Source organism: Corythoichthys intestinalis, chromosome 18 (genome assembly GCF_030265065.1).
Source record: "Corythoichthys intestinalis isolate RoL2023-P3 chromosome 18, ASM3026506v1, whole genome shotgun sequence".
Lineage (NCBI taxonomy): Eukaryota > Metazoa > Chordata > Actinopteri > Syngnathiformes > Syngnathidae > Corythoichthys > Corythoichthys intestinalis.
Genome location: NC_080412.1, coordinates 38,729,056 through 38,854,602, shown reverse-complemented (window position 1 = coordinate 38,854,602; position 125,547 = coordinate 38,729,056). Strand labels below are relative to the sequence as shown.

At 39.1% G+C, this 125,547-nt stretch overlaps 2 protein-coding genes across 3 annotated transcripts in view; one reads left to right on the top strand and one right to left on the bottom strand.

Moving 5' to 3' along the window:
• The first annotated feature begins 7,650 nt into the window (after nt 1-7,650).
• On the top strand, nt 7,651-113,534 carry mtus2a (microtubule associated tumor suppressor candidate 2a). 2 transcript variants are annotated; one of them, XM_057820790.1, is made up of 16 exons: nt 7,651-7,721; nt 36,793-39,051; nt 41,078-41,330; nt 54,238-54,471; nt 88,285-88,449; nt 92,577-92,675; nt 97,625-97,788; nt 97,873-97,998; nt 101,454-101,520; nt 101,716-101,930; nt 106,302-106,407; nt 106,497-106,570; nt 106,642-106,740; nt 110,553-110,672; nt 110,774-110,871; nt 110,976-113,534. In XM_057820790.1, exons 2-16 carry the CDS (start codon nt 37,078-37,080, stop codon nt 111,448-111,450), a joined length of 4,269 nt encoding a protein of 1,422 aa, XP_057676773.1. In that variant the 5' UTR covers nt 7,651-7,721; nt 36,793-37,077; the 3' UTR covers nt 111,451-113,534. The 2 variants fall into 2 exon arrangements, with proteins under 2 accessions (XP_057676773.1, XP_057676772.1); XM_057820789.1 differs by having other exon boundaries at nt 110,771-110,871.
• Nucleotides 113,535-124,983: 11,449 nt separating this feature from the next.
• stoml3b (stomatin (EPB72)-like 3b) overlaps nt 124,984-125,547 on the bottom strand; it is a 13,284-nt gene continuing 12,720 nt past the window's right edge. The window contains exon 8 of the mRNA XM_057820933.1: nt 124,984-125,547. This exon is cut by the window's right edge and continues 1,514 nt beyond it. The gene's annotated coding sequence lies outside the window, so the exon portion shown is untranslated.

Here is a 125,547-nt window from a genome sequence, read left to right as displayed (position 1 = left end):
TTGGAAACACATGGTATGATTACTTTTCGTATCTTGGCAAGAGAATATGCAATGTTGCTTTAGCCTTTAAAGGGAACCACTGAGAGAAAGACTTGTCGTTCTTAAAAGATAAATGTTAGTCTTGAGTTATAATAATTTGATTTTCAAACCCCTCTTAATGTTTTTGTTCTTAAAAAATTTGAAAAATTTGTTTAACTAGTAGGTCGCCATTGTTGTTGACGACGCAATGCAAATTGGGCGGGGACATAACTGAGTAACGCTGCCGTACTTCTACAGTGTCACTCGTTAGCTACATAAACATGTCGTTGGTTTTGCCCTTTCAATTTGAAGCTGAGCGGAAAAGTAATGAGCAGGACAGCACTGTCGATATTTCACAAAACGAGCAGCAAAAGCAATTAAATGAATGTCTCCAGTGGGATTTGAGCCCGTGTTTCCCAATCAATAGATGCACGTGTAGACCTAAGGACTATACTTCCGCATGATGTGTTGAGTCCTGATTTTCCTTATAAAGCAATAGTACCTAACATGCGAGGGAAAACCGTGGTGAGAGGCAGACAAACGAAAAAAACAAGGCAATGATGCAACTAACAACAAAGGGATATACAAACCTTAGCAGGTCGCCTAGGATCGGTATAAAGACTCTGCAGATGAGTTGGAATTGGATGCAGGTACGACGTTGGGAACTCATCCCATATCTCTGTAACAAAACAATCTGACCAGCAGCTGAATGTGACAAAATTATGCCAGTCGTCATCCTAGCTTCGCTTGCTAGCTAGCACAGCCATTATCCCAGTCCAGCCCAACCGCGTCATCACCCCCAGTGCATTGTGCGCATAAAACATGACCTACCTCCGTAGGTCAAAACATGTACTAAATATTATAGCTTTTTAAATCAATGGCAACAATATATGTGTTTCTAATAACACAATTTAATAGAAGAGAACAATTGCGGCTTATTAGAGCCTACAGTCTTTAAGTCCGAGGATCCCGTTAAAGGTCCGCGCTGAGTGATCATCACACACTAAACGTAACTTATTGCATTAGCATTAGCATCAACTTTAGCATGGCGAACAATTTTTTATTTTATTTTTTTTCAAACAGTTTGTGTTTTTTTTAGGTGGGTTTAATTGAAAATAACGTACTGTAGACGCTATAATACGTGCTCATCGGTCCATGGTCATTCGAAATTATTGGAAACCTTTTTTTATTTTTGGCCAAAAATTTTACCAAAACGTTTTGAGTAACTGTCGACCGAAACTGGCCAAAAATTTTGACAAAAACGTTTTGGGTAACTGTCGACCGAAACTAAATGTATATTACTAGACAAAGATGAACACATTTTGATTCATGACTCAGACTAATAAGTATTTTCGTCCAAAAGACTAAGAGAAAAATAAAAAGTGCTACCAAAAAAAACTTGTTACAACTTTCCACACTATTGAGGATTAGCAAAAACAAAATATGTAATATCAACTTCACTACAAAAACAAAACAAACAAAAATGATGAATAAAAAAAACAAAATGACCAATGGCAGGGCTAGATTTAAACAGCTCTGCACCCCGACTGATTTAACGGAACAACATGCCTTACTGTGATATTTAACAGCTTCAGTAGATTAATACTGAATTCTCTTAGTAATACCTCCTACATTACTGCATTCTAATTACTTTTGTAACACTTTATGAGTCCCAAGACTGTGAAAATATTTCGTTAACATAGACCAGTGCATTCTATAATTGCCAACGCTTATGTAAGTGATGTTGAAATGTTCCAACCGCTTCTGGCAGGACACTCCAACACAAATAGATCATCCCCTGATGGTATTGCCGTCCTTCACTGGCCGCACAAATGACTGCACCTGTTAGGTCATACATAGATCAGGTGTCCAAAAAAAGGTTACAAGCGCTAGTTTTAGTTTTAGTCGTTTGGAAATGATTGGAAAATCTATGATGAGTGTTGAGCATTGCATGAATTTTCACAGTGCTGGCAGCTGTGCCCTTTAGCATCCTTAGTTATAATGTGAAATAATGCATTGTGTAGATTTGTTTTCTATATATTTTTCTTTTCCCTTATTCTAGACTTTATCCACTTTTTGTTTCATTCTATCCATTTCCCAGTTATTAAGGCTGCTTGCTTTTCATATTACAATGAGTACTTTTATTCGCAAAACTTACAATAGTACAATTAAAGCCAAAACACTTTTTTTTGTTTTGTTTTAAAGTTTGTACAGATTGACTATCATAGCAGGTTGTAATACCGGTATAATGTAAAATATATGTAGGTTATTGCTGCGGTCTTATTTTTGAGATCAGCAGTCAAGTTGTGTGACTATACACTATAAGAAATGAATATGTATATATTTTTTTGTTTATATTACGTCAAGTAAATTATTTGTAAATGTGGGAAGGATGCATTATATTGTATGTTTGGTGTAAAATTGTCTTCGGATGATTTGAATACTGAGTCCTGTGTTGCATAGTTACTGTACACGTGTTCAATAGAATGTAAATCACCGTGTTCACACATATAAATTAGCAAAAGAGACAAAGAGGTATGTATAATTGGTTCTGCTTGCTAGCTAATCTTTCAAAAGGGATGCAAAATTAATATACTTTAATGTGCTGTACAGTACTGTCATAAATACGTGCTTTTGTCACTGTTTTGTTCTTGGAGACTGAACTTTGCTAGTTCTCCATCTGGAAGAATAAATCATTATTCCCATTCGTTTTTATGAGTTACTACTTATTGTCAGAGGTGTGTAGGGACGCGTTACATTTACTCCATTACATTTACTTGAGTAACTTTATGAGAAAAATATACTTCTTAGAGTCGTTTTACAACACAATACCTTTTCCTGTAATCTTCGGACTATAAGGCGCACTTGACCATAAGCCGCCACCCACCATATTTGACACGGAAACGGCATTTGTTCATAGATAAGACATACTTGACTGTAAGCCGCAGCTGTCCTCGCTATATTGGGATACTTTCCCCAAAAGATATTAACCGGTAACACATGATTTGACAGCAGCATTGTAAGACTGTCATAAAACCAAATAACCACCATGAAGCTTTGAACCAATTGGCTGCAAGGCTTCATTGCTCTAAGAAACTTCATTTGGCCATCACTGCTCCACCTGCTGTCAACACAGTTGTACTCCAACATGCCTCCTAGCATGCATTGCAGCTCTACAGATGTAAATAACAATCAAAATTCATGTTCTGTGCTAATAGTTTCTTCAGTTACTGTTCCAGTTGTTTCGTTAATTGCTAATTATGGTATTTGGTAACACTTTATTTGACAGTGGCGCCATAAGACTATCATAGTTATGACATGACACTGCCATGAGCATTAATGAATGCATATGACACAATGGCGTAGGTTTCTATAGGGACTGTAGGGACATCCAACTACCAACTATTCAGGATACTTAAATTGTCCCCACCAACTTTTAAGCAACATTATTTGCATTATATTATGCTGGTCCATTTTTTCCCCTCTCAAACGCTTGCTTGATTGGCTGATGACTTGACACAACACCCCCCACCCCCCCACCCCCGCCCGCCCGCCCGCTGACACACGGCAGATTCATGTTGACAACATGTAGCCTCCGCCACCCCGTTTGAAGAAGAAGGATGTTAGAAGGTTTTTTTTGGCCAGCAGCAGCCACTGTAAGTAATGTTAAAAGACGTCAATGTTGTGGAGGGTGGGGGAAACACCACTAATTTTGCTAAGGAAAGTCCAACCTGCATCACAGTTAGCATAACATTAAACTGTGTAAACTTGCTAACCTGCAAAACTACTGCGGTCAGGCCAGCCTCCACAAGGAACAACCAAGTGGAACTAGCCGACCCTCGTTTGGGTCATTGTTTGCATTATGTGCATTAAGGTAAAAGCAACGCGGTGGCTTTCTTTAAAAAAAAAAAGAAAAGAAAAACTGGGAGCTATCCGAGAATTGTCCACTTCAGGGGGACACTGACATGAAAATGAACTGACATGAAATTTTTTTTTGAAATGAAATCACTCATCAGAATTTCATGAGAGTACTTTGGTTCGAGTCTTGGGGTAGTCTAATGTGCCTCAAATGTATATCAGTCTTTGGATATCATAGATTTATATTAATTAATTTTTTCCCAAATCACTTTTGTATTACAGTACTTCAGTTTGAGTCTAGGGGTGCTCCAGTGTCCCCCAGAAGTGGACTCATCCTTGGATAGCGCCCCGCTTTTTTAATAAAGGGACTTGCACAAAGGTTTGAATCGAACGTTGTATTACCTGAACTAATACACGTGAACGTTAGTATAAGTCAATAAAAATGTATTTTGCATTGATCATTTAGCCTATCAATTAATTACGTTTATATTCGTGAGAAATGCCGCCCTCACCCCCAGTCAATAATCTGTTTGGTCTTATTAATGCTCCGTCCCCAGTAAAAAGTGCACATGCAGGTTATGCTGTTATATCATCCCTACCAATGTTGAGGCCAAACCTACGCCCTGGATATGACGGATGCCATTTTGTGTCATCTAGCAAATTATCTCACTTTTAAATAGACCCTAGATGGACATAAATGGAGTTATTGAAACAAAATTTCCAGTTTACACTTAAAGACATCTGTCATAAGCATTCATTAATGCCCATGACAGTGTCATGTCATAATTATGGCGGTCTTATGACGCCACTGTCAAATAAAGTGTTACTTATTAACCCAAATAAATCAATACATAAGCCACACTGGACTATGAACCGCAGGATTTAAATGAGGGAAAAAAGTAGCGGTTTATAGTCCGAAAATTACAATACTTTTACTTGAGTAGATATGTAAAGAAGAAACACCACTCTTACTCCGCTACTTTGGGTTGCAAGTTGTTACTTTTCCTTCTACATATTGACTTTATTTTTGCCAGAGATGCCAACAGTAGCGCTACCAGTTTCACCAATGAGATGTCGCTCTAATAACCCATTACACCATTCAGAGGTAACATCTTTTTTTCTCCACGAGAGGGCACTCATGCTTTTTAGACCGGTACTGGGTCAGTGTTCTGGACTAAATTTTATCATTTATGTGTCATCTTTGTGGCATAATACGATCATGTAATAGGCTTAGCGACTCAGCAGGGATCCCCAACCATCGGGTGGGGGACCAGTGCCAGTACGTGGCGCATTTGCCGCTGGACCGCAGAGAAATAATAAATTAACGACTACAATCTGGCCTGTGCCTCTTGACTAATCAGAGTAGAGATTTGCGTACGTTGCCCTATAGTCGTTCACCGCCATTACTGTGGTGTTCGCACACCTATATAGCGTCAGTGAATGTAAACAGTAACGTTAGCTGCTGTTTGCTGCGGCGGCGAAGTCTTTGGAAAGCTTTTTAAAGATCTGATGAATTTTCCGTTACATTGCCGTTGTTTATTGGATTAATTCAACAAGCTTGTTCTTTTGTTGTAGTTGTTGTCCCAGAAAACATGCATTTGAACCAATGTGAGCTAACTATCCATGCTGATCACATGTCAGTATGTCACCCAATGAACGGACAACTGAAGTCCATGCCAGGGAGGGTGGTCAGCTGAGCACATGCACGCATCAAGTCATCGACGCGACTCGCCAGACACACGCTGGGAGAACTCCGTGCTCTACCTGGAAGAAATAAATATCGGTGGGAAAGTACGACGCTACACAAGCACTTCATTAGGCTTGCTGTTAACACATGTGTATGTAAATCTGACGATAGTAAATTTTGTTCTTGGAGAAGCGTTTGTGGCAGCCTGGAAGTTTTTTTTTTTTAACATGGAGGTTTGACAGTTGCCATCATATTTTCCGGATAAAAGCACCATTCCGCCCCCGAATTTTATGCCGGAACTACGTTCCTGACCATTCCGGCCCACTTTCACCCCTGTTTAATAGTAGCACTATTCTTACTTCAGTCAAATTTTGAGCCACATGCCATCAAAAAATGCCACATTTAAAAAAAATGTCACATGGCAAAATAGATTTTGCCACATACCAAAAAAAAATGCCACATGCCAAAAACCATTTTGCCACACATACATAAAAAATGCCACAATGCAAAAAAAAAAAAAAAAAATGCCACATGCCAAAATGCATTATGCCACGTGGCAAAAAAACGGCACATGGCTAAATCAATTTTGCCACATACAAATAAAAAATGCCAAATACCACATCCCAAAATCCATTTTGCCACATATACTGTACATAAAAAATGGCACATGCCAAAATCAATTTTGCAACATGGCAAAAAAAATGCCACATGGCGAAATTAATTTTGCCACATACCCCAAAAAATGCCACATGCCAAAATCCATTTTGCCACATATACAAAAAAATGCCACATGGCTAATTCTATTTTGCCACATACCCCAAAAAATGCCAAATGCCAAAATCCATTTTGCCACATATACAAAAAAATGCGACATGCCAAAATCCATTTTACAACATGGCAAAAAAATGCCACATGGCGAAATCAATTTTGCCACACACCCCAAAAAATGCCAAATGCCAAAATCCATTAAGCCACATAGCAAAAAAATGCCACATGGCTAAATCAATTTCGCCACATACCAAAAAAAAAAAAAAGCCAAATGCCACATGTCAACATCCATTTTGCAACATGGCAAAAAAAATGCCAAATGGCTAAATCAATTTTGCCACATACCCCAAAAAAATCCAAATGCTAAAATCAATTTTGCCACATATACAAAAAAAACAAAAACAAACAAACAAAAATGCCACATGGCAAAAAAATGCCCCATGCCAAAATCAATTTTGCAACATGGCAAAAAAATGCCACATGGCAAAAAAAATGCCACATACCAAAAGCCATTTTGCAACGTGGCAAAAAAATGCCACATGGCTATATCAATATTGCCACATACCCAAAAAAATGCCACATGCCACAATACATTTTGCCACATATACAGAAAAAACAATGCCACATGGCAAAAAAATGCCACATGCCAAAATCCATTTTGCAATATGGCAAAAAAATGTCACATACCAAAATCCATTTTGCAACGTGGCAAAAAAGTGCCACATGGCTAAATCAATTTTGCCACATACCCCAAAAAATGTCACATGCCAAAATCCATTTTGCAACGTGGCAAAAATAATGTCACATGGCTAAATCAATTTTGCCACATACCCAAAAAAATGCCACATGGCAAAAAAAGGCCACATACCAAAATCCATTTTGTAACATGGCAAAAAATGCCACACGGCGAAATGAATTTTGCCACATACCCCAAAAAATGCCACATGACAAAATCCATTTTGCCACCTATACAAAAAAAATGCCACATGGCAAAAAAAAATGCCATATACAAAAATCCATTTTGCCACATGGCAAAAAATGCCACATGGGTAAATCCATTTTGCCACATACCAATAAAAAAATGCCACATGACAAATACTTTTCGTTCTCGGCTATGCTGCAAATTTTTGGCTACTCTACCCAACCCTGCTTATTGTAATACTGTAATGTGGAAGGATATTTTTCATACATTATGGACGACCCACCAGGGAGCGCTGTAGTGCAAAAACAGAAAATCTAGCCCTGACACAGCGCCAGGAGTGGCCGCAGCATCAGCACCATCAGCTCCTCCTCCTCCTGTCCGCAGCATCTCTCTGCCTCTCTATTCGCACCATTTCATCCAGAAAGAGGGAGACTGCGAGGTGTCTGCATGTTTGCAGTGCATATGACGGTAAGCTTGTGATTATTTTAATTTCAATACAGCAGTGGAAGGTTTGCACTTGTATTGTTAATTGTATCAGTGTATTTGTGTTGATAAAATGGATTTGTTTAATTTTATTCCTGATATGAGGGGATGAGGATTGAATCTGTTCATATGTGGAACTTGAGCGGCAGACCGGACTGTCAAGTGGAGTGACGTGAGGTCAAATGTCAGCGATTGGGTCGCTAATGATTACACGTAGATTATCTGAGCTTTCGGGCGAACTCCCGTGATGATCGCCTGCATGCAGAGATGGTACGGGAGCGGACTAGTTGGGGACAAGACTAAAGCAGTAAATCTGGCATAGTGGACATATAAACAAAAAAGCCATTTATTGATTATTTATAGATTGTGATGCTGACTTAACTCTTTTTAGATGAAATGTTTTTCGAGTCTGGTACGTCAATCTTGAATAATTTACAGCAGCTCTCTTTTGGGAACACCTTTCTATTTTAGGATATGTTTGCTACTCTCTCTAAAAAGTCATTCATGGGGCTTTCCCGTGAAGCGTGTTTTGGGCAGACACTGCGGGTGATGCGGGCATGTTGAGAGAAAAGGGTCAGCTAAAGGTGAGCACATTGAGGGCACGTCCAAAGCCAGTGTGTTGTCTGTCTGAGGGTTGGTTTGTCCTTGAAGTCCACGTGCGCACAAAGGAGAGCCCTCATGTGCTCCTTATGATTTTGCACAATTTGAGGCACTGCAGAAGTAGACGATCCAAATCCAAAAAGTGGCTCTCAAAGCCGTTAAATTTGAGAGCCTTGCAATTTGTTTAATCTTGCCAATATCTGCACAGCACGCTGATGCGCGATTTCACGCCGCATCAAAGTCTGGTCGCCTGTGGCCTTGGCTCGTGCTGCTGTGGATGCTGATGCATGTGGGATTGATTTATTATGTCTGACCTCTGCAATGTCTGAACAACGATCAATTCAGCAGATATCTGCCAGGGAAGTCACCAGGGGGTTCGTAGTGGGCCTTAGAGGTCTGTGGCTCAGCAGCTTGCCTGTATACAACATTGTATGATTTTGTTTGTGAACACGTGACTATGCAGGTGAGACATGTTAGGCTAGACATGTATGTATTGCACAGTGGTGTGACCTTCAAAGGTCATTTTGTAGGACAGCAGCGGAAAATGGAGACTGTAAATTAAGACAGTGTATAAGGCCTTTGTTTTTGCATAGCACCCAATTTCTTTTAATAAAGGGACTTGCGCTCTAAAGCCATTGCATTGCATTACCGTAATGCACAAAATGCAAACAATGATCCAAATGAGGGACGCTAGCTTGATTTTGTTGTTCATTGTGGAGGTTGGCCTGACCACAGTGGTTTTGCTGGTTAGCATGTTCACACAGTTTAATGTTATGCTGTCTGACGCAGGTCGGACTTTGCGTAACAAAATTAGTGGTGCTTCCCCCATCTCTACAACATTGATGTCTTTACTTAAGGTGGCTGCAGCTGGCCCAAAAAAAAACTTCTAAAATACCTCCTCTTCGAAAGAGGCGGCATGTTGTTGACATGAATCTGTCGGGGTTGTGTGTTTGTGCATGTGTGTTTGCGTGTGTGTGTGTGTGGGGGGGGGGGGGGGGGGGTCAAGTCATCAGCCAATCAAAAGTGCTTTTGAGGGGAGAAAAAATGGACACTCAGCAAGTGAAAAGGGATAAACGTAACTTTTAAAATAATGAAAATCATTTACTTAAAAATGGTAGGGTGTATTCTATCCTTACAACATATGGGAAGACAATCTAAATTACCTATATAATGCAAATAAGGTTGCATAAAAGTTGAGCATCCTAAAATGGCGGTAGTGTTATGTCCCTAACATCCCTTTGCAAACCTACGCCATTGGTTTTAAACAAGTAAACTTAGGATTCATACAAAAACAGATGCTGGAAACCAAGAACGGCTGTCTACAGATTAAATTATGTCTTTAATTTTTTTGGTCCCATAAAATTAGCACTTCTTCCACATAACATTTTCTTGTAGTCTTGTAGTCTAAACTATATCCTCATAATTATGTCTGTGTATTTAAATGGTGTTTTTTAAAGAATTTTTTTAAACAATCGATTCTGAGGTATATTGCGATATTACATTACGCAATTCTCGTATCCATTCAAAATCTGTATCGGTCTTTTCACGTGTGTTCCTGGTGGAAATAAACAATTCAGTGGCTGCAATTCTACTCCCATCCACTACTTGGCAGCACGCAGCAGCCTTGCCTTGCAGTCTGCCTAAGAAATTCAAGATCTCACAGGAGCTAGCCCCCCAAAAAACTGAGGCATGGAGTCACTTCCACTAAGGGCTGCAACTAACGATTTTTTTTTGTAATCGATTAATCCGACAAGTAATTTAAAAAATTAATTGGTTGAATGTCACTTTTTTCACTTACCTTCACAATTTAACTTGAAGTTGTTTTGGACATGTTGAAAGTACAATAAAGACAAAATGGATGACTATTTCCTTCAAAAATAATATTTTATCACAGCTTCCAGACTTAACTGTACTGTAGTCTACAACTGTACTGTTTTAAGTACTGGTACATACCACTTGTTCAAATTTCTAATAAAGGTTATGAGTATAAAACAAAAATAGAATTTCTCAGTATACAAACTAATGTTTTTTCAAACAAACCAAACAACAAAATCGAACAAGAAAGAGGCATACTGTAACGTATCCATTTTCTTTCTAAAACAGTGGTTCACAAATACAATCCAAATCCAGTTGCAAAGCACACTCTCTTGTATGACAATTTACAGTTTTTGTGTTGAAAGGAAACTCTAAGCTGTCTTATGAATGGGTTTCTGAGTGTGGTTTCTTTATAAAAAGAAATTAGACAACTTTAATATTGAATAATAACTCAAGTGATAATTTGCTTCTCCAAAACACAATACAAAGAGACACTTAAGACTCTAATTAGCATAATCGCTAGCTAGCTTAGCGCTCCGTGCTAAGAAGTAACGTCTCATCAACAAAGAATGCAAACAATACAATTGGCTTCATTTACTCACCTCTGACGGAGGCACACTGAATTTAACAACACAAAAGACAGTCTAACTCTCGACGCTTTGTAGTATTGATTCAGCAACCCAACCTGAGTTTAGCAGTGAACTCTCTCTCTCTCTTGCGCTAAACACTGGCGCGCACAGCCTCCCATGGCGGACATACAGGGACCCAAACGGGACTGCTCATAGCAATCAGCAAAAATCGTTTATCAAATTAGTTGGCAACTAATTTATTCATTGATTTTAATTGATTTAATAAATTAGTTGTTGCAGCCTTACTTGTACTTAAGTTATGTCACACACACTTGATCAAGTTGTTTATGGTCTTTTAGCCCTGTGGTGGTTGGTCTACCTGAATGCTCAAGCTAATGTTTTGACCTGCCTTTTTTATTTATTTATTTTTTGTTAAATAGCATTTCACATACATCATTAACACATACATCCTTTAAGAAGTTTTTTTTCCCATGTTTAAAGTCATGCATTTAACTCATTCACTCCCTGCCATTTTCACCGGAGCAAGGCCCTTTGCTCCCGGCCGTTTTACTGGATTTTGACTGATTTTGCAAGGCCCAACGAAAATTCTGTTCTATTACTATTTAAACATGGAACCCACCAAAAGAAAGATTAGACTCTTTTCTTTCAGCAGAAAAAAATCTTAAATCATATCGTGTTCCATTCTTCAGAAATCAGCATTAGAAAATAGCTTAGTTTGAGCAATTTTCCAATTTCTGATGAAAAAACAGAGAAATTGTGCTTTTTGTAAAAGCATACATTTCAAACATAACTTTGACTTTAACACAGCTATTTTTCGCTTTTGTGAAATCCTCTGAATAATGTTTCGTTCTACAAAATAACATAAACAACAAGACAAATTGAGCTTTTGATCGCAAAGTAATAATTTATTTACACATAACTAAACTATTGAACTGTTGAACTATTTGCCCACATAACAACGGGGAAGGCTCTCGGCTGCTCCCGATTGAATGAGGTGGCTCCCAGTAATCTGATGAATCCGGATCAAGATCGGTCTCACTTTTTTCATCATCTTCATCGTTGGTTTCAACCTCGGGCTCAGGAATAATGCAACGTAAGCTCCGCAGAACGCGCATGGAACCTGACGCTACTGTGGCCGTCACCGTCTGTCTCATCAAGATAGATTTTTTTGAATCCTTCTTTGACGATGGTTTCGTTTTCTTTTCAAAATACTCCTCCAGTGTCGTCTGCCTTTTTTTTCCCCCAATCGTTCTCCGCATTTTTCTCAAATTCACAAGATCCCTCCAACTTCCGTTTCCTGACTATTTTTCTTCACTTCCTTTCTTGGCCTGAGATGAGTTCTTACAAAATGCGCTAGTGCCCTCCAGTGGCCAGGTTTATTGCTTTAAAATGAGTTTTGAGCATTGTGCATTGCAGTTCAAGTGCAACAGAACGTAGAGATGCCTCTTGTCAAAAAAGAAAAAAAAAAAAGGAAAAGACGTATAAATACGTCTATAAATAGAATGTATTTATACGTTTTGGGAGCAAATGAGTTGAATGAGGGCTATAGCTGGTTTGCACTAAAAAAGAGGACATGTTATAATGAAAAGTAATATGTTGTTCAAACATATGTGCTGGATGAGGTTTCAGGAATAAATAGATATAAATGTACTTATTTCCATTTTATATCTGTTTTGATATATAAATATCGCAATAATCGGGATCGAATCAAATCGTGACCTGCGAATCGTTTCGCCAGGTATATTTCGCCTATTGTCTATGGTTTCCTTTCAACAATGTGAAAAAAAACCCCACTCCTTTGTGTAAAAAGAGGATTTTCATTTAGTCTCTTTCCATTGTGCTGTTTATCACTTTAATGGTGGCACTTTTGTTGTTTTCCTCTTACCAAAAAAATAACTGCAAAAATATTCAATAAAGCTATTATCCTGTGGAGTCAAAAGCATGACATAATTATTTATAAATGCATTTGAAACAACAAAAGAGGGCTGAATGTACTTCAAGCCATCCTATAACAAAAGACACTGTGTGTCCGAAACACACGAGCATACACACACTCCGCACTGCCTTTGTCTGAATCTAAGGTGGCGAGCGCGTCTAACCTTCAATAGTGAGAAAATGGAACTGCTTGGATTGGCAACACTTGAATGAATTAGAATTTCTGCTTTAGTATAGTACTATAATTGGGCAATATATTTTGTTAAAATTCATATCAACAGTATGGTATGCCAGTCGTGATATGCAATAAGTCAATTGATTGCACAGTAAATAAGAATGAGGTCGGTAATTTTAAGTAGAAGTTACGATCAGATATACAAACTAGTCACATCTTGTACAGCGTTTGCATTGCTACATTGTGGCTAATGGCGAAAGACAGTGTACTGACCAGTTTAGCCTGCTATTAAAGGCTATCAGGGCTTGCACACATGGTAAGATTTGAATATGCAATGTTTCTGTCCTGTTCAGCTGTTTGACATGGAGAATGGAAGTCTAAGTGCACGGATAGTCTGAACATTTTTAATGTTCCACATTGAGAGTCTGACATAATCCCATTGTGATCACTCAACATACCTCGTTTATTATGACAAAGCAGCGAACAGGAAGGGGTAATGGGGGAACAGAAGAAAAGAAACATAAGAGAAGAAAGACAAACACAAACTACAACAAGAAATACGTTGAAAATGTAGACCAATTACTAATATGTTGGTGCTATCGTCAGTTAAATGTACTGTATTTCCGGTTGACACCATGTGGGGGGCCTGTTGACCAGGGAAAGAGTGGGACGGGGGTGGGGGAGTCTATAAGCTAAATGATTGAAAGGGGTAGAGTGTACACAAATCAGCTCTGTGAACTAGAACCCAGTAATCGTGTGAATCCCTTGTGAGTGTAAGCCCGTTGGCGACCAACCCTACGCTGCCCCATCACCAATCCCGGCACCGGGACCCCCCACCCGAGCGCGCCCTATCACATCCAGCTGCACGCGAGCCCCACCAGGTGCGCGACAGCCACGCAGACGAGCGGAGACGCCACGCGGGCGCCAACCCAGGGCCACGTCCCCCACCCAGTCAGCCCGGGGAGGGAGGGTGGGTGGGCAGGGTCCAGGGGTTAAAGGGCAGCCCATCCCTCCTCCCGCAGCCCAACAAAGGAGCCATCGTCCCCCCCCCGGGGTCCAAGGTTGTCCTCCGGGCCACCCCGCGCACCCATCAACCGGCCTTCAGGGACGGCAAGAGGGGATGCACCACCAACCCCACGCCTACCCCCACCCCGGCCCGCCCACCTGGTCCACGAGCCACAGCTGCAGCCCCCCAACCGGCACATCACGGCACGCCACGGGACCCCCAGCGGCCCACCAAGCCCAGGGTAGGGTAGGGTCCCCCGCCGGTGCAGGCAACACCCAGCCGATACACGGTCGCCCAGCCAGCGTTCCGCGACAGAGCACAGGGCAAATATGCAGTCAGAGAAGAGAGGGGAAGGCGGAGGCAGGGGAATATGCAATGTTGCTTTAGCCAGTGGCGTCGTTAGGCCTCCTAAATATTCTTAAGCCCTCCTAAATAATTTGGTGTTGTTTTATTTTAAAAAAACAATGCTGAGACATATTCACTATGAACTTACCAGAATATTAGTTTAAATCAATAAAAATATAACTTGTCGTTATTAACTTTAAATATCATCATCAATCTGTCAGTTTCCACTGACTTCATAGAGTAACGTAGAGAGCCCCTTCAGTGTGTCGCTATCCAATTCATTCCACTTGTTCATATACAGTCCCTGACAAAAGTCTTGTCGCTTATCCATTTTGTAGAAACAATTGCTAATAACCTGACTTTGAATTATTCAGTTGGTTTCAGAAATGGCTCATATGAAAGCTAAGACCCTCCTAAATGATGTTGAATGTACAAAAATAATGAAAACATAAAGGTCAAATTTTGGCAAGACAAACATTTTGTTGCCTACAGAAAGTAGTGTGAAAATTGAACAAAAATGTAATGTACTTCCATTACAAAAATATGTTACGTTACAAGCGAATTAAGTAGTGGTGCTGTGAGATCCAAATTTAATATTTTGTATGACTTCCATATGCTTCAGCAAGGATTCATACAATTTATTGATGAAGTCATCAGGAACATCAAAGAAAGCAGTCTTGCATGCCTCCCAGAGTTCATCAACATTCTTGGGTTTCATCTTCCATGCTTCCTCATTCATCCTACCCCAGACATGCTCAATGATGTTCATTTCTGGTGACTGGGCTGGCCTGTCCTGGAGGATCTTGATCTTCTTTGCCTTGAGGAACTTTGAGGTAGGGATTGAAGTATGCGATGGAGCACCATCCTACTGCAGAATTTGTCCCTTTTTATGGTTAGGAATGTAAGAGGCAGCTAAAATTTGTTGATATTTCAGACTATTTATGTTGCCTTCCACCCTGCAGATCTCTCGCACACCCCATACTGGATGTAACCCCAGACCATGATTTTGCCACCACCAAACTTCACTGTTTTCTGAGTGAATCTCGGATCCATGCGGGCTCCAGTAGGTCTCTTGCAATATTTGCGGCGACTGTGGTGTAATTCAGTGGAAGATTCATCTGAAAAATCCACCTTTTGCCACTTTTCCAGCGTCCATCCTTTGACAGGCTGTGGGCCTTGGCAAATGTCACACTGTTTTTTAATTGTTTGCACCCTGAGAGAAAAATAGTCTGAAATATCAACAAATCTTAGCTGCCTCTTACATTACTAACCATAAAAAGGGACAAATCCTGCAGCAGGATGGTGCTCCAACGCATACTTCAATCTCTACCTCAAAGTTCCTCAAGGCAAAGAAGATCAAGATCCTCCAGGACTGGCCAGCCAAGTCACCAGACATGAACATCATTAAGCATGTCTGGGGTAAGATGAAAGAGGAAGCATGGAAGACAAAACCCAAGAATGTTGATGAACTCTGGGAGGCATGCAAGACTGCTTTTTTTTTTTTTTTTTTTTTTTTTTTTTTTATGTTCCTGATGACTTCATCAATAAATTGGATGAATCCTTGCCGAAGCCCATGGAAGTCATACAAAATATTAAATTTCGATCACATAGCACCATGACTTAATTCGCTTATGTTATGTAACATATTTTTATATTTGAAGTACATTTATGTTCAATTTCCACACTACTATCTGTAGGCGACAAAACTTTTGTCCTGCCAAATTCTGACCTTTATGTCTTCATTGAATGATAAATCTTTTTTCAGTGAAACAAATATATTTTTGTACATTCAACATCATTTGGGAGGGTCTTAGCTTTCATATGAGCCATTTCTGAAACCAATTGAATAATTCAAAGTCAGGTTATTAGCAATTGTTTCTACAAAATGGATAAGCTACAAGACTTTAGTCAGGGACTGTATACATTATACATACATATATATATAATATATATATATATATATAGTTCTTAGCTGTATGTGAAGTTTTGTGCTTGTACACTACGTTCACTTACATCCTGTGCAACTCCTGGGGGCTAAGCCCCCCTTGTTCTGGTGACGCCCCTGGCTTTAGCCTTTAAAGGTCTGGGCTGAGTGATCATCCCACGCTAAATGGAACTCGAAGCGTTAGCATAACACTTGCGTTCGCATTAGGCTAATGCTAACTGCGCGCGTCCTCTTAAACTCTCGGACAACTTTTTTACATACAGTTCGTGGTGTCCAGCACAGTATAATTCAGTGAAAATAATGCACTGTTTTCCTGCTGAGTGCGTATTTTTTACCAAGTGGGCATTGTCCTCGCAGACACTACAATATGTGCTCATCTGTCAATGTCCATTCGAAATAGTTGGAAACCCTTGTTTAATTTTGGAGTGTTTTTGTATTTTATTTTATAGATGAAAACATTTTTACTTTTTAGTAAACGTCGACTCAAACTAGACGGAATTAGTCTTGAATTTTCGTCAACAAAAACTAGACAAAGACACATTTTGAGATGACTAAAATGAGTGGCTCTCAAATACTTTGCTCTTTGCTTTTTGAATGTATGCCATCTTTTCTTTCATGACCATATTTTATCTACCACCATCACGCCAAAACCTTCAGCTCACTCTATAGTTTGCCTTCACCTCTCGCTGATCCTTTGCCAGCTCTCCCTCCCCCACATCCCTGGGGCTTCATTGCCACTTGCTCATTGTATACACACACACTTGCACATTACAAGGTGAGAGAGAAAATTCTACCACACGCTCTTTCTTTCTCTGCACAGTACCTGTCGTTCAGGCAATTCTAAGAATAAAAGACGTGACTCATGCTATAGAATTGATCCATTCTATGTCTGCACATTTCATGCTTTCTGTCTGACTGTTAGGTACATTTGTCTGGGTAAATGTAACTCCCTCACAGTCCTAAATCGAATCCCACACAATTCTGCAATCCTTCTGAATCAGGTGCGCATTTGAACTCCTTTGTCTCTTCTTACTGCCATGTGAGAGTTAATGGTTTTCCTCCAGGGGTGGAGGGGCTTTGCTAATAACAATCCCGAGCCACCGTGCATGAACAACTTCTCCACATGACACCCCCAGTCTGCATCCTGGTCTGCAATGCTCGATAAATCCATAAAATTCACATGGACGCACATGCCCAATTCTATTGTGGCTTTAATTTATTTGTCGTTTCTTTTAGTTTGCTTCTATTTATTTCACGCGGTGCATAGCAGAATAATTGCTATGCTTTTAAAAAAGCTGCACGCAACAAACAATCGAGGATAGGGACCTGTTCACAGGGGCGGACTGGGGGAGGGGAGTAGCCCGGGAGTCATTGAGAGACTAGCCCACTTCATGGACGGTGTTGGAAGCCATCCAGCCAGCAACACAAGTACCTGTACCTTGATGGGAAAAAAAACAGCTTTTGTTTTGGACAATAATCATATAGTAAACAATAAGCCAAGCCCTTAATTAGCTTAGATTAGCTTTGATTGATTGATACACATGTAGAACTTTTAATTAAAATTTTCTAAATATTGGCAGTGTTGGGAATAACGGCGTTATTTTTTCAAAAACCGGGTAATCTAACTAATTATTTTTTCCGCCGTTACGGTTACTGACGGTCAAAAGCGGTGCGATACTTACTTTGAATAAATTGAAGAAACTACCAGCCGTAGCGAGTCTACTCTGCTCTGTTTATTTGTCATACAAGACTTGGGGTGTGTTCAAGTTCATGGCAATGAAAATGGCAAACACACATAGCCTACCTTTGCCGTTTGATACGGTCATAATGTGCAGGTCCTGCACCCATCCGCAGCAAAACTGTTCGTAGCTTTGTAGCGATTTGTAATTTCGGAATCGCTGATGAGTTTAGAAGCATATACCAAACAATAAATACAGCAGAATGTCCAATTCGCGTAATTGTGGAAGCCCGTCAACATCTTTACTCCATTTGTCTTCGGCTTGCTCGTAAGGGTCAACATCAGAGATGCCGATCGACCGGGTCCGATCACGTCATTTTCAAAGTATCGGAATCAGCAAAAAAATATCGGCCATGCCTTTTTTTAAATATATACTGTATATACATATTTTAATTAAAACGTTTTCTAATTGTATTTAACGTTACAGACATAATATGTTACACTCATCCAGAGTCTTTAGGCTTAAGTAGGGTTATCAAATTTATCCCGATAACAGCGGCAATTAATTTTTTAAAAAATGTGTCACGTTAAAATATTTAACGCAATTAATTCATGCGCTGCACGACCCACTCATTGTCGCGCTCAATCTGTAATGACGCCGTTTTACCTATATAGAGAGATAAAAGGCAGCGCAAACTGAGTAGAGTGAATATTGGCAGCTTGTGGAGCCTTTTAATAATTGGCTCAAGCCTTGCAATCCCTCTCCCTATGATTAAAAATATCATGGGAAGCAATGTGGGGAAGCAAGGTGGCAATTGATCTTTGTCTTAACACCTTATGTTACTTCCCAATGCAGAGAAGTTATATCAATTGGTAGCACTACGCACAGTCATGGTTCCACTTCCCATCATGCATTTGGGATGGCCACAGTATCATTGACTGAAAGCTCAACAAATACACTAGATGGCAATATTTCGTCACAATATACAAAGTCACAAGTCTTTCTATCCGTGGATCCCTCTCACAGAAAGAGTGTTAATAATGTAAATGCCATCTTGAGGATTTATTGTCATAATAAACAAATACAGCACTTATGTACTGTATGTTGAATGTATATATTCGTCCGAGTTTTATTCATTTTTTTCTTAATGCATTGCCAAAATGTATATGATCGGGAAAAATTATCGGGAATGATTGGAATTGAATCGGGAGCAAAAAAAAAGCAATCGGATCGGGAAATATCGGGATTGGCAGATACTCAAACTAAAACGATCGGGATCGGATCGGGAGCAAAAAAACATGATCGGAGCAACCCTAGTCAACATTGTTCACATCCTTAAGTTTGATCACATATCTGTTCTTCGCCTTAGTAACGAGTTTGTCTCTTTATCGAACTGGCAAGTTAAAGTTTAATGTCCCGCGAGCCAGACCTGCTTCCAATATGGCTGCCTTGTTGTCAAATCTCACGTGATCCCCCATTCTGTGACGTAAACTTTAGAGCCTAATAGCACACGTAGTTCAGAGCCGGTGTTTTCACACACAAACTCGAACAACGCGTGCGGCAAACACACGCAAAACAGATGCAGTGGGATATGATGGCAGAGCATTCAGAGGAAAATTTGTCCTTTACGAGGTGGAGATATAAACAGTATTTCAAGTTGGTCAAAATTAAAGGAAGGAACGTGCATGTAAAGTGTAATTTATGTCCCGACACAAAGCTTTTGTTGACATCTGTGGTAAGCAATTCAAATCTGTTTATTTTTGTTTCACTTCAAGTGTAGGATAAATCTGTTGCTGGTGAGGTGCAATAAATATTACAAGGTTCGATAACACAACTACCTGTCTGTTCTTCTCTATTGAACTGAATCGAATACTGCTCAGAGAATTTCAAATTCTTTGGCATACAACAACTTCTTTTTAAAGTAACGGAAATAGTTACTTTCCCTGGTAATTAGTTACTTTTACTATAGAGTAATTCAGTTACTAACGCAGTTACTTTTTGGAAGAAGTAGTGAGTAACCATAACTAATTACTTTTTTAAAGTGACGTGCCCAACACTGAATATTGATAAACTAAAAATGCAGTTTTGACTGCTTGCAGTAAAATAATTACATTTTCAGGGAAACAGGTGAATGATACAATAAACTATAACATAAGTAAAACATTAATTAGAGAACTGTAACCTGATTAAAGTACACATGTACCTGCACACCAATTTAACTCTGATGCGTCCTTAGTTTCACCAATTAATGAGCTAGACATTTTAAGCAGACGTGTAAATGGCAAAGAGGCAACCCTTCATTCACGTGATCGTAAGTGGCGATTTTTCATCTACTCCAGCAAATCAATCCTATTGCTGTTTTCAGAGTATTTTCTGATGCATTCTTCTGAGGACGTTACCCGCTCGCGTGTGCTTTGGAAATAAATCAGCTTTCATTGCAGATGATCCAATTTCCACTTCCTTCTCATTCATCAAGGTATGAACACCTACTCTAACCCCAAATCCTGTTAGTGCCTGCCACGTGATGATGAATGAATTCCCCTGAGGTACAAAAACGCATCGGAATGAGGAAAAAGAGTGGGGGACAGGGTCGATTCTTGGGTTTCTTTGGGGATGGAAATAGGATTGATTATGTCAGCCTCCCTCATTAACTCTGTCTTATCATATATAAAGAAAGTGCAACAGAGGAGGGATTTTATTCTAGAAATGAAGCCCGATTCATACGGCCAGAATAACCCGATTCCTGATTTGGATAACAAACAATACGAGTGTCATGTCAAAGACATCTTAAAAAAAACATTTAAAAAAAAAATCTTTTTAATACCATTAAGGTACACAATAGGGGTGTATTAATATACCTGAAAGGTGAGGCATCGCAATACTTTGTAGCAACAAAGGTTATCGAGATGCTCCCACCAAGAATTGATGAATCGTTTTTAAAAAGGAAAAAAACAAAAAAGGACCCAACAGGTTGCATTCACTTTTGTAGGGATTTACGGTTCACTTCTTGTTCATGTTAGGGCATTTACAAATTCCTGTTGATTTTGAGTCACTTCCTATTCAGTTGGTGGTGGTATTTTATGTAAAAAAAAAAATATATATATAATATATATATATATATATATACATACCGTAATTTTTGGACTATAAGCCGCTACTTTTTTCCCTTATTTGGAATCCTGTGGCTTATAGTCCAGTGCGGCTTATTTGTTGATTTATTTGGGTGAATAGGTAACGCTATATTTGACAGTGGCGTCATAAGACCGCAATAATTATGACATAACACTATGTTTATCTATCTCTATCTATCATTACTAAATGCTTATAACAGATGTCGTGAAGTGTTATGTCCAGCTCAGATCTTTTACATCCATTCAAAAGTGAGATCATTTGCCGGATGACACTAAATTACATCTGTTATAAGCATTCATTAATGCTCATGACAGTGTCATGTCATAATTATGACAGTCTTATGGCGCCACTGTCAAAAAAGTGTTCCCCAATACTATAACTAGCAATTAATGAAACAACTGGAACAGTAACTGAAGAAATAATTACCACATAACATGGATTTTGATTGTTGTTTACATATGTAGCACTGCAATGCATTTATGGAGGCATGTTGGACAGCAACAGTGTTGACAGCAGGTGGCAGCAGAGGTTGACTGTCTCCCACAAGGGAGCAGTGATGGCCAAATGAAGCTTCTTGATGCAATGAAGCCAATTGGTTCAAAGCTTCATGGTGTTTCATTTGGTCTTATAAGTCATATGATGACGCTGTCAAATAAAGTTTTACCATTAAATATCTTTTTTTGTGTAAATATCCCATTATACATACATAATAATAATACATAATGCAGGACTGCTGCGGCTTATAGTCCAGTGCGGCTTATCTATGAACAAATGTCGTTTTCATGCCAAATTTGGTGGGTGGCGGCTTATAGTCAGGTGCGCCTTATAGTGCGAAAATTAGGGTGTATATATATATATACAGTAATTATATATTTATATATAATTACTTTTATTATTTATTTATTTATTACTTATATATTTATTTATTACTTTTATTTATTTAAAAAATATATATATACAGTAATATACAGTAATTCGTTGAAAATAATGCAGTGTTTTCCTGCTGAGTGTGTTTTATCACCAAGTGGGCATTGTCCTTGTAGACCAGGGGTTCCCAAACTATTTCACATCGGGTCCGCTGTGGGCGCTGGATTTCTTTCCAACAAAACAGGACGGCACATGTGTACCAATCTGGTGTTTTATTATTGTAATCAGTTGATTGTAGTCAGGTGCTACTTGTTTTAGCAGAAATCTCATTGGTTAAACGGTCTGTGCTCGATCGGTAGGAACAAAAACCAGGACCCACAGAGGTCTTGAGGAACGGTTTGGGAACCACTGTTGTAGACGCTACAATATGTGCTCGTCTGTCAATGTTAATTCAAAATAGTCGGAAACCCTTATTTATTTTGGAAGTACTTTTTAATTAAATCTTACAGACAAAAACATTTTTAGTAAACGTCGACTAAAACTAGACGGAATAAGTCTTGAATTTTCGTCAACAAAAACTATACGAAGGCACACATTTTGAGATGACTAAAATGAGTGGCTCTCAAATACTTTGCTTTTTGAATTACCGTTCCCACTCCAATGAATGTATGCCATCTTTTCTTTCATGACCATATTTTATCTACCACCATCACGTCAAAACCTTCAGCTCTGCATCATTTAGATGCTCCCTGCCTAACTTCAGACGGGCCTTCATATGTACTGACTTCAACAGGGGAACCTTCTGAGGAATGTATAATTTTAAACCATTGCACCGTAGTGTTCCAACGACAGTCGCCTTTGAAACTGTCGTCCGGTTCTCTTCAGGTCATTGACCAGCTCCTGCCGTGTAGTTCTAGGCTAAGCCCTTATTTTTCTCATCTTGAGTGATGCCCCACAAGGAGAGATTTTACATGGAGCCCCAGTCCGAGGTACATTATCATTATTATTATTCAGTTTTGTTAACAATTGCTGCAACTGTTGATATATTCTCACCAAGCTGCTCCAATTGTGCCATAGCCTTTTCCAGCTTTGTGAAGTTCAACATTTTTTTTCTCTGCTGTCTTTTGAAAGCTCTCTGTACTCACCCATGGTAGCAGTTGGATTATGACTGACTGAGGGGTGCAGAGGTGACAATAATGAGCTCAAATGGGTGGTAGGTGGGTGGTTACTAATGGGTTAAAGATGGACTTTTTTGAAAGTAGACCGACCACTCTTTAAGTGTCATAATTATTACTAATTCTAAGGGGTACTAATACTGATAGACCCCATTAAATTACAAATCAATTATTGAAAAATCATACAATGTGACTCCCGGATTTTTTTTTTTTTTTAGATTGTTTCTATAAGTGGAAATGCATCTATGATTGAAATTTCAGACCTCTACCTATTTTCTAAGTGGGTGAACTTGCAAAATCATAAGGGGTGCAAATGCTTCTCCTCCTCACTGTAATTACTTTTAAAGGGTATTCGAAACTTCATTTTTTAAAAGGACTTTCACTTTGGATTTTTCCCGATAATCCAATACATTTCCTGCCAGATCTTATTTCACAAACACAAAAGCCATAGCTACCCTTTACTGTATCTATTGTGTCTTCTTCAAGCGTATCTTTCAGCTTTTGAGGCAGCCTGAAAGGGACAACTGGTGATGCTGTATGAATAAGCCTAGCTTATTCCTCACTAAGCTTTAGCTTACCGGTGGACTGTAAGAACATCAAAATCGATGCGTGTAATGATGGAATTTCTATATTTGATGACAAGGCGAGCACATTTTGTTCGGTAGAATTCCGTTCGAGACCATCGATTGCCATGCTGCCATTGAAACACAAATTTCACACCCAATTGAGCCATAGGAAATGGTCTAAAAATACACATCGATGAAAGGAGAGTCATTAGAGGTTAATTACAAGCGGATATACAGTACTACACTCTACTGTAAAGTATGTGCAGTAGCTAGAGGGAGAGAGAGGAACACGTCGAGGGATAAGTGCTACACAGCATTTTTATGTAAGCGCATGCGCTAAATCTAATTATGTCATGTGCGACCACTCCACAGCCATAAATTATGGTTATGCTCATTTTTTTTTCTTCCATTTGCATCTCCTCTGTTGCTCTAAGCGGAATTCACACCTTGAGAGTGTGGATGAAACAGAGGAGATGCGACAGAAGTGCAAGTGTACGTTTGCAGAGGAGGGGTGGAGGGGTTCCCCCTTGGGACCACACTGTGGAGAACCTGTCTGCTCTCCAGTGGGGTGGGGAGGACAGCAATAAAGCAAAGTGCCAAAGACAAATGGCTTCTGTAATATCCACATGTGCTACCGGAGCCACAACAAAGGCGATGAAAGAAGAATGTGTTTGGAGCAAGTGGTAGTGCGCAGCTTTGTGTGGAACAATGGGTTTCTCTGAGCTGCATTCTGTGTGAATCACAATTATGGTTGAAGGCAGTGATTCCTAAACAGTGTCCTAAAAATAAAGGGGCTTTCTAGTGTATCAATGTAACTCAAGTGATTAGCAAATTCTCTTCTACGACAACTATACAGAATATAAAACTGGTGATACCGTAATTTCCCGAATATAAGGCGCACCCGTGTATAATGCGTACCCCAAATTTACTTGCAAAATCTAGGGGAAATTATTGTACCCGTTTATAACGCGCACCCTAATTTTAGCACCAATAAATAGAAGAATACAAGAGAACAGAGCTCGTGTACAGATACAGAAATGTCATTTGACTGAATGGTGAAACACAGCACAAGCATAGCATATTGGTAGTTCAAAACATTACCATAAACTGACAATATTTACGGTAATAATATGATTTGACAACTTCTCCAACTTACCAGAATCTAGGAAAAAACAAAACAGATTTGACTTTTCTTTTAAAGGCTGCTGTATAACTTGCTCGTTTCATCTTGATGAATAAATGTTTCTTCCATGGATTGATACGGTAAAATGAAAGTGAGAACCTAAGTCGGAAATCCGAGAGAGTTCATCGCTGTCGACACGACAGTAACAATAGGAACTATTGTTATTTGGGTTTGAGTTTTCTGAGGGACAGATATAGTTGACGGACACACACAGGAAGTCTGTGTTGTTACGTTTGTTATGGTCCGAGTTGCGGAGCTGCAATAAACGTTGACTCAAATGAGTTCAAGAAACTAAATTCTGTGCTTTATGAAGAGTGAAAAAAGCAGAATTTAACACAGACAAAATCATTCGGCCGATCAGAGTGAAGTATTACCGAAACAAAATGGAGACGTCACGTACCGTAATGGTCGGCAACGGATCGCCGCATACGTTTCTTCAACACAACGTGGCCGTGTCAATAAAAAAAAAATCGGTTTATATATAGACTGACATGTAAAACATGTTTGCGGAGGGTGGCTGCCGAGGAGGCAATACCTATAATATGATTTCGCATTGATACAAAATTAAAGGTTAGTAAACACTGTCATGAACATTTCCCACCAGCTACAAGAGTAACTCCAGCGTGTTTAGTGTGTCTAGCGGTGGTAAAACCTGGTGTGTTTTTTTTCTCTCTCTGGCAACTGTCTGTGTTAAGAAAGAGAGTGTGTGTATAACGTAAACATGATACAAGTCATACACATGTGCTTTTTATGGAAAATAATTATTTTTTTGTTTTTGTTTGTTTTGTTCTGATGGTAATAATTTTAAGCGGTGGCTGTGGGTTTAGGATAGGGGTCGGCAACCCAAAATGTTGAAAGAGCCATATTGGACCAAAAAATATTAGACATCAATTAATGATTCTAAGCTAAAAATAACAGACATTTTGAATAATAAATATAGTTACTTACCTTCTTTTTATGGCTGGGTTAAAACAAAACTGGTTGCGCAACGTCTGTAAACTGGGTGTTTCCAGGGTAAAACAGAGACAAATTTAAAATAGTTTGGAGGCTTAATGCGCCATGAATCTGCTATGGCAGCATATAGACACATTATTCTATCAAACACAACAGTTCTTTTGGCTTAAAATACAGCAGTTTATTTTAGGACTGTCAAAATTATCGCGTTAACGGGTGGTAATTATTTTTTTTAATTAATCACGTTAAAATATTTGACACAATTAACGCACATGCCCCGCTCAAACAGATTAAAATGACAGCAGAGTGCAATGTCCACTTGTTACTTGTGTTTTTTTGGGAGTTTTGTCGCCCTCTGCTGGCGCTTGGGTGCGACTGATTTTATGGGCTTAAGCACCCATGAGCATTGTGTAATTACTGACATCAACAATGGCAGGCTACTAGTTTATTTTTTGATTGAAAATGTTACAAATTTTATTCAAATGAAAACATTACGAGGGTTTTAATATAACATTTCTATAACTTGTACTAACATTTATCTTTTAAGAGGAACAAGTCTTTCTATCCATGGATCGCTTTAACAGAATGTTAATAATGTTAATGCCATCTTGTTGATTTATTGTTATAATAAATAAATACAGTACTTATGTACCGTATGTTGAATGTATATATCCATCTTGTGTCTTATCTTTCCATTCCAACAATAATTTACAGAAAAATATGGCATATTTTATAGATGGTTTGAATTGCGATTAATTATGATTAATTAATTTTTAAGCTGTAATCAACTCGATTAAAATTTTTAATCATTTGACAGCCCTAGTTTATTTTAAAAAAGGGTGCAAGAGCAGAAACTGCTTTTTCAGTCTTGTCTGTGTTTTCCGCCATATTTCTTTCATATATCTTTCCAAGGGATCACTGTATAATATGATTCATCTTGAAGTGTCACTACAAACATTCTGAATGGTTAGCCACAGTACAAAAACATCTTGGCTCGAATATCACTTGAAAACGTGTTTTCCAGTTAATGAGGGAGATTATGTATGTGTGATTAGCAGTCTATATGGGAAGTTGCATTCATTAATTTCTTCAGTCTGCTCATGTGGTCTGAATTCAAAAACAGTCTTGTGTAGCGCATCCTATAGATGTTTTATTAATATACATTAGTTGCTGTAGTCTTCCTATTGAGTATCTTTAATTGTTGACATATCTCAACCATCAGTTTCTGCTTTAATGTAAATATAACATGTAAAAGAAAAGAAGCAGTATCTTTATATGCTGTTCTATTTACTTGCTGGTTCCATTTGATTTCCTTTGAGATGTGTCGAAATTTAGCTCTGACAGCCCAGATGCTCACCATGCTTTTGGACACTTGTGAGAAGACTTGGCTCTGGTTTTCATCGCCTCAGGGATGCGGTTATAGACTACCAACATGAACAGGGCCACTCTTTGACGGGTTGACTGTAACTCTTGTTAGAAATACAGGCTTTTCACTATTTTTGGACCTGTGAGATGTATGTGTGACATTGCGAGTCGCCTTTGATGCACAACAGTATGTACAATATGCATGAGCTTAAAAGCATGTCACTCACCTTCAAAAGGGACCGTCTCTTTCAGGAACTGACCTTTCTCACTTAGGGAAGACTTCTGTCATTGTCATGGTTGGTATTGCCATGACAACGAAGCAGGACTGCTCTTTTTTTTTTTTTTGCATTTTATATTTCTCCCAGGAGAGCATAGGTGTCGTGCAAGGGGGGAAAATATTTCTTTTACTGTATATGTGCTTACCTTATTCATCTAATGCTTAAGACCAATAATACATGATTAAACCTACATATTGTATCATCATTACCACGATTTTATACATAAAGAATCATTTTTATTACACTTTTTTACAGTTCCTAGACCCTGAACTCTGAAAGCATATGGCGGAAAACACGGACCATACTGAAAAAGCAGTTTCTGCTCTTGCACTCCTCTTTAAAAGAAACTGCTGTATTTTAAGCCAAAACAACTGTTGTGTTTGTTAGAACTATATGTCTATATGCTGCCATCGCAGATTCATGGCGCATTAAGCTCCAAACTATTTTTAATTTGTCCGTTTTACCCTGAAAATGAAAACCCATGGTTACAGACGTCGCGCAACCGCTTTTGTTTCAACCCAGCCATAAAACGAAGGTAATTCATTATATTTATTATTCGAAATGTCTGTCATTTTTAGCTTTGAATCATTAATTGATGTTTAATATTTCATTAAAAAAAAAAAAAAAAAAAAACGACTTTAAAAAATAATTCACTCGCGTATTTTAAACTTTCAAACAAATTACGTCACAATGAAAAAAATGGCGTCTGTAAAAAAGTAATGGATATCTACGTCATAACTATCGCTAAATTGTATTTTTTTTGTAACTGCTGCATTTTTCTCAATATGTTAGATGATAAATAATCGATCCAAACAAAGAAAGATTGAAAAAAAGCGTTTAACAGGGTAAATATATGAAAAACAAAATCTCGAGCACTCCTTGATGTCTGCAATTTCTGCATCGCGACCCTTGTTATATTACCATTTTTCACCCATAAAATCCCCCAAAAATCCAGCTTTGGCCATTCATAGCTGTGTCTTGACACTCGGTGATACATGCGACATGGAGTTTTTGGATCGAAACAAGTACGCGATAATATTTCTTTAAAGTCGTGGCGTCTGTAATTCTGCTCTCGCGTGCTCTCACCTCCAGATAGGGTTTCGCTGTTTAAAAAACATTTTTTTTTTTTTAAATGCCCTCCTTTCCAAAATTTTTCTTCCCCCAGAAAATTGAGATTTTAAGTAGGGCTGTCAAAATTATCGCGTTAACGCGCGGTAATTAATTTTTTAAATTAATCACGTTAAAATATTTAATGCAATTAACGTACATGTCCCGCTCAGACAGTATTCTGCCTTTTGGTAAGTTTTACAGCAGGCTTTTTGTGCTGTCTAACAGTGAACTCTTGTGGTCGCTTTGCGACATGGTTTATTTTTTTTCTTGCCAGTTCAATATGGCTGCACGACGTCTCGGGCTGACGCCTATGTTGTAATGTTGTGCTTATATGATCCTTGGACAAGATTTGTCCGTAAGTATGGTTGTTGTATAGAATGTACATATTATGTTAATAAGCGAAATGTTCTATTTTTTGTATGAGACGCTTTTTGTTTATGTTTAGTGAACCTGTATAGCGTGCTAAGCTAACGTTGTTGCTAATGCAATGCTTGTGTAATTTTTTTGGTTGTAGTTTTACGACGGTCTAAAGAGGACAATGGTTTGAGGCTATTTTATTAATAAATCAGATGAAAAAGGAAGAAGTCTGATTATTAAGGCGTCGTTCACTAGCTGTCTAGCTTTGGAAAAAGTAGACGCTTCGGAGTGAGGACAGCATAGACAGATTTAAATGACAGTAGAGTGAAATGCCCACTACAGTCCTTATGTACCATATGTTGAATGTACAGTGGGGAGAACAAGTATTTGCCAAATGTGTCAAATACTTGTTCTCCCCACTGTATATACTGTATATCCATCGTGTGTCTTATCTTTCCATTCCAACAATTTATTTTACAGAATATATATATATAATTTACAGAAAAATATGGCATATTTTATAGATGGTTTGAATTGCGATTAATTGCGATTAATTACGATTAATTAATTTTTAAGCTGTAATTAACTCGATTAAAAATGTTAATCGTTTGACAGCCCTAATTTTAAGCTTTCCAATGATGTATCACTCATGCATATCGGACAATTTTGAAATTTGGCCAAATTGGGGGTCTCAGAGCAGAACTTCAAGTCACCTGAGTGTTTTCCGCCATATATATTGTATATTGTTATTGTTTAATTCAGCTAGAAGTGCAACAATTAATCGATTAATCGAATAGCAAATTAATCGACAACAATTTTGATAACCATTTAATCGTTTAGGGCCTTCTTTTTACCTTAAACTTGTCTAAATTCTTGAAATTATAACATACATTATCACTTCTCAGTTTTTAAATATTATCAGATTTCTTCATTATATTTTTGTAAGTCAATGCAGGACATGAACAAAAGTCTGTTTTTACTTTTGGAACGATAATCGATTAATAAATTAGCTGCCAAACAATTTGATAATAGATACAGTTATAGACTACAGTTAAGTCAGGAAGCTGTACTAAAATATTATTTTTGAATACCATAATTGTCGGGCTATAAACCGCTACTTTTCCCCTCATTTTGACACCTGCAGCTTATAGTACAGTGCGGCTTATTTGCTGATTCATTTGGGTTAATAGGTAACACTTTATTTGACAGCGGCGTCATAAGACTGCCAGAAGACCGTCATATTTGTGACATGACACTATCATGGGCATTAATGAATGCTTATGACAGATTTCATTAAGTATCATCCGGCAAATTATGTCACTAACTCCATTTTTGTCCAGCTCGGATCTTTTACATCGCTTCAAAAGTGAGATAATTTGCCAGATGACACAAAATGACATCGGTCATAAGTATTCATTAATGCTCATAGCAGTGTCATGTCATAATTGTGATGGTCTTATGACAGTTTTATGACGCCACTGTCAAATAAAGTGTTACAGAATACCAGAGCTAGCGATTTGTGAAACAACTAGATGAGTAACTGAAGAAAAAAATAGCACAGAACATGAATTTTGATTGTTATTTACATCTGTAGCACTGCAATGCATGCCAGAAGGCATGTTGGACGACAACAGTGTTGACAGCAGGTGGCAGCAGATTGATTGTATCCCCCAAGGAAGCAGTGATGGCTAAATGAAGCCTCTTGAAGCAATGAAGCGTGCAGCCATTTGGTCTTATGACAGGCTTATGATGCTACTGTCAAATAAAGTGGTATTGGTTAATATCTTTTGGCGTAAATATCCCATAATACAATGAGGATAGCTGCGGCTTATCGTCCGGTGCGCTTATTTATGAACAAATATTGTTTTCGTGTCAAATTTGGTAGGTGGTGGCTTATAGTCAGGTGTGCTTTATAGTCCGAAAATTACGATAGTCATCTATTTTGTTTTCGTTGTTACTTACAACATAACTAAAACAACTTCAAGGTAAATTGTGAAGGTAATCGAAAAAAGTTACATTCATCCGTTTACTCGATTATGAAAATAATCGTTAGTTGCAGCCCTAAATTCAGCTTTGATGCATTTTTGCCATCTCAACAAGAAAATGTATATCATAGGTCAGGTTGCATTTTGTATTCGTGCAAAGGATCAGCAGGGCCGAGAACGAAAGTGGTATTTTGTACAGTGGGGAGAACATGTGGCAAAATCGATTTTGCTATGTGGCATTTTTTTGGGCATGTGGAGAAATTGATTTTGCCATAAGGCTTTTTTTTTTTTTTTTTTTTTTTTTTTGCTATGTGGAAATTTGATTTTGCCGTGTGGCATTGTTTTGGTATGTGGCAAAATGGATTTTGGCATGTAGCATTTTTTGGGCATGTGGCATTTCCTTTGGTATGTGGCAAAATGGATTTTGGCATGTGGCAAAATGACATTTTTTTGGGTATGGGGAAAATTGATTTTGCCATGTGCCATTTTTTAATTTGTGGCAAAATGGATTTTGGCATGTGGATTTTTTTGGAGGGGCATGTTGCAAAATGGATTTTGCCATGTAGCGTTTTTTATTTTTGCAAGTGGCATTTTTTTTTTTGTATGTGGCAAAATGGATTTTGGTATGTGGCATTGTTTGGCATGTGGCAAATTTTGCCAGGTAGCATTTTTTTATTTTTGCAAGTGGCATTTTTTTGTATGTGGCAAAATGGATTTTGCCATGTGGATTTTTTTGGGGGCATGTGGCAAAATTGATATTGCCATGTAGCATTTTTTTGGCAAGTGGCATTTCATTTGGTATGTGGCAAAATGGATTTTGGCATGTGGCATTTTTTTGGCATGTGGCATTTTTTGGGAGGGCATGTGGCATTTTTTTGGTATGTGGAAAATTGATTTTGCCATGTGCTATTTTTTGGGGTATGTGGCAAAATGGATTTTGGCATGAGGATTTTTTTGGTACAGGGGGGCCTGTGGCATTTTTTGCCATGTGGCAAAATGGATTTTGACATGTGGCAAAATGGATTTTGGCATGTGGATATTTTTGGGGCATGTGCCATTTTTTTGGGGGGGGGGGGACATGTGGATTTTTTTTTTTTTTTTTTTTTTTTTTGTGGCAAAATGGCTTTTTGGTATATGGCATTTATGCAGGACATGCACGTCCATGCCATTGACGGCCATGCATGTCCAAATCTTCCATTCATTTTAAATGGCAGAAACACATGTGTGGCTGTGATTTGTGACCATACACTTACCATTACTGCGCATTGACAAAAATGTTACATGGCAAAATCAATTTTACAACATGCCCCCCAAAAATGCCAACTGCCAAAATCTATTTCGCCACATACCCCCACAAAATGCCACATGGCAAAATCAATTTTGCAACATACCAAATAGCATGTTTCGTTCTCACTGTCTCTCGGATTTTCACCAGATTGACGCAATCTTTGGGCAAGCCCTCGAAGGATGCTGTCATCAGCACAGCCGCCAGCGCTGCATCAACGCAAAAATTGATCAGCCACGATGTCATCTCAGTAAATTTTCCCCTTAACTCACTTGTGGTATCTTCCATGCATCCTAATAGTGCCCTGCTTATTTCTCAGTATGCTCTTTTAATTAGTTAATCATTTGTTTGTGTGCAGCAACTGAAGTTAAATATTAGCAGTCAGCTAGACTGGCTGATGAGCTTCCCAATTTGTGTACACGCTTGTCGACTGACAGGATTTGTTCCTCATTTCGTAGCAGTTTGTGATCCAAATACAACACATTTTAAAATATCAGAAATGCAACAATATCTAGAGCTTTGTCCTGAAATGACCTAGTTTGAAACACTTGCTCAAAAGACTCACAGTGGCCACAGGCATCAGTGGCTGCTTTTACGTAATTTTTGTAAACTGAATGCTGTCACTCAATGAAAGCATAGCATGCAGAAAAATGTGCATTGTATTTTGTTGCAGAACAAGTAGCGTATTCTATTATTGAACACAAGCGATTCATGGGAGAATCAACCATATGTTCCTCTTGAGGAAAGTGTTAACCCCCCTGTAGAGATCATGGATTTATCCACACTGAGCTGGTGTTACTGCTCCTCAACATTCGCATGTTTTCGCCTGCTCGCAACATGCAAATATTTATTCACCGCCACACACCGCATAAGTGTATACAAATAAATCTGTAGTCCTTATTTCAGTGTGTCTTGAAGGGGAAAACCTCATTACAAATCATTTTTACATTCTTCTCTTGCTTCCTCTTCACCCCTTTGAGTCCCTCTGGAGTGGCTTCAGTCTAAGTAGATAATTGTACTGTTCCTGAGTTAACCTTCACCTCTCTCCACACTCGGCTCCTTCCTTTATACCACTCAGTGTCAATACTTTGTCACATAAATGCCTTCATTTAGAATGTATGGACCTGTAACATTCTTGCTTTTACATTCTGAACTCATGATTTTCACTGTAGTTCTAGTAGATTCTTAACGAATGCTTGTAAACACCAGAGGATGACGCAAAACATAAAAGAGTTTTAACAAAACCTGCCGAATTTGAATGGCTAAAAAAAAAAAAACAAGTATATCTAATGAGCAGTGTTGTTTTTTTTTTGTTAATGATGACGATAACATTTCGTCGGCGAACAATTTTTTCATGACAATGACAAGACGATAACGAGCTAAAAACGCGTCTTGGGACACTAAAACATAACGAGACTAGAGCTGCAGCTATCGATTATTGTAGTAGCCGATTAATCGATGAAATAGTTCGAATAATCGAGTAATCGGATAAGGAACATGAAAAATTAAAATACCTGAGCTGAGCCTCAAACGGTATAACAACAAAAAACAAAAAAATGAGGATCTATGTACAACAAAAGAACAGTTGGCTAACATACGTAGCAAAAGTCCGCTAGCTTAAATGCTAAAAAATGCTAACTTTTTTTTACAATGCTCTTAGCAAATGGTTCAGATATATATTCCCACAAAAAGCGGCTAAATATGCCTATTAACTAAATTATGAATGCATAAAAAACATTAGCTCAAACCAAAACTTAATTTACATTGGTCTTAACAGGGAGCAGTTGGATTCAGCCATGTGAAATGAGGCAGACCAGAGGGCAGTGTATCCACCCTGGAACGAGACGAAAATGTGCCATAGTCCGCCATTGTACAGTCCCTGACAAAAGTCTTGTCGCGTATCCATTTTGTAGAAACAATTGCTAATAACTTGACTTTTAATTATTCAATTGGTTTCAGAAATGACTCATGTGAAAGCTAAGACCCTCCCAAATGATGCTGAATGTAAAAAAGTATATTTGTTTCACTGAAAAAAGATTTATCATTTAATGAAGACATAAATGTCAAATTTTGGCAAGACAAAAGTTATGTCGTCTACAGAAAGTAGTGTGAAAATTCAACAAAAATCTACTTCAAATACAAAAATACGTTACATAACATAAGCGAATTAGGTAGTGGTACTGTGAGATCCAAATTTAATATTTTGTATGACTTCCATGGGCTTGAAGAACTGCACCACCATTTTTATGCTTTATGAAGGAGAAACATTGAACGCCTACACTAACTATTAATATGTTGGTGCTATCGTCAGCTAGATGTATTTCCGGGGCCTGTTGACCAGGGAAAGAAGGGCATGAGGGGTGGAGGAGACTATAAGATAAGTGATTGGGAGGGGTACAGTGTACACAAATCAGCACTGTGCTCTAGAACCCAGTAATGGTGTAAATCCCTTGTGAGTGTAAGCCCGTTGGCAACCGACCCTATGCCGCCCCACCGCCAATCCCGGGACCGGGACCCCCCACCTGAGCGGGCCCAATCACAAACAGCCGCACGCGAGCCCAACCAAACACGAACCCAACCAAACACGCGACAGCCAATATACCGTATTGGCCCGAATATAAGACGGTGTTTTTTTAATTGAAATAAGATTGAAAAAGAGGGGGTCGTCTTATTTTCGCGGTCTAGACATTATACCCATTCACGACGCTATATGACGCCAGATATCATTAAAGCGATGTTCTGTTATGACAGATCTCAGCTACTCTCCCCATTCACGACACTAGATGGCGCCAGATATCATTGAAGCGATGTTCTGTCATGACAGATCTCAGCTACTCTCAAGTTTAACCAGTTTGCATTATTTTATTGCAATGTTTTTCCTTATTCAGATTTGTTTCAAGACTACAGTTACAGTTAGACTTCACTTTGATGGTTAATGCAGTTCTTGCAATTTTGTTGTTTTATCACAATAGATTGGTTTATTTACATTTCAAAAACCAGAAGCCATTCATTTACGAATGTGATTGCACTTTAGTTTACATATTTAAATGTTCAGATATTAAGATTTGAATGAGGCAAAATAACATGCTTTTTCTCTCAAATTTATTGTTATAATTATGTGTTTCAGATGCGCTGTAATTATTTTCTGTATAAAAATTAATTTGGTGTTCAAAAAGTCTTTTTTCAAACTTGAGTCTTGAAAAAGAGGAGGTTGTCTTATAATCAGGGCCGTCTTATACTCGGGCCAAATACAGTATATTGGTATCGGTTTGGTACCGACATCGGATTTTTGGAGTTGGACAATATCGGGATATTGGTTATCGGTTAAAAAGTCATTATCAGACAACTCTACCTAACATCCATCCACCATTACCTATAGCACATGCCTACGGCGGAAAACACTCAGGTGACTTGAAGTTCCACTCTGAGACCCCCAATTTAGCCAACTTTCAAAATTGTCCGCTATGCATGTGTGATACATCATTGGAAAGCTTAAAATCTCAATTTTCTGGGGGAAGAAACATTTTGAGCTGGAGGGCTTTTTTTTTTTTTTTTTTTAATGTTTTTTAAACAGCAAAACCCTATCTGGAGGTGAGCGCACGCGAGAACAGAATTACAGATGCCATGACTTTAACGAGATATTGTCACGTACTTACTTTGTATCGATCCAAAAACTCCATGTAGCATGTATCACTGAGTGTAAAGACACAGCTGTGAATGGCCTGGATTTTGGGGGGATTTTGTGTGTGAAACATGGTAATACAACAAGGGTCGTGATGCAGAAATCGCAGACATCAAGGAGTGGTCGAGATTTTCTTTTTCATATATTTACCATTTTCAACTTTTTTTTTTTTTTTTACTTTTTTTTGTTTGGATCAATTATTTATCATCTAATATATCGGAGAAAATGCGACAGTAACAAAAAAAATACAATTAAGCGATAGTTATGAGGTAGATATCCATGACTTTTTTTACAGAAGCCATTTTTTTCATTGTGACATAATTTGTTTAAAAGTCTAAAATATGTGAGTGAATAATTTTTTTAAGTGTTTTCTTTTGTTCAAACCGAAATATGAGACCTCAATGAATGATTCTAAGCTAAAAATGACAGACATTTTGAATAATGAATATCATTAATTACCTTCGTTTTATGGCTGGGTTGAAAAAAAAGCGGTTGCACGACGTCTGTAAACGGGGGTGTCCAGGGTAAAACGGACAAAATAAAAATAGTTAAGGGGCTTAAATCGCCATTAATCCGCTATTACAGCATGTAGACATATTGTTCTATCAAACACAACAGTTCTTTTGGCTTAAAATACAGCAGTTTATTTTAGAGAGGGGTGCAAGAGCAGAAACTGCTTTTTCAGTCTTGTCTGTGTTTTCCATCCTACGTGTTTGAGCTGCAAAAGAAATACATTTAAACTAACTAACTGAACACTATATTGTTAAAAATTAAATAGATAGGGACGTGTCCTCGTTCCACTCAGTTTTAATATTCCAGAGGTCTTTGTCTTTTTAGCAATTACCTTCAAACATGTCGAATTTATTCAATAGACAATTTCCCAATTACAAGGGCTTCAAAAATGGAGCCCCCCCCTCCACTAAAACTTCACACAGAGAAAATTAAAATTTCCATAATTGCTTTTGAAACATTTATTCAAATAAATGGAGCTTGTTGTCTAAGTCTGCTTTGATTTCTTTTCTTTCAGACTGAATAGACCTCAATCCAGAGTCATCACAGTCCTTTGCTTACTCAAAGGGAATGCAAAATGAGTGGTGAGATGATGTAATTTTTTTAAGAAAGAAGAAGACAACAAAAGAAAAGAAATCAATATTTTGGAGGATCACATCAAAGCGTCACAAAGAACCTGAACCAACTTGGAGGGAATCAATTGGGTGGTTTGTAAATCAATCAATGGCCTTAAGCATCAGAATTTCCTTTGGAAATAGAGTTTCTGTCTGGTATCTTTGAGTACTCAAAAGAAATATCGAAAATGAGCATTCCAACTAGCTTCAAGGGAAATGGGGTTGTTGTTGAGAGACCGGAAAGGATAAGCAAAACTCCGATCCAGTTCTCTCACACTGGCGATGACAATGCCAATCAATTATCTTCTTTAAGTGAACAAGTAGGATTATTGGAGGAAACAGGTTGTCATACGACTTCACTGCCACCTTTAGTATCTCAAAGTGAATCGAATGACAAGATGATAATCTGGGGATCTGAACAGCAATGTTCAGAACCTGGCCTCAGAGAGATTGAGCTTGTGGACTGTCCAGACATACATACATTCTTGAGAAGTCCCGATGAGGATGATGACGAGGAAAGCACAAGAGAAGGTAAAGACGAGGGACCAATGTCAATATCCTCTAGTTCAACTGCCAGCTCTTCTTCAACTGGGGTGAGAAGGAATGACAACGACAGCAACAAAGTGAAAAACAGCACTGAGATTGTCAAACAGGAATGGAGAAAAAACAACAGTCATAGTACAGAGCAAGACACGTATTCAGCGTGTTTTGCCAAAGACGAGAACACCAACGTAGGTAGAGGAGCGCTCAAGCAGTCCAAGTCAGAAACAAATGTGTTTGTCACCAATCTGTCCACAACAAATCTCAGTGGAAGTCTGTCAAGCGCCCTGGATTCTGGTCGAGAGACTTTTGTCTGTCTGCCCAGCACGAAGACCAACATTTGTTATGCCAACAACACTACCTCAGCCCAAGCTCTACGAAGAGCGCCTCCTGTAGATACCAACCCTCCACCATTTCAGGGTTATCAGGAGAAACACGATCAACGCCAGAATCAGGAAGAGAGAGGCCAGTGCAGAAACGGATCTGATGGAGGTCTCGGCCAACGGAGGAGGACTGGATTTGAGCAAAGGGTGCTCCCACCCAAGCGGCAACAGCTCGTAAGACCCCTCTGCCAGACAGAGATGGGATTAGCTCAAAATTCAGATGAACTCAGTGTCCAGAGTGCTGAAGTTGGGCGATCACCCTCCAATATTACCACAACAGTTTCACTGGGTCATACTCATAATGGGTCAAACAAAAAGTTTATAAAATCCTCCTTACGTGAACCATCAGATTTTTCACATCTGTACAGCACGTGCGGAGTCGTCCAGTCCAGAACGCCTGACCAGGCAGCCAAAAACGAGGTTTTAGTCATAGAAAGGCAGCCTGGTTCAAATATGACTCCTCCTTTGAATACCTCCAAACCTTCCACCATGGAGAGGCGACCCCAGACTCAGTTCACCTACAGACGGAATTGCTCCAGTCCGAAAAAGTCATTTACGCCTCCGCACTCCCCTCTCAGGACACCCCAGGGCTCGCCGAGTAGGCAAACCTCCATGTACCTCATTTCAAAGGACACACGTAGAGGAGTTCAACACACCTTGTCAGATGCTAGCCCCAATCTAAAGACATTAGCTCAGGGCCATGACAGCGCGAGCATTCGAGCACCAGTTAAAACCAACATAAATCTGACCGGAATCCCCAAAGCGCCTCTTAACAACCAACAAAACACCGCCAACTCAAGCCATAACTCGAGCCCTAGAGAGAGCTCTCCTTCACCGAAACTTAAACCTAAAGGAGCCCGCCCCAAAATCATTACTTACGTTCGGAAAAATCCTCAGTTTAAGCCTCAGGCTGCTGACGGACCTTATCAGGTATCTTCTTTACCAGCAAGGTTGTCCACATACACACACGGTGCAGGTGCAACAACTAATTCCTTCAAAGACACTCCTAAAGACCCCTTCAAGCCTGAAAAAGAAACCAGAGGGGCACCAGTACTCAGTGCCTCCAACTTGCTTTATGACAAGTACCACAAAGACATGCAAACAAACATCTTCCCGTCGGGATTGTTGGCCAGAAGTTCCCGGGCTCCGGGACATTCAAACACTGTCCCTCCTCACAGCTATACAGCACCCCCAAAGCTGGGCAGTAAAACAAATGAATTCTATGGAGAACAGTCTGAGGTACGTATTGGTACTCAACATCTCACTCAACTCACGTGAAGCATAGACTCCACCATTAGTTGACATGACAGCTCCCAGACATTGCGCCAAGCCTCCCCATAGAGGGCCGACCCAGGCAGAATGTCGAGTTGGCTTTCATTGTGATACACTCGAACACACGCTGCGTTTTAACACCGGATTTAGGTGGAAATAGGACTAAGGTTTTATTGCATACAAGCAGGAAAGAGTTTCTCAAAAGTGATTTGGTCAAAGATTCAAGGTAATTATTATATTAAATAGCACCATGCGTGCACTTTGAAACGTTATGAAAAAAATTCAATGGATAAAATTAGTGTAACTTGAAATATTTACGTAAAATGAACGATAACTGCCCGTTTTTTGCTTTTAACCAAGAATCTAGACTATTTTATGTTCATATCTATAGAAATCCAGCGATTTAAGGATTTATTTGTAAGAATTTTCAACTTAAAAAGCTCTTTGTTTTGTGATGGCAGCCATGTTGGATTACACAATACTGTAACTTTTGCTTGAAATATTTACGTAAAATGAACGATAACTGCCCGTTTTTTGCTATTGAGCAGGAATCTAAACTGTTTTACGTTCATATCCATAGAAATTCCGTGATTTAAGCATTCATTTACAAAAAAATTCAAAATAAAAAGCTCTATGCTATGTGTCGGCCGCCATGTTGGATTACACAGTACCGTAACTTTTGCTTGAAATATTTACGTAAAATGAAGGATAACTGCCCGAATCTAGTTTTATGTTCATATCTATAGAAATTCCGCGATTTAAGCATTTATTTACAAGAATTTTCCACTTGAAAAGCTTTGTTTTGTGTCAACCGCCATGTTGGATTACACAATACTGTAACTTTTGCTTGAAATATTTACGTAAAATGAACGATAACTGACCATTTGTTGCTTCTAACCAAGAATCTAGACTGGTTTACGTTCATATCTATAGAAATTCCGCGATTTAAGCATTTATTTACAAGAAGAACTTGAAAAGCTATGTTTCATGACGGCCGCCATGTTGGATTACACAATACCGTAACTTTTGCCTGTAATATTTACGTAAAATGAACAATAACTGACAGTATTTTGCTTTTAACCAGGAATCTAGACTGTTTTACATTCATATCTAAAGAAATTCTGCGATTTAAGCATGAATTTACAAGAATATTCAACATAAAAAGCTCTTTGTTTTGTGACAGCCGTCATGTTGGATTACACAATACCATAACTTTGGCTTGAAATATTTACGTGAAATGAATTTATGATAACTGCTGGTTTTTTGCTTTTAACCAAGAGTCTCAACTGTTTTTTGTACATGTTTACAGAAGTTCAGTGATTCAATCGTTTATTTACAAGAATTTTCAACATAAAAAGCTCTTCGTTTTGTGACGGCCACCATGTTGGATTTTGTATCCCTACACAATAGCGGAATTCAACCTAAATAAGTTGTGATTGTGTGTATAAAAATGCCAAATTTTGCTTTTGTTGAGTAAAATTAAATGATTCTACATGCTTTCCTCAAGTATTAAGTTTCTGATATGAAAATGGAGTTATTTATTAGCTGTTGAAAACGTAAACGATATGTTAGATATTGCGATTGATCCTGAAAATTTAGGTGATTATTTCTGCATTTGATGTTTTTCGTGCATCTAGCGTAAAATCTGAGATTTTTTTTAGCCCTTTTAAGTGTTGTTATACTTGTATAAAAATAATCAGGATTTCATTAGAGAACAACATTGATTTTCTTTATGTAGCTCCTCATGGAGACTCATGCTGTATATGCCTAAGGGAGGTGCTGTTTTGATTTTAGGTCGGTAGCAAATTTGGTTTTGAAAATATTTGAACTTGAAGTTTTTGAAAATAGACCCTCTACGGATTGGCCCCGAGCCCTGTGTCCCGTCAACTGATCGTGAAGTCTATGCGTGAAGAATATTACTAATTATTCTTTTGTTTTATAGAACACTATTTGTGAGTAGAATAAAAGTAGCTATTTCATCTACCATTTTCAGGTTGGCAGATCAGCCGGTTCTAAAGATAATTCTGCAGACGACCCACTGCAGCTTCGCATAGCTGCTCAAGCCGGAGGGAGTGGCAGTCTCTTGCGCTCTGGTCGAGGTCTACGCCTCGGTCTAGGAGCGGTGACCAGAACGGCTTCAAATTCAGTCAAGGGCAAAGGACCTCCTCAAAGTCAGAGATCAACAATCAGCCAAGTCAGCCAACAAGCCTGCCCGGCAACCAGACAGAAAAGCCACGATACCGCAGGTGAAAAAAACTAATCCAATTTCATTTCATCTAGCAGATATTTGACACACCAGAAAGCGGTTATCTGTCTTCGCAGCAGCAAGCAGATGTGGAACTGCTATGACAAATTTAGCCTGAGATGAAAGCATCTCATTAGGATGCGTTCTCTCAAATTCTGGTTGATCGGTTAGAGGATTTTAAAATGCACTCTGCTCTGAAGGGATCTCTCCATTGCCTATTCGCTGCATCAGTAAAGAAAAAATTAACAAATAGAGTGGTGCCTCTACTTAGAGCGTCTCTACAAACAGAATTTTAAGGTTACAACACCCCTCAATGGGGAAAACATTGCCTCTTGTTACAAAAGAAATTTCAGGATACCGCAAAAATACAGTATGGGCTGCTACTCAAAGCTCCCAGTTTACTGAAAGTAACATACTTATACAGTCATGTGAAAAAATTAGGACACCCAATTAAATATTCAGTTCTTTATTTACAAAAATTAACATTGTTTTACTCAATAAACCAAATATAGCAACTAAAATGCATATTTTAACTGAGGAAAAAGTTAGGACACCCAACCACCTAATAGCTAGTGTTACCCCCTTTGGCTGAAATAACTGCAATGACATGCTTTTTGTAGTCTTCTACCAGTCTTTGACATTGATTTGAAGTTTGCCCCACTCCTCAACGCAAAATACCTTCAGCTGTGACATGTTTGAGGGGTTTCTTGCATGTATAACCCTTCTCAAGTCACCCCACAGCATCTAAATGGGATTAGGATCTGGGCTTTGACTTGGCCATTCCAGGACTCTCCATTTCCTCCTTTTCAGCCAGTCCTTCGTGGATTTACTGCTGTTTTGAGTCATTGTCATGCTGCAGGGTCCAGTTTCGTTTCAGCTTTAATTTTTTCACAGATGATCTCACATATTCCTCAAGTACCCACTGATACAAAATAGAATTCATGGTGGATTCTATGATGGTGAGCTGACCAGGTCCTGCTGTAGCAAAGCATCCCCAAACCATGACGCTTCCACCTCCATGCTTCACAGTTGGTATGAGGTTGTTTTCCTGGAATGCTGTATTGGGTTTACGCCAAACATGTTCTCTGTTCTGGTGTCCAAATAATTCAATTTTAGATTCATCTATGGAAAGAACATTATTCCAAAAGTCCTGGCCTTTGTCTACATTCACTCTGGCAAACATCAGTCTGGCCTTCATGTTCTTCTTGGAGAGCAAAGGTTTCCTCCTTGCAAACACCCCATGAAGGTTAAACTGTGTGATCCTTCTGATTGTAGGGGCATGCACTTTCATATCAACAGTCGCAGGAGCCTGCTGTAGGTCCCGTGATGACATATTAGGGGTTTTGGAGACTTCTTTTAGCATCTTGTGGTCTGCTATCGGGGTGAACTTGCTTGGATGGCCAGACCTGGGCATGTTGGCAGTTGTTTTGAATGTCCTCCACTTGAAGACTATTTTCCGGACAGTGGAATGGCTGTTTTTATATTCTTTTGAGATCTTTTGAAATCCCTTACCAGATTCATAAGCGTCTACAATCTTTTTTCTGAAGGCTGAAGTCAGTATACGTCTCGCCGAATGCAATCTTCTGATATGCTTGCAAGCATGACCAGTTGTTTTTCACTGAAACTGCTGATAGGTAGTTTTGCCTCAGACAATCATGGACTTTTAACTGCCAACCAGCAAGACTCATGACCTAATCACCAAACGTTCCAGACACACTTCCTTATTTGTACAGCATATAAGCAATGCCAAGCCATCTGTCTAGCATGCATTTCTCTACACAGCTTTTGTTCTGTCATTGAATGCATCCAGAAATTTCTTAAATTAGAACTGCGCAGTAATGATCTCTTGCCTCCAGTCTTTTATTTACCAATCCAGTCTAGCCGTCTCACCTGAATAGAAAAACGAACATGCGGAGGACCTGAAAGACTACCTCAAACAAGGCCTCAGACAGCTCCTTTGATCTCACCATGGTGTTTTCTCTCACTTCAACAGTCAGGGGCACACCAAACTAAATGTGAGGTTTAAATAAGGCAAGCCTCCTTCAAAACACTGGGTAATGATGTTCTAATCATGTGCACCTGATGTGATACACCTGTTTGTGATTTTAGCCATTTTAAGTGGAATTGAATGTGAGGGTGTCCTGATTTATTCCTCAACAGAAATTGCAATTATTTAAAATTAACAGAAATTTATGACCAAATATGCCACGACCCTCGTGAGGAAAAGCGGCATGGAAAATGAATGAATGAATGAATGTTAGAAAACACACAGGCTTCCATAGAGTGTCCTAATTTTTTCACATGGCTGTAGCTGCTCTGCCATTAGCTATTGCCTAGCATCTTCCTGGCATTCGATTGGCTGAGAGGGACCTCCACTGTACCCTTGAGCCATGAGGTGTTCCGACAACTTTGTGTGACATAGAAGGAACCACGGATAGAAAGATGTGTAGTTCTTAAACATTATTATGAGTTAAAATAATTTGATATCATAACCCCTCTTGATGTTTCCGCTTTTATACAATTTGTTAAATTAGTTTAACTTGTGGGTTGCCACTGTTGTTGACGTCGCAGGGCGGTGACGTCACTGGGTTACGCTGCCGGGCTCCCAGAGTATGACTCTAGCGACTGTTTAGCACTTTTAATTTGAACCCGAAAAGAACATTAATGAGCATGACAGAGTTGGCGATATTTCACAAAACAAGCAGCAAAAGCAAAATGAATTGGAAAGACGGGATGAGACGAGACGAGAGTAGGACAAAACTGGTGTTCTGCCATAATGTGCTACACTGGCAAAACGTCTTACAAGAGGCAAATTTGACACCCAAAGTACTACCGTGCGCTTTCAGCTTGTTTTGTTTAGAAGCATCCAAACAGAACACACTAAAGATACCTTAAGAAAATATTTAAACGTAGTAATATCAAATAAGGTGGGTTTAAATATGCTACGTGACTAATTCAATTCAATTCAATTTTATTTGTATAGCCCTAAATCACAACTAGGTTGTCTCAAAGGGTTTTGCAGAGGCAATATGATACACAGTCAGAAACAGCAGATGAAATAAATAGAGATTAAATAAATAAAGGGCATCCCCCATCCTTCGACCCTCCATGTCGGCAAGGAAAAATTCCAAAACTCTCTGGGAGAAATGAGAAACCTTGGGGAGTACCACAGTCAGAAGAGATCCACTCCCAGGACGGATAGACAAGATGCACCCGGACTGCCAATGGGAATTAGCAGACAGAGTTACAGTTTGTAAAGATACAATAGAGTAAAGGAACAAGAAGAGGTCCATTTAGCCACATCAGACGGAGGTGGCGACGAGGACGTCCATCCAGCCAGGAGCCCGGATAGTCAGAAGGCTGCAGCTGAAAAATAGCCCCTCCCAAGAGGGGGGGGGGGGACACCGGGTGACTAGTGATGAAGAGATTAGTCAACTAGATATTAACATTGAAAAATAGAAATAAAGTAAGACAAGTGGTAGGTAGAGTGAGAAAAAGGAAATAGAACTCAGTGGCTGTACTTCCCCCAGCATTATAGCTTCTAGTACAGCTTAGACTGAACTGTGAGTCTAGTCCGACTTCAACTAGCCTGACCATAAGCTTTGTCGAATAGGGACGTTTTTAGTCTAATCTTAAATGTACAGACTGTCTCGGCTTCTTTAATACTTGCTGGAAGCTGATTCCATAAAACAGGGGCTTGGTGGCTAAAGGCTCTAGCTCCGACAGTACTTTTAGAAACCCTGGGAACTACCAATAGACCTGCATTCTGAGAGCGGAGTGTTCTGTTGGGGCAGTATGGAACCAGAGCGTCGGTGAGATACGATGGCCCCAACCCATTAATGGTCTTAAAAGTAAGAAGGAGGATTTTAAATTTAATTCTAAACTCGACTGGAAGCCAGTGAAGGGCCTGGAGTACATGTGGTCAACAGATCAACGATCTGCTTTAAAGCTACCGCAAGAAAACACAATGCTTAAAAGTATGAGAGGGAAACACATGCAAAAAGTATTTTGAGGCAATGAAAAGGTAATAAAAGACGCAATAAAAACACATACCGCTTTTCACCGATGTGCGCACGTGTTGGACGTCTCGTCGCGTAGGAGGGGATTGCAGAACACCGGTAGTGTTCGTCTAGTGACAGTGACAAACTGTCATCACCCCGAGCGTCCATTGCGCGCATAAAACAGGGCACCCTCCGTAGGTCAAACCTTGTACTAAATATTACGGATTTTGAAATTAATGTCAATATTATATATGTTTCTAATAACATATTTTAGTAAAAGAGAACAATTGCAGCTTATGAGAGCCTACAAGTATTTCAGTCCGAGATTCCCTTTAACTTTTCTTTTCTTTTTTTTTTTTTTTTTTTTTTACATTATTCACAGATCTCATTTTATGTCTTTTGTGCAAGAATCTAATTGTAACATGTATTTGTTCCATACTTTGATGAATTTTTATACTTGATGAAGGATTTATGTCTGAATTTAGGGGGGCTCGGAACGGATTAGGGCGTCTCTACTTGGGGAATTTTCAGTTTACGAGACTACTTTCAGAACCAATTTCGTAAATATCCTTTCAGCTCTTCCATACCACACTCTGCTTAGGTCTAATTACTTGACCATCAAGCTGAAAATGTGGGCTTGTAGTGTAACACAATGTTAGATAGCAGAGAGCTATAAATGTTGATGCATGCTGCTTGGCCTTCTGGGACCCCGCACGCTTTGAAGTGAACTCCAATTAACTCCTAATTAATGTCACTTTCTTCTCTGCCGCATCCATCTCATACCCCCTGCTGTTGCTAGTCCTACAAACACTGCATGCAGTCTAATAATTTTGTACAGCATTAGTTCCCATAGAGAGATAAGCATATCCGCACCCACCTCTTTAGAGTCATCTGGAAAATTTTGTTTTCAATCATCAGGAGGCGAGATCTGTGGTGGTAAAGGGAATGTTCAGAATGTTTAACAAGAGGCTTAATTTCTGAGATAGCGGGAGTTTAATTAGTCGGTGGAGTTGGTTTATAAAAATTCTGTGCAGTTTGTTAGTTATAGGGCTCTGGAGTGGCTAAGCTAGCTGTTGTCAATGTTGCTTGCTAGCATGCTAATAGTGTTGGCTATATTTTCAGGATAAAGTTATTAAAACTTACCATTGCATGTCAATAATTGTAGTATGAACAACAACATTTGTAATCCAGCAGCTCTGCAGGGAACAGGCCGTCTAGACCAGTGTTTTTCAACCGGTGTGCCGCGGCACACTAGTGTGTGCCAGAAATTGTCCAATATAGCTTTTTTTTTTTTTTTTAATGTCGTCGGGCAGAGTCACAGTAGAAAGGAAGGAGTAGGTAGAAAGTTCTCAGTCGTGTGCAGATGAGCGAGGTATTGCTCGTGTCGTGTTCATGAACTGCTCGGATTTCTAGCCATCAGCCACCTTGCTGTCCGCGAAAATGTGAACCTCAGCACGTCTAATGTACATCATTTAATTAGACTTGTCAAGTGTCAATATTAGGGCTGTCAAAATTATCGCGTTAACGGGCGTCAATTAATTTTTTAAATTAATCACGTTAAAATATTTGACGCAATTAACGCAGATGTCCCGCTCAGACAGATTTAAATGACGGTGCAGTGAAACGCTCACTTGTTAATTGTGTTTTATGGAGTTTTGCCACCCTCTGCTGGCGCTTGGGTGTGACTGATTTTATAGGCTTCAGCACCCATGAGCATTGTGTAAGTAATTATTGACATCAACAATGGCTGGCTACTAGTTTATTTTTTGATTGAAAATTTTACAAATTTTATTAAAACGAAAACATTAAGACGGGTTTTAATATAAAATTTCTATAACTTGTACTAACATTTTTCTTTTAAGAACTACAAGTCTTTCTATCCATGGATCGCTTTAACAGAATGTTAATAATGTTAATGCCATCTTGTTGATTTATTGTTATGATAACAAATAGAGTCCTTATGTACCGTATGTTGAATGTATATATCCATCTTGTGTCTTATCTTTCCATTCCAACAATAATTTACAGAAAAATATGGCATATTTTATAGATGGTTTGAATTGCGATTAATTGCGATTAATTACGATTAATTAATTTTTAAGCTGTAATTAACTCAATTAAAAATTTTAATCGTTTGACAGCCCTAGTCAATATATATGAAAGTCTCCTTTCCATTTTATCCATATGTGATGACCGTCAATCCTCCCCCTGAGTTTTATTTCAACACATTGTCGAGGACAGCAAGGCGGCTGATGGCTAGAAATTCGAGCAGTTCTTGAACTCTATCCAACAGCACCTGTGATAGAAATTTTATTCATGCTTATAAAACACATAACTGCTGTGATACTATAGTCATTTGTTAGACTGTATTCATCAATGTTCGTGTGCTGTATTTCTTTGAACATAATACAAAGGGTTTCAGTGGACTTTCTTATCCGATTCTCACTCCCTTTGGTGCCAGCCACGGCCAGGTTCTCAAGGTTGTAAGTCACGATGTTTTTCTGTGGAAAACCATCAGAGTTGATACTTAAGTTTCACTTTCGTTTTCGTAGGTATTGTTTGACAGTAAGCATCCTTAGGTAACAACCTTTCAACATATAAATGTCCAGCCTCTATTGTACTTCTTTGTACTCTTGCGTGTTCACGGCTTCTTGCTGGATCACGCCATTGTATCCTTAATATATCAAGTTTCCAAAGCAGGCAATCTTTGGCTGGTCTGATTCATTTTCTAATCGAGCTATCGAGGTGACACTTGTTTTGGAGTTCAAACTTGAACTTCCCTGACAGTACCTTGTTGCCAAGATTGCGTCATCTCCAAACGAAACACCCGTCGCTTCACACGATGGACTGTTTTGTTTGCCTTCGTGAAAACACAGAGAAACAAGCAACTTCTTTAACAAAAACTACAAAGGTCAATGAGAAAACCCTCAAAGCCAGTTACCTTGTTGTTTAACTTGTTGCTAAATCCAGAAAGTCCCACACTGTGGCAGGGACATTAATGCGAGCTGTCTGCAAAGCCATTGTCAGCGAGATGCTGGGCCTTGATGCAGTTAAAGACATCATTAAAGTACTCCTTGTCTGATAACTTTGAGCTTTTCAAGCCTAACTGCTATTTAAAAAATAAAAATAAAAACAGAGAAACTGAGAGCTGTGTAAGATTCCTGCCAGGATATTTGCTTTGTGTTCATCTAAACAGACTCAACTTTTACACTGATTAAGTATAAATACTGAGAAATGGATTTATAATTAAAAATATACCATACAGAAAATAATTATGGAACATTTTTGGTCTGTGGTGTGCTGCAAGATTCTTTCCAATGTAAAAACTTTCCGTGACTCAGAAAAGGTTGAAAAACACTGGTCTAGACAACAAGGGCTGAGTGATATCACATCGGTTTAGAATGAAATAAATTACAGCAGTTTGGTGTGACATTGTTTTGGCCGCATGGGTATTTCGAACAATGATCTGAATTTATTGAATTTATTTGACTATGTCGGATCTGCTAATATAGTTTTTGATTGTTTTCCGAAATTTCAAGGTTCGCAGTGAGTCAGTAACAGGCACACTTTTGCGAAATATATGTTTATTGATTATAAATTGCAAATAAATGAAGTTTATTGATTACAATCCCACAAAGGTAAGCAAAAAACAAGCATAACACAGAATAATCATAGCGCTAGATCTAGATTGTCACTTGTCACGTCTAAAATCCCCGCGTTACAGTTACAACACACAAGAACACATGAAACAATAGCGCTAGATATAGTTTGTCAATCCTAAAATCCCTGCGCTAATGTTAAAGCACAACAAGATGTTCCTTAGCAATGAGAGAAGCTCCTACCTGTTGGCCAGACGTTAATGATTATTATGACTGAGGCTGGGGGCCGGATGAAATTTGACTACGGGCTGCATTTGGCCCCCGGGCCGGACTTTGGACATGACTGTCTTAACATGTCTTTGCTCAACCTCTTAAGGAGATGAGCCTTGTGTCCAAAAATGATTGGTTGACTTGTTGTGCAGTCCCGGCAGCAGATGTTTTGTATCAGCAAAAAATGTTATGATAGTTACAATAGCTAAGAGGCAACACGGCGCCAAAGTGGCGGTTATAACATGATAAGAGGTTGTTTGTGTAGTTTCAAAAGAATTTCATAAATATCATCACAGTAGCATAATATCCAACTCCAGGTCACATTAAAAAGAATTACAGTCACATTAATGATTAAAAAGTAGGGTTGTTCCGATCATGTATTTTTTGCTCCCGATCCGATCTCGATCGTTTTAGTTTGAGTATCTGCCGATCCCGATATTTCCCGATCCGATTGCTTTTTTTTTTGCTCCCGATTCAATTCCAATCATTCCCGATAATTTTTCCCGATCATATAAATTTTGGCAATGCATTAAGAAAAAAATGAATAAAACTCGGACGAATATATACATTCAACATACAGTACATAAGTACTGTATTTCTTTATTATGACAATAAATTCTCAAGATGGCATTTACATGATTAACATTCTTTCTGAGAGAGGGATCCATGGATAGAAAGACTTGTGACTTTGTATATTGTGACTAAATATTGCCATCTAGTGTATTTGTTGAGCTTTCAGTAAATGATACTGTAGCCATGCCCAAATGCATGATGGGAAGTGGAACCATGACTGTGCGTAGTGCTACCAATTGATATATCTTCTCTGCGTTGGGAAATAACATAAGGTGTTAAGAAAAAGATCAACTGCTACCTTGCTTCCCCACATTGCTTCCCATGATATTTCTATTCGTAGAGAGAGGGATTGTAAAAAAAAAAGGCTTTTTTTAAAAAAAGGCTCCAAAGGCTGCCACAATTCACTCTACTCATTTTATGCTGCCTTTTATCTCTCTATATAGGTAAAACGGCACCATTACAGATTGAGCGCGACAATGCGTGAGTGGGTCGTGCAGTGCATGCATTAATTGCGGTAAATATTTTAATGTGATACGTTTTTTAAAAAATTAACTACCGCCGTTATCGGAATAAATTTGATAACCCTACCTTAATCCTAAACTAAAGACTCTGGATGAGTGTAACATATTATGTCTGTAATGTTAAATACAATTAGAAAACGATTTCATTAAAATATACATATATATTAAAAACAGGCATGGCCGATATTTTTTTGCTGATTCCGATACTTTGAAAATGACGTGATCGGACATCTCTATTAAAAAGTAATGTTTTCTCCCATCAATTGTCATGCTAGCAAGCACCATTGACTTGCGCTAGCTTAGATACTCCAAAGCCCTGCAACTAACAAATAAATAACAAATTGCACGGAATTGGTTGAAACCAACTCCACCGACTAATTAAACCTCCGCTAACTTGAAAATTAAGTATTACGTCAAAAATTCTGAACTTCCTCTTTAAGGTTTAAATGGATATTTGTCAGAATTTTTCTAAAGACTTGAAGAGAAGCCCCCCAAACTGGTAAAAGAGGGAGATTGGGACATTCATCTTTAATGATCCTGAGTTACGCACTCGAGAGCAGTGAGCTCCAATCTAATTCTCGGAGCAAACGGCTAACAAGGAGGGAAGAGGTGGAGCGGAGCAATGATGGCACCTTTACTTCCCACTTTTTCTGACTGCTAGCTGCAAACAGAGCTCATATTTTCTCTCATAAAATGTTTATATTCATGGATTGATGTGATGGTCGCTACGCAGCAGCGAGAGGAGAGCAATTGGAAGGGAAAGAGCGCTTCCTACCTTATCTCTGCAGCCAGCAGGGCATTATGTTTTGCCCTGATTCTAGACCTTGCAAGACCCAAAGGAGTGTGTGAGTGTGAGTAAATCCCTTCCAACAACTATTTTCCTGATTGATTGGCTGACTGAAGGATTCATTGTCAAAACAAGCTAAGCCACAAATCGTTCAATGCATTTTAAACATTGTATGCATTAGACAAAGTACTGGGCATTAGCCAGGAGGACCACACAAAGCCAAAAGGGGCTGTTAGCATCGTTTTTAATTCTTAAAAGTGTGGACTGAGCAAAGTCAGAAAAAGAAGCCTGCGGATGGCAAAATCTGCAAAGGATGATGAACGATTCTAAGAGAAGCAAACAGCATAGCTGTGCAGAATTATCCTTCTGGAATCATGTTCATACTGCTGAATAATGCCCTAATTCTATTCGACAGCAGGTACGGTCTGCTAGCGTATGTTTTAATTGTCGGGAGAATAGGAGTGGGAACCTCTGGGTACCTCATGATGCAATACAATTTGCTATACAAGGCTCACGGTGATGATTATCTCACAATATACAGCACAGTGATATGAAAAAGTATCCGAAACTCTTGGATTTTCTCACATTTCTGCATTAAATCACCATCAAATGCGATCTGATCTTTGTCAAAATCATACAGATTAAAATACAGCGTCTGCTTTAACTAAAACCACCCATTTATAGGTTTTCATATTTTAATGAGTATAGCATACAAAAAATGACAGAAGGGGGAAAATAAGTAAGTGAACCCCCTGCCTAAGGAGACTTAACTTAAATTTTTACCAAACAATTTAAGTCAGGTGTGTGCCTAATCACTGATGAGTGGTTTAAAGCTGCCCTGCCCACTATAAAACACACACCCAGTAAGAAGTGTCTTGATGTGAAGCATTGTCTGATCATGCATCATGGCTCCATTAAAGGGGTGTCTGAAGACCTCTGATCAAAGATTGTTGATTTGTATAAAGCTGGGAAAGGATTCAAAACCATCTCTAAAAGTCTGGATGTTCATCAATCGACAGTCAGAAAGGTTGTCTACAAATGGAGAGAGTTTGGTACTGTTGTTTCTCTCCCAAGGAGTTGCCGTTCACCAAAGATGATGTCAAGAGTTCAGCGCAGAATACTCAGAGAGGTGCAAAAGAACCCTAGAGTGTCTGCTAAAGACGTACAGAAATCACTGGAACAGTGCAATATCTGTGCACACATCAACTATATGTAAAACTATGGCCAAGAATTGTGTTCATGGGAGGACTCCACGGAGGAAGCAACTGCTGTCTAAAAAAAATATTGTTGCTCGTTTAATGTTCGCAAAAAGGCACATGGGCACTCCACAGAAGTTTAGGCAAAATATTTTGTGAACTGATGAAACCTAAGTTGAATAGTTTGAGAGTAATACACAACGTCATGTGTGAAGGAAAAATGGAACAGTTCACCAACATCAACACCTCATCCCTATTGCGAAGCATAGAGGAGGGAGCATCATGATTTGGGGCTGTTTTGCTACTTCAGGGCCTGGACAACTTGCAATCATTAATGGAAGAATGAATCCAAAAGTTTATCAGGATGTTTTGCAGGAAAACCTGAGGCCGTCTGTCTGACAATTGAAGCTAAAAAGAGGATGGATGCTGCAACAAGAAATTGATCCAAAACAGAAGTAAATCAACTTCAGAATGGTTTCAGAAGAACAAAATACACGTTCTGGAGTGGCCAAGTCAAAGTCCAGACTTGAACCCCATTGAGATACTGTGGCATGACCCAAAGACAGTGATTCATGCCAGACATCCCAAGAATCTGACGGAACTACAGCAGTTTTGTAGAGAAGAATGGGCCAAGATTAGTCCTGATCGATGTGTCGGACTGATCTGCAGCTACAGGAAGCGTCTGGTTGAAGTTATCGCTGCCAAAGGGGGCCCAAAATATTAAATGTGATGATTCACTAACTTATTTTTCCCCCTTCTGTCAATGTTTGCACATTATCCTCATTAAAATATGAAATATATACTGTATGTTTCAGCATAAGGTCACTGGCTGCCTTTAAAAGGAAATACAAGGACAGTATTCTGAGTCACTACCATGATAGACCTTAATACTATAAAACTACTGCCACACACACAGACACAACATAGTGTTCCCACAAATAAATGATAGGAATGTCAGGGGCAAAGGTAAAGAAGTAACAACATAGCATGCCCTAAAAATAAGCCCCGTAGTAAATGCAGAGCATTAACTGTTGACTTGCATGCTGTCCACTTGATTTGAACTGTAACAATTGTGTACAGTGGAGTTGCTGAACTGGTCACTGAGTTCTGGACGGATTTTTTTTTTTTTTTTTCAACAATGCGACCTACATCGAGCCAATGCCCATGTCCGGCCAACACCTTCACGTCTGGCTTCACAAATCTGACAATCACACTAATCGATGAACTCACAATTGATCGACAACTTTACCTAAGTGTTACGTCCATTCAATGACTTTTGGGAAGAAAATTGATGTGAAGACAAAAAAAAACAAAAAAAAACAAACAAACAAAAAAAAAGCTTTTCATGTATTGCAATGTATAATGCTTCCATGTATTGACTGTGCGTCCTTGGTTGGTTGAAGGCGACGGGACTTGATAAGCATATGCTTCTCCCATCAGCCCTTGTCTTTTTTCTTCAGTTTTGTTTCGTCGGGTTAATCATATCACAAAGCTTGTAACTGCAGTGATACGGATGATGATGACAATTTAAAAAAAAAAAAAAAAAAAAAAAAACTGTAAATGTTTGGGTGGTTTTAGTCAAAGCAAACACTGTTTTTTTCATCTGTGTGATTTTGACATAGATCAGATCACATTTGATGGTGATTTTATGCAGAAATGTGAGAAATTCCAAAAGGTTCAGATACTTTTTCATACCACTTTATATCGCCTTTTCAATATTTAGCCACGCCCCTACAGAAGAAGGTAGAAGGTATAATACAATTTTGTTCATTTTATTCATTTAAGGGCTTACATTGTCTGACAAAGCTTCGCGTCACACTACAGTTCACCTCTGCCTGTAAGCTGTTTGGTATTTCCAATTTCACCCAGTTTTTCATTGAAGGTTAACAAGGTCATTTAACTGATTTTGTGTGTGTGTGTGTGTGTGTGTGGGTGTGTGTGTGTGTGGGTGGTTATTTTAGCTGACGATGAGGTTTTCACTCCACACGCTCCAGCGTCAGCACAGGACGTGAGCAGCAGGTCCCTGCTTCCCAAAGCGGGCCAGTCAGGCCTCCGCGCCCCTGGCTTCAGCTCCACCCGCGTCCCCGTGGGCCGCCTGGCGGCGTTCGGCTTCATCAGGAGTTCCAGCGTGTCCTCTGTCTCCTCTGCGCACTCTGCCGACAGCACGCAGAGTGACCCGAGCAGGACCACGCACCGTAAGTCTCAACATTTCAGATCTTTTGTGCATAAACAGCACGTACCCTGAATGCTAGCACAAAGTCATGAATATTCCGCCTTAACAGGAGGCAATGTGGCATTTGTGTATAAAAGATTGCTGTAATGTACTTTCACACTTCTTCCACACCAATGCAGTGGCAGCAGCAAAAGAGCGCTTAATGGGGTTCACTCAGTGGTAAAAAGGCAGAGGCGGATCTTTTTTTTTTTTTTTAAACTGCTATGCCAGCTTTATCACTACACGAGAGTGTCATTATCATCACCACCATCTTGTTTTCATTACCCCTTTTATGCATCATTTGCATAAACAGTCCCCATCCACATTCATTATGTTGTATTTACAGCTAAAGCGGCTTTCTTCTAACACCGCTTCATGAAATCTTATCCTATTGGGTATTTCTTTTGACCTGCCAACAGAAACTTATGAGCCATTGGTTTTCTCTAGCTGCGCTTAATGAATGTATTAAAACAACAAGAAAATAGATTGCTTTAAACTAGGGCTGTCAAACGATTAAAATTTTTAATCGAGTTAATTACAGCTTAAAAATTAATTAATCGCAATTAATCGCAATTCAAACTATCTATAAAATATGCCATATTTTTCTGTAAATTATATATATATATATTCTGTAAAATAAATTGTTGGAATGGAAAGATAAGACACAAGATGGATATATACATTCAACATGCGGTACATAAGGACTGTAGTGGGCACTTCACTCTACTGCCATTTAAATCTGTCTATGCTGTCCTCACTCCGAAGCGTCTACTTTTTCCAAAGCTAGACAGCTAGTGAACGACGCCTTAATAATCAGACTTCTTCCTTTTTCATCTGATTTATTAATAAAATGGCCTCAAACCATTGTCCTCTTTAGACCGTCGTAAAACTACCAAAAAAAAGTACACAAGCATTGCATTAGCAAGAACGTTAGCTTAGCACACTATACAGGTTCACTAAACATAAACAAAAAGCGTCTCATACAAAAAATATAACATTTCGCTTACTAACATAATATGTACATTCTTTACAACGACCATACTTACGGACAAATCTTGTCCAAGGATCATATAAGCACAACATTACAACGTAGGTGTCAGCCCGAGATGTCGTGCAGCCATATTGAACTGGCAAGAAGAAATAAACCATGTCGCAAAGCGACCACAAGAGTTTGCTGTTAGACAGCACAAAAAGCCTTGCTGTAAAACTTACCAAAAGGCAGAATACTGTCTGAGCGGGACATGTGCGTTAATTGCGTCAAATATTTTAACGTGATTAATTTAAAAAATTAATTACCGCGCGTTAACGCGATAATTTTGACAGCCCTACTTTAAACGTTTGTCTTAAACGACTGTTAAGAAGTTTGTTTTAGAAGACCTGCAATATAATTCAGACTCAATCAGAAATCGTAGGGCCTACCAGGAGTGTGACAAAATATCGAAATGATGATATATTGTGATACTTTGCATTCAAAAAGGTTATTGATACGCTAAATTTAAAAAGGTGTCAATGTTGCTACTGAAAGAATCTGACCTTTTAGCTAGATTGCCGGAATCACGCCACCCGAACCGCCGGAACCGCGACAGCGCAATTCCAACGACCCGGGAATACGTACAACCTGGCCAAAAGGCCAAACTCCGCGCGTTCACCTTAGTCTTAAGACCGTGTACTGGCTCAATTATAAAAGCTAGAAAAAGGCTTCGAACCACAAGTTCAAAATGTATTCCAAGTCAGCATCAATCATACAGCACAGAGAGACCCAGGCAAGGAGGCAAACTGGATCCAGGGTCAGTGTATAACAACATATAACAAGTCAACAAAAGATTCCGGAGAAAAATGACCACGATTAGTTGAACATTCAGTCTTTTAACTCATTCACTCCCAGCCATTTTCACCACAGCAAGGCCCTTCGCTCCCGGCCTTTTTTACTGGATTTTGACTGATTTTGCAAGGCCCACAGAAAATTCTGTTATATTGCTATATAAACATGAAACCCACCAAAAGAAAGATTAGACTCTCTTCTTTCAGCAGATAAAAAAGTTTGTGCATATCTTTTTCCATTCTTTGGAAATCAGCATTAGAAAATAGCTTAGTTTGAGCAATTTTCCAATTTCTGATGGAAAAAACGGAGAAATTGAGCTTTTTGTGAAAGCATACATATCAAACATAACTTTTAACACAGTGTTATTATTATTTATTATTATTATAATATTATTTTTATTTTATTTTGTTCCTTGAAGAATCCAAAAAGGGTAATTTGATTGTGGCTTTCTGAAAAACAATACATTTTTACATTTAGGCACTCCTGCAATCTGTTTTTCTGTTACAAACTGACCCCGGCCCTTCATCAGAGAAGGGAAAAGTTATGTGGCCCTAATAGGAAAAAGTTTGGGGACCCCTGTTTCAAAGAATATAAACTAAAGAAAAATATAAGAATACAGTGATAAATGATGAAAAAAAATGAGGAGGAAACTCAGGAAAAACATTCTAATCAAATACAGAATGCAATTCAAAACATGGTGAGTCAACCAAAGTCTTCCCAAACAGAGCTTTTCAAGTCATTTGTTGAAAATTCTTCTCGTTTTAATATAGCAAAAGTCGCAATGTCAGTTTTTACCACTGTAAGATAAGCTTGTTTTTGGGTGCCAAATATACAGTATTATGCCAGTTTGCTCTTCCACAGCTATTATACGCGCACTCCCAAGCTATTATGAAGAATACAGTTTTAGCCATCATCATGTGCTTAGAGGTGATTGTTCACATCCTGCTGATGAGTAGATACACACACATATATTGATTCATCACACAACGTCTCAGTACTTTTCCACCAAGCTACAGTACTATGAGTACAAATGTGTGTTTAAAATAATGTTATCTTGCCTGCTCAGGTAATTCAATCAGGAAGTTTTAATCGGGAAGTGTGACTGTTCAATCACTGACTAGAATAAGGAATTTGCCCGACCGAACCTGCCACGTTGGACAACAGTGTTGTAACTGTATTTCGCCCTCAATAAAAGTTAGCAGCGCGGGAGAGTTCGGAGAGAGACTTGGATGAGACATTGGTCGCGGAACTATGTCTCCTGGCTCTCCCAACCTGCAGGTTGAAAAAATGTCCAATGTCTGACTTTATCTCACCGTGCCCTGCCTTTTTACAGCTTGTCTTGGGTAAATAACTTAGTTAAAGAACGAGTTTTAGAACCAACAACCACTATAGGTCAGTCCTAGTGCCTACTCATTCAATCACTGGGATGAACAGAAGCATTTTACAGAATTCGAAGTGTATGCTGGACTGGTTAGTTGGCTGAATTTGGAATAACTACATGCCTTTTTAATGTGACCTACATAGCTTTCTCATTTTCTCCCAGTTACAGCTGACGTAAGCTCCTCAGCGCTCACGTACGTACGTCACGCTCCCAGTTACGTAATCCCTCTTCTCCCTTGTCTCCCCTGAGCACTTGTTTCATCTCTCTTGTCACCCACCCATTGGTTGATCATGAGTGCAAGCTGTGTGCCAAAGTGGGGGAGGCCCTTTTTTGACAACCATTGGGAAAAGAGGGGGATGAATCCGCATCGTACCAGAGAAGAAAAAAGACATTTTCAGATTCTTATCAATATTCAATGACTTCAGCTGACAGACGAGAGCAGTTACACAAACAATACAGTTTACTTACCATCCTTAGAGTTACTACATGCATCAAAAAATGTTGAAACTTTTCATCAAACACTGCCTGAAGAAGCCAAAGATGGTAATAGTGATCCTTACCTTGCTTTATTGAGTTATAGATCAGCACCACTGGAGTGTGGAGCGTCCCCTGCTGAGTTGCTCATGGGTCGTAAATTACGCACCACACTTCCACCAATACCAAATGTGCGTGAAAACAAAAATTGGATTGACAAGAAGAAAAGGCTCAAACACAGACAGAAAATGGAATATGATAAAACAACTAGACGCTTGGAACCTCTCTTCGTGAATGACAATGTTAGGATCGAAGGACAGGAATGTTGGGACAGAAAAGCTACTGTGCTTAGTGAAATCAGTCCAAGATCTTTCATTGTTGAGACAGAGGATGGAAACAGATTGAGAAGAAATAGGAGGAGTCTGTTAAAGCCTGTAAATAATACATAGTAATATGTAAGTAATACAAACGGTCTGCTCACATAACAAATCCCAAACATATTAGTTAGGAGACATCTAATGGTCAATAAGCATAACTACTGTGCTAAACTATGACCAGCCCTTATACAAAGGCAGATAGCTTCTACATTCACTTTGAATGCAACATGCATATTGGCCCAAAATAGATAATGAAAAACGGTTGTTGATATTATGATATCATTTTAAAATGGGTTTATCAGCTGCAATTATCAGCTACCCAATAATATCGTACAACTCAAATAATTAAAAAAATTTTTTTCTTTTTTAATGTTTTAACCGTCAGGTTACATAATTTTTCATGCCTCAAACGATTAGGTTAATGCTTTTTAGGCCTGAATTTTGACAATATCCATTTACCGTATTGGCCCGAGTATAAGACTGTGTTTTTTGCATTAAAATAAGACTGAAAAAGTGGGGGTCCTCTTATATTCGCGGTTTAGACATTATACCCATTCACGACGCTAGATTGCGCCAGATATCATTGAAGCGGTGTTCTGTCATGACAGATCTCAGCTACTCTCAAGTTTAACCAGTTTGCATTATTTTATTGCAGTGCTTTTCCTTATTCAGATTTGTTTCAAGACTACAGTTACAGTTGGACTTCACTTTGATGGTTAATGCAGTTATTGCAAATTTCGTTGTTTTATCACAATAGATTGGTTTATTTACATTTCAAAAACCAGAAGCCATTCATTTACGAATGTGACTGCACTTTAGTTTACATATTTAAATGTTCAGATATTAAGATTTGAATGAGGCAAAATAACATGCTTTTTCTCTCAAATAAATTGTTATTATCATTTGTTTCAGATGTACTGTAATTATTTTCCGTATAAAAATTAATTTGGTGTTCAAAAAGTCTTTTTTCAAACTTGAGTCTTGAAAAAGAGGGGGTCGTCTTATAATCAGGGCCGTCTTATATTCGGGCCAATACGGTAATTACTTTTAATGCGTTTTAATAACCTGCATAAACACTGATTTAGGAAACATTGGATTAAAATCAGGAAATTGAGGCATCGTACAAAAGTATAATGCTGGATTACTGTAATGTTCGAATATTTTAATTGCAGTGTAGAATCCGAACGTAGCCCAAGGTGTTACGGGGAAATAATGAGCTACTGAGTGACTGAGCAAGATGGTAACATGACGATTGGAGAGAGAACATTGCACAAGTGATCACCGTTTCTACCCACCTGGGGCATATTTTGACACAGTTCACATGTGTGTGTATGTGTGCACATTAGGATGAGTGTTTATCTTATTTTCCGTCATCACGCTGCGATCTTTTCCTCTTCTCGGCACACTCCGAAATCTGATCAAAGAGCAGTCGGATTGACAGATGAGTGTGAGTCAGGGGAGCTGCACCGACCCAGAAGCTCGTTCTGAAACAAAGAGGATAGAAACTGGGTTCAGTTGCTCATTCGCACCATTGATCCAAAGGAAGAAGGGCTCCGATCAGGCTCCGGATGATCCAGAAAGGAGCAATCATTAAGGAATAGCGTGGTATGTAGCCAAGGGTTGCCAAGCTTCAGTAAAGTGGGTTAGAGGAAGATCCCCTGAGTTTCGTGAGCAGTGACTTTTGGATATTTTAGTTGAAGATAGATTTAATGTTTCCAATGCGCAAAATAGGGGTGGGAAATCATTCTACAATACAAGTAATAAACAGAAAAACAAGTTATTTTCATCCTTCTGCTATGAATGAGTTTATCATTAGTAGATGTCCAATCCGTTTGAAGTGGGAGTAATGGCAGCAAGGGCGTAGGTTTGCATAGGGACGGTAGGGACATAACACTGCCAACTTTTCAGGATGCTTAAATTATCCCCACCAACTTTTAAGCAACCTTATTTGCATTATATAATAACTTCAGTTACGTATATAGCTCATTTAGATTGTCTTCCTATATGTTGTAAGGATAGAATTGATCCTACCATTAATAAATCAATTACATTACTTTCATTATGTTCAGACTTACACCCTTTTCACTTGCTGAATGTGCCAGACCATTTTTCACCTAAAACGCACGTTTGATTAGCTGATGACTTGAACCCCACCCCACACACACACACCTATTCACAGCCGGACAGAAATACAACATCTCGCCTCTCCCCGCCCCCTTCAAAGACGAGGGATATTAGAAGTTTTTTTTCCCGCCAGCAGCAGCCACTGTAAATGATGTAAAAGGATGTCAACGTTGTGGAGGTGGGGAACACTCCACTAATTTTGCTACTGCTAAAGTGCTTCAAGTCGATTTTACTCACTGAGATTTCTTGAAATAAGAATAACAGCTAGCTGAAAATAAGACATAATAACAGACTTATTTTAAGCAAAAAGTTTGTATATTTAATAGGGCTGTCAAAATTATCGCGTTAACGGGCGTTGATTACATTTTTAAATGAATCACGTTAAAATATTTGACACAATTAACACATGCACTGAATGACCCGCTCGCACATTGCCTCAAACAGATTATTACAATGAGGCCGTTTATGGACATTAAGAGTGAAGAGAATGCCCCCGGCCGCTTGGGGGCAGCGCAGCGCCATTCCATACTAATGTTATTCCTTCTAATAGTGGGAGAATTAGTAGTTGTGAGACGTTTATGCTGTTGCTTTGTGCTCCACACATATTTCGGTAAATTTTCTTTCTTTTAGTGTCTCTTGTTGTATTTTGGGTAAGATATGTATAGAGATATATATTTTATAAAGGCGAGTGGACACAGGCGTTCTTTGGACCGCGCAGTTTATTGGCATAAGCTTCGGCAACTCCTTCACAACAAACATAAGTATCGTTTAGTAAAGCACAACAAAAATAATATTCCTATCTCTCTCAAAAAAAATAATGTTCACAAAAAGAAAAGCACTTCAGTCTATAGTAATGAGGCCCTATTCTCACAGTTAAACAACAATGCAAAATGAACTGGCATTCCATATCAAAATAGCTATGCAAAATACACATAAAACTTACTCAGACTTTGGTCACTCTATTCTTATTATTGTTATTTTTATTCTTATCATTATTATATTAACTCTACTTTTGATTGAAAATTTTACAAATTTTATTAAAACGAAAACATGAAGAGGGGTTTTAATATAAAATTACTATAACTTGTAACTATAACATTTATCTTTTAAGAACTTCAAGTCTTTCTATCCGTGGATCACTTTAACAGAAAGAATGTTAATAATGCCGTTTGTGGATTTATTGTGACAATAAACAAATGCAGTACTTATGTACAGTATGTTGTATGTATATATCCGCCTTGTGTCTTATCTTTCCATTCCAACAATAATTTACAGAAAAATATGGCATATTTTAGAGATGGTTTGAATTGCGATTAATTACGATTAATTAATTTTTAAGCTGTGATTAACTCGATTAAAAATTTTAATCGTTTGACAGCCCTAATATTTAATCTTAAAGGAAAAACTTGTTTGTCAGAAATGTTCTTAATTCAAGAATATGGTTAAAAACGTTATCTGAAAATTTTTTTCTTGATTCAGGTGAAAGATGACCAACTTTTAGATGTATGGGCTCAATACGAACAAATAGTAATATTTACTTAAAGTAAGTGGAAGAATCTGACACATTAATCTGTTAACTAGCCTTTAATACTCAAAAAAAGATGGAGAAAATTTTCTGACTAGATTTAAAACAAAACAAAAAAAATCAGATTAAGTCGTTATAAATGTGCAGTGTAAAAGTTAGTATAGGTCAGTACAGATTTATTTTGCATTAATCATTTAGCCTATCAATTAATTAGGTTCATATTGGTGAAAAATGTAGCCATGTCCCCCAATCACCAAATATGTTTGGTCTTATTCATGTCCCGTCCCCAGCAAAAAGTGTACATGAAGGTTATGCTGTTATATCGTCCTTACCAATATTAAGACCAAACCTACGCCCTTGGATGGCAGTGAATGAACAAATGTTGTCTATGGCCGTGGCAGCCAATGCTGGGCAACAAGTTAATTTTGGGGCATTTCACATCATTTCCTGTTGATTTTCAGTCACTTCTTGTTGATTTTGTGGCATTTAGGGGTCACTTCTTCTTGACTCAAGAATGTGCCCAAATGAATAGGGAGTGACGTAAACAGTGACACGTTTTTAAAATTACACATCGATTCTTGGCGGGAGCATATTGCTAAACTTTAGGGTTACAAAGTATCACAATTGTCAAGTTCAAAAATAGACCCTTAGGTAGACATTTGTAAAATTACCCAAAAATAAGGAGAGAAGACACTCAGTTTTCTTGGCCAAGGAGAGCAAAGAGGGACTAGACAGATGAATGCTAGATTACGCTGTATAGTCACCAAAATTGATCTAAGGAAAAAACCCTCTTTACTCTTTTTATTAGGGGTTTGTCCTAACACAGAAGGGTGCCGCCCTTAAGGTAGGGGGAAAGCAAGCTGGAGACACCCATGTGACATCACTAGAGTTGGCCAATAATGACTTTTTAACAGACAACTGATATCCCGATATTGTCCAACTCCAAAAATCCGATACTGATATACAGTGGGGAGAACAAGTATTTGATACACTGCCCATGGGTTTTCCCATTGTGAGTGTATCAAATACTTGTTCTCCCCACTGTATGCAGTCGTAGACTTAACTTATTATGGCTAATTGTATTGTGATGTCCCACTGGTTGTTTAAGTTTATAATTTTGTCATTATATTGTATTATTAATCATAATATTTTAGTCCCCAGGTTACAAATGAATCCCGTTCCTACCTGGCGACGTAACCAGAATTACCGCGTAAATTGGAATGAACCCTTTGAGTACCCCTAAATACTCCCTAAATCTCAAAATAATTATCCAAAAACATGTATGTCATAGTAATACATTTAAGTAAAAAAAATAGTATACTGTTAGTCGCATAAACAGTACCTTAGTGTACCTTGCAAAAAATGATAATAATAGTAAACATTGACTTGAGAAAAATGGCGGACAAGATTCCGGCGCCGTAAAGTCAAAATCCCATAAGTCGGGTACGTCATAACCCGTGGACTACTTGTATAATAATTTATAATGATAATATAGTATTATCTTTAATTACATTGTAATAATATCGGCCCAAAACCATTAGTGAAAAACCGATGTCAATATTATCCGATATCATTTTAACCCTCTGGTACATAGTGGTCACTACAGTGGACAGCTACTAAAACGTACCTTTCTCTTTGATGCATTGGTTTCTGTGTTTGAATGTGTTCATTCAGATTTGAAAGAGTTACAGAAAGGTCCATAAATGACACTGTTTTTTTCTCCCCTCCCAACAAAAAACGATTTTGACCCGTTACGAAAACTTTACGTTGTAGGATTTTTGTTCATTTCATTAATTTTTGTTGTTTGTTTTATTGCTTTACAACTTTTAGAGACAACATTTTAACTGCTAGGTCTTTATTTCAAAGGGGAAGTTCAGAATTTTTTACATTAGGCTTTATCTTGGAGTCAGCAGGGGTTTAATTAGTCGTTGGAGTTGATTTAAACAAATTTTGTGCAGTTTGTCAGTTATTTGTTAGTTTTAGGGCTCTGGAATGGCTAAGCTAGGGCGAGTCAATGGTGGTCGACTAATTAAACCCCCGCTAACTCAAAGATTGAGCCTTATGTGAAAAACTCAATTACACGCGATGATATTTTTCTGATATTTTTATGTTGAGGCAGCAAAAGGAAAAAAATTGGTAAAAAGTAACTGATAGGTTACTTTTAGAGTTGTTCCGATCATGTTTTTTTGCTCCCGATCCGATCCGGATCGTTTTAGTTTGAGTACCTGCCGATTCCGATATTTCCCGATCCGATTGCTTTTTTTTTTTTTTTTGTTGCTCCTGATTCAATTCCAATCATTCCCGATAATTTTTCCCGATCATATACATTTTGGCAATGCATTAAGAAAAAAATGAATAAAACTCGGACGAATATAACAACATAATACAGTACATAAGTACTGTATTTGTTTATTATGACAATAAATCCTCAAGATGGCATTTACATTATTAACATTCTTCCTGTGAGAGGGATCCACAGATAGAAAGACTTGTAATTCTTAAAGGATAAATGTGACTTTGTATATTGTGACTAAATATTGCCATCTAGTGTATTTGTTGAGCTTTCAGTAAATGATACTGTAGCCATGCTCAAATGCATGATGGGAAGTGGAACCATGACTGTGCGTAGTGCTACCAATTGATATATCTTCTCTGCGTTGGGAAATGACATATGGTGTTAAGAAAAAGATCAATTACTACCTTGCTTCCCCACATTGCTTCCCATGATATTTCTAATCGTAGGGAGAGGGATTGTAAGGCTTTAGCGAATTAAAAAAAGGCTCAAAAGGCTGCCAAAATTCACTCTACTCATTTTACGCTGTCTTTTATCTCTCTATATAGGTAAAACAGCGCCATTACAGATTGAGCGCAACAAAGCGTGAGTGGGTCGTGCAGTGCATGCATTAATTGCGTTAAATATTTTAACGTGATATATTTTTTTTAAAAATTAATTACTGCCGATTTCGGGATAAATTTGATAACCCTACCTTAAGCCTAAACTAAAGACTCTGGATGAGTGTAACATATTATGTCTGTAACGTTAAATACAATTAGAAAACGATTTAATTAAAAAATATATATATATTAAAAAAAGGCATGGTCGATATTTTTTTTGCCGATTCCGATACTGTGAAAATGACTTGATCGGACCCGATCATGTGTTCTTTCTAGGGCTGTCAAATTTATTGCGTTAACGGGCGGTAATTTTTTTTTTTAAATAATCACGGTAAATATTTGACGGAATTAACTAGGGTTGTTCCGATCATGTTTTTTGCTCCCGTTCCGATTCCGATCGTTTTAGTTTGAGTACCTGCCGATTCCGATATTTCCCGATCCGATTGCTTTTTTTTTTTTTGTTGCTCCTGATTCAATTCCAATCATTCCCGATAATTTTTCCCGATCATATACATTTTGGCAATGCATTAAGAAAAAAATGAATAAAACTCGGACGAATATAACAACATAATACAGTACATAAGTACTGTATTTGTTTATTATGACAATAAATCCTCAAGATGGCATTTACATTATTAACATTCTTCCTGTGAGAGGGATCCACAGATAGAAAGACTTGTAATTCTTAAAGGATAAATGTGACTTTGTATATTGTGACTAAATATTGCCATCTAGTGTATTTGTTGAGCTTTCAGTAAATGATACTGTAGCCATGCTCAAATGCATGATGGGAAGTGGAACCATGACTGTGCGTAGTGCTACCAATTGATATATCTTCTCTGCGTTGGGAAATGACATATGGTGTTAAGAAAAAGATCAATTACTACCTTGCTTCCCCACATTGCTTCCCATGATATTTCTAATCGTAGGGAGAGGGATTGTAAGGCTTTAGCGAATTAAAAAAAGGCTCAAAAGGCTGCCAAAATTCACTCTACTCATTTTACGCTGTCTTTTATCTCTCTATATAGGTAAAACAGCGCCATTACAGATTGAGCGCAACAAAGCGTGAGTGGGTCGTGCAGTGCATGCATTAATTGCGTTAAATATTTTAACGTGATATATTTTTTTAAAAAATTAATTACTGCCGATTTCGGGATAAATTTGATAACCCTACCTTAAGCCTAAACTAAAGACTCTGGATGAGTGTAACATATTATGTCTGTAACGTTAAATACAATTAGAAAACGATTTAATTAAAAAATATATATATATTAAAAAAAGGCATGGTCGATATTTTTTTTGCCGATTCCGATACTGTGAAAATGACTTGATCGGACCCGATCATGTGTTCTTTCTAGGGCTGTCAAATTTATTGCGTTAACGGGCGGTAATTATTTTTTTTAAATAATCACGGTAAATATTTGACGGAATTAACTAGGGTTGTTCCGATCATGTTTTTTGCTCCCGTTCCGATTCCGATCGTTTTAGTTTGAGTACCTGCCGATCCCGATATTTCCCGATCCGATTGCTTTTTTTTTGCTCCCGATTCAATTCCAATCATTCCCTATAATTTTTCCCGATCATATACATTTTGGCAATGCATTAAGAAAAAAATGAATAAAACTCGGATGAATATATACATTCAACATACAGTACATAAGTACTGTATTTGTTTATTATGACAATAAATCCTCAAGATGGCATTTACATTATTAACATTCTTTCTGTGAGAGGGATCCACGGATAGAAAGACTTGTGACTTTGTATATTGTACTAAATATTGCAATCTAGTGTATTTGTTGAGCTTTCAGTAAATGATACTGAAGGCCATGGCCAAATGCATGATGGGAAGTGGAACCATGACAAGTGGAACCATGACTGTGCGTCGTGCTACCAATTCATATATCTTTTCTGCGATGGGATATAATATAAGGTGTTGAGAAAAAGATCATTTGCTACCTTGCTTCCCCACATTACTTCCCATGATATTTCTAATCGTAAGGAGAGGGATTGTAAGGCTTTAGCCAATTAAAATAAGGCTCCAAAGGCTGCCAAAATTCACTGTACTCATTTTACGCAGCCTTTTAGCTCTCTATATAGGCAAAACGGCGCCATTACAGATTGAGTGCGACAATGCGTGAGTGGGATAAATATTTTAATGTGATACGTTTTTTTAAAAAATTAATTACCGCCGTTATTGGGATAAATTTGATAACTCTATCTTAAGCCTAAACTAAAGACTCTGGATAAGTGTAACATATTATGTCTGTAACGTTAAATACAATTAGAAAACTATTTAATTAAAAAATATATATATTAAAAAAAGGCATGGTCGATATGTTTTTTGCCGATTCCGATACTGTGAAAATGACGTGATCGGACCCGATCTTTTTTACGTAATCCGTGACAACACTGATTGTCACTCCCCTAGTGCAAACCGGCAAACAGTCGTTGTAACGCAGATCAATGACTCGGATTATGTTTTGTCAATTGACAACAATCACATTCATCACATCTTTGCATAAGTACACTTCATTGTTTTGGCAAGCAGGACGAAATCATTAAAGTTGCCACAAAATCGTTTTGCTGGACATGCTGAATGCTCCGATTTGGTCCCCTCAGTCACCACATGCATAATAGATTACTGGAAAGCAATCAAATACAGTACACGGACCGCATGTTTGCATTTAAAACTATATGCAAATATGACTATCAACTGTAGAAGTGTATGTTACTTAAAAACATTGATTAGCCATTAAAACAATCCAAGCACCGACATCCCCAAGGTTCTTTCGGTGAGAGAGCGATGCATTCATGCAGATCAAGTACATTGGGAATACGCTGTTAATTCCTCTGTGATTGACAGGACTTTTCATAGCTTGGGGGGAGTGCACTCTAAAGGAAACTCAATAACCAAAACAAACAGCATTATTGCTGCTCTCAGTCATTTCTTTTGGCGAAACTTAAGAGAAGGAAGGCTACGTAGGGAGGAAGTAAGTGAGTAAAGAACGGTGTGGAGAGTCTGGCACCAGGAGGAGAGTGGATGTTGCACCCCAGATGCCACGGCTCCGAGCTCAGATCTGGCGTGTGACTCATGCGAGCTCACTGTGACCAGATGGTTTCCGCAGCGCAAGCGTTATGTTGAAGTAGAAACACACATACTCAAATACACACGAGGCGAAAAGCAAACGAGATGGCTGATTAGATTCGGACGCCACTTGGCAGCAGAAAGGAGAAAAACTATCATGGCAGCCATGACGGAGTTGATACCGAAGCTCAAATTCAACCATCTTCATGTTTACAACGCTTCTTTTGTCATCGTATTCCAGTCAGAAAATGCTACTGATTTAAATGATTTATTCCAATTTTGCTAACAGCGCTTCTGTGGCAATGTTGAGGAGGTGTGATCTCGCGCCAAGCAGCTTCACACTTGTCTTTTTGATATGCGCATACTTTAAACAGTCATTTTCTAATATTTTTAACTGTTTCATGCATAAGACAGAAATAAATGCTAGAAGTGTCCTATCTGCATAGCTGTTTGCAATCATGTTTGCAGGTGAAGTCATTCTGCAATAGGGGTGAGAACCACTGGGTATCTCACGATCAGTGTTGTTTTCATCAACGACGACTATAACGAAAATATTTCGTCGACGAACAATTTTTTTCATGATGATGACGAGACGATAACGAGCTAAAAACTTTTATTCAGACACTAAAACATAACGACACAAATGCCAGTTTTCGTCTGACAAGATGAGAACGAGACGAAAACGCGCCATAGTTTTGTCACGTGTTCACAATGGGTGTCAGGTTGTGTCACTCATATGACGTGCTGCCCCCCCCCCCATTTTGAGATACATATGCTAAGATTAGTCTTCTTTCCATGGCAAGAAGAGAGAATATGCAGTTTTGCTTTAGCCTTTAAAGGTCTGTGCTAAGTGATAATCACACACTGGATGTAACTCGTAGCATTAGCATAGCATTCACATTCGCGTTAGCATCAGCTATTGCTAACGGCGAGCGTCCTCTTAAACTCTCTGTGCTGAGTGATCATCACACACAAAATGTAACTCGTAGCGCTAGCATAGCCTTCACGTTCACGTTAGCATCAGGCTATTGCTAATGGCGAGCATCCTTTTAAACTCTCGACAACTTTTTTTACATACAATTCGTGGCGTCCCGGTGGGTATAATTAATATTTTTTCATTTTTCAGACGAAAACATTTTTATTAAACGTCGACTAAAACTAGACAAAATTAGACTTGATGAACGAAATATGACTAATTCTAGTAAGTATTGCTCAGTGTTGGGGCCGCCGTTATAAATAACGCTGTTACATAACGGCGTTATTTTTTCAGTAACGGGGTAATCTAACTAATTATTTTTTCCGCCGTTACAACGCCGTTACCGTTACTGACGGTCAAAAGCAGTGCGTTACTTACTTTGAATAAATTGAAGAAACTACCAGCCGTAGCGAGTCTACTCTGCTCTGTTTATTTGTCATCCAAGACTTGGGGTGCGTTCAGGTTCATGGTAATGAAAATAGTAATCACACATAGCCTACCTTTGCAAGAACGATGGAGTTGCCGTTTGATACGGTCATAATGTGCAGGTCCTGCACCCATCCACAGCAAAACTGTTCGTAGCTTTGTAGCGATTTGTAATTTCGGAATCGATGATGAGTTTAGTAACGTACTCCAAACAATAAAACAGCAGAATGTCCATTTCGTGAAATGGAAGCCCGTCGACATCTTTACTCCATTTGTCTTTGGTGATCGTAAGAGTCAACATTGTTCACATCCTTAAGTTTGATCAGATATCTGTTCTTCGCCTCAGTAACGAGTTTGCCTCTTTATCGAACTGGCAAGTTAAAGTTTAATGTCCCGCAAGCCAGACCTGCTTCCAATATGGCTGCGTTGTTGTCAAATCTCACGTGATCCCCCATTCTGTGACGAAAACGCTCGAGCCTAATAGCGCACTTACTTCAGAGTCGGTGTTTTCACACACAAACCGGAACAGCGCGTGCGGCAAACACACACACGCAAAACAGATGCAGAGGGATATGATGGCAGAGCATTCAGAGGAAAATTTGTCCTTTAGGAGGTGGAGAAATAAACACTATTTCAAGTTGGTCGAAATTAAAGGAAAGAACGTGCATGTAAAGTGTAATTTATGTCCAGGGGCAAAGCTTTTGTCGACATCTGTGGTAAGCAAATCAAATCTGTTTATTTTTGTTGCACTTCAACTGTAGGATAAATCTCTTGTTAGTGAGGTGCAATAAATATTACAAGGTTCTATAACACAACTACCTGTCTGTTCTTCTCTATTCAACTGACTCGAATACAGCTCAGAAAATTTCAAATTCTTTGACATACAACAACTTCTTTTTAAAATAGCGGAAATAATTACGTTCCCTGGTAACTAATTACTTTTACTATAGAGTAATTCAGTTACTAACTCAGTTACGATTTGGAAGAAGTAGTGAGTAACGATAACTAATTACTTTTTTAAAGTAATGTGCCCAACACTGTTTAGGGCTGCATACGGCGCAAGCCCGCAAACAGTTTGCTGAAGACATGTCAACAAAGCACATGGATTACTGGAACCATGTCCTATGGTCTGATGAAACGGGCCGGCTTTCTTGTGTATCGTCTACAGAAGAGGCTTCCTCCTGGGGTGACAGCCATGCACACCAATTTGATGTAGAGTGTGGTGTATGGTCTGAGCGCTACCAGGCTGACCCTTCCCCACCTCTTCAATCTCTGCAGCAATGCTGACAGCACTCCTGTAGCATTACTCAATTTGGACAGAGGTTTAGATATTAATGGCTATATTTTGAGTTATTTTGAGGGGAAAATAAATTAACCCTATTATATAAGCTGCACACAGACTACTTTTCATTGTGTCAAAGTGCCATTTTGTCAGTGTTGTCCCATGAAAAGATATACTTAAATATCTGCAGAAATGCGAGGGGTGTACTCACTTTTGTGATACACTGTATACTTGGGTGCAACTTAGGCTACGTTCATACTACAGGTCTTAATGCACGAATCCGATTTTTTCTTGTTTTTCCGACTCGAGTGAGGCATTAACTTGACGGTCTGAACGTGACAAGTCGTATAGAACTGGACCATTTCAAATCCGATCTGGGTCACTTTCGTATGTGGTTCAAATCCGATCTGGGCCACATTTTTCCAGAGTGTCGCAGCGGTCTGTACTGTCCAGTCTCCGGAATCGGAATTCATGCACGTCAGCAAACAGCAAGAGGCACGAAGGACGGCAGCGATGCAGGCATTAGCGCCTAGCTTGAACTCTGCTTTTAAGCACGAAGCGGGATTGACCACAGTCATAAAAAAATAAAATGAAGAAAAGGATAACCCTGTCAATTTTCGATTTTAATTCTGTGCGCCGAATGAGCAATATTTCATTATTGCACACATGGCCGAGTCGGGCCAAACTGACGCACCCACGTCATTTCACGCACACGCGTCAAGTCTTATGCGTGTGCGTGTATGCGTTCTATCAGTCCATATAAACTTTGAAAATAAAACTAAACGTGGATTATTAATGTCTGTTATTTGTGTCCTCTTTTTAACGAGCTAAATATGATAATCCCTGGAATGACGGATGACAGCCAACATGCGTGGTAATTTGTTTTGATGCTTCTGCGCATGCGGGTCGTCTTGCTCAGCGCGTGTCGGACTGCGAATTAGTGCGCATGCGTAATACTTGAATGGTCTCAATGGACAAAGGCAGTCTGAACGGGCATGCCAAAAAAACAGATATGACAAAAAATCGGATTTGTGCATTAAGACCTGTAGTATGAACGTAGCCTAATAGTCCGAAAAAATACGATATTTTCGTCTCAAAATGAACGTTACTCTCCTGAAATCATGCCGCTAATCTTTTCCTGTGACTTCAACTCAGGTCCATCTCTGCTAGGCCATTACTTTTTGCTTTATGTATGCAGCTTTAACCTTGGCCTCTCCCCCAACGCATATACACACACTGCTGATGACATGCAGTACTTTGCGTTCATAAGCATTTCTCTAGATATGTGGTGCAGATATGCCACCTAGTTATTAAGTGTTCAGAACTGTAAAATTGCCTCTTTGCTACATTAACTGCTACTACAGTAGCATTTTAAATCTGCTCAGCACTGATCGCATTCTAGTTTTAATAGCAAGCCGACAGTATTTGGTAAATACAAGAAAGGTTATTTAGGAGGATTATCTCATTAAGACTGATGGCCATTTGAGGAACTCAAAACTTATGACAGGAAGCAGCGAGTAATAGGTGGAACGAATTACAGGCTCTGATGAATTCTATTTCGCGCTTTAATTACACAAAGTGTCACGTGTGAAGCGCAGCTCGCAATGGAGCTGACATCTGTCTGATATATCCCACTGTGTTTCACAGACATCGGTGAAGTTAAGCCACAAATTAAGATGGATGGAGGAATTACTCGCTTTAAACTTGCAGTTATATTCCGGATCAAGCGAATGCAGACGCCTCAGTATGATCCGCTTTTTCCCAGACTCACAACCGCAAGGACTCGGGATAATGCGGCAGACCTTGCCAATAAATCCGGCTCCGCCTGAGCTTTACTTTTTAATATCTTTGGAGTTTTTCATTTCGGTCATAATACCAGAAGCATGCCATCGGCTGAATCCAAACGGCATCAGCTCATCAGTCTTCATATATCTTTTTACATCATTTTGTTTTTTCCCTCCAGAGCCCAGCTGCTCTGTTCCTTCCAACTTAATATCTTCCTTGTTTGCTCGAATCCATCATCGGCTGCCATTTTGCTAAGCATCCGTGTTCTCGATCAACTTGTCTTTACTGTTCACAAAACCGAATGCCTCGGATTGAAGGAATATATTCTCATCCAATCCATTCATTGCTGTTCTGTTACTGTTTTCAGGTTTTTCCATGCATGTACTCCTTTCTGTGAACATTTGAAAACTACTCGTCTTAAATACGTAAAGGGGGACCTAGGTATTAGTTTACACTCTTTACTAGTAGTGTAACGGTACACACAAGTCACAGTTCGGTACGTACCTCAGTACGGGGGTCGCAGTTTGGTACAACACGTAAAACAAAAAGGCTTTTTTATCACAGAATCTAAATTCAAGGTTAATGTGCAAAAATAGACAACACACCCATTTTGTAGGGATCGACTGAGGTAACCGTTGAAGTCAGGTAGCACTTGCCAGCTTAGTAACGTTTTTATACAAAAAAAAAAAAAAAAAGATACCACCATTTTCAATGTTGGATTACACACAGTTAACTGTAAACCATTGCTAGTGAACATATACTCACACATAAGATACATTTCTATGCTGGCTAAAGATATAATATAAGATATAAATAGATATGGTGGAAAACACTGAGGTGACTGGAAGTTCCTCTCTGAGACCCCCATTTGGCCAACTTTCAAAATTGTCCGATATATGTCTGTGATACATTATTGGAAAGCTTAAAATCTCAATTTTCTGGGGGAAGAAAAATTTTGAACAGGAGGGCATTTCTAAAAAAAAAAAAAAAAAAATTTAAACAGCAAAACCCTATTAGGAGATGAGGGCACGCGAGAACAGAATTAAAGACGCCATGACTTTAACGAGATATTATCGCGTACTTACCTTGTTTCTATCAAAAAATTACATGTCGCATGTATCACTGAGTGTCAAGACACAGCTGTGAATGGCCACAGCTGGATTTTTGGGGGGATTTTATGGGTGAAACATGGTCACATAACAAGGGTCGCGATGCAGAAATCGCAGACATCAAGGAGTGGTCGAGATGTTCTTTTTCATGTATTTACCATGTATTTATGTTGTTTTTCAATTTTTCTTTGTTCGGATCGATTATTTATCATCTAACATACCGGAGAAAATGCGATTATAACAAAAAAAATACAATTAAGCGATAGTGATGAGGTAGATATCCGTGACTTTTTTACAGACACCATTTTTTTCATTGTGACGTCATTTGTTTAAAAGTTTAAAATATGCGAGCGAATCATTTTTTTAAGTCTTTTTTTTTTTTTAACAAAACATTAGACATTAATTAATGATTCTAAGCTAAAAATGACATTTTGAATAAAAATATAATTAACTAGAAACTGCAATTTCGGGAGAAATTACACCTTGGTCTTTCCTCTGTGGAGATACAAATCTTAGCCCCACTCAGGTCTATCAATAGAATGGACCATAATGCCAGTCAATGGCACTAAACAAAGTAAAAGCCATTAGAAAAGATTGGGAGAATTGGACGTCCATGTCCGTTAATGGCAGCACCCTCCATAAGCGTCAATGTAATTGGGGAAGTTTGGGGGACACGTCCTATTGATATGTAGTCATTTTCTTTTGATTTTGGGAAAAAAAAAAAAATCCCATTGAAAATGAATGGGAAAAAATTTGGACGTCCATAGACGTCAATGGCAGCACCCCCCATAAGCGTCAATGGAAGCAGGGAAGTTTGGGGGACATGTCCTATTGATATCTGGTCATTTTCTGTTGATTTGGTGAAATTTTGTTTTTTCCCCATTGAAAATGAATGGGAAAATTTTTGGACGTCCATGGCCGTCAATGGCATCGACATCCATATAGTCAATAGGATCCAAGTACATTGGCATCAGTAGATTCGACATGCATGGCCGTCAATGGCATCAATGCAATGTAAATTCCATTGAAAGTGAATGGGAACTTTTCCCATTAGAAATGAATGGGAGAGTTTTTGGCAAATTTCTGGGGAACCGTAAGTTTTTTCCAAATTCTGTATACAACTTTTATGCCCCTCACCGTCCCGGAATTTTTGATACCCAAATTATGTGATTTGGTCAAAAATTGTAGGACTAGATACATTTTTAAACTTTTTTTTTTTTTCGGAAAATTGCCGTTTACGGGCGAACGGAAAATTTTTCGTGGCGTTTTGAAAAATTCCCATCGTCACGCGAAAATTCCGGTCATGCCGATACTTGAACGGTGCCGATCGGGGCTACGGTTTAGGCTGTGCGTTGGCTCAAAAAAACGCGGAGAATAAGATGAATAAATAATAATAATAATAATAACTAGAAACTGCAATTTCGGGAGAAATTACACACCTTGGTCTTTCCTCTGTGGAGATACAGATCTTAGCCCCACTCAGGTCTATCAATAGAATGGATCATAATGCCAGTCATTGGCAAAAAACAAAGTAAAAGCCGTTAGAAATGAATGGGAGAATTGGACGTCCATGGACGTCAATGGCGGCACCTTTCATAATTGTTAATGGAATCGGGGAAGTTTGGGGGACACGTCCTAATGATATCTAGTCATTTTCTGTTGATTTGGGAAAAAAAAAAAAAATTCCCATTGAAAATGAATGGGAAAAATTTTGGACGTCCATGGACGTCAATGGTATCAACTTACATAAGCGTCAATGGAATCCAAGTACTTTGGCATCAATAGAATGAAAAAACATGAAGAAATGCCATTGGAAATTAATGGGAAGTTTGGACGTCCGTGGACGTCAATGGCATCACCCTCCATAAGCAGCAATGCAATCGGGGACATTTGGGGGACACGTCCTAATGATATCTAGTCATTTTCTGTTGATTTGGGGAAAAAAAAAAAATCCCATTGAAAATGAATGGGAAAAATTTTGGACGTCCATGGACGTCAATGGTATCAACTTACATAAGCGTCAATGGAATCCAAGTACATTGGCATCAATAGAATGAACAAACATGAAGAAATGCCTTTGGAAATGAATGGGAAGTTTGGACGTCCATGGACGTCTATGGCATCACCCCCCATAAGCGGCAATGCAATCGGGGACATTTGGGGGACACGTCCTAATGATATCTAGTCATTTTCTGTTGATTTGAGGAAAAAAAAAAATTTCCCATTGAAAATGAATGGGAAAAATTTTGGACGTCCATGGACGTCAATGGTATCAACTTACATAAGCGTCAATGGAATCCAAGTACATTGGCATCAATAGAATGAACAAACATGAAGAAATGCCATTGGAAATTAATGGGAAGTTTGGACGTCCGTGGACGTCAATGGCATCACCCTCCATAAGCTGCAATGCAATCGGGCACATTTGGGGGAAACGTCCTATTGATATCTAGTCATTTTCTGTTGATTTGGGGGAGAAAAAAAAAATTCCCATTGAAAATGAATGGGAAAAATTTTGGACGTCCATGGACGTCAATGGTATCAACTTACATAAGCGTCAATGGAATCCAAGTACATTGGCATCAATAGAATGAACAAACATGAAGAAATGCCTTTGGAAATGAATGGGAAGTTTGGACGTCCATGGACGTCTATGGCATCACCCCCCATAAGCGGCAATGCAATCGGGGACATTTGGGGGACACGTCCTAATGATATCTAGTCATTTTCTGTTGATTTGAGGAAAAAAAAAAATTTCCCATTGAAAATGAATGGGAAAAATTTTGGACGTCCATGGACGTCAATGGTATCAACTTACATAAGCGTCAATGGAATCCAAGTACATTGGCATCAATAGAATGAACAAACATGAAGAAATGCCATTGGAAATTAATGGGAAGTTTGGACGTCCGTGGACGTCAATGGCATCACCCTCCATAAGCTGCAATGCAATCGGGCACATTTGGGGGAAACGTCCTATTGATATCTAGTCATTTTCTGTTGATTTGGGGAAAAAAAAAAAAATTCCCATTGAAAATGAATGGGAAAAATTTTGGACGTCCATGGACGTCAATGGTATCAACTTACATAAGCGTCAATGGAATCCAAGTACATTGGCATCAATAGAATGAACAAACATGAAGAAATGCCATTGGAAATTAATGGGAAGTTTGGACGTCCATGAACGTCAATGGCATCACCCTCCGTAAGCGGCAATGCAATCGGGGACATTTGGGGGACACGTCCTAATGATATCCAGTCATTTTCTGTTGATTTGGGGAAAAAAAAAAAAATTCCCATTGAAAATGAATGGGAAAAATTTTGGACGTCCATGGACGTCAATGGTATCAACTTACATAAGCGTCAATGGAATCCAAGTACTTTGGCATCAATAGAATGAACAAACATGAAGAAATGCCATTGGAAATGAATGGAAATTTTGGACGTCCATGGACGTCAATGGCATCACCCTCCATAAGCGGCAATGCAATCGGGGACATTTGGGGGACACGTCCTAATGATATCTAGTCATTTTTTGTTGATTTTGGGGGAAAAAAAAAAATTCCCATTGAAAATGAATGGGTAAAATTTTGGACGTCCATGGACGTCAATGGCAGCACCCCCCATAAGCGTCAATGGAGTTGGGGACGTTTGGGGTATACGTCCTATTGATATCTGGTCATTTTCTGTTGATTTGGAGAAATGTAGTTTTTTCCCCATTGAAAATGAATGGGAAAAATTTTGGACGTCCATGTAAGTCAATGGCGGCACCCTTCATAAGCGTCAATGGAATTGGGGAAGTTTGGGGGACACGTCCTATTGATATCTGGTCATTTTCTGTTGATTTGGGGTAATTTTGTTTTTTCCCCATTGAAAATGAATTGGAAAAATTTTGGACGTCCATGGCAGTCAATGGCATCGACATCCATATAATCAATTGAATCCAAGTACATTGGCATCAGTAGATTCGACATGCATGGCCGTCAATGGCATCAATGCAATGTAAATTCCATTGGAAATCCCATTGGAAGTGAATGGGACTTTTCCCATTCGAAATGAATGGGATAGTTTTTGGCAAATTTCCGAGGAAGCGTAATTTTTTTCCAAATTCTGTATACAACTTTTATGCCCCTCACCGTCCCGGAATTTTTGATGCCCAAATTATGTGATTTGGTCAAAAATTGTAGGACTAGATACATTTTGAAACTTTTTTTTTTTTCACGGAAAATTGCAGTTTACGGACGAACGGAAAAATTTTCGGGGCCATTTGTAAAGTTTCCTGTGTCACGCGAAAATTCCGGTCGTGCCGATACTTGAACGGTGCCGATCGGTCTAACGGTTCGGGCTGTGAAGCGCGCGTTTTTTTTCCATTCAAAATGAATAGGAAAGTTTTTGGCAAATTTCCGGGGAACCGTAAATTTTTGCCAAATTCTGTATACAACTTTTATGCCCCTCACCGTCCCGGAATTTTTGATGCCCAAATTATGTGATTTGGTCAAAAATTGTAGGACTAGATACATTTTGAAACTTTTTTTATTTTTCGGAAAATTGCCGTTTACGGGCGAACGGAAAATTTTTCGTGGCGGTTTGAAAAATTCCCATCGTCACGCGAAAATTCCGGTCGTGCCGATACTTGAACTGTGCCGATCGGTGCTACGGTTTGGGCTGTGCGTTGGCTCAAAAAAACGCGGAGAATAAGATGAATAAATAATAAGTACAACTAGAAACTGCAATTTCGGGAGAAATTACACACCTTGGTCTTTCCTCTGTGGAGATACAGATCTTAGCCCCACTCAGGTGTATCAATAGAATGGATGATAATGCCAGTCATTGGCAAAAAACAAAGTAAAAGCCGTTAGAAATGAATGGGAGAATTGGACGTCCATGGACGTCAATGGCGGCACCTTTCATAATTGTTAATGGAATCGGGGAAGTTTGGGGGACACGTCCTAATGATATCTAGTCATTTTCTGTTGATTTGGGGAAAAAAAAAAAAATTCCCATAGAAAATGAATGGGAAAATTTTTGGACGTCCATGGACGTCAATGGTATCAACTTACATAAGCGTCAATGGAATCCAAGTACATTGGCATCAATAAAATGAAAAAACATGAAGAAATGCCATTGGAAATGAATGGGAAGTTTGGACGTCCATGAACGTCAATGGCATCACCCTCCATAAGCGGCAATGCAATCGGGGACATTTGGGGGACACGTCCTAATGATATCTAGTCATTTTCTGTTGATTTGGGGAAAAAAAAAAAAATTCCCATAGAAAATGAATGGGAAAAATTTTGGACGTCCATGGACGTCAATGGTATCAACTTACATAAGCGTCAATGGAATCCAAGTACATTGGCATCAATAGAATGAACAAATATGAAGAAATGCCTTTGGAAATGATTGGGAAGTTTGGACGTCCATGGACGTCAATGGCATCACCCCCCATAAGCGGCAATGCAATCGGGGACATTTGGGGGACACGTCCTAATGATATCTAGTCATTTTCTGTTGATTTGGGGAAAAAAAAAAATTTCCCATTAAAAATGAATGGGTAAAATTTTGGACGTCCATGGACGTCAATGGCAGCACCCCCCATAAGCGTCAATGGAGTTGGGGACGTTTGGGGTATACGTCCTATTGATATCTGGTCATTTTCTGTTGATTTGGAGAAATGTAGTTTTTTCCCCATTGAAAATGAATGGGAAAAATTTTGGACGTCCATGGACGTCAATGGTATCAACTTACATAAGCGTCAATGGAATCCAAGTACATTGGCATCAATAGAATGAACAAACATGAAGAAATGCCATTGGAAATGAATGGGAAGTTTGGACGTCCATGAACGTCAATGGCATCACCCTCCATTAGCGGCAATCCAAGTACATTGGCATCAATAGAATGAACAAACATGAAGAAATGCCATTGGAAATGAATGGGAAGTTTGGACGTCCATGAACGTCAATGGCATCACCCTCCATTAGCGGCAATGCAATTGGGGACATTTGGGGGACATGTCCTATTGACATCTGGTCATTTTGTTTTGATTTTGGGAAAAAAAAAAAAAATCCTATTGAAAATGAATGGGAAAAATTTTGGACGTCCATGGACGTCAATGGCAGCAACCCACATAAGCGTCAATGGAGTTGGGGACGTTTGGGGTTTACGTCCTATTAATATCTGGTCATTTTCTGTTGATTTGGGGAAATTTAGTTTTTTCCCCATTGAAAATGAATGGGAAAATTTTTGGACGTTCATCGAAGTCAATGGCGGCACCCTTCATAAGCGTCAATGGAGTTGGGGACGTTTGGGGTTTACGTCCTATTGATATCTGGTCATTTTCTGTTGATTAGGGGAAATTGTATTTTGTCCCCATTGAAAATGAATGGGAAAAATTTTGGACGTCCATGGCCGTCAATGGCATCGACATCCATATAGTCAATAGAATCCAAGTACATTGGCATCAATAGATTTGACATGCATGGCCGTCAATGGCATCAATGCAATGTAAATTCCATTGAAATCCCATTGTAAGTGAATGGGAACTTTTCCCATTAGAAATGAATGGGAGAGTTTTTGGCAAATTTCCGGGGAACCGTAAAGTTTTGCCAAATTCTGTATACAACTTTTATGCCCCTCACCGTCCCGGAATTTTTGATACCCAAATTATGTGATTTGGTCAAAAATTGTAGGACTAGATACATTTTTAAACTTTTTTTTTTTTCCGGAAAATTGCCGTTTACGGGCGAACGGAAAATTTTTCGGGGGATTTTGAAAAAGTCCCCGCGTCGCGCGAAAAATCCGGTCGTGTCAATACTTGAATGGTGCCGATCGGTGGTACGGTTCGGGCTGCGCGGCGCGCCGAAAAAACGCGGAGAATAAGATGATGATATAATAAATAATAATAATAACTAGAAACTGCAATTTCGGGAGAAACTAGAAACTGCAATTTCGGGAGAAATTACACACCTTGGTCTTTCCTCTGTGGAGACACAGATCTTAGCCCCACTCAGGTCTATCAATAGAATGGATCATAATGCCAGTCATTGGCAAAAAACAAAGTAAAAGCCGTTAGAAATGAATGGGAGAATTGAACGTCCATGGACGTCAATGGCGGCACCTTTCATAATTGTTAATGGAATCGGGGAAGTTTGGGGGACACGTCCTAATGATATCTAGTCATTTTCTGTTGATTTGGGGGAAAAAAAAAAATTCCCATTGAAAATGAATGGGAAAAATTTTGGACGTCCATGGAAGTCAATGGTATCAACTTACATAAGCGTCAATGGAATCCAAGTACATTGGCATCAATAAAATGAACAAACATGAAGAAATGCCATTGGAAATGAATGGGAAGTTTAGACGTCCATGAACGTCAATGGCATCACCCTCCATAAGCGGCAATGCAATCGGGGACATTTGGGGGAAACGTCCTAATGATATCTAGTCATTTTCTGTTGATTTGGGAAAAAAAAAAAAAAATCCCATTGAAAATGAATGGGAATAATTTTGGACGTCCATGGACGTCAATGGTATCAACTTACATAAGCGTCAATGGAATCCAAGTACATTGGCATCAATAAAATGAACAAACATGAAGAAATGGCTTTGGAAATGATTGGGAAGTTTGGACGTCCATGGACGTCAATGGCATCACCCCCCATAAGCGGTAATGCAATCGGGGACATTTGGGGGACACGTCCTAATGATATCTAGTCATTTTCTGTTGATTTGGGAAAAAAAAAAAAAAATCCCATTGAAAATGAATGGGAAAAATTTTGGACGTCCATGGACGTCAATGGTATCAACTTACATAAGCGTCAATGGAATCCAAGTACATTGGCATCAATAAAATGAACAAACATGAAGAAATGGCTTTGGAAATGATTGGGAAGTTTGGACGTCCATGGACGTCAATGGCATCACCCCCCATAAGCGGTAATGCAATCGGGGACATTTGGGGGACACGTCCTAATGATATCTAGTCATTTTCTGTTGATTTGGGGAAAAAAAAAAAATTCCCATTGAAAATGAATGGGAAAAATTTTGGACGTCCATGGACGTCAATGGTATCAACTTACATAACCGTCAATGGAATCCAAGTACATTGGCATCAAAAGAATGAACAAACATGAAGAAATGCCATTGGAAATGAATGGGAAGTTTGGACGTCCCTGGACGTCAATGGCATCACCCTCCATAAGTAGCAATGCAATCGGGGACATTTGGGGGACAGGTCCTATTGATATCTAGTCATTTTCTGTTGATTTGGGGAAAAAAAAAAATTTCCCATTGAAAATGAATGGGAAAAATTTTGGACGTCCATGGACGTCAATGGTATCAACTTACATAAGCGTCAATGGAATCCAAGTACATTGGCATCAATAAAATGAACAAACATGAAGAAATGCCATTGGAAATGAATGGGAAGTTTAGACGTCCATGAACGTCAATGGCATCACCCTCCATAAGCGGCAATGCAATCGGGGACATTTGGGGGAAACGTCCTAATGATATCTAGTCATTTTCTGTTGATTTGGGAAAAAAAAAAAAAAAATCCCATTGAAAATGAATGGGAAAAATTTTGGACGTCCATGGACGTCAATGGTATCAACTTACATAAGCGTCAATGGAATCCAAGTACATTGGCATCAATAAAATGTACAAACATGAAGAAATGGCTTTGGAAATGATTGGGAAGTTTGGACGTCCATGGACGTCAATGGCATCACCCCCCATAAGCGGTAATGCAATCGGGGACATTTGGGGGACACGTCCTAATGATATCTAGTCATTTTCTGTTGATTTGGGGAAAAAAAAAAAATTCCCATTGAAAATGAATGGGAAAAATTTTGGACGTCCATGGACGTCAATGGTATCAACTTACATAACCGTCAATGGAATCCAAGTACATTGGCATCAAAAGAATGAACAAACATGAAGAAATGCCATTGGAAATGAATGGGAAGTTTGGACGTCCCTGGACGTCAATTGCATCACCCTCCATAAGTAGCAATGCAATCGGGGACATTTGGGGGACAGGTCCTATTGATATCTAGTCATTTTCTGTTGATTTGGGGAAAAAAAAAAATTTCCCATTGAAAATGAATGGGAAAAATTTTGGACGTCCATGGACGTCAATGGTATCAACTTACATAAGCGTCAATGGAATCCAAGTACATTGGCATCAATAAAATGAACAAACATGAAGAAATGCCATTGGAAATGAATGGGAAGTTTAGACGTCCATGAACGTCAATGGCATCACCCTCCATAAGCGGCAATGCAATCGGGGACATTTGGGGGAAACGTCCTAATGATATCTAGTCATTTTCTGTTGATTTGGGAAAAAAAAAAAAAAATCCCATTGAAAATGAATGGGAAAAATTTTGGACGTCCATGGACGTCAATGGTATCAACTTACATAAGCGTCAATGGAATCCAAGTACATTGGCATCAATAAAATGAACAAACATGAAGAAATGGCTTTGGAAATGATTGGGAAGTTTGGACGTCCATGGACGTCAATGGCATCACCCCCCATAAGCGGTAATGCAATCGGGGACATTTGGGGGACACGTCCTAATGATATCTAGTCATTTTCTGTTGATTTGGGGAAAAAAAAAAAATTCCCATTGAAAATGAATGGGAAAAATTTTGGACGTCCATGGACGTCAATGGTATCAACTTACATAACCGTCAATGGAATCCAAGTACATTGGCATCAAAAGAATGAACAAACATGAAGAAATGCCATTGGAAATGAATGGGAAGTTTGGACGTCCCTGGACGTCAATGGCATCACCCTCCATAAGTAGCAATGCAATCGGGGACATTTGGGGGACAGGTCCTATTGATATCTAGTCATTTTCTGTTGATTTGGGGAAAAAAAAAAATTTCCCATTGAAAATGAATGGGTAAAATTTTGGACGTCCATGGACGTCAATGGCAGCACCCCCCATAAGCGTCAATGGAATTGGGGACGTTTGGGATATACGTCCTATTGATATCTGGTCATTTTCTGTTGATTTGGAGAAATTTAGTTTTTTCCCCATTGAAAATGAATGGGAAAAATTTTGGACGTCCATGTAAGTCAATGGCGGCACCCTTCATAAGCGTCAATGGAATTGGGGAAGTTTGGGGGACACGTCCTATTGATATCTGGTCATTTTCTGTTGATTTGGGGTAATTTTGTTTTTTCCCCATTGAAAATGAATGGGAAAAATTTTGGACGTCCATGGCCGTCAATGGCATCGACATCCATATAATCAATTGAATCCAAGTACATTGGCATCAGTAGATTTGACATGCATGGCCGTCAATGGCATCAATGCAATGTAAATTCCATTGGAAATCCCATTGGAAGTGAATGGGACTTTTCCCATTCGAAATGAATGGGATAGTTTTTGGCAAATTTCCGAGGAAGCGTAATTTTTTTCCAAATTCTGTATACAACTTTTATGCCCCTCACCGTCCCGGAATTTTTGATGCCCAAATTATGTGATTTGGTCAAAAATTGTAGGACTAGATACATTTTGAAACTTTTTTTTTTTTCACGGAAAATTGCCGTTTACGGACGAATTGAAAAATTTTCGGGGCCATTTGTAAAGTTTCCTGTGTCACGCAAAAATTCCGGTCGTGCCGATACTTGAACGGTGCCGATCGGTCTAACGGTTCGGGCTGTGAAGCGCGCGTTTTTTTTCCATTCAAAATGAATAGGAAAGTTTTTGGCAAATTTCCGGGGAACCGTAAATTTTTGCCAAATTCTGTATACAACTTTTATGCCCCTCACCGTCCCGGAATTTTTGATGCCCAAATTATGTGATTTGGTCAAAAATTGTAGGACTAGATACATTTTGAAACTTTTTTTATTTTTCGGAAAATTGCCGTTTACGGGCGAACGGAAAATTTTTCGTGGCGGTTTGAAAAATTCCCATCGTCACGCGAAAAATCCGGTCGTGCCGATACTTCAACGGTGCCGATCGGTGCTACGGTTTGGGCTGTGCGTTGGCTCAAAAAAACGCGGAGAATTATTGAATAATAATAATAATAATAATAAAGTTGCACAATAACAATACCTTGTTCTTTCTTTCAGAAAGACCAAGGTAATAAAGTTGCACAATAACAATACCTTGTTCTTTCTTTCAGAAAGACCAAGGTAATAAGTACAATAAAGTTGTAGAATATCATTACCTTGTTCTTTCCTTTGGAAAGACCAAGGTAATTACCTACGTTTTATGGATGGGTTGAAACAAAAACGGTTGCGCGACGTCTGTAAACAGGGGTTTTGAGCGTAAAACAGACAAATTTAAAATAGTTTGGGGGCTTAATGCGCCATGAATCTGCTACGGCTGCATATAGACATATTGTTCTATCAAACACAACAGTTATTCTGGCTTAGAATACAGCAGTTTATTTGAAAGACGGTTGCAAGAGCAGAAAGTGCTTTTTCAGTCTTGTCTGTGTTTTCCGCCATATACCGGTTCTTAAAAAAATATTAGTAATACTGCATTTGATACATTTGCCATAACTTTCGTAGAAGTGATCAACGATAACTTCTTCCACGTGTTTTGGTTTGTCTTTTTCCTGTAATGTTGGTTGTTGGATTATGCTCTACTGCTCCCTGGAGTAAAGGAGGACTAAGTCCAACATGGATATGGCGGAAAACACAGACAAGACTGAAAAAGCAGTTTCTGCTCTTGCACTCCTCTTTAAAAGAAACTGCTGTATTTTAAGCCAAAACAACTGTTGTGTTTGATAAAACAATATGTCTGTATGCTGCCATAGCAGATTCATGGCGCATTAAGCCCCCGAACTATTTTTAATTGTCCGTTTTACCCTGAAAACCCCGTTTACAGACGTCGCGCAACTGCTTTTGTTTCAACCCAGCCATAAAACGAAGGTAATTAATTATAATTATTATTCAAAATGTCTGTCATTTTTAGCTTAGAATCATTAATTGGTATTGTCATATTTCGTTTAAAAAAAAAAAAAAAAAAAACGGCTTTAACTTTTAAACAATGAAAAAAATGGCGTCTGTAAAAAAAGTCACGGATATCTACCTCATAACTATCGCTTAATTGTATTTTTTTTTGTTTTTGTTACTGTCGCATTTTCTCCGATATGTTAGATGATAAATAATCGGTCCAAACAAAAAAAATTGAAAAAAAGTTTAAAATGGTAAATATATGAAAAAGAAAATCTCGACCACTCCATGATGTCTGCGATTTCTGCATCACGACCCTTGTTATATTACCATGTTTCACCCATAAAATCTCCCAAAAATCCAGCTGTGGCCATTCACAGTTGTGTCTTGGCACTCGGTGATACAGTACATGCTACATGAAGTTTTTGGATCGAAAACAAGGTAAGTGCGCGATAATATCTCGTTTAAGTCATGGCGTTTGTAATTCTGCTCTCGTGTGCTTTCACCTCCAGATAGGGTTTTGCTGTTTAAAAAAACATTTTTTTTAAAAATGCCGTCCTGTTCAAAATGTTTCTTCTCCTAGAAAATTGAGATTTTAAGCTTTCGAATGATGTATCACACGTGCATATCGGACAATTTTGAAATTTGGCCAAATTGGGGGTCTCAAAGCGGAACTTCAAGTCACCTGAGTGTTTTCCGCCATATGTATACTGTATATCAGGCCCCTCTGCCTGGGCTGCCGGCCGCGAGAGTGGGGGGAGGTCGGGGCTCCAGTCTCGCGTCGCCCCACGGCGGCTCCTTGGCGTTCCCCTGCTTCCGCCTTCCCCTCTCTTCTCTGCCTGGTTATCCGCCCTGCGCTCCATCGCAGGTCGCTCGGTGGACACCGGTGTGTCGGCTAGGTGTCGCCTTTTCCGGCTGGGGACCGTGCCCTGCCCTGGGCTTGGTGAGCTGTTGGGGGTCCCGTTGCATGCCGTGCCGGTTGGAGGGCTGCGGCTGTGGCTCGTGAGCCGGGTGGGCGGACGGGGGTGTGGGTGGCGTGGGGTTGGGGGTGAGTCCCCTCTTCCCATCCCTGAAGGCCGGTTGATGGGGGCACGGGTGGCCCAGGGGAACACCCTGGTTCCCTGGGGGGGGTGACGATGGCCCCTTTGCTGGGCCACGGAAGGAGGGATGGGCTCCGCCGGCTCTGATATGCTGACCTTGGAACGAGTTTGCCTCCTCGTCTGTGTCTGTTTCGCCTTTCTGTTTGATCGCTGTTGACCTGAATAAAGTGTCAACTTGTTCTCAGTGAGCCTTCTTTAAGTCTTTCAGAATGGAGTCAGTACAAAGGGTTAACACTAAGGTGAACGCACGGAGTTTGGCCTTCTGGCCGGTTTGACGGGGTCTCGCTGGCCAGCGCGGGTCCGGCGGTTTGGCTGGCGTGATTCCGGCGGTCTGGCTAGACAGTCAGATTCCTTCAGTGGTCCCAATCGTGGCATCAATCGCTAACAGAGAAAAAACACGTGCAGTTGTGCACCCAAACCGGATCTGGAACTGTAGCTGGAGTGGGGGGCGAAAACCGGAAGCTAAGGGGAAATGCGGCGCCAATCCAGGCTAAAGCTTAGCTCGCTGTCTAGCTAGGATTTAGCTTGGCAAGGACAGCACAATGACATATAATATGTTATACATACAGTATAAATGTTTTTGGAGAGTTATTTTGAGATCTGGGGGGTATTTAGGGGTACTTAAAGGGTTAATTCCGACTTATATGGAAATTTGGGTCATGTCGCCAGCGTAGAAATGGAACTCGTCTGTAACCTTTGACTACTTGTATTCATTCATTGCTGTTCTGATAGTTTTCAAGTTTGTTCGCAAAGTGCCTCTACGCCTTTCTGTAAACATTTGAACTCTCTTCCTCTTAATCACTATAAGGGGGACCTTGTTATTTATTGTTTACACTACGTACTTTTCCATCGAGTGCGATTCCATGCACCAGGCTGGGATGAATTGCTCATTTGCATGGGAACGATATAAAATTCTGCCCTGCTCGGCGCCCGAGGCTGTAGCCTGTAGAAGCAGCCTCTTTCTTATATTCCACCTCTGAAGTGATGGATAATCATGAATAATTATACGTATTCATGATTATATGAAAATATATTCCTTAAGGGTTTATCGTTATAAAGCCCGAATTCCATATCCAAATATATAATGAATCAATTCTGAACAATTGTGATACTACTACGTGTTAACAAGTTTATTTTTAGAGTACAATGTGCCTGCATTCAGTGGGCATGAGTGCCTGCTAATTGTACTAACGTCTTATAATGTAGGCCAAAAGGAGAGGCGTTATAGCCCAATCAACACCTCACGGTTGCTTGTTTATCCCTACGTGTCACACACATGGCATTGTGTCCTTATCGATTGGGAATGGAGAGATAAACAGGATACACGCGGTGTGAGAGTGTTAATCTATTTGACGGATTACACAAATTGAGGTTGAGTGCATGTGTAAATAGAAAATTATCATAAATATTAAATAAGTATCTCTCTCATGACATTTTGACAGGAAGAAAAATGGTAAAATTGTGAATACGGTGCAAGGTCATTTATTGAAAATGTGTCTATTTTAGGATTGAGTGTAAGCGAGGAGCCGCCTATACACAGAGTGAGCAGCGTACTCCCATCATCTGATCAACAGAGAGGTGCTCCATGTCGCAGCAACAGCCTTCAGCCTCCGTCCACACCGGCTCTGCCGCGACGATACCTGCCCGCTCAACCGAGAAGCTCCCCTGGGGGTCAGTACAGTAATACATTTTAAATTGAGGTTTTTTTTGTTTACTTTCTACCCCACTTTTATGTTCCAGTTGAGCGAGCTACAAAACGTTGAACGAGCAGACGGATAGTGTTGTGTCTAGCTCTAGGGGTGGGAACCTCTGGGTATCTCACGATACGATATGCGATACCAGGCTCACGATAACGAGGATCTCACAATTTGGTGGTACAGGTAGTCCCCGGATTACGATGTACTCGACTTACGTGATTCAAGTTTACGATGCCCGAGTCTGGTCGTTTTTTAAAATGTTTTGTGATGCATGCTTTTATTTTGGCGCATGATGGGTAGAACAGGTAGTAAATAAGCACACGAGCGCATGTACACACAAAGAAGACGTCTTTGCGCACATGAAGAAGAGCGCACACGCACATCAATTTAACTAACGTTCATTCGCCCCTTCTAATCAAAAAGGATTGGGCGTCTAGCGCCGTCAGTGGCAGCCAATGACTTAACACAGACACTAATCTAGTGGAAGATTTTGGTAGCAACTTGTAGGGATGCAAAGTATCACGGTACCTATTGATATATTGTTCCACCTCAATCGAGTGCCATCTTACAACGTAGATCATAACTCACTGCTGCAGTTGGTTGCCATGACATTTTATTATACAGTATACATACTCTAAATAGACGGTAATCCCTGCTGTGTTGATGTAATGCAGTTTCAAAATGTGCTGTATATTCTAGTTGCATTCCGATGAACATTAAGATCGATGACCGTTTTTACAGATCAGCTTTCAAGCAGGGATGTAATCGATCCAAAAGAAGACTTTAAAATTGCAGTAGCTACTCAAAAAGAATCAACATCAACAAAAAATTGTCAAGATACATAGCATTTTATAAAATATGTCTAAAAACCAGATCTTCACCAATCAATAAATGTGTTGTTGGAGTCTTGCAGTTGAAACATGCTATCACCGCTTGCAGAATACAAGCTTGGTATAAACATGAATAATTTTGTCCTTTAGAACAGAGATTTTCATGTTTACAGCACAACCTACTGTAGAATAACACGACAAAGTACATGCTGATTTGCATACCTGAAACAATGCTGTCAACCTGTTCTCTAACAATATAACTCTCATTAGTTTCTTTACACAATAGACTCCCTGCTATCCTCCTGATAACATACTTCAATGTTAACTTCAAAATTCTTTACACCCTCCATACCAACTCCCACCTTCTTCTAACCGTTACAAAGCTCCTAGATAACACATTTCATAGCCTGTTCTAAATCCAGCTACAATTGTTTTATCATAACACCCACACCAGATCTAATGCGAAACACAACAGAAGACTTGAGATGGGAGAAGTCATCCTGAGTATCATCCGGAGTTTAGGATTATTATTATTATTATTTTTTTTTTTTTTTTTTTTTAAATCTTGTCTGCAAAGTTTGCAAGAGTCGCCGAGAGCAGACGAGGGCTGGCTCATCCTTCTCCGGGCTTTGCTTTCGCCAAGTATCCTATGAAATATTGAACACTTGTAGTAATACAGAACATAAAAAATGCTCAGGGAATGTTGACACTAATGTGCTACCATAAAATCGCTCTATTCACATCCAACTAGTCTTTGTTATAGAATGGTAGATTCATGCAAAGCCAGATTTACGAAGCTATTTACAGTGGGGCAAATAAGTATTTAGTCAACCACCAATTGTGCAAGTTCTCCTACTTGAAAAGATTAGGGAGGCCTGTAATTGTCAACATGGGTAAACCTCCACCATGAGAGACAGAATGTGAAAAAAAAGGAAAATCACATTGTGTGATTTAAAAAAAAAAAAAAAAAAATGCAAATTAGAGTGGAAAATAAGTATTTGGTCACCTACAAACAAGCAAGATTTTTGGCTGTCAAAGAGGTCTAACTTCTTCTAACGAGGCTCCACTCGTTACCTGTATTAATGGCACCTGTTTTAACTCATTATCGGTATAAAAGACACCTGTCCACAAACTCAGTCAGTCACACTCCAAACTCCACTATGGCCAAGACCAAAGAGCTGTCGAAGGACACCAGAGACAAAATTGTAGACCTGCACCAGGCTGGGAAGACTGAATCTGCAATAGGTAAAACGCTTGCTGTAAAGAAATCAACTGTGGGAGCAATTATTAGAAAATGGAAGACATACAAGACCACTGATAATCTCCCTCGATCTGGGGCTCCATGCATGATCTCACCCCGTGGCGTCAAAATGATAACAAGGACGGTGAGCAAAAATCCCAGAACCACACGGGGGGACATAGTGAATGACCTACAGAGAGCTGGGACTACAGTAACAAAGGCTACTATCAGTAACACAATGCGCCGCCAGGGATTCAAATCCTGCACTGCCAGACGTGTCTCCCTGCTGAAGCCGGTACACGTCCAGGCCTATCTGCGGTTCGCTAGAGAGCATTTGGATGATCTAGAGGAGGACTGCGAGAATGTGTTATGGTCAGATGAAACCAAAATAGAACTTTTTGGTAGAAACACAGGTTCTCGTGTTTGGAGGAGTAAGAATACTGAATTGCGTCCGAAGAACACCATACCCACTGTGAAGCATGGGGGTGGAAACATCATGCTTTGGGCTGTTTTTCTGCAAAGGGACCAGGACGACTGATCTGTGTAAAGGAAAGAATGAATGGGGCCATGTATCGAGAGATTTTGAGTGAAAATCTCCTTCCATCAGCAAGGACATTGAAGATGAGACGTGACTGGGTCTTTCAGCATGACAATGATCCCAAACACACAGCCAAGGCAACAAAGGAGTGGCTTCGTAAAAAGCATATCAAGGTCCTGGAGTGGTTTAGCCAGTCACCAGATCTCAACCCCATAGAAAATCTGTGGAGGGAGTTGAAAGTCCGCGTTGCCCAACGACAGCCCCAAAACATCACTGCTCTAGAGGACATCTACATGGAGGAATGGGCCAAAATACCAGACACCGTGTGTGAAAAGCTTGTGAAGAGTTACAGAAATGTTTGGCCTCCGTTATTGCCAAAGAAGGGTACATAACAAAGTATTGAGATGAACTTTTGGCATTGACCAAAACCAAATACTTCATTTTCCACCATGATTTGCAAATAAATTCTTTAAAAATCAAACTGTGATTTTCTGTTTTTTTTTTCCACATTCTGTTTCTCATGGTTGAAGTTTACCCATGTTGACGATTACAGGCCTCTTTAATATTTTCAAAGGAAGACCTCGCACAATTAGTGGTTGACTAAATACTTATTTGCCCCACTGTATTTCATTTACAATGGTCAGGAACAAGGGGGTTCAAGGGGTGCGGCCGCCAAGGGCGTACAGTGCCTGACAAAAGTCTTGTCGCTTATCCCTTTTGTAGAAACAATTGCTAAAAACCTGACTTTTAATCATTCAATTGGTTTCAGAAATGGCTCATATGAAAGCTAAGACCCTCCCAAATGATGTTGAATGTACAAAAATATATTTGTTTCACTAAAACAAGATTTATCATTTAATGAGGACGTAAAGGTCAAATTTTGGCAAGACAAAAGTTTTGTCGCCTACAGAAAGTAGTGTGAAAATTGAACAAAAAATGTACTTCAACTACAAAAATATGTTACATAACATAAGCAAATTAAGTAGTGGTGCTGTGAGATCCAAATTTAATATTTTGTATGACTTCCATGGGCTTCGGCAAGGATTCATACATTTTTTTGATGAAGTCATCAGGAACATCAAAGAAAGCAGTTTTGCATGCCTCCCAGAGTTCATCAACATTCTTGAGTTTCGTCTTCCATGCTTCCTCTTTCATCCTGTTCATGTCTGGTGACTGGGCTGGCCAGTCCTGGAGGATCTTGATCTTCTTTGCCTTGAGGAACTTTGAGGTAGAGATTGAAGTATGCGATGAAGCACCATTCTGCTGCAGAATTTGTCCCTTTTTATGGTTAGGAATGGGCAGCTAAGATTTGTTGATATTCATCACATTCACATTCATTCACATGTGTTCCGCCACTGGTCAGAAAACAACCATTTCTCTCTTTCATTTTATGAATTGATTTTTCCAACATAGGTTTTTGTCATATTACAGACCTCAGAAGTATTTTGTATGACTGCTAAATATTGTTGCATGAAATGCTTTCTCTTCAATAGTCATCAGAAAGGACTTCCAGCGAGGTTCAGAGTTAACACGCTCCCTGCCTTCCTCCCCGAAGAGGTTGGCCGTTGTGCCACCCAAACCTCAGTCTCCAGGTCAGTGTCCATTTCATAGCGTTTTTGCTCCACTATAACCAGAAAACACATTACTGTTGATAAACAGCTCTCTGAGCTAGATGATGGTGAAATTGTGCGCAATTGAAAAGGTCACCAGGGGAAGCTATTGCCTGTTGACTTATTCATCACCGCCTATTGCTTGGGATTCACAATGTTTATACTTCCCTGGCACACCCTATTGTTTCAACTCTGTGAACCTAATTTTGCTGAAATGCTGCATTTTACTCTGGCATACATGCTGACATATCTTTTCTATTAATGAGTGAGCATTTCCTTTTGTCTTACTGGGATTTAAAGATATTGACAGAAACAAGAGAATGTGCCTGTATGCAGAGTTTGAAGGGTAAACTGTAAAATCCTGGTAAAATATGACTAAAATTGGAAGAATGAGAAAGCTGAACTTGCCACGTTAGCAGGAATCACCCCATTGTTCTTCGCCTCATTGTCCTTCTACACAAACTAATTAAGTAGGCATTCATGGCTATTGTCTATGGAATTTACTAAATATTAGCTATTACTAATAGACGTCCAATTTAAAATTAACAATCTTAACCTTAACAAGCTGTAGATACCTTCCTATTCCTCGCTTCTTTAGCATTTCATCCCAACACCCCACCTCTCGCAAACTGATTTTTCACTCATTATCTGGGCCCATGCCACCCAACCCCAACCTCAGGTTGTCATGGAGACCGCTCCCCATGCATTAATTGACTGAGTGATAAGGTCGACGCAGTGTGGAGCCGTGTCTCAGACTGTTAATTTTGTGAGGAAATTTTGATTTGGTCATATTTGGACTGTGGCAATTAGCATAAACTTTTTTTTTTTGGGGGGGGGGGGGGGGGGGGGGGCGAAAAAGCTAAGCAATTTTGCTCATCCGAAGGTGAGTTCTCTACGGACTAATGCAGTCACGACATGTGAAGGTGACTCAAACGTATTTGTCACACTGAAGAAAAAAGGGGGTTCAAATATGTGGATTTTCATTATCACCATGTGTTCTTTCTAGGGCTGTCAAATTTATCGTGTTAACGGGCGGTCATTTTTTTAATTAATCACGTTAAAATTAGGGCTGTCAAACGATTAAAATTTTTAATCGAGTTAATTACAGCTTAAAAATTAATTAATCGTAATTAATCTCAATTATCGCAATTCAAACCATCTATAAAATATGTCATATTTTTCTGTAAATTATTGATGGAATGGAAAGATAAGACACAAGATGAATAGATTATAGCAATTATAAGATTATAACAATAAATCCACAAGATGGCATTAACATTAGTAACTTTCTGTTAAATGGATCCACGGATAGAAACACTTGTAGCTCTTAAAAGATAAATATTATTGTTACAAGTTATAGTAATTTTATATTAAAACCCCTCTTAACATTTTCGTTTTAATAAAATTTGTAAAATTTTCAATCAAAAGTAGAGTATATATATAATAATAGTAATAATAATAAAAATAACAATAATAAAAATAGAGTGATGAAGATGAAGATGGATATATACATTCAACATACGGTACATAAGTACTGTATTTGTTTATTATAACAATAAATCAACAAGATGGCATTAACATTATTAACTTTCTGTTAAAGCGATCCATGGATAGAAAGACTTGTAGTTCTTAAAAGATAATTTTAGTACAAGTCATAGAAATTTTATATTAAAACCCCTCTTAATGTTTTCGTTTTAATAAAATTTGTAACATTTTTACTCAAAAAATAAACTACTAGCTCGCCATTGTTGATGTCAATAATTACACAATGCTCATGGTGCTGAAACCCATAAAATCAGTTGCACCCAAGCGCCAGCAGAGGGCGACAAAACACCAAAAAACACAAGTAACAAGTGGACATGACACTGTGCTGTCATTTTAATCTGTTTGAGCGGGGCATGTGCGTTAAATGCGTCAAATATTTTAACGTGATTAATTGAAAAAATTAATTATTGCCCGTTAACACGATAATTTTGACAGCCTTCGTTTACATATGTAAACGTTCAGATATTAAGATTTGAATGAGGCAAAATAACATGCTTTTTCTCTCAAATGTATTGTTATAATCATTTGTTTTGGATGTACTGTAATTATTTTCTGTCTAAAAATTAATTTGGTGTTCAAAAAGTCTTTTCTTAAATTTGAGTCTTGAAAAAGAGGGGGTCATCTTATAATCAGGGCCGTCTTATATTCGGGCCAATACGGTGGTAATAATTATAAACTAGAAACTGCAATTTCAGGATAAATTACAATGGGGCTTTGCTGTGGTCGGTGCAGATCTATCAGGTCACTTCCTGTTGATTTGGGGACATTTTGGGGAAACGGCCTGTTGCATGGCTGTCAATGGCATCGATTGTTTGGGCGCCAGTTGAATGTCAATAGGCTGTAATGCTAAGTTTTTGGTCAAAAATCAAATCCATTTTTCTGTCATTGAAAATGAATGGGAAATTTGGATGTACATGACTATCAATGGCATGGACGTGCATGGCTGTCAATGGCATCGACTTACTTACCTGCGCCAGTTGAATCTCAATGGGCTGTCATGGTAAAAGGTCAAAATCACAGGGGCCTATATTTTCCTACCATTGAAAATGAATAGGAAATTTGGACATACATGGCTGTCAATGGCATCCCATTGGAAATGGATGGGCAAGTTTTGGGGAAATTTGGGGGTACCATACGTTTTTGGCAAATTCTGTATACAACTTTTATGCCCCTTACCGTCCTGGAATTTTTCATCTGTAATTAATGCGATTTGGTCAAAAATTGTAGGACTAGATACATTTTGAAAAAAATTTCGTTTTCAAAAAACCCGCATTTACGGGCCAACGGGACATTTGGGGGGGGGGGGTCATTCGAAAAATTCCCTGCGTCGTACGAAAATTCTGGTCATTATGATATTTGAACGGTGATGGTCAGTCAAACGGTTTGGGCTGAGCACAGCCAGAGGGCGATGCGTGTTGTTGTCGCTTGACACTGCAGTCGCATCGCACCCCGTGTGTTGGCTTTCAACTCAACGGCAATTACTTTTGCATTTCGCCATCGCTCATCGCCTCCCCGTGTGATTTGCCCCTAAGGGTGTTTGATGGAACGATACACCGTATCAACTGATTTACATATAGTCACGTTTCCAATCCAATTACATGGAACCCTCGGGTTTTCTATGCTAAAGATTCAATTTACTCAATGTCATTTATCAAATGAACACAGCCATTAGCTGTAGGTCAGGTCAAATTTCCATAGTTGATACTGATTAGTTTGATTGGTTCTATTGAGAACTAGAATAAACCCAAAGTAGAAAATGGATGGATGACTGATACAGTGGGGCAAATAAGTATTTAGTCAACCACTAATTGTGCAAGTTCTCCCACTTGAAAATATTAGAGAGGCCTGTAATTCTCAACATAGGTAAACCTCAACCATGAGAGAAAAAAAATGAAAAAAAAAAAAATCCAAAAGTTCATCTCAATACTTTGTTATGAACCCTTTGCTGGCAATAACGGAGGCCAAACGTTTTCTGTAACTCTTCACAAGCTTTTCACACACTGTTGCTGGTATTTTGGCCCATTCCTCCATGCAGATCTCCTCTAGAGCAGTGATGTTTTGGGACTGTCATTGGGCAACACGGACTTTCAACTCCCTGTACAGATTTTCTATGGGGTTGAAATCTGGAGACCTGACCACACATGGACCTTGAAATACTTCTTACGAAGCCACTCCTTTGTTCCCTGGCTGTGTGTTTGGGAACATTGTCATGCTGAAAGACCCAGCCACGTCTCATCTTCAATGCCCTTGCTGATGGAAGGAGATTTTCACTCAAAATCTCTCGATACAAGGCCCCATTCATTCTTTCCTTTACACAGATCAGTCGTCCTTGTCCCTTTGCAGAAAAACAGCCCCAAAGCATGATGTTTCCACCCCCATGCTTCACAGTGGGTATGGTGTTCTTCGGATGCAATTCAGTATTCTTTCTCCTCCAAACACGAGAACCTTTGTTTCTACCAAAAAGTTCTATTTTGGTTTCATCTGACCATAACACATTCTCCCAGTCCTCTTCTGGATCATCCAAATGCTCTCTATCGAACCGCAGACGGGTCTGGACGTGTACTTTCTTCAGCAGGGGGACACGTCTGGCAGTGCAGGATTTGAGTCCCTGGCGGTGCATTGTGTAACTGATAGTAGCCTTTGTTACTGTGGTCCCAGCTCTCTGTAGATCATTCACTAGGTCACCCATGTGGTTCTGGGATTTTTGCTCACCGTTCTTATCATTTTGACGCCACGGGGTGAGATCTTCCATGGAGCCCCAGATCGAGTGAGATTATCAGTGGTCTTGTATGTCTTCCATTTTCTAATAATTGCTCCCACAGTTGATTTCTTTAAACCAAGCGTTTTACCTATTGCAGATTCAGTCTTCCCAGCCTGGTGCAGGTCTACAATTTTGTCTCTGGTGTCCTTCGACAGCTCTTTGGTCTTGGCCATAGTGGAGTTTGGAGTGTGACTGACTGAGCTTTTGGACGGGTGTCTTTTATACCAATAATGAGTTAAAACAGGTGCCATTAATACAGGTAACGAATGGAGCCTCGTTAGACCTCGTTAGAAGAAGTTAGACTTTTTTGATAGCCAGAAATCTTGCTTGTTTGTAGGTGACCAAACACTTATTTTCCACTCTAATTTGGAAATAAATATTTAAAAATCAAACAATGTGATTTTCTGTTTTTTTTTTCATATTCTGTCTCTCATGGTTGAGGTTTACCCATTTTGTCAATTACAGGCCTCTCTAATCTTTTCGAGTAGGAGAACTCGCACAATTGGTGGTTGACTAAATACTTATTTGTCCCACTGTATACTGTATTTTACACATTACATAATGTGTAATCATTGCTCTTTCAACATAATAGTCATTTTCTGTTTCTGAACTTCCTTCTCTTCAGTCCAGTCAGGCCAGCGACCTGCAGGAGGACCAGCCCGGGCATCCGTCACCCCTGGGTCCCCTCGACGCGTGCCCCCCCTGAAGCTGCAGCAAGAAAAAGAGGATGCTCAGCAGAGAGAAGAAAGAAAGGCAAAGGCGAGAGAGAACGAGGAACAACGTGAGGAGGTGAAATTCCGAGAAAATCACAACGGAAGCGCTTACGGTGAGTCGAAGAATTGATGCTATTGTGGATTTTCTTTGTTGCATAAGCTGGAGAGGCTGCGTGGACGCTGTAAACAGCAAGAGAAGCAACTGAGAGCCCTAAAAGAAGAACTGAGGAAGACCTCCTTAGGTTTAGAAGCTTTCATCATCACCACTCAGCATTACTGTCTCAAGGTGACAGTGCTAATTGAATACATCATAACACTATCCCTGTCAAAGTGCCAACTGTCATTAGCGAAATGACAAATTTCACCATGGAAATGTTTTTAATTGCCTTTTTCCTGGTTCTGGGACTCACACACTCAATAGCACACACAGTATCAACACTGCTCAGTGTGGTCCCCAAGCATGATGATTATAAGCAGGAGTGTTAGTGAATGCTGTGGAGGTTCCGCTAGAGTTCAGCTTGTCACTGAGCATCTCCCCTGCAGTTGACGGGAATGATTTTACCCGTGAGGTGACCAGACACCTTTATGGCTGCTGTCTGAGTGCAGCAATCAGTAGCCCCTCGGTGCAAATAAATACTAAGAGTCGTTGACGTGTAAGCGCATAAGGGGGGACCGTGAGTGCCACCTGCTGTTCATTTTGAGTTTCAAAACAAAAGCATATAATGTGTAAGGCGATATTGCAGAGTAAAAATACAGGAAATATTTGTATGTCTAAGGTAGCATATGCAATATGCAATACAGTAATGGATGATTTGTCTTACATTCAGATTCATTCATTCATCAATTGTAGGGCTGCCGCTATCGAATATTTTAGTAATCGAGTATTCTACTGAAAATTCCATTGATTAATCGACAAAGAGCAGTTATAAATATACATGAGAAAACAAGCCATTTCACCTAATATTTAACAATTTGTAGACAACAAATGTCTTTATTTTTAGATGTACATTGTTGAAAACAGCCAACAATTGCATCTCAGATGTGACTAGGAAAAAAAAAACAAATTTTCTGCTTGCACTTAAAAAACACTTTAGATCTTATTTAAAAAAAAAAAAAAAAAAAAAATCTTATTTCTTACCTAAAAATGTCATTACGCTTGATAACACACGTCACTTAAAAGTTAGGGGTTTTTTCCCCACATGTTTCAACTGAATTTCCATTTTTGTCTTTTAAATTTAAGTCTAAATTGTAAATCCTGAGAGGATTTTGAAATTTGCAGTGTTCAAAATAAAAAGATGATACCTGCTTTATTGGAGCACATTAGGCATCAGTGCTACTTTGTTGTTTTATCCATCAGTGACTACAGAGCTAAAATTGACAGTTAGCTTTATTATGTTTTCATTTTACACCCTCATTACAGCGCTGTGTTTTTACAGACTAAATAAAGCCTGTATGAAAGACACGTTAGCTACGCATCAACAGTAGTCATAATTGATAGAAACCTAGCCCTCTGCAGGGCTAACGTTATGTTAGCAAGGTACAGTAATGTTAATTTTATTTATTAGTGCTACGTTACAGCGCTGTTTTTACAGACTAAATAAAGCCTTATGAAAGACACGTTAGCTATGCATCAACAGTAGTCATAATTGATAGAAACCTAGCCCTCAGCAGGGCTAACGTTACGTTAGCAAGGTACAGTAAAGTTAATTTTATTTATTAGCGCTACGTTAACTTCATTTTACCTTGCCCCGCATATCGCTCTCGGTGTAAACGGGGTGCCTTCAGAGGAGCAGGGGATTGGTGGGTGGGTCACGTGGTGGCGCCCGGCCTGGGTTTCGGGGGCGGTCATCGGTCGCGAGATCCAGCCGGGGGTGCACAAGCATTGGCGGGGCCGTGGGTAGCGGGGGCCGGGTGAGGATAGTGTTATGCAAACGCTGTCATACAGTGAATACATGAAACAGCGTTCGCCTTGGACTCCAGCTTGAAAGGCTCCCACTCTTTTGACATTTTCCGCTTTTTCTTGGTGCCTTCCTCTTCGCTTTCATCGGCTTCTTCGTTGTTACCTCTATATTCATGCGTAGTTGAAATCAAATCTACAGCCTCTCTCATTTCCCTATGCGCACGTGACGTGAGCGCGTTGTGCCGCATTAAAAGTAAAATTCCTCAATCAACTTTTAAAATCGAGTTACTCGAACTATTCGAGTAATCGTTTCAGCTCTAATCATTAGGATCTTTTTTTTTTTTCGTAATACTAACACTAACAGACGGGACATTTTGTGCTAAAGTTAGCCCTCAACCTAGCTTTGCTAGCATAATAGCTAACATGACTTTGGGTTCTTGATGAGAAATCTATCATAATAATAGATTCAATTATTTCAAAAGGTTTATTTGTAAAATAAACCTTTTGAAATGATTGAATTCAATCTTTTTTTTTTTTTGACAATCAACCACGCTGAACATACTTCATAAAACTGCAAAATCTGATAAAGGAGATAAAAAATAAAACTGCTTACCACCGCTGAATTTCCTGCCATTGGTGAAATGTTATCGCAGAAAAGTGATGTCATTAATAAATCGGGAATTTTCTTAAAGGGACATTAACGCAACAGAGTGGACAGTGACCCTGAGGATGAACGGAAAACCTTTTTCTTTTTAATTAAATGTACGGCTGTCAAAATTATCGCGTTAACGGGCGTTAATTGATTTTTTAAATTAATCACGTTAAAATATTTGAAGCAATTAACGCACATGCCCCGCTGAAACAGATTAAAATGACAACAGTGTAATGTCCACTTGTTACTTGTTTTTTGGTGTTTGGTGCCCTCTGCTGGCGCTTGGGTCCAAGTGATTTTATGGGTTTAAACACAATGAGTGAGCATGGTGTAATTATTGACATCAACAATGGCGAGCTATTAGTTTATTTTTTGATTGAAATTTTTACAAATTTTAATAAAACGATAAAATTAAGATGGGTTTTAATATAAAATTTCTATAACTTGTACTAACATTTATCTTTTAAGAACTACAAGTCTTTCTATCCATGGATCGCTTTAAGAGAATGTTAATAATGTTAATGCCATCTTGTTGATGTATTGTTATAATAAACAAATACAGTACTTATGTACCGTATGTTGAATGTATATATCCGTCTTGTGTCTTATCTTTCCATTCCAACAATAATTTATAGAAAAATATGGCATATTTTATAGATGGTTTGAATTGCGATTAATTACGATTAATTACTTTTTAAGCTTTAATTAACTCGATTAAAAATTTTAATCGTTTGACAGCCCTAATTAAATTAAAGAAAAACAACACATGATTAAAGATTGTTATTTAAAATTACTTGGGATTTTTTTCGTATACTAGTTATTTTATAGACTGAATTTGAAAGAAACACACTGGAGAAATTGCAAAATTCCATAACAACGTTAAACCAGAAGACAATTAAATTTCAAAAATAGAATTTAGGAGACTGTACGCTTGAATTTATAAGAGACGGCATTTGGTAATACACAAAAAAAAAAAAAAAAAAAAAAGTTGAATGAGTATTTGTCTAACTTTAGTTGAAATACGGCTTCCTTTATACTGGGGACACAAATGGCACCCTATAAAAAATGACCTATTAGTGTTGGCTTTCATATGAATCAGATTGTGTGCATTTTGCTCAAGTATTTCAAGAGCTCACTCAATTGATAGGACTAACATATGAAAATTTGGACTTATTTTTCCCTCTATCAGAATAAAACCGCTGAAGAAAAGGGATCTGACTTGTTTGAGGAAATTCAAACAATTAAAGAGCAACTGGGTAAGTCAGTGTTTATCCTGAAAATTCATCCTTTATTACTCACTTAACTGATTGTATAGGATATGTTTGAAGGACAAGGTTTTCCGTCTCTTGCAAGTAATTATTTTACCTGAAAAATAATCACTTCCATTAAATTGGTTGACACCCCCCATTTTAATCACTTGAATAACACAATCAAATGCTGCTCCTGCTCAGTGTCCAACTCTGCAAACTGGGAGAGACTGAAGCAGGAAAAGTCTGCAGTGGAATCTGCATTTGAACGAGAGCTGCAGGAGCTGCAGGTGCAGCAGGAAGCCGAGCTCGCCGCCGTGGAGGAGAGCTTGCGGAAGTGTCACTTAGCCGAGATGGAAGATCTGAAGGCGGAGCATCAGTCGGAAATGGAGGAGCTTAGGACTCAGCAGCAGGAGCAGGTGAGTGTTAAACCCCCTTATGGTGTGCACCAGGGGTGTCAAACTCATTTTGGATTGCGGCCCAATTTCACGGCAATTAATTGTTATGTGGGCCGACCAATTTGTTTTTGGTCAAATAAGTTAACTCAGTGGCTTCCATTGACAGCGCTAGACGTCCAATGCTTTTTGACAGGGAGGGGCAAATAAATTAACACAGACACTATTCTAGTGGGAAATTTTGGTAGCAATCGGTTGGCTTTTTTTGTTTGTGGCTAGTGCTGTCAAATTTATCACATTAACGGGCGGTAATTTTTTTTTTTAATTAATCATGTCAAAATATTTGACGCATTTAACGCATGCGCGGAATGACCTGCTCATGCATTGCCTCAAACAGATTACAATGACGCCGTTTTTTGCACATTAAGAGCTAAGAGGAAGAGAAAGGCGAGTGGACACAGGCGTTCATTAGACCGCGCCGTTTATTGGCATAGGCTTCGGCAAATCCTTCACAACAAACATAAGTATCATTTAGTGAAAGCACAACAAAAATAATATTACTATCTCTAAAAAAAAAAAAATAATAATGTTCACAAAAAGAAAAGCTGGCATTGCCAATCAAAATAGCTTTGCAAAATACACATAAAACTTTCTCAGACTTTGGTCAAAGTCTATTCAAACATTTTGTTTAGTTCAACAAATACACCGGATGGCAATATTTAGTCACAATATACAAACTATCAGAGGTCTCGTACGTTGTGAAGCCAGCACTCAAATGACTGTGAAGTACAATGGAATGGATGGACCCAGTAAACAGGGAACTACGGCGTCAGTCGAGGGACAAAACACACTCATTGGCTTGAATTCTAAGTAATTTAAAACTCGACACCTTGTAGTACATTTCAATCACTACCTGACGTAGTTAAAGACACTGTGGAAGAACAGCAGGGAGTCCGTGTGACGTCACCGCTCGGCGACGTCAACAATGGCGAGCTGCTAGTCTATTTTTTGATTGAAAATTTTACAAATTTTATTAAAACGAAAACATTAAGAAGGGTTTTAATTAGGGCTGTCAAAATTATCGCGTTAACGGGCGTAAATTAATTTTTTAAATTAATCACGTTAAAATATTTGACGCAATTAACGCACTAGGCCCGCTCAGACAGATTTAAATTTCAGTACAGTGAAAGGCCAACTTGTTAATTGTGTTTTATGGAGTTTTTCCGCCCTCTGCTGGCGCTTGGGTGTGACTTGCATATGTTATGTGGCGTAATGTCGCCCTCTGCTGGCGATTCAGTGCAGCTGATTATTTGGGTTTCGGCCCGTTTTTCTGACGTAATTATATGTCGACGTGAACTCACACTAATAGACAGTGCTATTCAGACCAGCTAACGTCTGCATCCAGTATTCAGTGGCAGTTCTCATAGCCCCATCACACTGTTTGTGTCTAATACATGCATCGCTTGTGAGTTATATTCCTCCTTTGTTTATATTCGTGAGCATTAGATAGTTATTGATGATGTGTATTTGAATTTGTTCACATATATGGTGAAATGCAGTTACATTGTTAGATGCTTGTGAGCTAATTGGCTAGTGCTACTGCTCAAATGGACACGTGTGTGTACATTTTATGTTATTTTGTGATTTATGCAAGTTATTGACACATTGCCTTGTTATTTTCAGTTTTACAAAAATACAAGAAACGTGCTCCTGTCAAAAAGAGATGACTTCAGTAAAGCCCATGCAACTTTGCCACACCGTCTGATTTCTTTTTGGAACTTATGTTCGCTCTCTGTCAATTTGTGTACTCACACACATTGAGGACAGAATAGGGCTACTAGTTTATTTTTTGATTGAAAATTTTACAAATTTTATTAAAACGAAAACATTAAGAGCCGTTTTAATATAACATTTCTATAACTTGTACTAATATTCATCTTTTAAGAACTACAAGTCTTTCTATCCATGGATCACTTTAACAGAATGTTAATAATGTTAATGCCATCTTGTTGATTTATTGTTATAATAAACAAATACAGTCCTTATGTACCGTATGTTGAATGTTTATATCGATCTTGTCTTATCTTTCCATTCCAACAATAATTTACAGAAAAATATGGCATATTTTATAGATGGTTTGAATTGCGAATAATTGCGATTAATTACGATTAATTAATTTTTAAGCTATAATTAACTCGATTAAAAATTTTAATTGTTTGACAGCCCTAAATAAAATTACTAGGGTTGTTCCGATCATGTTTTTTTGCTCCCGATCCGATCCCGATCATTTTAGTTTCAGTATCTGCCGATCCCGTTATTTCCCAATCAAAATTTTTTTTGCTCCCGATTCAATTCCAGTCATTCCTGATAATTTTTCCCGATCATATACATTTTGGCAATGCATTAAGAAAAAAATGAATAAAACTTGAACGAATATATACATTCAACATACAGTACATAAGAACTGTATTTGTTTATTATGACAATAAATCCTCAAGATGGCATTTACATTATTAACATTTTTTCTGTGAGAGGGATCCATAGATAGAAAGACTTGTGACTTTGTATATTGTGACTAAATATTGCCATCTAGTGTATTTGTTGAGCTTTCAGTAAATGATACTGCAGCCATGCCCCAATGCATGATGGGGAGTGGAACAATGATGGGTAGTGGAACCATGAGAGGGAGGGAGAGGGATTGCAAGGCTTTAGCCAATTGAAGGAAGGCTCCAAAGACTGCCAAACTTCTCTCTACTCATGTAGCGCTGCCTTTTATCTCTCTATATAGGTAAAACGGCGTCATTACAGATTGAGCGCGACAATGAGTGAGAGGGTCGTGCAGCGCATACATTGCATTAATTAATTTAACATGACATAATTTTTAAGAAATTAATTGCCGCCGTAATCGGGATGTTTTTGATAACCCTACCTTAAACCTAAAATACAGACTCTGGATGAGTGTAACATATTATGTCTGTAACGTTAAATGCAATTAGAAAACGATTTAATTAAAATATATATATATCAGAGGTTGCGCTAGACTTTTTCATTGTCTGTCATTTTGACTGACAGGGTCATAAAAATCCGGTCATAATCTATTTTTACCCGTCACTTAAATTTTTAAAATGATAATAATGACATATTCAATAATATTTAGTTTTCATTCATCTTTAATTAATATTCTGTCCGGACAAGCTTAATAGAGAATCCACACCGCGCCATCACACATCAAGCAGCTGTGCGTTATTAGCGCCTAGCTTGCCTTGAACACGGCTTTTTAGGAAGGGTTGGACTTGACAACAGTCATGAAAAAAAAAAGGTTTGAGGATAAGCCTGAGAATGATCGGTTTTCTCTCTGCTCCATATAAGCAATATTTCACCACTGCTTACACGGCCGAGAGTCGGGGCAAACTGCTCGTATGTGTGTGTGACATGCACGAACAGTGCGTGCATGCTATCGATCCATATACTTTGAATATAAGCCAATACAGGGATTATTTATGCCTGTTATTTGTGTCCTCTTTTTAATAAGCAAAATATGATATCCCTGGAATGACGGATGACAGCCAGCATGTGTGATTGTATGGTTATTTGTTTTGATGCTTCTACAGGCATATATAATCCCCGTTTAGGCTTATATTCAAAGTATATGGATCAATAGCATGCACGCACTGTTTGTGCATTGCTAATTCATTTGCTCACTCGCCACCCTGTGGTCTGGAGTGTGAATTGCAACCTGTCAAAAGGACAGATGGACTTCAGTTTTTTCCGTCACCGTTTTAAAGAACCGGTCAACGACGGAAAATATTCGGTTAACGCGACCCCTGATATATATATATTAAAAATAGGCATGGCCGATATTTTTTTGCCGATTCCGATACTTTGAAAATGACGTGATCGGACCCGATCGATCCGATCGATCGGGACATCTCTAAAAATTACTATAACTTGTACTAACATTTATCTTTTAAGAACTACAAGTCTTTCTATCCGTGGATCCCTTTAACAGAAAGAATGTTAATAATGTTAATGCCATCTTGTGGATTTATTGTTATAATAAACAAATATAGTACTTATGTACAGTATGTTAAATGTATATATCCGTTTTGTGTCTTTCCATTCCAACAATTATTTACAGAAAAATATGGCATATTTTAGAGATGGTTTTAAATTGCAATTAATTACGATTAATTAATTTTTAAGCTGTGATTAACTCGATTAAAAATTAGATTCATTTGACAGCCCTATTAGTGACACCTTTTTAAAACAATATACCGATTCTTGGCAGGAGCACATCAATAACCTTTTAGAATACAAATTATCACGATATATCACCGTTTCGATACAATGTCACAACCCTAGCTCTAACTTGTAGGTGTATTTGTTGTGTTTCAGGTGGATGACATGACAGCTCACCACCAGGCAGCCATTCAGGAGCTCAGAGACATGCATAACATCACCAAAGCAACATTGCATGAGGAGCACGCCCGAACCATGAGAGGTATGAGTGTAGTTCACGTTAAAAGAACACAACTTGACCTTTAAAAGAAACATGAACTGGCTCTCCCTTACTGGCGAATGCGTGTGTAGACTTAAGGAAAGCTCACGAACAACAAAAGATGCTGCTTGAGGAGGATTTTGAGAAACTGAGGCTTTCTCTTCAGGTAGGAAACTATCAAATGATAGAAACCAAAACTGTGACATGAAATGTTATGTTTTTTTGTGTGTCATTTAGGATCAAGTAGATACACTCACATTTCAAAACCAGGGTCTACGGGACAAAGCCAAGCGCTTTGAAGAAGCTTTGAGGAAGAGCACTGACGAACAGATTGTTGTGAGTTTTTACTACAGTCAGATGACATTGCTATAACATGACATATTCTTCCAAATATATTTAGATCATACATGCACATTGTATTTGTATGTAAAAATGTAAACAACCATGCTGACAACAACTTAAAACAACTATACACACCCCAGTTTCCCACCTCTTCAATCTGTGCCCTCTGGCAGGCGCTACCAGCCAAAACAAACAGATTGACAGACAGATTCCTTCCAAGAGCTGTCACCATACTCAACTCAAGTTTGCACTGAAATGTCACTGTCATTGCACAGCTAATGTCACAACATTGTCACAAACAGTTTGCTGAAGACATGTAAACAAAGCACATGGATTACTAGAACCATGTCCTATGGTCTGATGAGACTGGCGGGCTTTCTTGTGTACCGTCTTCAGAAGAGGCTTCCTCCTGGGGTGACAGCCTTGCACACCAATTTGATGTAGAGTGCGGCGTATGGTCTGAGCACTAACAGGTTGACCCCCCCACACCTCTTTGATCTCTGGAGCAATGCTGACAGCACTCCTGTAATGAGTCACATGACATTTTGGAGGGAAAATGACAAGCAGTACTCAATTTGGACATTTAGGGATGTTCGTAGGTCCCATGCGGTGTACTCACTTTTGTAGCCAGGGGTTTAGATATTAATGGCTATATTTTGAGTTATTTTGAGGGGAAAATAAATTAACTTTTTATTTTTATTTTATCTTTTTTATTATACTATTATAAGCTGCACACAGACTACTTTTCATTGTGTCAAAGTGTCATTTTGTCAGTGTTGTCCCATGAAAAGATATACTTAAATATCGGCAGAAATGCCAGGGGTGTGCTCACTTTTGTGATACACTGTATTTCTCTAATCCTAAACTTGACTAGACCTTGGAATATTATGATTTATATAATTCAATCAAAAATGGAACTATTTGGACTTTCAAAGATTAATATATCTAGTTCTCTGTCCACCGCAATAAGTGAAAAACCGTGAGGTAACAACCTCCAAAAAAACATTTTTTTGTGTGTTTTCAATGTATTTATTCAGATTTAGCGTTGGAAAGAGAAACCTATAAGACATGTTTTTTTTTTTTCACTTTTATTCTTAAAGTAAAATAATTTTTAAAAATTATAAATGTATGTATTTAAATGGTTTTTAAGTACTTCAAATGTAATAATTAATGTTAATGTTTTTTCGATTTTTTTTCCCCCCAAGGAATAATTAAAAAAAACTTGTATATGTATATATATTTTAACAAATGTTTTTTACGCACTTCAAATGTAATAATTATGATAAGTTTTAAACATCTTACTGTCCAACCGAATTATTTTTAAACAAGAATAAAGTAGAAAAATGCTTGTCCTTATTAAATGCTTCATTGAGTGAGTCCACTAAAATCCACTCAAGCTAATCACTTACACACTATAAGTTGCCACACCAACTGTTTAACAAGTTAAATGATGATTGACGCATGCGGCGCTCTGACGTTTCGGCTTCAAACGAGATCCAACCTTAAAGTCTGTCAATCATTGTTAACTTTAACAAGCAACTCCAGTGCACTGCCTGAACAACAAAGAGCAGCAGGAGGGAGAGTGAGACTACGTCATCGACTCGGGACACCTCATCCGTATTTATTTTTTTATTATTTTTTTTTTATTGAAAAAAAATTCCACGATGGACTGAGGGTGCAAAGCGTTTGTCATTTGCCAACTACGTCCCCTGCTTGAGTACTGCGGCCTGCAGCTGGACGTACTTGATAGTTTGGGGACCCCTAGTGTACACTTCTGTGATTTTTTTTTTTTTTTTTTTAAGTCTAATTATCGTAATTTTTGGACTATAGGCCGTTACTTTTTTCCTTCATTTTGAATCCTGCGGCTTATAGTCCATTGCGGCTTATTTGTTGATTTATTTGGGTTAATGGGGAACACATGTCTCTTAGTATGCATTACAGCGCTACAGATGTAAACAACAATCAAAATTCATGTTCTGTGCTAATTATTTATTCCGTTACTGTTCCAGTTGTTTCATTAATTGCTTGTTATGGTAGTCAGTAACACTTTATTTGACAGTGGCGTCATAAGACGGTCATATTTATAACATGACGGTCATATTTATAACAGGTTACTATCATGGGCATTACTAAATGCTTATGACAGATGTCATTAAGTGTCATCCGGAAAAGTATGATAACAACTCCATTTATGTCCAGTTTAGATCATTTAAATCCACTCAAAAGTGAGATAATTTGACAGACACTAAATGACATTTGTTATAAGCATTCATCAATGCTCATGACAGTGTCAAATCATAGTTATGATTGTCTAATAACAGTCTTATGGCGCCACTGTCAAATTAAGTGTTACCAAATACCATAATTAGCAATTAATGAAACAACTGGAAGAATAACTGAAGAAATAATTAGCACGGAACATGAATTTTGATTGTTATTTACATCTGTAGCGCTGCAATGCATGTTAGGAGGCATGTTGGACAACAAAAGTGTTGACAACAGGTGGCAGCAGAGGTTGACTGTCTCCTCCAAGGGAGCAAAGATGGCCAAGTGAAGGTTCTTGAAGCAATAAAGCTTTGCAGCCAAGTGGTTTAAAGCTTCATGGTGGTTCATTTGGTCTTGGTCGTATGACGCCGCTGTCAAATAAAACGTTACCGATTATTATCCTTTGGTGTAAATATCCCATAATACAGTGAGGACGGCTGCGGCTTGTAGTCCACTGTGGCTTATGAACAAGTGTCTTTTTCGTGTCAAATGTGGTGGGTGGCAGCTTATAGTCCGGTGCGCCTTGTAGTGCAAAAATTACGGTATACTTTTGCTTTTGTTTTATGCGGCAGTACAATGATAATAAAAGCTTTCTATTCTATTCTATTCTATTCTATTCTATTCTATTCTATTCTATTCTATGCTATGCTATTAACTCATTCACTCCCAGCCATTTTCACCGGTGCAATCCTTTGCTCCCGGCCGCTTTACTGGATTTTGACTGATTTTGCAAGGCCCTCAGAAACTTGTGTTCTATTGCTATACATGGAACCCACCAAAAGAAAGATTAGACTCTCTTCTTTCAGCAGAAAAAAGTTAGTTCATATCTTTTTCCATTCTTTAGAAATCAGCATTAGAAAATAGCTTAGATTGAGCAATTTTCCAATTTCTGACGAAAAAACAGAGAAATTTAGCTTTTTGTGAAGGCATAACTTCACAATTTCAAACGTAACTTTGACTTTAAAACAGCTATTTTTTGCTTTAGTTACATCCCAAACATCTGAATGTTTACCTTTTACAAAATAACAAGACGAATAGAGCTTTTGATAGCAAAGTAACAATTTATTTACTCATAACTAACTGAGAGGTGACGCTGTTGTGGCCGCAATAGCCAGGGTAAACTTTTCCCTCATCACCGCCTGTCTCTGCTCGGTGTCCGCTGCACTGCTGGTCCCGGTCGTTCTGCTCGGTCGTCCAGGACCTGGAATCCCGGGCGTCCTCCCGGTTCTTCTGTTTGGTCGTCCGCCGCCTGGCATCCTGGACGTCCATTTGGTCGTCTTCCGCCGGTACCCCGGCCGTGTGGCCAGCCATTCGTTCTGTTGCACTATGCACTACTGCCCTCCAGTGGCCAGTTTTATTGCTTTAAAATGTATTTTCAGCATTGTGCTTTGGAGCTAAGTTGAATCAGAACCCAGAGATGTCTCTTGTGAAAAAAATGTAAAAGACGTATAAATACGTACAATTAAAAATAGAACATATTTATACGTTTTTGGGAGCAAATGAGTTAACATGATGAGTCCATTTTATATTCCACGCAACAGGATGCCTTAGCTCCATACCAGCATATTGAGAAGGACCTGAAGAGCTTGAAGGAGGTTGTTGAAATGAAGAACCTGCAAATACACCAGCAAGAGCAGAAGATCTCCGACCTGGAAAAAGTGGTAGGCTCAATAGGCCACCATCTCCATCGCTCGTCAACTGCGAATATGACGGACGGACGAATGAATGACATTGCTTCGGTTGCGTTTTTACTTTTGAGCAGGCCCAAAAGAATGTGTTCCTTGAGGAGAAGGTCCAGGTCCTGCAGCAACAAAATGAAGATCTGAATGCTCGTATTGAAAGAAACCTCACCTTATCCAGGTAAATTAGTGTTTGCATGACTAGCCGTATTTTTAGCCGTTAGTGCTGTATGTGTCCAAGTGAAGTAGCGCTCATTATCTTTGACCACGGTTTTCCATCTCCAGGCAATTGTCAGAAGAGAACGCCAACCTCCAGGAATCAGTGGAGAAAGAGAGCACAGAGAAAAAGCGACTCAGTCGAAACAACGAAGAGCTCCTATGGCGGCTCCAGACCAGCCCCCTGATGTCTCCTTCGTCCTCGCCCCTCCACCGCTCCTTTTCTACCTCCCCCATCCCGTCATCCCCGTTGTTCTCATCGTCACCTGCACCTCCACTGGGATGCCACACCCCCACTCACTGCCAAGGCTGCCCCCAGCAGCCGCAAACCACCTCTCCCTTCCACACGGCCAATCAGAATTACTCCCCTGGGCCGGCCACGCCCACCCACATGGCAGCAACCAATCAATATTACTCCCTGGGCCCCACGACACCCACTCATAGGGCAGCAACAAATCAGAATTACTCCCCAGGCCCATGCACACCCACTCATAGGTCACCAGCCAATCGAAATTCGGCAGCTTGTGTCACTTTACAAAGATAAAAAAGCTCTACAACCCCTTAATTTTTCTTTCCCTTTTTTGAAAAATTCAATCTTTTCATGATTACGTTCTCCTGGCCCCTTATTAAATGTGAAATTTAGTATAATGTGTCAAGGGTAACAACTCAAAGTGAAAGTTCTGTTTTGAATCCGACAGCTGATGCTCTCTGTTGTATATATTATGTACTATAGTGACACAAATAGTGTCAGCATGAATGAAGTAACTTACAGTTGGAGTCCCGCAAAGACAGGAAGCAGCACAAAAGAACAAAATCCTCCTGTGTTCAGATCACAAATGTATTCAAACAATTATAAATACCAAGCACTCTCCCGCTGGGATGAGCTTGTCAGTTGTGTTTTACCAAACTAATTCCCCAACAAAGCGCCTTACTCCTGCCATCTCACCAGCAAAGGTTAGTTAGTTTTAATCAATTTTTGATTGGTTTTAAGGAATTTCTCAGTCTCACAAAGGAGTTCAATTGCATTTGAACCTCTAATATTCAACACAGTCCATTTGAGAATAGGCCTTGTTCAGACTGGTAGCCAAAATCTGATTCTTAGTCCATCCGGATTGAATCTGGAAGTCTTTTGTAGTCTGGAGAATCTCAAATCACAGAAATTTTTGCAAGATGGATTAAAACCACATACGGGAGGTACACTGGGGCAAATACGTATTTAGTCAACCACTAATTGTGCAAGTTCTCCCGCTTGAAAAAATTAGAGAGGCCTGTAATTGTCAACATGGGTAAACCTCAAACATGAGAGACAGAATGTGAAAAAAAAAACAACAGAAAATCACATTGTTTGATTTTTAAAGAATTTATTTGCAAATCATGGTGGAAAATAAGTATTTGGTCAATACCAAAAGTTCATCTCAATACTTTGTTATGTACCCTCTGTTGGCAATAACGGAGACCAAACGTTTTCTGTAACTCTTCACAAGCTTTTCACACATTGTTGCTGGTATTTTGGCCCATTCCTCCATGTAGATCTCCTCTGGAGCAGTGATGTTTTGGGGCTGTCGTTGGGCAACATGGACTTTCAACTCCCTCCACAGATTTTCTGTGGGGTTGAAGATCTGGAGACCGACTAGGCCACTCCAGGACCTTGAAATGCTTCTTACGAAGCCACTCCTTTGTTGCCCTGGCTGTGTGTTTGGGATCATTGTCATGCTGAAAGTCAATGCCCTTGCTGATGGAAGGAGATTTTCACTCAAAATCTCTCGATACAAGGCCCCATTCATACTTTCCTTTACACAGATCAGTCGTCCTGCTCCCTTTGCAGAAAAACAGCCCCAAGGCATGATGTTTCCACCCCCATGCTTCACAGTGGGTATGGTGTTCTTCGGATGGAGTTCAGTATTCTTTCTCCTCCAAATACGAGAACCTGTGTTTCCTCTTCTGGATCATCCAAATGCTCTCTGGCGAACCGCAGACGAGCCTGGACGTGTACTGGCTTCAGCAGGGGGACACATCTGTCAATGCAGGATTTGAGTCCCTGGCAGCGCATTGTGTTACTGATAGTAGCCTTTGTTACTGTGGTCCCAGCTCTCTGTAGGTCATTCACTAGGTCCCTCCGTGTGGTTCTGGGATTTTTGCTCACCATTCTTGTTATCATTTTGACGCCACGGGGTGAGATCTTGCATGGAGTCCCAGATCGAGGGAGGTTATCAGTGGTCTTGTATTTCTCCCATTTTCTAATAATTGTTCCCACAGTTGATTTCTTTACACCAAGCGTTTTACCTATTGCAGATTCAGTCTTCCCAGCCTGGTGCAGGTCTACAATTTTGTTTCTGGTGTCGTTCGACAGCTCTTTGGTCCATTGTGGAGTTTGGAGTGTGACTGACTGAGTTTGTGGACAGGTGTCTTTTTTACCGATAATGAGTTAAAACAGGTGCATTTAGTACAGGTAACGAGTGGAGCCTCGTTAGAAGAAGTTAGACCTCTTTGACAGCCAGAAATCTTGTTTTTAGGTGACCAAATACTTATTTTCCACTCTAATTTTGAAATTAATTCTTTAAAAATCAAACAATGTGATTTTCTGGGTTTTTTCCCCTACATTCTGTCTTTCATGGTTGAGGTTTAACCATGTTGACAATTACAGGCCTCTCTAATCTTTTCAAGTAGGAGAACTTGCACAATTGGTGGTTGACTAAATACTTATTTGCCCCACTGTAGTTTCATATCAGATCAAGGCCGTAAATTTGCATAGGGACGGTAGGGACATAACACTACCAACTTTTTAGGATGCATATCCAGCCAAGATAAGAAAATAAAACTTACCAAGCAGCACTTGACACATGTGTTTCAAAAAAGGAGCCTGGAGTGTGTGTGGAGCGGGGCGATGCAGCACGTCAAATGAGTGACACGAACAAACACTGCTACGATGCGTGCTAACTACACATACAATAAGAAAATGTCACTCATTGTGAACTTATAACAAAAACTATAGTGAATTTTCATCTCGTTCTCGTCTCGTCAGACGAAAACTGGCATCTATCTCTTGATGTTTTAGTCTCCCAAGACACGTTTTTAGCTCGTCATTGTCATGAAAAAAATTGTTCATTGACAAAACATTTTCATTATTGTCATCGTTGATGAAAACAACAATGCATCACACTATGTTTGATGACGCCTTTTTTGCCACAGCAACCTGTTAGGTGTGTTAAGAATCTGGCTCAGTCTGAACAGGCCCGGATCTGATTTGGACACTTACTAAAAACAGTGTGAACAGTCAGCCAGAAAAATCAGATTTGAGGAGGAATTCAATTGGAATCAGATATGCCTGCAGTCTGAACACAGCCTAGTTTTTCCAAATGATTCTTTACAAAAGTCATCATTTCCAAAAAACAAGTCAAATATAAATTCACCTGATATCTTTGTTAGCTCTACAGCAGTGGTTCTTAATCTTGCTAAAGGTACCAAACCTCAAAGTTTCACAAATTGATTCACTGAACCCTTCGGAATTAGATAATAAAGTTTTTTTTTGTTTTTTTTTCAAATTCAAAACCGATATATCTAAGATAGCAAGCTAATAATTTCGCAAATCCCTGTTCAAAATTCTTCAAAAATAAAAAACAGGTCAAAATTTGAGACCATGCTGCCCATTGTTTTGTTGTATTCCCTCATACCAAGTGAGAGTCCACCTTCCACTGAGCAAACCAGTTCCTCCTCCAATCAGATCGAGGGCTAGCAGTTAAAAGAAATGGATTAATGGTTCCCCTTTTTTAAATTCGAACTCAAAACTCACCTGTCCATAATAATCCCTAATTTCTTTGTGTTTTAGTTTTCTGCTACTTATTTTTTATCTACAGTCCCTGACAAAAGTCTTGTCGCTTATCCATTTTGTAGAAACAATTGCTAATAATCTGACTTTTAATTATTCAATTGGTTCCAGAAATGGCTCATATCAAGTCGATGGGGTGCCAAAGTAGTACATTTTTTTGACAAAACACCAAATTCAGAAAATGACTAATAACCCCCCCATACAATGTTCAATCTTTTTCATATTTGGCATGTACTTGATGTATCCCAGCCTGAACTCGACTTCATTGAAATATCACCCATTGGGCCTGGCGCCCCCTGCTGGGAACAGGAAATGACCTTTTTTACGAGACTGACTCCTCCTGGAAGGGAAAAAACCTAATGAGCCCCAAAAAAAATCACCGAAAAGAAGTTGGAGAAATCGACATAGGACTCCTGAGGGCCCGTTGAGTCTTGCTTGCAGGGCTAGTTAGCAATTGTTTCTACAAAACGGATAAGCGACAAGACTTTTGTCAGGGACTGTATTAGTATTTTTGTCTTTACATCTCATTAGTATTTTAAATTTTCCCCCTACATTCTATACTTTATTATTTTTACTGTTTTCGATCTTTAATTTGTTTAAATGTTTTTTTTTAGGGCTGTCAAACGATTAAAATTTTTAATCGAGTTAATTACAGCTTAAAAATTAATTAATCGTATTTAATCACAATTAATCGCAATTCAAACCATCTATAAAATATGCCATATTTTTCTGTAAATTATTGTTGGAATGGAAAGATAAGACACACGATGGATATATATATTCAACATGCGGTACATTAAGGACTGTATTTGTTTATTATAACAATAAATCAACAAGATGGCATTAACATAATTAACATTCTGTTAAAGCGATCCATGGATAGAAAGACTTGTAGTTCTTAAAAGATAAATGTTAGTACAAGTTATAGAAATTTTATATTAAAACCCCTCTTAATGTTTTCGTTTTAATAAAATTTGTAAAATTTTCAATCAAAAAATAAACTAGTTATTAATAAACCATTGTTGATGTCAATATTTACTTACACAATGCTCATGGGTGCTGAAGCCTATAAAATCAGTCGCACCCAAGCGCCAGCAGAGGGCAGCAAAACTCCACAAAACACAATTAACAAGTAGGGATTTCACTGTACTGTCATTTAAATCGGTCTGAGCGGGGCATGTGCAGTAATTGCGTCAAATATTTTAAAGTGAATTAATTACCGCCCGTTAACGCGATAATTTTGACAGCCCTAGTTTTTTTTAATGATTACACGGTGACCTTGAGTGCCAGAAAGGCGCCGTCAAATAAAATTTATTGTTATTGTTATTATCATTAAGCCTGTAAATTGGGAGGAGCAAACCAGTCCATAGGGTTCGATCAGACCCAGGTTAAGAACCACTGCTCTACAGAAATCCTGACATGTAACTAGTCAAAGTGAGCGTATGGTGTTAATTTCTAATTTTAAACCAAAATGTCCTTCCTTTGTTTTCTCTCTGCTATGACTCTGATACTACCTCTTAAGGCGGAAAATTAATCCTTTCAACTTCTTCAGTTTAAAAGAGGATTTCAACCCATTTTGCTTCATTTAATTTGCAACTTAAGAACGCATGCACTGTGGATGTCTTATTACTGCTGTGGTTTGTCTATTTATTTAGAAAGATGAATTTAAGGTTAATAAGCTATGAAAACTATTTGTCTCAGTGTGAAACCATGGCCAATATAACACATGTAATAGGGAACATGAAGAAAGTCTTGTGCAAAAAGATGGTTCGAAATGTTTAGTTGGACTTTTGGGATGATTCTACAAACAAATTATTAAACTTTTGTACTACTTAAGATTTACTAGCTAACAGGTTAACCTTCAGTTTTCCGGATTTTCTGACTTAACAGATGCTTTCATAAACACGGATTTCTGAATTGTTTGAAATCCTTCAGGGAATTTCTCCGTAAAATGCTACAATAACCTCTTTCAAATTTCTTTTTATACTGTAGCCTCGACAGTCTAATTTTTCGTCTTTAAAAACAAACAAACAAACAAACGCAATAGAAACCAACTAGGATTGTATTGTGCACACGTCAGCCTCAGGGTGCTCACAGGGGCTGCTTTGACAGAGTCAAAATCCTGATTTGCGGTCAGTTTACATGAATTGTTGTGTCCCGCTAAAGAACGTATTTAGTCTTTGCATGAAAACCAACTGCTGTAAATAAACTATGTTAGAGCGCAAGATGAAACAGATGAGTTATGTAGGAGCACTGGTCATGTGTTCTTTTAAAGCAGGGGTGGGGAACCAGTCGTGTACCATATTATAGTATATGACACATAAAAGCATTTAAACCGGCTATGAAATCAAAAATTGAGACAAAATAATACTATAACAATTTTAAAAAACTAAATAATAGTATTAAACTACAGCAGGGGTCGGGAACCTTTTTGGCTGAGAGAGGCATGAACACGAATTTTTTTTTTATGTAATTCCGTGAGAGTCATACAATGCAGTGGGGCAAATAAGTATTTAGTCAACCACTAATTGTGCAAGTTCTCCCACTTAAAAATATTAGAGAGGCCTGTAATTGTCAACATGGGTAAACCTCAACCATGAGAGACAGAATGTGGAGGGGAAAAAAACAACAGAAAATTACATTGTTTGATTTTTAAAGAATTTATTTGCAAATCATGGTGGAAAATAAGTATGTGGTCAATACCAAAAGTTCATCTCAATACTTTGTTATGTACCCTTTGTTTGCAATAACGGAGGCCAAACGTTTTCTGTAACCCTTCACAAGCTTTTCACACACTGTTGCTGGTATTTTGGCCCATTCCTCCATGCAGATCTCCTCTAAAGCAGTGGTGTTTTGGGGCTGTCGTTAGGCAACACGGACTTTCAACTCCCTCCACAGATTTTCTATGGGGTTTAGAGCTGGAGACTGGCTAGGCCACTCCAGGACCTTGAAATGCTGGAGTCACATTGTCACATTCTGCTGCTGGTTAGATTGTGTTTTGTTGCTGGGCTGTTAGCGGGGGCGTTCCCGACGTCGCACCTGGCTCATCAACGCAGCATTTAAGCACGGGTGATCTCAGAGAAGGCTGCCGAGATATTTGCCTTGCTGATCGCCATTTGACATCTCGCACTATAGTCTCGCTACATTTGCTTGTTACGCCCCTGCATTGGGTTTTTTCTGTTAATGTGCTGCACTCATTTGTAACCTCTACCCTGTGCAGGTATTTGAGTGTTTTTATTTTGGCTTTTTGGCTCGCTGCCTATCGTCTTAGTTAACCTTCGAGTTTGTAGTATTGAGCTCCGTCGACCTGCTGTCACGGACTCCCCCCGCTTGTTGTCCGCTTCGAGGTCCAACCTTGTTTCCGCATTTGCGGACGCTAACAATTATAAGTAATTATAATTGACCACAGCATCCCGTCTCTCTATTAGCCTCCTTTTTTCGGGAGGGGGGGGGGGGTCCCTTATTTCTATTTCTGAAAGGTGGCAACCCTACTTTGGAAACAGTTTCCAAATTACTGCAGCATTTCTTTCTGTAAAAGACAAGCTAAAGTTGACGTAGTGAACTGACCAGAGATTGTTGCTCCGGTCCAGCGCCCTTCCTCTGGATAGCAGTCCTGCTCTTGTAGGCTCAAACTCGTTGTGTTCGTTCACGTTTCGTCTTCAAATGTTTTATCAGGTTCGAGGTATTGAAACTGGCCGATTTAACTCCACATCTCGAAACTTTCAGGCCGCAAATCTTGCATGCAGCCATTGATTTTAATCGAAGGGATTTCTATTTTGAAATATTTCCCGACCGCCGCCATTTCTCCTGGTTTGTTTTTCCTCCATATGAAAAAGCGATCTTGTCATTGGTCAGGAGTGGCTATTGGCCCGTTCTCATTGGTCTGGAGCAGGCCAATAGCGATAGCTGCTTGGTGTTCACGTGTCATCACGCAACACAGAGACAGAGTGTAGTGAGCGCCAGGAGGAAAAAAAAAAGGCTGCGGTCAAATGTTATAATAATGGACCGGTAAATGGTATCGGCGCCGTCTTTGTTGGTACTCGCCGATACCGATACCACCATTTCGGGCCGGATCGGCGCCCCCTGCTGATACTAGTATCGGTATCGGTGCATCTTTAGTTTTAACCCGCACTTACTGATGTAGTGATGAACTGTATTTACTGACAGTGGTTTTCTGAAGTTTTCCTGAGCCCATTTGGTGATATCCTTTACACATTCATGTATGTTTTTATGGCAGTGCCGTCTGAGGGATCGAAGGTCACGGTCATTCAGTCTTGGTTTCCGGCCGTGGCGCTTACGTGTATTGATTCCACCAAATTCTCTTAACCTTTTGAGGATCTTATGTACCAGATGTTGAAATCCCTAAATTCCTTGCAATTTTGCTTTGAGGAATGTTGTTCTTAAACTGTTCAACTATTTTCTCACGCAGTTGTGGACAAAGTGGTGAACCTCGCCCCATCCTTGCTGGTGAATGACTGAGCATGTTTGGGGAGGCTCCTTTTATGGTACCCACCTGTTCCTAATTAGCCTGATCACATGTCAGATGTTCGAAATAGGTGTTTGATGAGCTTTTCTCAGCTTTCGAAGTATTTTTCCCACCTTTCCCAACTTCTACTGGACGTGTTGCAGCCATGAAATTCTAATTTAATTATTATTTGGCAAAAAAACAATTAAGTTTATCAGTTTGAACATTAAATATGTTGTCTTTGTGGTGTATTCAATTGAATATGGGTTGAGAAGGATTTTCAAATCGTTGTATTTTGTTTTTATTTACATTTTACACAATTTCCCAACTTCAACCGAATCCGGGTTGTATTTTAATAATTAAAGATTTGTCTGCGAGCCAGATGCTGCCATCAAAAGAGCCAGATCTGGCTCGCGAGCCATAGTTTCCCGATCCCTGATGTAGAATAAAGAGGAATATGTAGCCCAAAGTAGCAGAGTAAGAGTAGCATTTTTTCCTTCACAAATCTACTCAGGTAAAAGTAAAAAGTACCACTTAATAAAACTACTCCTGGAAGTACATTTTTCTCCAAAAGTTACTCAAGTAAATGTAACTGAGTACATGTAATGCGTTGCTATCCACCTCTGATAAAGTATTCGTGTTAACTTGTACCTTTCAAATTTAAATGACTTTTGCTGGATTATGGAGCAATGCACACAATCACCATGTAAGAAATACTGAAGATACACTCCGATCGCTAACCCGCAAGTTATCCGGAAGTTGTGTGACATCACTATGAATAGTGCTAATTAAATGGTTTATATTTAAAAATAAATAAATAAAAATTCCCCACCCCTGCGTTACAGCATTTAGCAACATTATGTTTTTGCAGTGTTGCACTTTTTTTTCTCCACGGCAACAAACTGTAAAGTTGAAGCTAATTAGCCATACCAGCACTTTTGAATGGCCATGAAACGAAAACTGTATCACGATATGGAACTACAAGGTTTGTTTTTCTACGGATGGTAGACAGGGTGAAACGCTCTTAAAGGAATGTCAAGTAGAACAAAGCATTTGATTGATTCTTTTGGGTGATTTTAAGAATGTTCAATTTTATGAAACTGCCAGTCAATCAGTCACTGTGTTTATGAATACTTACAAATGTACTTCAGGGTCACTTCAGGTGTAAAATAAAACCGTTTACAAGGATGCAACAAAATAAATAACAGTATACAGTTACATACAGTCTAATTAAAATAACACTCAAGACCCTGACAGTGTGTCCTATGGACATCTTGCTCTGAATGTGAAAAAAAATGTATCGAGTTGACTGTATTTTTTATCATTCATGTGGTTAAATGGAACAAAAGGACCTCTTCTCTAAACAATACTGCATTTGTAGCAGCCATTTAATACTATTTGTCACAATGTAGCACTAAGTCCCCTGATAAGACAAAAGCACGTCTTTTATAGAAGAATCGCATTTGTAAATGGTGTTACAAAACAATAAAAAATGAGAATTGTAATCTCATGGAGCTAAAAGAAGGAATACATATGTTTGTTCTGGCACTGATTGTACGTCTGAATGTGAATATATGAACAACACAACTTGTGTCTTAGTGCACCAACAAAGTAATAGAAGCATGTTTTGTCGGTTTTTGCTGTTTCTCTTCCTTGAACTTTAGCATTTTGAAGGTCACCATGTAGTTGTAAAGTGTGGCAGACCAAGTTGTAAGGATGACGAATGCCATTTTGTTGAAATGTTGGTCAATACATGTATTTGTGCTATGGCGACGACAAATGTATTCGATTAGGATTTGGTCCTGCGCACCTCACTTGTGTTAGAATAGAATAGAACTTCATTACAGGAATTAAAGTCGACTTGAACTTAACTTTTGGGGTGTCTTTTGTTCTTAAATAAGGTGGTTCTTTATTTAAATAAATGCAATTTGTGCTCTTACCTGCGTAAAGAAGTCAGCGGTGTAGCTCCAGGTGTGTCTTGAGGCAACTTTCCGAAATTAATGACGCACAATCGTGTGTTTTTATGCTACATTCGAGGAAAGTCTGAGGCCATGTCCACACGTAGCAGGGTATTTGGCAAAAAAGAAGATGTTTTTCTACGGTTTGACCAGAGGTTGCGCTAGACTTTTTCGTTGTCTGTCATTTTGACTGACAGGGTCATAAAAATCTGGCCATAATCTATTTTTACCCGTCACTTAAATTTTTAAAATGAAATGAAAAAATGAAATAAAATGCCGCTTGCTCGCTCAGTAGTTGCCGAGGGCTGACTGCTTGTTTGTGTCGCGTTCTGCTGCTTGTCAGAATTTTTTTGTTGCTTCTGTGGGGGCGTGCCGACGTTGCACCTGCAGCTAATCCCTGCTCGTCACCCCAACCTTTTTTGCACCACGGACCGGTGTCCTGTCAAATTTTGCACCCTTATAAAATTTTGCTCCCAAAGCTTTTGTGGCGGTGAAAAAAGCCCTCTTTTATATGCAGTTGGACTCTCAATGTTATCCAATGGTGCTAAAAAACTATTTACATCACAAACATACATGTGCAACACGGAAATGGCGTAAATTAATGCTTAAGTGCAGGGAAAAAATACAACTCACCCGCTGAATCAGTGGGAGGCCTGAGTTTGTTTCGTTGAGACGAGATGGGAGAGTGAGAGAAGCTAGCATCACAAATACACGATGTTGGAAATTGTAGCACAGATTTCAGCGCGCTCCTAGCGATGTCAGGATATTCCGAAATGACTTCAATCCAGAACTTCGGTAGAGTTGTTGTCTCAAATGTACGTTTAAGTCGCCGTGATTTGCGATCTCTACAAGCTGATATTCCTGTTCCACAGACATGCTCGAATCACTCGATTTATTCACACACGGGTCACGAATTCACTCCTTCGCAGTTCGTGGGTCTTTAGTGATTGGGAAGTAGCATAAATTTTGTTTTCTTTGAGGTTGTAGTCACATCTTCTGGCTCATCAGGTTCCCTTTTTCCCGTAAAAAGTCTGTCCAAAGACGTCTGTTATTCAGTCATTCGAGTGTGGGGGCTAATTATTTCCGGGAAGAAATGTGATTGGCGACGACCTACGTCATACGTTATTACTACAGTATATAAACGCAAACTATCCGGGAGAAGAACGCCGAGATATTTCCCTTGCTGGTAGCCATTAACACGTACTGCTTTCGAGTCGCTTGGTATATGCCTTCTAGTTCGTCAGACGTCTTAGTTTTGTGATTTTGTGTATTTTTGTTTGTCGTTTGGCTCTGCCCTCCGCTCGGTTTTCGCGTTTTTGATCCCCGTCGACCTATTTGTCACGGACCCTTTTTGTTATTCCCTTTTTACCGCGTTCGCGTGTTTTGTTTTATTTGTGATTAATAAATCCCCGAACGCTTCCCCTCTGTTGTTTGCTTTTGGGTTCAATCTTGTTCGCCGCATTCGCTGATCTCAACAGTGTGTCCTTCATCCTACACTGCATCAGTCCCTCTTTTTTCACCTCTTTTATCAACACAATCGTCGTTTTGGGGCTTTTTGAAGAAACTTCGGACACTCAGTTGCCTTGACATTTTTCCGAGTAAGGCCAACGACGTCATGCATCAAGAGAGACAATAGCTAATTAATATGCTCACTCGCCACCCTGTGGTCTGGGGTGTGAATTGCAACCTGTCAAAATGACTGATGGACTTCAGTTTTTTCCGTCACCGTTTTAAAAAACCGGTCAATGACGGAAAATATCCGGTTAACGCGACCCCTGGGTTTGACCTATCATCCACACTCGCACGCAGATTTAAACCAGGGTTCTTAACCCTTAGATGCATAAGTGGGTCAAAAATGACCCGGTGAGGTTGTATTTTACACAGCAAGAGCTGATACGTGTACTGTAAGTATTATGTCCACATAGTATTTTGTGTGTGTGTCTTTCATGACTCTTTTTATTATTATTTATCAACAAATTAATCTAGCTAGCTAACTAAGGCTAGGTTCATACCGCAGGTCCTAATGCACAATTCCGATTTTTTGTCATATCTGTTTTTTTGGCGTACCCGTTCAGACTGCCTTTGTCCATTGAGCCTGTTCAAGTATCACACATGCGCTCTAATTCGCAGACCGAGATGCGCTGACCAAACTGGCCCGCATGCGCAGGAGCATGAGAGGAGCAGAGAGAAAACTGAGCATTCTCAGGCTTATCCTCAGCCCATTTTATTTTCTTATGACTGTTGTCAAGCCCGCTCCTTCCTCAAAAGCCGCCTTCAAGCTAGGCGCTAACGCTAATGCGCAGCTGCACCGCTATAGACCCTACCCACCGACGTCACAAAATCACGTGCTCGCTGTATGGTTCCGCCCCCTTGTCCGTCATTTTGTGTCTGTATTATCAATGGTCTCAATTAATCGAGCAATTTATAATGCATTTCATGGAAGACCCGGTGCTTTCGGATGCCGTAAACTCACTTGATGCGTTGCATAAAAGGCGTTATGTGGAAAAGCTTCAGTTTATCCATTCGCCAGATCCATATTTGATGCCTAAATCGATGTTTTTCGACCCGCTGTCTCCGCCGTATTTGCCTGACATCTGCTAGCTACCCTGATATGTACAACTATCTTGTCCACTCAAAATCAGCCTATTCTCACGAAAGTTTGAAAAACTTTAAGAGCTTGGAGGCTTATAAATACTTCGTTGCTGGTTGGGTGAAACAGGTCCTCGTCCACGAAAATTCGGCAGGAATCTATCTTGTGCTTGGAAAGGTGAGTTACGAAATTTTCAATTCAAAATCTTTTGTTATTGCTAACATCCACTGTCAAGTCTAATGTATTTCATGTCGTTTGTCAATGGAGTTAGGGCTTTTAATATTTATATGGTTTAGCGATAGCACTCTCACTACATACATACGTGTATGTTGTCGGCGATTAGCCTAGCAATGATCTTAATTGTGGTTGTCAGCCCAAAACCCTCTAAATATATATTAAATGCATCTTACTAGATATAAAATGACTACTACATAATCTGTGGTAATCGTTTGGAGCCCAGTTTTCTCGTTGAATTGCAGCAGCCCATCTCGCTCTCTTCTCTCCGGGTCTCTCGGAATCCGGTAGAACTTCAAGTCTCTCCGTCTTCTCCGTCTATCTTCTGTTATTGCAACCGACCGCCACACACGCCTTCACCATTTTGATTATTAATGTTAACGAGCAGAAAAACACGTCGTAAATAGGAGGAATGTACGTAGCCGTAACAGGTAAACATGATGTGTTGACGGACAATTGGGCGGCACCAGTCAGGAGGAAGGAGTTGTGACGTCACGTGGGTAGGGTCTATCGTAGCACCCGGTGTCTCTTTCTCTTTGCTGATGTTAATTGCTGCATGAATTCCAATTTAGGGGACTTGACAGTTTGGACCGCAGCCACATTCTGGAAAAATGTGGCCTGGATGAGATTTTAACCACATACGAAAGTGACCTTGATCGAATTAGAAATGGTCCACTTTTTATGCGACTTTTCCTGTTCAGTCGAGTCGGAAAAACACGGAAAAATCGGATTCGAACCTAGCCTAGGTTAGCTAACATTACTGTATATATATATATATACATATATATATATATATATATATATACAGTGCCTTGCAAAAGTATTCGGCCCCCTTGAATCTTGCAACCTTTCGCCACATTTCAGGCTTCAAACATAAAGATATGAAATTTAATTTTTTTTGTCAAGAATCAACAACAAGTGGGACACAATCGTGAAGTGGAACAAAATTTATTGGATAATTTAAACTTTAAATTTAAACTGGGGGGGGGGGGGGGGGTCGCTGATGGGGTGGTTCGCCCAAGGCGCGAAAGTAGCCAGGACCGCCACTGCCAAAAGGCATGCGTTTATGGATAAATGATGGAATATTAGCATTTACCTAGGTGTTGTCATACCCTTTAAACTACAAGCAAGTAGTTTATAGTTCTGCAATAACAAATAACACGTGTTTATGGCCAAGGGCAAACATCAGGGAGCTTGATTACATCCGAGTCTTTTGTATCACTTAATGGGTTAATGAAGAGTTCAACTCCAGAGCGTATTGCTCAATGACATTTCATTGAATGCATCATTCGCTGTTTCAAAACTCATATAAGAAACAACAAATTGGAATTGACAGCATAGTTTTTGAGTTACCGCCATAGCAACACCTTAGCAACAGGGACGCTCCTCGCTGCCAGTCGCTGCCTGATGACGTCATTTATAGAAGTCGCGCCTGCACTCCATTTCTCCATTTACAGAAGTATAGCATCACGCTATCACTGCCATTGACAGTTTTAAACGTCTAATTCAATCTAACTAGGGGGGTCGATCGCTGCCTGACCCCCCCCCAGTGCAAATGGATTGGACGT

Bases quoted from the DNA above. Each gene is read 5' to 3' on its own strand.
- mtus2a (XM_057820789.1), top strand. From the start codon at position 37,078: ATGAGCATTCCAACTAGCTTCAAGGGAAATGGGGTTGTTGTTGAGAGA. The intron at 41,331-54,237 runs GTGAAAAAAACT...TGGTTATTTTAG, and splicing joins GAAAAGCCACGATACCGCAG to CTGACGATGAGGTTTTCACT. The intron at 106,408-106,496 runs GTATGAGTGTAG...ATGCGTGTGTAG, and splicing joins GCACGCCCGAACCATGAGAG to ACTTAAGGAAAGCTCACGAA.